This window comes from Trematomus bernacchii, unplaced genomic scaffold (assembly GCF_902827165.1).
Source record: "Trematomus bernacchii unplaced genomic scaffold, fTreBer1.1, whole genome shotgun sequence".
NCBI lineage: Eukaryota > Metazoa > Chordata > Actinopteri > Perciformes > Nototheniidae > Trematomus > Trematomus bernacchii.
Genome location: NW_022987313.1, coordinates 5,242,732 through 5,355,234, shown reverse-complemented (window position 1 = coordinate 5,355,234; position 112,503 = coordinate 5,242,732). Strand labels below are relative to the sequence as shown.

General features: G+C 41.7%; 4 protein-coding genes across 6 annotated transcripts; all 4 read right to left on the bottom strand.

Annotated features, from left to right (window-relative positions):
- Positions 1–4,231: 4,231 nt before the first annotated feature.
- On the bottom strand, positions 4,232–26,903 carry asap3 (ArfGAP with SH3 domain, ankyrin repeat and PH domain 3). Of its 2 annotated transcripts, none has more exons than XM_034122603.1 (26): positions 26,527–26,903; positions 23,350–23,422; positions 20,858–21,003; positions 19,056–19,130; positions 18,018–18,067; positions 17,372–17,486; positions 16,188–16,273; positions 15,757–15,832; positions 14,603–14,689; positions 14,245–14,354; positions 13,368–13,437; positions 13,163–13,250; positions 12,755–12,803; positions 11,804–11,970; positions 11,484–11,617; positions 11,240–11,331; positions 10,843–11,023; positions 9,815–9,900; positions 9,591–9,706; positions 9,434–9,501; positions 8,531–8,638; positions 8,086–8,305; positions 6,709–6,982; positions 6,309–6,513; positions 6,028–6,155; positions 4,232–5,710 (listed from the first exon to the last, which is right to left on the bottom strand). In XM_034122603.1, the coding sequence occupies exons 1-26, from the start codon at positions 26,650–26,652 to the stop codon at positions 5,698–5,700; spliced, it is 2,943 nt and encodes a 980-aa protein (XP_033978494.1). In that variant the 5' UTR covers positions 26,653–26,903; the 3' UTR covers positions 4,232–5,697. The 2 variants fall into 2 exon arrangements, with proteins under 2 accessions (XP_033978494.1, XP_033978485.1); XM_034122594.1 differs by having other exon boundaries at positions 6,024–6,155; positions 26,527–26,902.
- A 4,906-nt stretch (positions 26,904–31,809) lies between these two features.
- e2f2 (E2F transcription factor 2) lies at positions 31,810–42,878 on the bottom strand. Its single transcript, XM_034113561.1, has 7 exons — positions 42,084–42,878; positions 36,471–36,570; positions 35,430–35,649; positions 34,797–34,958; positions 34,555–34,669; positions 34,263–34,461; positions 31,810–33,770 (listed from the first exon to the last, which is right to left on the bottom strand). The coding sequence occupies exons 1-7, from the start codon at positions 42,357–42,359 to the stop codon at positions 33,505–33,507; spliced, it is 1,338 nt and encodes a 445-aa protein (XP_033969452.1). The 5' UTR covers positions 42,360–42,878; the 3' UTR covers positions 31,810–33,504.
- A 4,110-nt stretch (positions 42,879–46,988) lies between these two features.
- id3 (inhibitor of DNA binding 3) lies at positions 46,989–48,926 on the bottom strand. The gene is made up of 3 exons (XM_034113805.1): positions 48,505–48,926; positions 48,156–48,229; positions 46,989–47,744 (listed from the first exon to the last, which is right to left on the bottom strand). The coding sequence occupies exons 1-2, from the start codon at positions 48,802–48,804 to the stop codon at positions 48,176–48,178; spliced, it is 354 nt and encodes a 117-aa protein (XP_033969696.1). The 5' UTR covers positions 48,805–48,926; the 3' UTR covers positions 46,989–47,744; positions 48,156–48,175.
- A 1,247-nt stretch (positions 48,927–50,173) lies between these two features.
- On the bottom strand, positions 50,174–100,802 carry si:ch1073-358c10.1 (peptide methionine sulfoxide reductase MsrA 1). 2 transcript variants are annotated; one of them, XM_034113732.1, is made up of 8 exons: positions 100,514–100,802; positions 93,831–93,899; positions 93,565–93,684; positions 90,207–90,311; positions 79,741–79,847; positions 70,308–70,490; positions 69,144–69,169; positions 50,174–50,230 (listed from the first exon to the last, which is right to left on the bottom strand). In XM_034113732.1, the coding sequence occupies exons 1-6, from the start codon at positions 100,800–100,802 to the stop codon at positions 70,317–70,319; spliced, it is 864 nt and encodes a 287-aa protein (XP_033969623.1). In that variant the 3' UTR covers positions 50,174–50,230; positions 69,144–69,169; positions 70,308–70,316. The 2 variants fall into 2 exon arrangements, with proteins under 2 accessions (XP_033969623.1, XP_033969545.1); XM_034113654.1 differs by lacking the exons at positions 50,174–50,230; positions 69,144–69,169 and having other exon boundaries at positions 69,329–70,490.
- Between the last annotated feature and the right edge of the window lie 11,701 nt (positions 100,803–112,503).

Below are 112,503 nucleotides of genomic sequence, written 5' to 3'. Positions count from 1 at the left end.
TGCTTTGTTTGCCCTCCTTTCATAAATGACCTCACCGAAGAACAAAGCAAGGCTGTTTACGAGAGGCACATGGTTTGACTGCTTAGGTTTCCTCAAAGTCATCAGGTGCACTTAGATATTCCAGTCTTAATTGCTCCCCAGTTGCAAGGACACGTTACTGCATCACTTGAGATGCACGGCTTTGTCTCTGTAAAGGGTGGCAGGAGAAGACCTTGATGTATTTCTCTGAGAACAGGCTGTATCAGGGACCCTGCAGGCAAAATGAGCAGAGGACACGCATTGCATGTGAAAGAGTTTAATAATTTAGGATGATGCAAGACAAAGAGAATGAATTTACGGGATAACTTTTTAATCAAATTAATGTATTTGTTTTTTCAAATATTGATTATAAGGGCTTAACATTTTATTTTGTCCAAGCTTATTGGCAGCTAAGTTTAACTGGCAGTCTGTGAAAAATGAAATTACATGAAAACGTCTTAAATAAAAATCTTAGCTTGGGCTTGAGGTTAGATTTGTGTAGTCTTATTTAACATAAACATTGTATTACAATGCTTGGAGGTCTAATGGAAGATGGTATGCAGAAATATGAAGTATCCAGCATTTCTGGATCCTACATTTAGGGCTGCACGAATACCATTTTTGTCTCCCTTGAATCCATTGTTGTCCAACATCCATCTGAGGGTGCAACAGCGCTTCTCAGAATCCAAATCTGTCCCTTTGGAAGCACTGACTCTATAGAAGTGCAGTGCTATATTGCTGGAGTACCCCTTTTTAAGCAAGGAAAATGTAACATATTAGAAGTTTCTGTTGATGTTTTCAGCTTTCAGACTTCTGACAGCCATGATGACCTTATCTTTGAATGTTGACTAACACTATATAAGCATTCCACTCGACCATGGGGAGAAGTACTGCTTGCCGTCTTTGTGCACATCTATACCAAACTATATTCAGCCAAGGCAGTCGCTTTGAGAGACCTTGTGCAGAACAAAAGGGTCTAATAGGCCTTAAACATGTATTCATGGTCCTATGTAAATAGCTTATTATTGAATATACAGCTGGCCTATATATCTCTTTTTAAAAGCCTTATGCGATGTTGTGCATTGGCAGTGATAATACTGATGGTGATGGCGATGGTAAACAGCCAAACTCACAACCATCACAGACCTCAACATCATTATCTGGATAGAAGAAAAAAAAAAACTCATACACTGTTGTGCGACTGCACCTTTTGTGTTTTTCTATGAATGAAAAATAACACTTTGTTTCTCAAAGATCTCTGGGCCCACTTGCAGAATGAATGTAATTGTAACTGAAGTGTATTTTTTCCTTAACACTGGATATATACGGTATAATCACATCTATCTTTGTTGAACCTGTGGTTGGCAATACATCTTCTTGTATTCATTTTTGGGCCATTGAAATGACTTTTAAGGTCACATGACTTTTGATACATGAGATTTTAACACTTAAACCAAAATAAACTGGAAACAGCGACCAACTAGAATTCCAGCTCTCACAGCCCTTTACTGACTCACATGCTGGCCAAGCACAGGTCCAATAAGACTTTAACTGATGCTTATTTATTTATTTATAAATATATTATTTTGTTCATATTTTGTGTTCATTTAAGTGATGTGAGGTATGGTATGTTTTTGTGCTGTAGTGAAATAAGCACAGAACTTTATTTTCCTTAATTGTGGTGTTTATTACCTCTAATTATTATAGTATATATTTTGATTGAAAGCTGTATATTCTACTTTATGAATGTCAAATGTTACTTGTGTGCAAATGTTTGGAGTCAATTGATTCGAAACAGCCATTAGCCTAATTACAAAGCTTTACTTTCAATACTTTCTGGCAGATTTACGGTTATGAGACCCTGACACAGGAAGGAAAATCGACTTTTCAAATGTAATTAAAACACAGCTGTTTTGGAAGTAAGTTGACTGCAAACATTTATAATGTACTAGCACTGCTTCTTAAAAGGCTTTTGCTTTCTGCTGCACAGTGAAAGAATGTTCTGCTATGTTTAACGCTTAAACTTGCTACCACTTGATTAATTTACTTGAGCACAGAGCTACAATGTACACCACTAGTAATTATGAAATGATAGATTTCATTATGACTATTATCAGGTTTTGTAATATAGGCTGAACTATTAGAATAAATTGATAAAATTACTAAAATGTTGTGGGTTTTTTTCATGTGTCTGTGTCAGAAAATCACGAGTATGCTACTGTCCCTCTTTCCCATTCTGCTGAAAACTGCTTTCATGAAGTATTTCAGGCCAGATCTGAACATATGATATCCTTTGCAGTTGCGTGAGAGGTCTAGGGAGCATCGGGGTCACATTGAAGCAGCGCTCAGCAGAAACTGCTACGTGACGTTACAAGATGCTGTTAAATTCTGTTAAATGGAGGTTAGATAACCCTGTGTTCTGATGGAAAAGGCAGAATTACTGGAAACACATCCCACTTCCAAGTGCTCATTAATGCAAGCCAGGATTTGTGAAGTTGCATTAAGCTGATGTTATTGCTCCCTTAATGAAAGGCATTACGCATGTAGATGGATTTTAGAAAGGCAGATCGGGATATCTAGGGTATTAGAAAGTAAAACATCCTGTATTATGTTTGATATGCAGGGATTACAGACCCTGATGCAGTCCAAAAAAATAAAGTGATAGTATGTAGAAATTATTTGAAAAAAACGTCATAATATAGTATGTCGCAAAAAAGTTACATAATAGTATGTCGGAAAGATCAGAAAAATGAGGCCATACTATATTATGTCGAGAATATAAAAAAAACACACATAGTATTTCAGAGAAAAGTAATAATATCACAAATATAATTAATTAATTGTTTTGGTGGACTTGGTTGCTCTCTGCCCCAAGTCAATGCCATGTGTTAATGATTAAACCCATTCTATTTAGAGGTGGTGGAAGGACTTAAAATGAACGGAAAGGGTCTTTAAAAGGTATTCACTTTGAAGTAAGGATTGCTGCATATACCCTCTTTAGAGTAAACATGCTGATCATTCTTCCGAGCCATACTGTTCCACCAGGGGCCATTCGAATCTAAAGATTAGTGCAGGCTTTACTCTGCATGTCATGGATTACTAATATTCCACAGCGTGTACATTACATTAAAGGATGTTTGTGTAGTGTGCATGAATAATCATAAAATGGATCCGGGCATTAGGGAATGAATACATTTGCAATGCAGTATGTCTTAGAGTGTTTGTATGCATTTAGTACACACAGGCAGGCTTAATGGTAAAGAATAATTCTTTGTTTGTGTGTATTGGCTTCTCAGTTGGCAGAGTAGGCTTTGTTATCCTGGCTTTTAGAGAGGTGACCGGTTATCTAACTGACAGGTTGAAATGTTATCATCCTTGTTCTGGTACAGGGGATCAGAAGTAACATCCGGATCGGGACAAAACGAGGCAGGCGAGGACACAGCTGCAGGGGAGACTGCCAATAAAAAGGAAGGAGGAAGCTTTTAGGGAGGTAAGGACGAAAGGAAAAAGGTGTAAAGGATGCCAGAAGTGGTAATATGTTCAAATGCAACTGTCAAAACCTATATACACAGGGTCTGTTCCCCCCATTCATCCCTTGCATTGAGTAATGCTTTTTTTTTTTTTTTTTTTTTAAAGAGCACGTATATGTATTTATCTACACACAGATACTAAGACTCTACTCTTTTAGTGTAGATAGAACTTGATGGTGTATGTTTCTTGCAGTTTGTAAGCATAGGGAAGAACATATCTTTGGAAGATATTTTTTATTAGAGAATAGCTAGTTTTGTTTCTAAATTAGATAGTTTGATAGTATTAAGTTGGTAAGACCTTGAGGTCTCAAAGACTAGTGGAACATTTTGCACAATCCAGCCTTTCAAGTGTGTATGTATTTATGCACTTTACTAGGAAGAGGTTTTTATATGCGCCCACACTCGCTGAATAATTTAGGTTATTTGAGCATTCAGCACTCTGTACCTCTGGGTCTGAAGCAGTGCTCTGGCTTTGAGTCAGTCGTAATACTCAAGTCCACTTTACTCATTCCACATACAGAACATATTATTTTAGAGACTGTATGGCACTTCATTTATCATGTTTTGTGTGTATTTACAATTACACTGACTTGACTTAGTATTGTTTATATTTGACAGTTACTAGTTATAGTCGTACCCTAATGTACGACTATAACAGTGTCACATTTATCTGATAACACAGCTTTCTTGTGATGTTTTTTATTAGTTTGCTAAAACACAATCCTATATGAACACTGATAATGCAACCGTGTCTACTCCCTTTTTTTCCTCTCTGACAGCCATTTAGATAACCAATAGAGACAAGACACATAACATTAAATAAGAGGATATCGAATAACCAGCAGGGAGTATCATTATGTGTAACAATCCTTTTATAGAGGACAACATATAAGAACACAGGTTATATATATACTGTACATCATTACATGTTCATACAAGTATGTACAACAATTTGTGTTAGTGAAATGTGTTACATGTGTGTACTGTATGTGTTACTACTATAAACACATACTACTCTGTTCTCCTCCAGAGCTCCTGTGTGTGTACAGTAAGTGCAAGTGTGCAAGTGTGTATCCTCTGATGCACACGTGTTCACCGAACAAATTACTGCAGCGGGGTGCTGTTACTAACAAGCTCTCTTTAAAAGTCATTTCCTGGTGGAACACAGAGAGTCTTTTCTTTTTTATAACACACTGTCGTTATTCCAGGTTCTCCAGAGACAGATGCATGGAGCCAGGAGAAACTGGATCTCCCACTCTGAGCTGTGCCCAGAGTCAAGATGGCTGGGCTAGAGTTTCAGATCTCTGCCCAGACGCCTGCCGTTTGGCCGCAGACTGGAAGGCACAGAGTCCCTTTAGAGTCCCAGGGCAGGCTGCAACAGACACTGGGCAGGTTTCAACCTCCAATCAAAGTCTCAGTATATTGCGAGTTAAAAGACTTAAAAGTTTCCGTTTAGAACAAAAAGCAGCTACATCTTTATTTACAGCAGCTGGCAGGGTACACACTTACAGCCCTGCCAACTCTTCAGAAGATATCTCCTCTCTGAGTTTAAAGTGCCTTAAAAGGGGGTTTCTCCCGGCAGGTACGTTTTTCTTCTAGTAACAAATCCTAGATCAGTATAGACAGCTTAAACATCTGCATTACATTGTTTAAAAACGATTTAAACGGACATTTAAAGGCAGTTTCTACCCAAGCCAAGTATGAATTTGTACCTGTTAATGGTTTTTCTGCAATTTAAAAAGGCAAGGACAGACCAAAAGTGGGATAATATTGACCTTGGAATAAGTGTAATAGGGCTCTGAAGCCCTTAGTTCCCTTATTGGTTTCCAGAATGAGTAAATGTTCAAAAGAAATCCCTAAAACAGCCATTTATATCCTCGGGTATCTCTTGGCTAGTATATCCGCATGTGGAAATATTCTCAGTTTAGTCAGAACCTCTAGTTTGAGTTAAATCCAGGAAAATAAAAGCATCCTCTCCTGTAGATTCCATCCACTGTGTGATGATGTTAAGTTCCCAGTAAGCATCCCATGCTGGTTCAGTTCCTCCGTCATGTTTCCATACAGTTCTCTCACACTTCCACGTCCCTTCAGTCTGTTAGTTTGTGTACATAGTTGACAGGAAAGGTCCCTGCCCTGGATGGGTCCCCTTCTATGTGGCCAACCTGTTAGGATAGAAATAGGTTACTTAATTAATCTCAGCAGGAAATTAGAAGCTAAATATACAATACATATAAAAAATACTTATTTATAATAACTTAAATAAGTAGGGGAGGTTTTTCTGTACATACAATATGTGTCAAGACATGCACAATGCCAGTGGTGCCGATTTGATTCTGATAATAAAAACCGAGTCAAGTCATATTTACGAAGTGAGCCCATGTGAAAAGTCCATCTTATATTTTTAACTTCCTGTTGAATCCTTCACATTGCTGCCCAGAGGAGAAAATGAAATCCAAAAGTTGTAGTTACACTTACCCACCAGTGGGGGTCATTAGTGGCCGTGACCACAATGATCTCATCTTTGAAAAAGGCGAGTTGCTCCGAGCTGACGGCCCTGCAGTCCACTAGAGCCTTGACACGCTTCTGAGGTGGCCTGCTGCCAGAAACCTGTAGGAGACATGTCAGATAGTTTCTAGTGTGCTAATAGCACATTTATATGAACTGTGAAATGTTACAGGCCTTTTCTGATTCTCCACAGAAAAAGGTTGCAATATGGAGGACTTCTAAAGGCAATAGAAAGATGTTTCTGTGTGACTGTACCATAGCGTTACTGCGGGATCGGGGGACACAGGTCATGGTGGGTGAGGCCTGTGGAGCAGGAGCTGGGGTGAGGCTGGAGTTACTCCCCACTAAGCTGCAGTACAGCTCCTCTGTGCTGCCCACACAGCTGGGAGACATCACACTACACTTCCCCTGGCTGCCCGCTCCACTGCTGGTCCGACGGTACGATGTGGTCTTCTCTGAACTGGAGGGGGAGGAGTCATAAAATATGTAAAATCAAACAAGGCCTCTGTCGTATAGAGTTGTTTCCAACAGTCCAAAATAGGCACAGCTGTATCATTGTTTTCATCTTTGAGGTATAGAAGATAACCTGAATTGTATTTTTTCAGAGACCCTTTTAAACATAATCTGTTGACCAATCATAGCAGTGCTTTCTCACCTGACAGGCCCTATGCGACCCTGCGAGGATGTAGGCGTGATGCTGACTTGAGACCCAGCACCAGCACCAGGTGGGCCCCCCCTGAGCACCACTGCCTGTCCGTTGTGAGGCCTGGGTGCCCTCGCCCCCTGGCCCTGGTTCTCTGTTTTCGGAGGAGGAGGACTGTGTCTAGCCTGTGTCTGAGGACTGGAGGATTTGGAGGGCGGGTTAGAGCACCGTCGTGGAAGGGGGTTACCTTCCTGTGTTGTGACCGAAATCTGGGGGTCAGAGCGACCTGTGGAGCGGAAGAACAATGTAAAATAAATATTATTATTATTAATGTAAAATAAGATCAATACGAACAAAAATGACCTTTAATAAACCCTGTATGTGTTATTTGAGCTGGCATCATGCATCATCTTTCATGTAAGCAGGCACTGATGCAATCATATGGCGCATTTCCACCACACGGTCGGCCTCGGCCACGCTCGGTACTGCTTGGCCGCGTTGGGCCTTAACAGGGCCGGCTCACTTCATGCTGCGCTTCCATTACAGTTTAGGAACTGGGGTAGTTACTATAGTAACGCAGTGTAGGCGGAGCCGTGACGTCATCTTCATTGAGAACCCCAGTAAAACAACACAGCCGTTAGCTGTTAGCACTCAGAGCTCACAGCTCCTTATATATGTTCAGAAACTCGACAAAAGTTAAACAAGTACACACCACAGACTGCCTGTGTCATGGTGAATACAGTCGCTGCTTTATTTATGTCTGTATAGGCCATTGTTGTGAGTGTGGACGGTCGGAGCATATACTGCGTTAGCTTAGCCAATCTCCATCTAGAAAACACGCATTTTAAAAGGTTTTTCGCCTGCCGTCTGTCTGCAAACTTGCCAAAGCATTAATTCATGGTTTTTACTAACCGGTATCAGTATGTTGTTACTTCGGCATCATTTTGAAACGTGTATTACAATTAAATCACGGTCAAATATGTCCATCTTGTTGTAGTTGTAGCCCCCTTGCCAGCGATCCTCTCTCTAGTTTAGCATACTCAGCCCTGTTTGTTGGCCCCGATAGAACCACAATTTTGTCGGGCCAGAAAAGAGTTGAAAAAGTGGCCCCGGGCCGGGCCGGGCCGGGCCGGGCCGTACCTAGGCCTAGTGGAAGCGCAACCAAAAACGGGCACGGCACGACACGGCACGCTTAAACCGCGCTCCGCGCCATGGTGGAAATGCGCCAATAGAAACAGGTTGAACAAACCATTATTTATTTTGGCAGTATTTGCACCTGCTTAAATCGTATCGTAAATCAAATGTAAGTGAATGCAACCTTATTTAACAGGAACGGTTTGGATGTTGTTTTTAAAGCAGATAAGCAACATTTATACCACAGTAGCTCACCTCTCTGGATGGATTTAACAGGCAGTGGGGGGGGCGCTGGTCGTGCAGAGGGGGCGCTGTTGGCTGGAGGACTTTTGTATAAGAAGTCTAGATTCTCATATGTCTGACAGGGCCTGCTCCCAGCGTTACCGTTGGCACCGTTCACACTCCAGCGGGCAAAAGCAGATCCACTGCCTCCAGTTGAGGGCGCAGGGGAGCGGTTTTTGGGTAATGGGCTCACCTGGAAAAAATTTGAAAGAGGCACAAGGTTCATTTTTAGTTTAGACTCAACTTTAAAAAAAGGAAATGTGTATATATAGCCTTTTTCTTGCTAGTAGAGGATATTTCAGTGGAAAAGGTCCTATAAGGCTTTTTTGGCAGAGAGACAGAGTCAGGTGTGTGTGTGTGTGTGTGTGTGTGTGTGTGTGTGTGTGTGTGTGTGTGTGTGTGTGTGTGTGTGGTTTACCCTGTCATCCAGGTCATCCTCGCTGTCATAAAACTCCTGGGACTGCGTCTCCCACATGAACTCCACGTGGATCTGAGAGTTGAATTTCCCACTCTGTGCCAGCTCCAACTAAAACACACACAAACACAGATGTAGGGGTATTTAATAATTCTATATTAGCAGTGGGATATTTGGAGAACAACACAAAGGAAGAAGACTTAAAGTGCAGGATTATAAACATTTCATACAGTGTTGCACACATCCTTAAGCAATATTGGGAAAATCTATCAACAGAAAACTCCCTCCTGACCATCAATGATCAGTCATCAGTGTGACCTTGGGTTAAGCAGATGTTTAAAAAAAATCAACAACAATTGGGAAAGAGCAAACCGGTTTTTAATGAAATCACAAAAAAAGGTCTCTTGAATCCAGAGCAAGCCCAAACTATAGCTTCCAGATATATATAAAGAAAGAAAATCTCATTAAAAATGAAATTAATTTAGCGAATGAGTAAACAGGGGGAATTTTAAAGCTGCTTATGTGTCAACCCATAACCCTAACCATAACAAGGCTGTATACGAAGGTTGTGTATAATCAAACAGGATATTACAACGCAGGTCTGATTCAGCAGGGCAGATGGCCGGTAAGAAAATAAAACCAGTTTATAAATGATACACACTGGGACCTGATGAGGATGAGATTCCCTATCCTGGGAGTGAGTCCTTAGCAGCGCTGTGCTGCACGGGGAGTTATTTCAAGGTAGTATTTCCAGCTGTTGAAATAGTCTTGTTTTGTTTCTGGAGTTGGCTTTCTGGTAGGCATTTTAATGTTGCAACTTGATTCCTCAGTTGAATGCACCTTCTGACTGTGTGTGTTCTTGGAATATAAAACTGCATAAAAAAAAAGGAGAAAGTAGGTTCTCACCAGCTCCACACACTGCCCGTGCTGCAGCCTCCGTGCTAAATCAAGGGCCGTCTCTCCGGCAGTGTTCACTATGGGAGATTTAAAAGAAATACATTGTTTACGTGTTTATTGATTTGACTGGGTGAAAGATAAACAGAGTAACCAGAGTTAAGGTTACCTGTTTGTAGCGCTGCCTTTGCTTTGAGCAGTAACTTGAGAGACTCCGGCTTGTGATGCAGAACGCTGTAGTGAAGAGCCGTGTTTCCTTCTGCTGTTCTCTTCTCCAGGCAGTTGCTGTATGAGTGAACATACAGTATTGAGAAATGGCCAACTTTCAAACAATACTGATGAAGAGCTTAATCCACTTAATGCAAAGTAGATAGGATACTGTCAGTGTCTGACCTGTTCTGGCAGAGGAAGTCCACCAGCCCCAGAGAGCTCCTTTCCTCCAGACGCACAGCAAGATGGAGAGCGGTCTCTTTGATCCCCTTAAACAGGAAGAAAAGAGCACATAGGAGGCCAAATGAGTGACCCTTGAAAGAGGTTAAATCTATCAAAACTGTTTTGCCAGGTTCACTGTCAGTCATGGCCTCAAGTGGCTGCTTTTCGTTTTTGACAATCAAGGCTTTAGTTATGCATACCAGAGAAGCTAATGTCAGAGGTTGAAGCTGAAACAATTCATTTGTAAAAGCGTGCCTACAGCTTTAAGCATTATCTGTTTATGTGAAGTGCGAAAGGAGGGGCAGAAGAAAGACATGGAAGTGCCTGCGTAATTCAATGAGCTGGTCTCACTTGTTCTCAAGAGACGTGAACTATGACCTAAAAGCTGAAATAATAAACGAGGGCCGTCCAACACAAACAAACACACACATAATACGCACACACAGTTAGTCAGCAGTGTTACACTGACTCCTTATGGTGAGCAGGAAGTGTATGACAGGCAGGGTAGAATATGATTTAAGACGAGGCGTTGAGCAAAGACAGTAGAGGCGGGAAAACAAGATGAATGGGTGCTAAGAGGAAAGGGGAGGAAAGATTGAATTAGAGACTAAAAGAGAGGGGAGGGCCTCGGATTTATCCACCCACGTGAACCATGCACACAACTGGACAATTAACACATACTTCACATACTGCAACTATCCCCACACACCCATTTAAGAGGATTTAAATCTATTTTAAGCTATAGGCTAAAGAAACATGTTAGTGACTTTTTGAAAACATTGCAAAAATGTATGTGTAGCTACTGTATGTAACACGTGGGGTGGGGTGCCTTGTCGGGATGCAGCTGTCATTCATCCTAAATGCATGACATCAGTGGGAGTTTGTCAGAAGATGATGTGAATTTATCACATCCATTTCGACCCTTTCAGGACGCAGTGCATGAAAAACGCTAGCGTGGGAATCGACTTGTGGATGTAAATGATCCTCACCTGTCCGTCAGACAGTGTGAGGGGTTTGGAGAGGTCCCCTCCCTCAGCGTAGAGCTGGAGAAGAGACGCGAGGTCTCGGCTCCTCACAGCGTCGTACAGCCGGCCGGGGTCGGACTCTTCTCTGCACAGGACATACCGGCGCTCAGCGTACTTCGCCACAATGTACGCCTTTCTGGCATTCCTGGTCAATCAGAATCAGAATCGGTTTGATTACCAAGTAGGTTAACACATGGGAGGAATTTGCATTGGTATAAATTGTGCATACAGAATACGTTTTTTAAATGTTACTATTATTAAAGTTGTTTATTTTGTCTAAAAAAAAACAATCAATCGCCAAATTCTTGTGTACTCCTTTTGAACACTCATATTGTTAGTTTGAAAGAAAACAGGGACTCACATGTCACTTTGTGGCAACGGTTTGACGGAGTCATTTGGAAGGCCCGCCTCCATGATATCGTTGAATCTGGTGTTGCCAATACTGACGGCCAACTGAAGAGACACACAAAGTAGCCACAAAGATGTGACATTAAATGAAAGGCAGATGGTTAGATAATGTCCGTAATTAGGAAAGCCTGACAAAATCCATGTGGACTGTGTCTGTTATTGCGTGAATCGTGTGTTTCCATGTGTGTATTTCGTACAAGAAGCTCAGAGGTGCTCAGCAGGTCCAGAGTGAGAGACTGGATCCTAGAGTAATGGACTCCCAGCTCTCTGTGGATGCCTGAGCACTCGATACAGGTCAGGATGCCCAAATTGGTCGACAGCCATGTTGGATCTGAGACATACACACAGCAGAATAAATCAGTTAGAAACCAAATCACCGCTCCACAAACACAGCTTGAATTGATAAATGTTCTTTCTGAATATTGTCAAGTTCATACAAAATAAATTAAACCGGTTGTAAAACATTATCAGTGTTTCATTCATTCTGCACAAATCATTAAATCAACGAGTGGCCGACCATGTGCTCCACAGTCAGCGCAGGCCTCGTTGCCAGGCATGTGTCGCAGCTCGGCGATGATGGATCTGGATAGTTCCTGGAGACCGCTGTCCTGGACGTGGAGCTGGTCTCCTACCAACGCTGTATTCAGGGCCTCCTCCTTACTGTTCTGCAACACTGACACCCAACTAAAGCAGAGGAGCAGACATACAGAAAAAAGTTCATAAAAGAGCCTAAATGAAAACTCCCAAGTCCTTCATGTTGTCATGGCTTAATTGGAGCGAAAGTCACAGAGTTTGTGGCACCACAGCTAAACAAAAGATTGATCATTTCAGTCCTTTCCTCCGAAGATCAAACAAAGTCCAGCATGTGTTATGCATTTGTATTTGCTCACTTGTCTAGGGAAAATAAATCATCATCATGCTTACTTTCTCCATTTCATAAATACTCTACCACCCAGGCAATACTGAGCCGGACCTTGTGGCTTTGATTTCCGAACCTCCAGTACTTTTCCCTTCAACCCATCTCTAAACTCACACAGCAGCACACCAGAGGATCTGCCTGGAGGCCCACACACGAGGGGAGGGTAAGGGACAGAAAACCCCACATGCACTCTCCTCAAACCCCACATCACAAAACACAAAGTTCCCTTGCTCGCAGTCTGTGGCTGGAAAGTGAAGTCCCACCCAAACGCAGCTGGGCCAAGGGGCTCCGAGAGGACACATTTTTCTATCTGCATCACTTTAGTTTCTCTCCTTTTTTGGGGTTGTCAGCTCTTTGCTGCTCTTCACCAGACACTAAAACAATCTTTTATCATTAGGTCCCTTCTCTTCTTTCTGACTGCTATTTGACCATGCAGACCTGATCTAAAGTAGATGTGCATGACATGTAACAACCTGCTTACACAAAGAGAAAATACAAAAGGCGAAGAAGCTAATAAAGTGAGTAGCCTACAGTAGTTTCAACACTTACATCATACATTCCTGCTCGTCATCTGTCTGGAAATGGTATGTCCTGTTATCTATTGAGAAGAAGAAATGGTGTTTAGAGGTTTATGACTAGAACAAATTGAAGGCTGGAGGATTTCTTTAATCTTCACACATGTACACACAACACAGCACTGTGAAATGTAGAATCTGCGTTTAAACCATCCTTGTATTAGGGGCAGCTGTTAGCGTCCGGGGAGACAAGCCCACAATCCCCCCCTTGTCACGTCACAACAGTTTATTCACACATTCATCCCAAATAAATGCGTCTGATCCTAATTTCTATTAATGTCGTGGCCAAACAGACACGCTTTCACACAGCTTGACTGCACATTGCTCTTTATGTTTTCAAATGATGACATGTTAAGGGTCAAACGTTAAGGAATGAACCTACGAGTGACCAGGTCAAAGGTCCTCCTGTCCTCTGGGTTTGGTCGCACCTGACAGGTCAGCAGGTTCAACTTGGCTGGCGGGCGGTTGATCTAAATACAAGACACAGATGCTAATGTCAGCATGTATCGGAGAAGTTGGACAGATTTCAGATGACACTCTGATCTGAATCTGACTGCTTCGTGGCACTTTAGTTCATGTGTCCTCACCGTGCTGTGGGAAATCGTCAGGCAGCCAAACTTTACTCCACACTTTCTCTTCTGCCAAACCTTCCTGATACTGCAGAGAAAAAGAAATGAGAAAAGAAATACATTACATTTTATACATAAACTATTGTCATGACCTCATCCACCTGGCACATGGTAACACTTTTATCTCCTAATGCACTGCGCAGAAACCATCTGTGGTGTGCATTAAGAGATAACAGTCTTAACATGTACCCCATCAATTGTTTAATGGTGATCTACACACTTCTTGCCCCGCTCACTACTCTTCCGGTGCTTCCCTCTTGTTTTCATTATCTTGATTTAATCAGTTAAAATAGCTGAGAACGTGTTCTGTTTTCTGTCAGTGGCCTGAGGAAAACTGGCTCTACCCCGTCTCCCATTCATCCGACTGAACTACATCCCCTCTCCTTATCACGCTGTAATCTAGCGCTCTGTGTGTGTGTGTGTGTATATATGCGTCTACGGGTCGTGTGTGCATGACGCAAAAGCTGGATCCGTTCAGAAAGTTCCACAGGAGGGGCCCCTGGTTGGATCTTCATCTCACAGTAATGAGGAACAGACGGGGAAGACAACGTTTGAACTCCCCCTTCTCTTCTTCTCCATGGCCTACTTGCTTACTCTTCTTTCAGCTCTGATCGCTACTCCCCTAGCAGTTACTTTGAAAACTTTATAATTTGTTTAAAAAACTAAACCAATAACTTTTGCTAAGTTATGAGGCATGAGACATATTAAACTACATGATTATTTATACTTTACATCACTTTTTTGTATGTGTGTGTTTTTAATTCCTAATACAATACGTGTTTTATAGCTGCTCATGACCTGACATTTGGACACTGTAACTGATGCCTTCACCCACCCGTCACTCTTCTTGAGCAGGAAGCCAGATTTCTCCGTCCCATACTTCTTGTTGCCCTGTGGTTGGTGGATGCTATACCCGTTGCCAGAGTTCTTCCTGTTCAGGTACTCCTGGGATACAAACAGAGATTAAGGACTTCACTCCAAAGGCTCTAAGCCAGCTTGGAAAATTCAAAACATTTGTGGCAAGAAAGTAATCTGACAGCATCAACTGGTAATTAAAGCAGTCTGCTGCTTGGCTCTTTTGAAAACACATTTTGTTTACATACCAACAGAGTGAGCTGAAGATCTATAGTGTGCCAAGTCAAGGTACGTAATGTGTAATGAGTATAACAATGATGCATTATGAATAGGCATACCTCTTTCCCCTCCACTTGCAGAAGTAATCTGAGAGAATCCCTCAACTGAGTGAGTTGTTTCACCTCCTCGTCCTGATCCAGACGCACCTAAAACACCCACCAAGAAAGTTATTCAATACAGCAATACAAATGTAATTAGTTGGAATAATCACATGTTTTTGTGTGGTCTCCCAGGTTCATTTGATCAAACACAACGTTTTTTTCTTTCGAGAATAGGGTGTGGAAAGACAATACATCAGTTTTGTGAAATGACCTAAATAATGCAGAACAGAGCTCAGTACTGGGGTGTGTCGTCCGCGGAGGTTGCGCATTCTGAATTAAAGCAGCAGCACAGTGACCATTCATGCATGCAACCAAATTCAGTTGAACTGAAATATTTTAGCATTTTTCCAAGGAGCCATAACACAGATTCTGTTGAATTTCCTTCTTGAGGCTGAGGTCTGGCATGTCTGAGCGGGTCTCTGTTCTGCCTATGCAGAACCAGAAAAACCTCTAACGTTCCTTCTATTACAGCTAACTGTCTGTTTCCAGGGCTCGATCCAGCGGAGGGACTGGAAACCCGTCGGAGTGGTTGGAGAAATAGGTGTGCACAAGGGAAGGAATGAAAATAAGGGATGCTTTCACTTTTATTTGTTCAAATGGGGGGGGGGGGGGGGGGGGGAGCGTTTCTGGGAAATTACGGCAATAAGAGTTTCTGCCTCTGGGCTAAGCTTGGGGGGGGGGGGGGGGGAGTTTCAAAGGAGGGGGGAGTGACTGAGGTTTTGGCTGTTGTAAAATAGTTTGGAGAGCAGGAGAAAAAGTGCTACAGGAGGTACTAAAATACAAAATGATTTAGTGTAAGATAGTTGTACTGCTTTCTTTCACACAGGTTTTACATCTTGTGACGAAAAGACGGCTGACAAATGATGAAGAAATGAGTGTGTGTTTGTGTAGGAGGATTTAGGATATGATAACATCATTATGTATATGAATGTGTTTTTTGCGACACAGTTTGAGTCAGTCAGGACCTTTGAAAACATATCTTCTTCTGAAATCATAACAAAGCTGAATAACAAAACTTGCAGACATTAGATGACTAATATGCATAACTTTAAACACTGAAGAAAATAAAGCCGCTGGACAGACACGTCAAGCAGCAGCTTCTGTGTATTTACCGTGTGAACAGAAGCAGCGAGCTTCTCGATGAAGGGGGTAAGGTTCTCTGCAGCTTTTAGCCCATCCTGAAAGAAACTGAGAACAGAAGAAGAAAAACTGCTTAGTCATGGTGGTACTTCAGTCCAAACATCATAGTTCACACCAACCAAAACATCCCATGCTTAAGCTGGATAAGCAACTCTGTTCCCACATAAAACCCCTGTATTATTAAAACGGGTAAATGGTTAACAGCGGTAATAATAGCTTGTAGATGGAAAGTAAAACCAAAGAACCTCAACTATTATGTAAAATCTTTCAATGAAACCCTGAGGTCTATATGTTTTGAGTCCAGGGAAAGGAAAAATATATATTTCTGGTTCTTATTTTACATCTAGCATGAAATGGCAACAAGACAAAAAAAGAGTCAAACGTGATGTTGGCTGAGACTGACCTGAGCTGTGCCTGGAAATACTTGATGAGGCTCTGGAGAAGATCAGGGCCCTGACGCACCTTGAGCTCCTGGATCTTCAAAAGATACTGGAAGCATAAACACACACTGTTAAATATAGCTGCAGAAACGGCAGCTCTCCATGGAAAAGCCAGATGGATATATTAACACATGAAGCCTGAATATGAAAATGTTGCCTCAAATAAAGCCACAATTTCTCATCAAATAAAGCCACAATGTTTCCGTCCCTATAATTTAAAGGCTCATCCTGCACTACCCATCCTTAATATGATGTTTTGAGCATGTTTGTTATGTGTGGCTTCTTCCTTTCATATTGTTCCAGAGGTCATCGCCTTATTTCAACTCTCCAGCCAGTCAGTGAACTGTGTAGACCGAAACTAGGAAAAAGTATTAAAATATATGAACAACACAGACGCGTTGTGCAAGCTTCACTGTGAATTATTTCTACCCTGCACACTTTCTCTGTGTGGAAGGAATGACTACAGTGTCTTCGCTCCATAAAACCCAAGCCTGTATCCATCTGGCTCTTTGTAGCTGAAGCCGAGGCGGTCTCAGTGAAGTGTTTCTGTCCTGTGTATATTTGTTTGAGCGTGTGTGTGTGTGTGTGTGTGCGTGTGTGTGTTCCTGAGTGTTTTTATGTATGCAGGGTGAAGGAGACAGAGGGACAAAGGGGTGGAGCGGTTTGCAACAAGTGGAAATACAATTTTTTTCCCTGCCTCTCCTCTTTGCTTCAACAGCTGGTCTTGGTCAGGATTATAATTCTTTTCTCAGGGTTTTCTCCAGCTACATGTATGTTAACGCTCTTAGACTACACCACCTGTATAAAACAGCACTGCCAGTGCATTTCACAAGAATTTGCCTCCAATTTGGCTTCAGGTTAGAGTTATGACGCATTTCCATCTGCCTTTGAACTGCACTTTCTACTGCGTATGACCAAGCTCTACTGCAACTGCAAGAGGAAACCAATTAAACTCATGGATGACTTTCCAAATCATATTTTTTCCATCATAGGAATTGCTGGAGAGACACAAAAGGGATTGACACAGGCCATCCAGTCGACCATGGATGAAATATGAAATCCACAAGCAGACCACCCATGTGAACTAAATCACCATTTCAGGTTTGTGAAAGGTGCCTGGGTATTTTGACTGGCACTAATCCCTCACCTCACACATTTGCAGCTGAAAGGACCTTCTCTCCCTCTCCATGTCCTCCCCTCCGTCTGATCCCTCTGTCCTGATCAGACCCAGCTGCCGCGTCTTCTCCTTCTCCAGCTTCCCTCTGATGGGTGGGGAAAGCATAAGGAAAAGAGCAAACGTAAAAAAAAAAAAAGAAGGAAGAATCGTATCCCATGTAATTTCACAAGTCTTTCATCTTTAAAACTTTCTGTCTGTCATGATTAACTTTTGGAGCATTTTAAGTGTTTTATTTCCTTCTTACTCATAGAGACAGCAGTGAGAGGAAGATTGATGAGAGACAATAAGGAAGGGGGGGGTGCGGGGTGAACTTTCCTTACAACATTATGAAACACTTGAAACAACTGCCCAATGTTAGAATGAAATCAAATGATGGCTGCAAAGTGCAATGCCTCAGTTTTTCTCTCAGAAATGTAATGGAGAAAGGCAATAGGGAATGAACTATTATCCTATTAACCTCTGATAAAAAAAAAACAGCAAGAACTGTGAAACTGCAAAGTGATTCTCCTTAGGCAATAACATCCCTCTCAGGCGTAAAGGTGAGTAATTGGACACTAATCACATAATAAGCAGATATACGAGTGTTAGGTAACAAATTAGACGTATGGTTAATTACATTTTTATGTCATACTCCTTCCAACTCTTCTCCATCTGTTTCTTGAGCTCCTGCAGAAAAGAGAAGAGAAGTTTAAATTGTGTGGTTCAATACATTTAGGTAAAGCAGTATATTACCACACCGTTTATCATCTGCGTAGCCAGACAGAGACGTGATTACTCACATTATGCTAACTAATCTGCTAACTGGCTGAACAGGATTTCAGTAGCGCGTTGCCTTCCTCACAGTTATAGTGAAGCAATGTTCAGCTGTCGAATCAGCTGTTTGAAAAACAGGGCAGTGACAGAAGCTCACAGGAGCATTAGCGTGTTATTACTCACTAGTCTGTCGGCATGGCAAATCTAAAGGAAAAATACAGAGCGAGACAAATCGGTGCAGTATTGAAACATAGCTCAGTCTTACTCATAATCTGCATAAACAGCCTCATCTTATCCAATATCTTAATAGGCTCAGCTGCGTCTGCGACAGACAGACGTGCTTAAAGAGGAAATCCATCCTAAAACTGAAAACATTGTGATATTATTTTGGAGAGTAAAGTCAACATCTACTGTATTCCTGAACTGCAAAATGCCAAACATACTAATGAATTCAACATGGCTCCTCTCGTAAAGCTTGGTCCTCTATTCACTGGAGAGCAAGAACAAACCTCGATATGACTCTTCGCTCTTTGAAAACAAGACAATATATAGTTATTTTACTGAAATTCTATGATTGAATGTTATCTCCTCTAATGTAACAGTCTACATTAGAGACCATTTATAACAATTGCTTGTATTTATGGGCTTTTGCTGAGTTAGAGGAAGCTACAAGCATACATTTTGTCTCACTATTGATATAAAAAATAATCTTATATTGTTGATTAATAATCAACATCACAATGCCCTCCTTTACTTGTAAACCTCAGGATATGTCTCCCTGACACGACAGCCTCACAACAGACTGGCTATTTGCTATTGAAGTACAAAATTAAACAGAACTGTAAAATGTTTAGCCAGCAGTTTTATTATCGAATGAATTTGTAATTAAATGTAGACTCACTAGTCTGCTGTCCCGGAGTTCTGACTTCAGCACATTTTCCAAAGGAAATGCCATGATGTTGTTGAGGTTTTGTACCTGAACATGTTAAAAGAAAATCATCAAAAGGAGTTAAAAAAAAAAGCAATCCACACAATATCCCAGGTGTCTTATGCAGTATGAGATAAACACTCACAATGCACACATCTTCTACACACTCTTATCTCCCTATGGACCCCCATTTCTGGGAATAAGTAAGGAAAGCTCAAAAACATGGTGATTCAGTCACTTTAAACTAGTGATTCATCAAAACAAAAGACTGGATAATAATCTACACCAGTTTTCATCCAAAGCATGACACAATTTATTTTATTACCGTTTTTGAAGTGAACCAAGTCTATTGGGAAACAGAGTTGGAGAATGAATCAAAGAACATCTAAAACATACCGCTAATAGGTTTTGCTTACAGTAAAACTCAATGACCACAAAGCCCCTTGGAAATACTTCACATCTTTATACTCAGACATGCAGTATGACTACATACATGATGTACAAAGTCTGTAGTAACTGCAGCCTTTCCCTGGATCCTTGTGGATTTGATCTTAACATAAATAATGTCCAACCACTTCCGTGAGCTGACTGCAGAGCTGACCTTCATATATTGACACAGAGGCCTGGAAACTGGTCAGACTGTTTTGGTTGACATCCAAAAGCTGAGGTAACTAGTAGATCATACATCGAGTACTGACACGGTGGAATAACCCACTCTCAAAGTGTCAACAACACATGTACGGATGACACAGCTCAATGCTGTTTAAACATTGGGACAAGTATGCTATCAGACACGGCATTAAAAGGGACACGCTCCGCTCCTTAAATCCCCCTCCTGTGAGTCTTCTGGACCCCATTTCCTCTTAACATCTGTAAAACCCAGGCAGGTCTTTTTTTCTTAAGGAAGGTTCCTAACTAAGCGGATGCCATGATAAGAGCTGTTCAAATTCTCTAAGAGCTAAGGAAATGAGCTTCAATGCTTCTTTCTTATCTAATTTAGTACAGGAAACACCAAAAAAAAGGTAATGCTGTCCCTCAATTGTATGCGTCAGCAACATTTAAAAGGGATTTAACAACTGACGTGACTGTTTTATTGTAAGCTATGCATTCATTTAAAACATGCTTCTTTGGAGTTGTGGTTCTGTTTAAGATAGGAATCCTTACTTAAACTGTCCCTCATTGTCACTGTACTCTTTTTCTATGTGTTATAAATAAAGCTGCTTAAAAAAAGAAAAAAGCCTACGTGTAAGTACAGTCTTAAACTCTCCTTTAAACATATTTTATTAACCTCATGACGTTACACATCGAGTTCAAGGCAAAGTAGGTTGAAAAAGACAAAGGAAGTCATTTCTTTGACTTTCCCACCTCAGCCCCAGTCTCCCCTGTGAGGCCTTGATTGACACATCGGAGGGAGTGTGTGCGACGGTGTGTGTTGACTCACACATGGAGGTCTGGGATAAATTATCATCACCATAGAAACTATCAGTGGGAGGCTTTCAGACGGCCCCAGCTTTTGGAGTCAAGAGGTGCTAGCATGCAGCTGTTGAAAACACTTTGTCCTTTGCCATTGTGAACACACACTTCAAACATCTCAGGGGGAGAGATTTGGGGTTTCTGTCACCTGATGTTGTTTTAAATAAACTAAATCCTTCCTTGTTCCCTCAGTATTCTAAGGTTTAGTGTGTGGTTTGAACTCTCTAGTAAAGACAGCTAATTTGAGGAAGCCTCTATTTTCCCTTCCCCTTTTTCTCCACACTTCTCTCCTCTTTCCTCACCAGATTTTTGAAGAGGGCTGTGACCTCTCTGGTGAACACAGCCAGGTTGAGGAAGCCTGTGGAGACTTCGTTGTTGTCCTGGGTCAGGTGGCTATTCCCCAGATTCTCCAGCACCTCAACATACTGCTCCTTGTTCTCCACATGGGCTGCAAAACAACACGCATTCACATAAAATAAGTATTGACATAGAAAGTTAAAGGTTACTTAGACTTGAGTTGCATGTGGGGGATAATCTTAACATGGCAGATTGACTTGCTCTGTTGCAGTGAGAGTATTTTACCCTGACATGTGGGATAAATTAGTCCTGGTTTCCACCCATCCTGGAGCTGGAGACAAGCTAACATGAGGGCTTATAGGTCACTTTACCCAGGGTCATGACCTTAGTAAGGTCTGTTTTATTTATGTAGGAAAAGGCTGATGTGGAAAATAATCTGAGCTCTAGTCGGCACCACAAAGGTTTACATTTCACTAAAAGAGGTTTTACCCTACAGCTATTTTAATGTTAGGCTTAGACAAGGACATCAAATAAACAGACGTTACGATTTCCAAGCCACATGGAAATAATCGTATTCAATCCAAATACAACCAAAGTCTGTTTACTGTCCTATAGTAACATTCCGGCTGACTTTAGGAAACCCCAAAATCAGATTTATTTATAGCTGTGGATTAAAAATAACAAAAAGTATGGAGGAGCATATGGCCCAGACATCTGCAGAAGTGTCGCAAGCAGACTAAACAGAATAAGTAGAAATAAGCAGAAGTAAGTTGTCTTTTTTACTCCAGTTTCCACCCCAAGACAAATATAAAATGGTAAACTGGCTGTAGCTGGAAGACAGACCGACACAGTTTTACTAACGGGCTGAAAAGGAAAGTCAAACATTTTGTGCAACAGAAAATCTGTGTATTTAAGGAAAGTAAGCACACAGAGTGAAAGATGGAAAACACAAAATCAATGGGGAGCAGGAGAACAGAGCCATTATGGCAGCATTCAAAAAGTATAATAACAACTAACATGCATGCATCTATCAAACAACAAACTGCTGAGTCACAGAGGAGATGAGAGGATGATTTTACAGCTGACCTTTAACTACCAAATACCAACAGGGCAACTCTACTCTTTCACTCCTCTGCCAGAACACACACGGACTCGTAGGCCACAGCATCTTGGCAGAAAAGTGGTACTTAGCGATTTATGGGAACAGAGATGGAAAGAAGAGATGTGTGTGTGTGTGTGTGTGTGTGTTTTTGCACGTGGGACAGAGAAACGGACCATCGGCGCAGTGAGGGGGAGGAGTGGGCGTACGACTGGGTCTGAATGCGTGGTGAGTCAGACCTTCAATTAACATCAGGACTGATTAAGGGGTTCAACAACATAGTGAAGGGGAGGGGAAGGGGGGGGGGGGGGGCTTCCATGGTCATATTACTGGAACTAACCCATATGATTCTCGTTAGAAAGAAAAAGTGAATACACATGGAGAATAAACATGGATCACTTCTCTGCAGCCACAGTGTTGCTGCTTTCTGGTTGCCTAATTCTGGGCAGCGCTCTGACTCACTTTTACTAAAAACTATGAGTTGAAACCTCAAAATGGGAAGCAGACTTGTAAGAGAGTGCAACAAAAACAACTTGAGGATATGTTGAGCTAATCCTCTCCTGTGCATTTTTGAGGTGAACACTCACATCTTGTGCATTTTGACTTGTAATGGATCCAAAGTTATTTGAATGTTCTGTAGTGACGCATACAATCTGACAAAACATTCACTTAATGACCCAGTTGATCTGTGAGGTCACTGCATTGCACCCCGTTGTTGCCGAAAACCACACATACCATTTTCTTTAACACAGACGCACACACATACACCACAAAACCATACACTCTGTATGGATATAAACACAATCACCCCACATCCCACGCTCTCTGGTCCCATAACAAGGGGCCTCACTCATAAACACCGCTGCCCACATGAGCCTCATGATGTCATCTCAAGGCTTGTACAATGAATTATGCTGAGGCTCCCCTATGCACTGAACGGCTCATCCTGCCAAAACAGAGAGTGACCTTTACCTAAACACGACATGCCGTGTTGACATTGCTCATGAGTAGCGACAAACATCCTTATGATAAGCAGTCAAAAGTTGTGCTGGGAATAGTAGTTTGACAAACCAATCCCAACTCAAGGTCCACATACTGTTTTCTTGGTGGAGCATTCTTCTCTATCAAATGGCGTATGTGATGATAAAATCTGCAGAAATGCAATTAGATATGGATTAAATTGAAAGAGTTTTGTCAAACTACACATTTCAAGGACAAAGATGAACTCTTATAGCCAACATTGATATGGACTAGGAGTCCTCTGGACGCTGTGGATGAAATAATTTCAGCTACTGATCCAACTGACCAAATGTCATCTGCCGGTTTGTTGAGAGGCTTACTTGAACTAGTAATGCATTATGTGAATGAGACTATATTTAGTGAGCCAGAGATACTTACAGAGTCCAGAAGTGTGTATAGCCTTGATCATCTTCTTCATCCTCTGTAGAGTTGTGTGGTCCATCTCCAAAGACTGCCATAAAACGAGAATAATGAAAAAGTGAGACAATGACAGGGTTGGACATTTTATATAATGGAAATAATGGCTAGTACTATCAACTAAATAACTATAAGTTTAAGCAACAATAACAAAACATCCTGTAAATCAAATGTTGCCATACAGTAGGCTTGCTTGATGATTTGCCTAATATTACATTCAGAGATAGCAAAGGGATAGCTAATGGAAGGTATAAACAGTAAAACCTCATCCTTCAATCATCTCCTATCAACATATCCTCTTATCGTCGAACCATACAACATTCAAGCCTCCCTCTTGCCAATGTTTAGACTATGGGTTACAATCTTTCATAGATTCAGTATAAACTTCTCAATTATGACGATGTTTGACTAGTGTTACTGTTCTCAAGGCTTACAGTAGGAATGCGTTTGTGTGATATATGCTTATTTTTCTCACGGCGTGACTAAGGTGAACAGGTGAGTCAGGACTTACGAGCAAGACAATCGTCTGTCTTGTGTTGTCATGTACAACCCTGACTGATGTCATGGAATTCATTTCCCTTTTTGCAACACTTTTTCACCTTTTCTCACATGATTCAGGGCAAAAGGCAGACAGTCAATTGGCGTCATTGAAGTTGGACAATCAATCTCCCAAACCAAAAGGGTTGTAAACTACTTCCTGTTTATCCACAACACACAGGCAACTTGTTTGACTGAGCTAGACATGCAGCTCCACCTACATGGCACTAGAAATAGCTTTAATGAGGCAATAATATAGGCTTAACACAGGCTCTGCCTAGTTAGATGGTGTTGCTTACATGCCCCAGTCCTCGACGGTCAAGTCCACTCCCTAAGTGTTAGTTCGCTAATTAAAAGGTGACGTGGGTTTGGGTAACCCTGCAGACAATGAATGGGAAAGTGATTTTGTGGCGACTGGAGATGGGAGTTGCTCGCTGATGCTGTGGCTGCAGTTTCCTCAATTTAGTAAGTTGGTCGGCAGACAGAGGATAAACAGTGGAAACAAGCTGGTGCAGGTTAAGGAAACAGGTTGTGTTTGTTGAATTTAGTGAAATAAATGATGGCACAAGGACAAACCAAAATACAGACAACCCACCCTTCAGTCGAGACGGACACACTGACACACATCCCTTCTGGAGAGGTCAATGAGGTCCACCCTACTGATGTAGAGAAACTTCAGTATCTTTTACAGAGTCTCCCTACGCCCGTATGCAAGCTTATGATCACCTGCTGTCAGGGTGTGTGCGCGACTGATATGTGATCCTTATTTACTGCATTAACTAGCATGACATAAATAGCTGTAGGAAAATCCACAGTGTATGATTTCAACATGTTATCCATAGTAGAAACCTTTAGATCTGTATGAAAAAACTCAAACAAATTATAGCTTACAGCTGTAGAAAATGAAACCAGTCCTTATCCCCTTCGTTCTCCTTTTATCATCGCCTCTAATCAGGAGTAATAAGTAACAAGCAGCCGAGTGTGTGTCGGGGTAAATGGTGTGTCTGTCTGCCGGCCGGCTGCAGTAAACCACACACATGCCCACTCATTGCCTAGCCATTAATCAAGCTTGTCCCTGCTAAGCAGACTGAACATTATAAGCATAGATCTATCTATAAAGGCCAAGGGACTGTCGCATTCGGGTCTGTGAGTCTGTCTGTGTGTGTGTGTGTGTGTGTGTGTGTGTGTGTGTGTGTGTGTGTGTGTGTGTGTGAGTCTGTCTGTCTGTCTGTGTGAGTCTGTCTGTCTGTCTGTAAATGAGCACATGTGTAGGATTCCCACATGTCCCTCCCCAGAGTAGATATTCCAGCTATGTATTTTCCAGTGTGTCATTGCCATAAAAAGGATATTATCCCAAGATAAATAGATCAGACAGCTGTGTAAAACTCTTTATAAGCCCTGGACGCTGCTGTCTCCATCTCTGCTCAGAAGTCAGTTTCCAGCCAGAAACGTCTTAATGGAAACCTTTCATCTTTCACAAACTTTCTAAGACTTATTATTGAAAAATGTATCAACTGGATACAATGCATGGATGCAACCATTGCATAGAAAACGATGTGATCTTCCCCAACATGGCCCAACTATGGTGACTCAAACTGATGTGAGCTCAGCTGAAAACAGACACACATCTTGAGTTACAGTAGAACAGTGTACCATAGTGTTTATGTCACAAGGAAGACAGACACGGAAGGATCGACTTGTGTGTACACTTGGATTATTTGTTTTATGGCAGAGTTCATGGCTGCCAACCTGTTTCCTTCTTTGCCGGGAATGTTTGGGAAAACACATTTCAAACAAACACTAACAGACAAGCAAATTGGCTTTGAGCCAAAGCACAAGTTCAAACAGAAAAAATGCAAGGACTATAGCTTTCACAGATATGTTTGCAACCATGGACAAATGTCTGTTTACACTTACAAGAACAGTACCACATTCTGTCAAAGGGCCACATTTGATTCTGGCATGTCTTGAGAGTTGTCTGTAAGTGTCCAATCTCAGTCCGACACATATGAGGGGCAAGTATACTCTCTCTGTAAACTACATTACCTCATGTAACCTTCACTTTTCTGCACCACATAGAAAACACAGACAACTTGACAACCTGTAGTGTGCAAAAACAACTGTGAGATGTTCCAGTTCAGAACCAGAATATTAGTCCAATGGTCTCAAAGGTTAAAAGGAGAGCACCAGTCACTCCCAAATCAGCATACCACAGACATTCATGTCAGAAAGTTTTCCCCAACACCAGTTTGTGCTTATTAAAACACACTGCACCTGTCCTTCAGTGAAAGTACCCTGTTAGCATTAGTTAGCTTTTACAGCTTGAAATGACTGTTTTGTCAAAACCTCGGGCTGGGGCAAAGACTTCATGTTTAGTTTGTCTCTGTGCTCACCTGAAAACACCTGCAAATAAACGTTTTGACGACATAAGGGCTCATCTTCACATTGCTGTAAACCCCCTAAAGTTGTTACATAAGAAAAGTAAACTGGCTAGCCTACAGGTGAGTGTAACCTCCTTCAGCCAGCCAGGCATTATGGACAGGTAAACAACAGACAAAAGGTGCACGTTTCCTTGCACCACCTTGCCTTCACATCTCTTACCTCCTCCACGGTTGAAACTGTGTTTCGACAGTCGCTCATTTTGGACTGGAAACTTGAATTCCCCGGCGAAGACATATCCTCGTTTGTGAGGACCACGAAGTCCGAAATGCTTATTCGCTCCGGCATGTTTGGAGCGAGAAGGGTCTGACAATCACTGAGAAGAAACGTGAGGCAAAGTTTCAAGCGCGCTTGTAATTCCACTTTGTAGAAAAATAACTAGTTGATTCCACCATTGTGTGCAAGAACTGAAAAGAGACAGTATTCCTTAGAGCACTGGTCCCTAAAAAGCGTGTTTCAGGTAGAAAGTTGTCTAAAAGCGGACCTGTGTCCTGACCGAAGTTTAGGCTCCACTCTGTGAATGTGTGCGCGTGGAGGTGCGCCAGCGCGCTATTGTCCGCCCCGAGAGGGAGGGAGCAAACTTCATCATCACGTGGGAATGTTTGTGCTTTCTGGCACTCGGCAGAGAGAAAATAGAGTTTGTGTGTGTCCTCTTGCCTGCTTCTCTTTCATTCTTATTTCTCATTTCTATGCAAACTGCAGAGAGTCTGCAGTGTGGTCGCCATGGTTATATATAATACCTCATTCAGAAACTAAACTGAAGGGGAGGATTTTCACTGGATGAGGTGATGGTGGTGCTTTGCAAGAGCATTTGCACTGAGACAGTTCATCGAGTATCACTAAATAATATTATAATTCACAGCTTTGATGTTTTATTAAAAGTTTATTGTAGATAAAAAATGAGTACTTGCACACATGTATCACATCTGAGGTGGTGCTTTTGCAGCTGTGCAACTGCCCTTTAATCAAGAGTTTGGAGGTATAACGCCCCTGGCTATCCCTTTGGCTCAGGCTCCAATGCTTCTTCCTCTTCCTTTTCATCTTATGAAAAGACATTTTTCATTGAGGGAGTTTTTCTAAAGACTCTCCCACTGACCTCCTCCTGAAAAAAATCGGATAAAGTGAAAGAAAAAAAAAGAGTGCATCAAAGATGAAAAAAAAAAATCATGAGTTGTGTTTAGAACATAACTCCTGCGTGCCTAGCATTGTCAAACCTGTCAACTCAAAGCAGAGGGTGTATCACTGATCCTTGCCTCGGGGAGAGCAGTGATATGATACACTATTATGCAGATAGGTGATTTTAGGAAGCTATCAAATACAGTGGCTCCCTTTTGGTTTAACCACAAAACCACACATTTGCCTACATTAGCTTTATGAAGGGACATTTGTCCCAGCTCTATTAGGACACTTGAGGGTATTATAACCACAAAAACAGACTCACGTTGTGGGGAAAGTTTGTTTTTCTGTTCTCTGTAACTACTTTTTTCTGTCAAACAGTGAACAGTGAATATTTGATGCTGCGTTTTAACTATGTGCACTCACAGTGGTGCTATGTTCACATTCACAAAGATAGTCAAACTCCTTTTTGTGCTGCAAGTCTCTTTCCTAACAAATAACTCTAAAAGCACAAGATTAAACATCTAGACATACATGCACACAGCCTTAAAGTTTAAGCTTGAGGTGCCCATCAATCATTGTTCAACACACAAAGTGACAATCACTTGTAGGCCAAATACATATTTATTATATTTTCTCATACAAATGAAGGCAGCACACCATTCAAAATGTGCGCTTGATTCTCCAGAGGGAAAGCAGGGTGCTGGAAACCAATCAAGAAAAAATGTCCACTCTTGTAAGGAAGTGAGAGCACGCGACAAACTCCAAACAATGCAGAGCCAGATAAATAGATTGCTGACCCAGTTTAACCAGGGCCTCATTCACTCATTGTTTCTGTTGCACACATGTATGCATGCAAGATCAGTTAGGGAAAGAGAAAGAAAGAGGTCCAAATGCATATAAACAGTTTGCACGACTACATGTAGGTGAACATTGTTGTAAAATATATGTGCGTCTGCATGCTCATTTCGCATGCACACATTTGTCTTTTTCATGGATCTGGGCTGATGTAATGCAGAGTCTTGCTGTGTCCCAACAATACCCTCCTTCAGTTTCTTTGCAGCCCCTTGTAAAGAAGCAGAGCCTTTGTGCGTCTGCCAGCCTTCCAGCCTGGGTCCTATTGTAAAACTGAGCAAACCGGTCTGTGCAGGCAATGCACAACATATAGCTGGGACAGGGTGGGGGGAAGAAAATAAAATAGGGAATCAGCAGAGGGAAATAGTTTTGGAAGGTGGAGGGGAGGAAGGGAGGGGGAGATGCACAGCACAGGGAGGTGGTACGACAAAGGAAAGGAGGAAAAGATAGATAGAAACTTCATTGTTTGAGTACACAGACTGGAGTGACTCACTTAATGTTTTCCCTCCTTATCTCCACCCTTTTCCTTCCTAAACAGCACATACCAATTCATTGCACTCTCTCTTGCCACTGCCTATAATAATTTCACTCTTTACTTCTCACATTAACAGGGGCTTTTCTATCTCTTTTTTTCACACACCATTTCTCACTTTTGCTGCGAGGAAGTGAGGTACACCCAGTGCAGCTTCTCTCTTTTTCTGACGCAGCAGCACAGAGGTTGAAAACACATCTTCCAGTAAAGATTACAGCAGCCAGGATTTCCTTGCTGCTTCCCAGCAGCTCAGTGGAGTTGCAGTGATAGGTCCCCCAGCCTCCCCCCGAAAAATCTCCCTCTCCTCTCTGGTTGTTGACTCAGCTCCAATAGTTCTGCTATCAATTTACTACCCCTGTCAAGCCAGGAGGCCCAGGTTTACCGTAAAATAACCCCTCTTCTGGTCGACATGGATGACTGAAAAGTGAGTGATTGTGAGAGTAAGAGAGGGAAGGGTTTGATATTTTGTTAAACACAGTTTTCTACAGGAATGAGCATAAGAAGTGTCTTGAGAGGGACAGGGCCCTTACTGTCAACAATCTGTTTCAGGAACCTGCACAACTGCACTATTAAAAAGAAGGACTGGAGAACACCTTTATTGCAAAAAGAGCTGCGTCACCCAAAAAAATACATCATCCCTTACACAATTGACTGAAGTTTATCAGTCTCAGGAAAGAAATTCAAGTTGTCTGTGGTATGGCAGCTGGCAACAAACTTTACCAGGCAGCCACACCCTCTCCAGCATGCCTGTCATCACAGTTGGTATAGCAACAAAAAGCTTTCCAGACTGGTAAGAGGTGGTAAAACTTGTTTGTGATTCATTATTATCAATGCAATATAATGTCAAAATCATGACGTCACAGTGTTGTTTGAATAATATTTTTCTAGGAAGTCTGAGAACACCTGTTGAATACTGTTGAATTGCATGTATCCATTCAATAATGATTACATTGATAACTATACTAATAGACATTACATTACATGTTACTTGTTAGATGCTTTTATCCAAAGCGACTTACATACTCAATACTGTGAGCAATCCCCACAGGAGCAATTTGGGGTGAAGTGTCTTGCCCAAGGACACAACGACATGCTGACTGCAGTGGGGTTTGAACCTATTCCTTGATCCGAACACCAACGCTCTATCCACTGCGCCTCACGCCTACTATAGACTATAGGTTTTATACCTGCCAGGATAAACTGATTGCAGAATCTCTACATAAGATGTATATATAACTTATACACAATGATATGTTATAATAGCTCCAACCCTTAAAGGTCACCTATTATGCAAAATCCACTTTTTCATGAATTGTATACATAAACATGTGTCCCCCTTCTGAAAGTTTCCAGGAAAAATATTCGCTCACTTTTTGTCCTGATCTATTTATATAAAAACCTGTCTGAAAATGAGCTGATCAGATTTTGGCCACTTTATGATGTCATAACGATTTTTTTGGCTTGTGTAACCATTAGCCAATAACCAACCAACACCTGCCCACCTTATCACCTGAATCTCCTCCTAGAGCACCATTGTGTTCTTTTTAACCAAATATCTCTCAGAGGGGCTCCTTATTTTCATCTAAAGTAAAAGACAGAGGATCAGCGCTTTTGAAACAGGGCTGAACCAGAGGGGTTTATGGGATGCTACAATGATCTGTTGGGTATTTTGAGCCAAACACTTCAGAGACATGTTTTGTATATTTCTGAGACCTATAATATATTGATGTAAAACAGTATAATAGGGGACCTTTAATGAACATAATATACCATTATGTGTGCCTTTAAAGCGGCTGTGGCACTAAATAATGACATGCAACATTTTGGCCTGAGGTTGTTGCTGCTTTCTGACGAGCTGTCACTTGCCAGCATACAAAGAGGGTTTTCAGTTTCTGGCAATTAAAGCGTTCAGCTAAAAGCAATTGGTGTCAAGGTGCAACGTGACAGAACTGAGGTGGTCTGGTGTTTAGATAGCATGTAAACCCCACCGTCAACTGCAATATATGTGTACGTGGTTTCTGAAACTTCGGTTTACCACCTCTTGTTAAGCACACAAGCTGTTCAACGCAACATTTGTTAATAGATACTTAGCGCTAATAGAGACCTGATGTTGGTTAATAAGCATCAGGCGCAGGAGTTAAAAGAAAATGCGGAGACAGGATTTCTTTGTAAGGGTTAAGAAAAAAAAAGCAACATGTGGCACCCTTAATAAGTGTGTGCTTCCTGTTTTTGTTAGTTAGATAGTTTTAAAGGCCATAAACTTGTATGTAAATGGCTTCAGGGAGAACAGAGCTAGCATGTTGGCCTTTTTTTAGAGCATTTAGTCAAAGACATAAAATCATCATTCCCAAAAGGCAGCCAATGTGCAGTGAGAAACCTGCAAATCCATAAATGTATTGGTCAATTTGAGATTTATCTCCTTGCAAATGTCCCCCTCCCCCGAGTGTATTAGCGCTATTCCTCAGTGACCCACTGAACTTTGACCTCATCGACCTAGGCTCCTATTGTGAGCTAGTTTCCAAAGCAACCAACTCACAAAGAATGATGGGTGTTTTTTGTCAACCTGTCCGATTGTGTTTAAAGTCCATTCAGTGTCATTGTAGCTCTTCATGTCGACCTATTCTCTCTCCTCTGGGAATGTCACTTCCTATTAAGTCGATATCCTCAGTTGCCCTTGCTGGTTTTAGACAGAGAACACTCTATTATTAATAGTAGACTATTTTGAGTTCAACCTCTGGGTACCTACTCCAGTATTGATGAAGAAATCCCATGTGCTAGTCAGGTCCTATTAAGATAAATCTTGTATAGGCTTGAAGAAAACAAATGAAAAGCAATGATGCATAAATATTATAAATGTTTCCCCTGAATTTTTTTAAACAAATGTTCAAATTGTGTAAGGGAATTACACATTTATGACATAAAAAGTGAGTAATGGAGCTCAATTCCAAATGTAAACAATGGCTTCAGTGTTTATTTAATCATTTCAAACAGACCACACAATATTACAAAATATGAAGTGCCGCATGTCATACAAAAACAGTTTTGCCTTCTGTAAAAATAAAAAAGGCAAGTATCAACTTTCAAAAATTCAGGTATAAATACAAAAACAAATTATGTACAAATACCAGAAAAATAATGCTCATTGAAAAAAATAACTACAAATTCTGAATTCACATGAACTAATCTACATCATAAAACTCACACACAAACACACCATGACACCCATTTCCCAAACTGTCAAATATACACACACACACACACACACACACGCACACACACACGCACACACACAAACACATGTTTCAAGTTTTGTTAGGACAGGACAATTAGCTTATCTCTGCAGTTTAGAGGGAAAGCCACAATTATATCTGCATGAAATTCAAATTTCCGAATGTCTAGAACGCTGCGAAAAAATAAATGTAAACAGATAAAAGACACAGCTGCTCTGACGTCGCGTGCATGGCTTTGAAATTTAAAATGGTTGCACCAGCATGCATTAAAGCAATTATGGGCGTGAAATTTAAACAGCTAAGACAATAATTATTTCTTATTTATGTTGCTGCTAGACAGTAAGCAGACTTTATCCATTTCTGAACAACAGCAAATGCAAATAGCTACTCTAATTAAACCTTAATTACATAAATTAACCCCCCCCCTTCCATCACACCTGCAACACAGATGCAGAATTTGATTTATTTGGGGGTATTTCCTCAGAAATACAATAGTAGTGTCACACTACTAAAACTACAAACTTCTATTAAAATCAGAAAATTCGCATTTATAGAGGAGAACCTGGATTTGAAATAAAGCTGCCATACCAACATGAGTGTGTGGCCTTCTAGATCAGTCAGAGATTGTATGTGGTCACAAAGAACCCATTATCAGTCATTGACTCTGGATCTGGCTCCATTATTGGGTGTCAGAAGCTGCCTTTCGCATTTTGGCACACAATGCAGCACCTAACAGGTACGAGGCCAGAAATAAAGCTTAAGGCGAAGAAAGAGAACCTGATCTGACAAAGCAACACAAGCTCAAAATCAGATATTGTTTATGCACCTACAAAAACTGGTATTATTCACAGCAAGATTAATAGATGGCTCTTGGTGGCTTTAGCTCTCTCTCATCCAGTGATTGAATCATGTAAAGCTGCATGGCAGTTAAAGCTGACATTATACAAGGCTGCCCCCTACAGGCCAAAGAGTGGCACAAAACCTTAAGACTTTGGAAACAAAAATAAACAAAAAATTCCTGAGTTGTCACTGTAAACACCGCCTGATGAGACGCATCAGATTTTGTCGCTGGGGATGTGAAATGCATAATAACTCCTATGTTTGTTCAAGTTAATACATGCTTTTAAAACAGTGTTTCCTAATGGTTGGAGATTACACATCCATGTCAATCTAAACCTCACCAGACCTCCCAGTCTGATATTTCATTTTACAAAAATATATACAGAATTGAATAAAATAATCAAAAAGGGGGTATGTCCTCCTTTGGGTTCATTGACATCAAAACAGGCATGGTAAAAGTAAAGAGTTATGGCTTCATAGTGTAATATGTACTACCTCGTGAAGGCATTTAATTAAATATTCCCCTTTTATCTCCGCAGATTACCTCCACCCTCCTTCATCTACACCTCAGCTCTTCAAAAGTTCTCCAAGATCGTAGGTGTCGAAGAAGTCTGACACTCCCTCGCTATCCTCCAGGCTCCAGAGGTAATCGTCGTGGTCCAACGGGGGAGAGAAACTGACAAAGGGGGTGTTGGGGTCGGGGGCAAAAGAGGTGCAAGGAAGCTGGTCTTCTGTCATCTGCATCAGGCTGGGGGGCAGACCCAGCAGACGCTCCACATCCAGCAGGGCGGCGGTGGAGGCTGCAGCACAGGAAGCAGCTGTGGAAATGTTGCCTGGGGTTAAAAACAGAGAGAACAAAGGTTAATATTTGTAGCCTGACTTGTCTTATTTTTGTAATTTAAATACATTTAGTTTTTCATCTTTCAACACATTTTGTTTTTTACTTTATCCATGAGTTGTATACCTTTATGTTCATGTATTAAGTATTTCTTTTTAAAAATGTATGTTTATTAATTTTCTTTTCCACAGAAGTATTTATTGTTTGAAATGTTCCTTCATTTTAGTATTGGATTTATTTTAATTACATATTTACTAGGATATAATAATATCTTTATACACTTGCTTGAGAATTAAGCTTGAGCCAGCCGGTGTTAGCTTAGCTTAGCATAAAGAATGATTGTTTAAAAAGGTACCTAAAGCTCACTTGTAACACTACTTATATTAAAACGTCCTTTAAAAGTGTATCATAGCATTCCTATAACACTGTGGAATTAAAGTCAGAATCTAACAGTACTGCACATGACCCCACAGAAAGCCCAGCTTACATTCAGACGGCTCCTCTTTGATGCTGTAGCACGGTGGAGCCATTGGGGTTGCTGGTGGATGGCCGAGGGGCTGAGGGAACTCCTTTTTAGGGGTGATAGCGCTTTTTACTGGGCTAGCATCTTCAAGACCCTCCTCTGGACACAGGTAGACTTCAATGGGTCCATTCTTACTCTTTAAATATATCTGTAATGAGCCCTGCTGTAATGACAAGGAGAAAACAATATTAAACATACATATAGATGTTTCGCTGCAAGTACGAGTTTTTATTATGTGATGACCACGTTTTCTTACCCCTGCCGTGTCTGGCACCTCCAGTTTGGTGTCAGCAGGGGCCTTGACGGCAATGACTGTCTGATCTCGGAGGGTCCCGATGGAGCGGATGTCTTGATATGTCACATAGCCCAACGTAAAGTGTGTGGTCAAGGATATTAACAACAGCAGAATTAACTAGACAATTATATGTGTAACCATACCCATAAGACCAACAGAGAACCATGAGGACACAAACAATCACTACCGGCTGTAAAGGATATATTTTATTGTCTTCATATTCTGTGAGTTGTTTGAGCTGTGCGGTGCTGGAGTGGATCAGCTCATCCAGAGACCTTTCTACCCTCTCTAGGTCTCCAAGCTCTTTCCGCAGGGCGCAGGCCTTCTCTCCTCCACTTGCACCACCCTCAAATACATCTCCAACCCTACGAGAACACAAAGAATACACATGATTGAAAATATAGTTTGACAATCTGAATGCAGTACAACATATTTAATTAAAAACTCTATAACAATGACACAGTAATAGACAGTAATGGTTCAGTGGATGTTTTTGAGTACAATGCCCCCTAACAGCCACTAGGGGGCAGATAAATACAATATTATAGCATAGCAACACACAGCAGCTTTTAAACAACCTTTTGAAAGTTATTTTTATTTTTGGACTGTGTAAGTCACTGCTCAGATAATGGCATTTAAATGATATTAGTTATGCATTCCTCATTTGTATTGTCCTTAATGCCCACGACAAACCCTCTGATCACCAGTTAGACTAAAGGGCCCTACATAAACTGGTTGTATCAAAGTATATGAAACTTTTTCCTGAAAACCTTCATCTCCTGTTAAAACTAATGCCTTTATCGATATCAAATGTCTCATACTGTATTGGTACTTACAGCCACTGGATGTTGTTCTTTGACTTCTTTCTGATGAGTTGGACTCCCTCCAGTACGTTGGTGATGTCATAGATGCGTCTCTTCTGGACCTCCAGGACCTCCGTGGCCCAGTTCAGATCTAAAACTCCATCAGGAGACTCTGCGATCAGACCCACAAACTTCTTCGTCAGCAGGCCCAAGGAGGTATCGTACCGTGTCCGCTCACCTGGAGACTTTGGAGCTAAGAACAGAGAAACAGACAATTAAGCACATTAAGTAATTTTAATTAAAAAAAGTATTGGTAGAAAATGCTAAACATCTCTTAACACAGCTAGGTTTTGTCCTTGCTGCTAGGTCTCATTGTGTTGATTACCTGTGTGAACGTGACTAATGTAGCACTATCTGTGTTTATGATCCTATTCATTGATCGTTAACAGTCTTCACACCACACAGAGATAAATCTCTATTACCTAAAAACACATGTCTTCAAAAGCACATGTTCTAAATATCCACATGATATTTGGAACAGACAAACTCATTAAAGGTTGCTTCTGTAGGATTGTTCTGAGCTGGCCCTTTTTACCCATCATGACCATCTGTGAGCAAAAGTGTAATCTTGAAACAAGCCATTACTTTGTATTCCCTTTAGACCTGTACCATTGTAAAGCACTGTAATTAAACCACTTCCTGGGGCTCATCTGTTTGAACATATTCTAGTATTTTATTGTTCTTTTAAAATTGCTTTTCTTTATAATGTAATGGGACTTAATATAACTTTACCATTGACCATATTCCACTACGCTTACAACTTCCTGTTTATTTTTTGAAATGTTCATTTTCCTGTTTAATGTGCCTCCTTATTCCCGAGAAGAAAAATATCTCTTTATGAATTGAATTTCCCTTATTTGTGCTGTACACTAAAATCGTTAAATAAAAGCACAATTTATCAGCACAGATGCCAATACTAGCATGGGTTAAGTTCAAGTATCTACACACAAAACCTACAACATTACACCACCTCTTTCACATCTCTCTATCCTCCGACTCTAGTGGTGTACTCACTTCTCGGACTTGGTATCCTCGCTGCGATGCTGCCTTTGCCTTTTGGTGTTCGGAACTCTGGCATGTAGAGAGGGTCCTCTAGATCCAGCTTCCTTTTAGCCTGGAAAGAAAAGAGTTAATGAACATTAGTAAAAAAAACAAAAAAATGAAATATAAAGCAAAGAGGGTGCTTCTTGTAGTCGTAATATTCACTATGATCTCATTGTATTGAGTGAACAACCGTTTGAATTATTTCCTAGACTATGGTCTGGTGGAAACAATGTTTCTTTCTTGACAGGTTAAAAGTGAAATCATGAGAATGAAGTGTGTAGGGCACGTCCACATCCATGCTAAGGAAAGTGAAAAATAGGGGGTTGTTGCAAAGTGTCGTAAATGTGCCAACAGCCCTCAAGTGCTGGAACAAAGCACCCCCGTCACACTTTTCCCAAGCACTTCAAGCAGGGCTGATGGTGTGGGTGTTTTTGGGGGTGAATAGAGAAAGGGGGTGATCGTCTCTCACGTCTATCAAAATGCGAGGAAATCCCTGGACTCATTCAATGACTGCTCCTCCTCCTCCCCCCCCCCCCCCCCCCCCCCCCCGAGACGGCCTACATCCCCTTTGCCCTACAGCTTAACACCCAGTCTCCCCACACAAACCGATGATTGCTAAACTTTAACGCATAATACACTAAGATCTGCAGCTTCAACCTAAAGCACGTACACAACCTTTGGACGCCAATATAAACTTAATATCTTCATGAGACCATTATTTATTATCAATGACCTACATGGCCCAATGTAACAAAAGTGAAAGACACATGAAGCCATCCCCCCCCCCCCTCACAGGATTGGGACATTACCAACTGTTTGAGAAACTAAAAAGTTGTGCAAAGTGGCAACACCCTAAAATGCTGAGTTTTCGACAGTAAATTGTCAACACGATTGACAAGAAAGCCAATCTACATTCATTTCCTTCGCCACACACTGCACCCACACAAAACCCTCGGGTGACTGAGCTCACTAGGTGTGGGATTTAAAGACTGACGATACCGAGGCTGCTGGGTAACTTGCTACATTGGTTAGGAGTCATGTACTGTATGACTGTGTCCTCGCTTAACCTTTCAGCTTTGTATGGCTGCCTGTCCTACATGTCTCTTCACAAAGACTTGGCCACAGTAATCCTTTTTGTCACTGCAGTGCTTTAGCTAATAGGTTTAGACAACTGACTCTCAGAGATGTAAAAAGTGCTGAATTGACTTCACCACGTGTGGATGCGCCTGTGTGAGTGTGGGGAAAATGAAGGCTGCCATTGTCCCAGCGTGCCCCCTGACATGTCCACCTGTTGACTGGAGACATCTGGAGCAACACACAAATGTGCTGCTGGTGGACCAGCTTTAAATCCCTACAGCATTACAGTAACTCAAGACAGAGAAACGCACAGGTCAGGGCAGTGACCAGCTTATCTCAACAAAATGGTGGCTGTTAGCATTTATTTATATATTTTTTACGTGTTTTTTTTACATGTGGACCAGACTACTGACAGTAGCTGCCAAAAAACAGTGTTCACAGAGAGGAATTTGATACTTGTTGAAGTGGCTACAACAAGCAGGGACAGCTGTAGTGAAAACAGTGATTAGATCTTTCTGGTTTTACTTGATTGTACAATTTCTTCTGCCCCAGCATAATATTGTGAAAAAAGATCAGCCTTGACATTAGACTTAGTTTTAACTTCATAACCTAAATGTAAAGTTCAACCAGTCTACATTTTTCAGGCGTGTATGTCAATAATTCACAGCTAAGGCATGGTGAATTGGTGTAAGAGGGGAACCAACGGTTTCACCCTGCAGCTGTATAGGCTTGGGTGCTCCCTTTTTTGCATATGGGATTTCTCTGGTGACTCAACCATATTACGCAAACACCATTTATTGTGGTGGAAAGACAGGCTGTCCTCTGTTTAATTATCGAATTATAGGCAAGCACAAAGGCAAAACGGCCAGAAAGATTAAATGTGATCACTTATAAAGCTGGACATTTTGTACATTACAATGTTTATAGTTAGCACACATTTAATCTCTAAGACTATCCTGCCCAGTTACACCCAAAGCACAACACATGGCTACTTCTGTCTGCTGTACATTCTTAGGCTGATTGCTGACGGTGCCGTGTTGAAATCTCCACAGTAGCGTTTCACACAAAAAGTCACAGTCACGTGAAGGACGTCTGCTGTTAGGGCCTCTCTTCAAACCAACAAACCTCGTTTGTCAGGCTGCATGGGAATCGGATTCCATCGAAGCCAAGGGCAAGTTACGGTATGCCTACAAATATCTACTCCTCTGCAGACAAACTCCTCACTACCACACCCATGGAGAGTCAAAAGACAAACAATGCCTCATGCATTGCTGCTGACATTGTCAACAAGACTCTCAAGAGGTGAAAGAAGGGTGGATCTGCTCATTTGGGTTTAGGGTAGTGTTTTAAATTTGTTTCATGTCCTGTCTGTTTTTCATGTATTTATGCTATGTTTTTATACAGTTGTTGATGTACAGCACTTTGTTCAACTCTGTTGTTTTTAAATGTGCTATAGAAATAAAATAGATTGGATAGAGCAGGCTGCTTTGAAATGCAAAACTGCCTCTATTGAGGACATTATGCTTCAGGGCCAGTGCTGGCCTGATGCCAGGGTAAAACAAGGTGAATAAGGGGGCACAGAAAAGCATTAGGAGACTGGGTGAGTGCATACAGTTGGAAACGTGGCCAATGTCACACCAGAGTGTCATCATTCTCAATAGGGGCTCGACTCTGGAACAACTAGGTAATTCAAGGGAGCAGTGGAAGTTAAAGGAAAGAAGTTTGTGAGAAAAGGAGTAATTCATAAAGCTGATATCAATGCGTATGCAGTCTTGGCAGATTGCGCACATTCCGGGCAAATCTGGGAACACGCACATGTGGCATAAGCAGGGAATAAGAGGGACATTGTTTCTGGTTGACATTATGCAGAAGCATCTTGTTGCTTTGCTGCCATTTGGCTGATGTAAATGGGACTTGTTGCTTTGAGGATCAAAAGTAGCCGTCATAGAGAGAAGGGGCATCCCTGGACTTTGGAGGGAGGCCTGAATCCTATAACACATTTACATCACTATCAATCCAAAAGGAAACAAGAGTGACACAACATTATCAGCAGTCTACACACCCTGGTTAAAAGTCACAAGACAATCACTGATACACTGCCTTCTACTACTGTCAGAATCATTAAAGAGTAAAGATGACATCCCTGCAGCTAAAGTTTAAACTTTATTCAGTAAAACATTCACTTTTCTCAGTGTCGCAAAACAAATGCCCCACAAGTAAGCTTTGCATTCAAGCATGTGATTATGCATGAGAGTAATAAAGTTTTTTTGTTTAAGTACAAACAAATATAGTGGAAATTGTCTGAACTTAAAGGAACTTAGGTTTAGGTGTTTAGCCAAACATCCTGTTACACAGTTAAACAAATCTAAAGGACGGTTACTGTATTGCTTTTAAAGTTGAAGCAAGTGAGCTGAACATGAAGAAGTAGCACTTCCTGTAAACACAAGACGCATGCATGACTGAACATACAATGAAGCTGCTGTGTCAGCAAACACATGAAGAGGACACTCTATTGTCCAATCCATCTTCTAATTCTGCAATAAATTGAAATAAATGAATGACTTCAGAGTGGTATTTTGGCAGGATACTGCTGTGCAACCAAACTTCTGTATACAAATAATTTGGAGTAGAGAAATATAATTTTATTTGGGACATGACCCGTCAAAAAACTGCAGCTGTAGCCTGTGGTAATAAAGACAAGAACGCACTCAGAACCCCCCCCCCCCCCCCCCCCAAAAAAAAAACAGTGCCTACCTCAAAGTATTTAAGAAATAGTGGACACGTTATTCTTGTCACATGAAACATAGGAAAGATACACTGTTTATTTCATCATCTACTTATAGTCACATATTCTTATAACACTTTAAGGTGATATCCCTCCCTAGAATTGAACATTTGCCTCATTTACTGAAATGTGCTGAGGAAGTTTCAGAATTATGGGTCTCTTGGACTTTTGAAACCTGCTCTGCAATTTCAAAAGTGCATCACTCCTTTCCACCTAAACTGATGTCTTGTAACACATGCAACAATGTGTAATATTGTAATAAATTACACACTCAAAAGTCTTAGTTATTGTAGCCACAACAAATCCAAACATGTTTATATCTAATGTGTGTATCTAAATTGAGCAAAAATGGACAACACCATTATCAGTAAAAAACACTCGGTCTCACCATCAGCACAATGTCATCTTGACTCTTTTTAGCCGGGGCCAGTTAAAGGGAAAACATCTGTCGCATTAAATGGTCTTAATGCTGGGTTAAATTGTGAGTAATACATTTCCAAGTCAGTCAACCAAATGAATTTGAATTCTCACATGATGTACCAACTTAATATTAATGCTTACTTGTAATTTAGTTTACCTCTGCATATGATAAGCCAGGTGGTAGCCCATTCTTCACTTTACTTATGTCCACCTAATCCTCTTGAAGGGCCTATTAGTGAATACAGGCTCCGAGGGCAGAGGGTTAACATGAGATTTGGAGACCCTACACTCGTCTAAACCCTAACCCCTTTATCCTTGCGGCAATTCTCTAACTACAAGGCTGCCGGGCCTCAAACAAGAGTCCAAATATAACAAGCAACAGCAGGTGTGGAGCACTACCACGAGTGCCATCCAATCCTCTCAGATCATAAAGCTTTTCAAATAATCCTTCAGCAATGGGAAGCAATAATGTCAATGCATTGCAGGAACAGTGCTCACATTTATTTTATTTACATTAACAAATCACAAAATAAGGCACCATGTTTCATAGTAGCTCCTTTCACTTTAATGTCAACTCTCAAGGAATGACAGCAGTTGTTGGGTTGCGACCTATAACCTCTACCTCTTTCCTACAGTGTTGTGAACAGGTTATACAGGTCCTGTGGTGCCTCAATGACAGGTGCTGTTTGAGCAGCTGTCATTTGTGCAATCACAAAAAAAATACAAGTGATACTTATGGCTCTGGAACATTTTTTGTTAAAGTACACATGAATTAAAGTTCCCAAAATGGTTAATATAACAGTGAAATTCTGTGTTTACATTAATGTCTGCCACCAGCCTAGTCATTGTTTGATGCTATAAAAGCTACAGGCTGTCTGCTACTGTGTAGGCCACTCATCCTTCCTTTTCACAAGCGAGGGGCCCCAAACACTCTCCAAACAGTATCAACTCCCCCCCCCCCCCCCTTTCCTTACCAAAACCATCAAACCCAGATTTACACACACAGCGTCTGCTCTTGTCTAGCAACAGCTGGACTGCGGGAAAAGATGTCACACAGCCCAACATGGCAGGGAAAAAGACACACACCATTCACACACATCCAGCAGCACTCACAGTGGCTCCTCTGTGGCTTATCACGTCAAAACATATTTCAATGTGCCCCAAACGCTGCTACACATGCATACCAACGGAAATCAAGAATGATTCCGCCCACATAACCCACTGTACTGGACACACTTCGTATTCAGTTATTGAAAAGTGTGTGTTTGTAGTGCAGGCTTAGTGTGTGTTTGATTCCTTACCGGCAGTCGTCCGGAGGATGATCTGATGGGTTTAGCCTCTGGTCCGTGGGGGGTTGAATACAGGCTGTTGGCTCTTTGTTCGGCCACGGCTGTGTTGCAGATCTGGGTGAAATAACCGGCTGGTACCGTGCTCATCGGTGGGCTGGAGAGTCCGGTGCTGAAGAACTCGGTCTTCACTCCTCCGGTGGACAAAACCTTCATCTTCTGCTGAGGACAAGGCAGTCCCACTACCGGCCGACCTGATGCCGGAGAGACGCCTTTAGGCATCCGCATCATTTTCGTAAACTAAATATAACCGGATTGGTCAAACTGGAAGCTAGGCGCACTGATCGATGCCCTGCTAACTGGTTTCCTGTTATTAGCAAGCTGCTGCTGCTATAGGCTTTGTGTGAACATATACGTCTACCCTGCCAATATAATAACAAAAGAGCCAAACAGCAATGTTATACAGCAGAACCCAAACAATTAAGTGTAAACTGCATGGGTTAAACAGATAATTAAAGCGTATATTTCAACAATATTCTTCAGTAAATACAGCAGGCTAGTCGTTAACATCCTTTGTCCGGTAACAAAGTGCAGAGGAAACTTACCCTACAGGTTACAAAGAAACTGCCGGTTAAATAAATTATCTACTTCAAACATCCAGTTTTTTAAAGTCCAGCACAAGAAGGCTTCCAGGTCTAAGGGAGATCAGGTTCCAACTTGAGATTTACGATTTATTGTGAGTCCTTGTGATGCGGAATCCGACCCTATCTGTGACTCCTGTCCGTCCACCTCAGAGCTCCGCTCTCCATACAAACAGGACAAGAACTAGGGAAGAACAGCTTTTTTACCGCCAAAGTTGGTCCCGCGAAATTTAGATCTCCCGCGGTTAGATCTCGCTTCTGATTGGCTCACGGCACGTTCGGCTTGTTACATTTGCATAAAACAGTTGTTCGCCGGTGTGGCGGGTCATGTTAAAGCGACAGTAGCACAATTTCAGGACAGAATGTTCTTTATTACCAGGAGTGGGAGATGCAGACAATGAACACTTCATATTTTGAAAAATAATAATATACCCAGTCTATATAAGCTGATATAAAAAATATGTTTGTAACTTTGTTGATACCTCACTTTATTTATAACAGAACACAATGAGTAACACATCTTACAGTATTGTGAGCTACAATTTATTTAAAATGTGGAAAATTACAGGAATATAATTTACAATACATCTAGAATTTCCTGTTGGATGCATGGCCTATCCATAAAATGTGATTGTTATTAACAATGTAATTTAACAGTCTTTAATATTTAGTGTGTTAATCAGGGGTGGGTTAGGTTTAGCCTCAGATAAGAAGTAGATGCACAAGATACAGTGCATTTTCAAATAGTGAACTAGTTTGTCTGAGGAGACTCTTCAGTTTCAATTTAAGTGAAATAAAAGACAAATGATACATCATTATATATACAAATGATCTTTGTGGGTGATTTAAATAGTAAGAAAGGAGCTATTTCATTGTTTACATTGAAATCCATATACTCACTTGATGAAAGTGTATTGTTGCCTGTGTTTTAGAAGGTGTTGCTGTGGATAGTGTGTAGATGGTAATTGGATTCATTCAGTACCACACTTGCTTATTGGCTCAGAGGAGATATTGAAAGAAAACAACCCCTCCCCCACCAGCAGCTATCAGACCCAAGCCATATGACTTGACCCCCATTGGCCAATGCAAAGCAGCAGACTCGCATCCACAGCAAGGCCTTTTGTCATGCCTCAATTTGAACTACATTTCAAACCATGAACTCAAAAAAATGTCTAATACAAGTTCAGCTAGTTATGCTTTATTCAATCAGCATTGTAACAAATAACTTTTTATACCATCTGTTTAAACGGTGAGTCTAACAGTTTACCCTGTTGCCTGCTTTTTACACTGGATTAGATGGCCTGATTAGATGGCCTGATTCTTAATTGGCTGGTATTGGAGACATTTGCTTTGTTTTTCATATTACATTTAAGCTTTAAGATGTAAGAGACAAGAAGTTGTGACAGAATTGACATATTTTATATAGATAGATAGATAGATAGATAGATAGATAGATAGATAGATAGATAGATAGATAGATAGATAGATAGATAGATAGATAGATAGATAGATAGATAGATAGATAGATAGATAGTACTTTATTGATCCCAAATTGGGAAATTGTTGTTGTTACAGCAGCATAAAAGGCATTTTACAATAAAACAAAACTACAAAATATACAAGAATAGAAATAAAAATAAAATATAAAATATAAAATATACATGTCGAAATATAAAATATACATGCAGATATTATATATATATATATATACAAATATATATATATATATATATTCAAAATATATGGAATATGGAGTATAAATATATATATATAGTGCAACTTCAATCATTTCCACCTTCTTTTCTTTTCTATAGAACTACAAAATGCATAACTACAAAATGCAGAAGTACAACTCATTGGAAACATTGCATTGTTGATAGTCCAGATTCATATTTTGTTCAGATTTAGATCCTTTTTGTAGTATAACGTGGTCTGAAATGGGATTTGTAGATACAGTGTTTAGGTAGGTCTAGTTTTGGTTTTAGTGGTTTTAATGCCTTTCATTTTTTACTTCTTTATAGAACTTGGGCTGACATAAGCCTGCAAAACAAAACAATATATTTAGCTAAAACGTAAAATTACCTGACTGACAAATATGACACTACGGTCACACAATGATGTATATGCAAATCAGTTTAACCGTGATCATTACTATTTTTAGAGCCTATTGTAACTTGTCATTGAATACTGTGTACCAAGCATTCATATTGAATTCAAATGGTGTTAAGGAAATATGTCATGAATGTTTTGAGTCATTTTAAGTATAGTGTGAAATACCTCACAACAAGGGCTCACTGTGGAGCCAAATAAAAGGGAAAGTACTGTGACATCAACGTACTTAACAGAAAATCTTTTGTTTGGCATGCCAAAATGTGTTTATGACACAGCTGCAGTGATTCAGAGTTGGATATTTGTAGTTCGGTACATTATGAATTTGAGGGGTTACAGTTGATGCTCAGTAATCTCTGTCTTGAACCAAACCAATTTGGATTTGTTGCAAGGTCAACGGGGTTACATTTCTATGTCAAAGCGGCACTTGACCTGCGGAAGTTGATTTAGAAATCAGAAACAACAGAGCTTATCTTGTTTAGAGTGCTGACATTCCTGGGATGTCAGGAGGACACACGTTGTTGCATTCTCATCCAACACCCCCATCTTGTGGTGAGGACTGCAATCTCATTTTCTTTACTGAAGCCTGAAGCATTGACTGGTTAATCGTTCTCTGTTTCTTTCAATTAAGAAAACACACAAGGTCAAATTATCCATATATTACAACTAAAAAGTACCCATGCACATACCTTGATCAAATTTGCATAATCCACTCCTTAAACCTGCACAGATATTGCAGTTCTTTCTATATTTTGCTATATCTATATTTATGTTTTTTGATTTTCAGGGCCAAGTACTGCCAAAGCTCAGTCCTCTCTTTTATTTTTTGTATTGTTCTTATTCTTTCAGTCTATAAGTGTGGCACTGTAACCCACTAAATCCTGTTACTCATATTATCACAATAAGACAAATAAAATTCAACATTATCTCTATACATATATATCTAAATTTGTCCCTGCCTTGAAAGTAGCATTGCATTCTGCAGCTAGCGTGAATTCATAATGTAAAGCTAACATACGCATTGATTTCCAACCCTGTTACTATAATTCAATCAATCAAGAGCAATTACAGTAACAGAGTTGCATTTCCTGTCGTACAATTTATGATCTTTAGCCAAATTAAATTTTTATATATAATTTAGCATAATCTACATGTTTAGTAATTTCCCAGATTATGAATTCCTTTTTTTGTTTATTTAAAATGGATTCCTATAGATTTCAAAGTTCTAGCCCACCATTGAGTGCTGTTGAAAAGCAACAAATAAATCTTCTAATAATGCCTGAGCTGACTAAATCTTTTTCCATGATCTATACATTGTGTCTCAAGTAGTCCACTTATAGCAATAACACACTTTTACCACTAGATGGAGTTGCAACACCATTAGGAGTATGAAAGTTAGACTACCAACTACGTCAATTTATTCGACCCTCATCACATGGTTTCAACATATTAGAGAGTTAGATGTTTTGTTTCCTGTCTCATTTTGATGTTTGAAAAGACTATAAATAACAACATTTTTGTACAGTTGATGATCCAGATGAGGCACTGGTAATGTGTGCCAAACCATACAGTCTATGGTGCCAACATTCAATGTCTGGAATTCCAGATAACTCCACAAGGTGGAGTAGTTGAATCATCATTTGAGATCAACTAAGTACAGTTACTTTAATTTACCAAACTGTCCATGTATCACAGAGAGTTGTATTCTTTGTGTAGGCCTGATTACATTATTATGACATAAGTGAAGCTCTGCATAGTAATACAAACAGTTGAAATGGTGTTCTTATTGTTACAGTTCAATAAATGCTATGCTTGCAGGTGATTCTCTAGTTTCAAAGGTCAAGGCTTTTTGCACAAGCGGATCTAGTGCCATTTTCGTTCAATGATTAAAGGATTTATGCTTGCTCAACATCCTCTGTTCATACACCATTTAGGAAGTTCAACCTCTTTAGACTGGCGGTAATTTGTTCTTTGGAAAATTAGAAACACTCACAGGAAACTCCCTTTCGTTTAATTTCCAACCACTCAACCTCAAGATTCATCCGAGTACATCCTGTTATATCAGCATTTCATTGACATCCAGCGCTACGTCAGCATCACTGTTATTTTCTGACTATCATGTTGATATATCACATTCGTTATTCCATAAATGTAAACCACAAAGGCCAAACTGTTTCACAACTTTTTTTTATTTCATTTCATCACATAACAAACATATGTAACATACAAAGCAAAGTTTATAATAAAGAGTTTATAAAACTCACAGCACATAGTCTGTAGAAATCACACAATCCCTACAAACATTCACAATTAACTCTAGTATAGAGTCCTGATTATACCTAAGAAACTCCCATTCAGAAAAAATACCAACATCCAAATTGACTCACACCTTACATACCCAGCAGATATGTACACATTCGTATGAAGTTGTAACAGTCTCATTAGAAATCAGATTAGAGGGGAGAAATAATGCAGGGATAATTGTGTGAGATGATGGGAGACTTGGTGTAGAAAGAGTTCATGTTGGGTGTGAAGTTTAACCCCCATTAAGTTGGTTTGGAATGCATCACATAAAGGAAAATTAAACAACAATGTACCAATGTTTCTACTTCTACCAATAAGGGATCCCAGGTTTCTGGAGGAGGGCATACAAATCCGGTCGCTTTCAGTTTCCAATCCTGACTTCTGCTTTGGTGTGTTGATTTGTCTGTCCAGGGGCCAAAGAATGAGTCTCTGTGTTGTTGCTCATGAACCGCTGTTGATCCCCACTCATCTAGGAAACAGTCCACTTTTTCCTGTCTTTTCTTCTTTAAGCCCTCCACCTCCCTCCTCCTTCTTCTTCTTCTCTCTCAAATACCTATCCCACCCTTTCTGCCCCTCTTGTCCTCTTGCCCGGAGTGAAGTGGAGACATGTGTTTCCCTGCACCTGCATGGAGAGAAAGGAAGAAAAGTGAAGTCAGATCTCTCCCTCTCATACTCCCTCCCCCCTCCCTGCAGAGGAGAGCAGACAGACTGGCGCCTAGCATGGAACTTTCATTAACCCCAGGCAGATAGCAATGAATCCGCTACACATTCACTGGCCTGTCTAATTGGCAACCATGGTGAATGTGAAGGGTAGGGGGACCTCCGTCTCCAAACACATCAATGCCTACACTATTCTCACAGCCATTAAAAGTTTTGTTTTTTAGCTTTTTCCTTTTCAGTGTCAAAACAAGACACTGTTATGATCATAAACAAGTGCCCTGAAGTTATGAGGGTTAAGAACACTTATCTCGGGATTTCTTCCAATTAGGGACACATTAGGGACTGATAATGAAATGATAAATTTCCCACATACCGTGATTTGTCATCCTTTTCCTAGTGGCACAACCGCCCTTCTTCTTTGGAGAAATTGCGAGCAAGGTCCGCAGTCTGAATGGAAAGCAAAAAGAGCAAAGTGTTAGACGCGGACAATACTTTCATTCTAAATGCATTCAAACAATAATAACGCTGGGGGTTTAACATGTTTGCACATCACATATCATGGAACATCATCTGGGTATAGTAGTCTATACAATCAACGCCATGCATGCAAGCGTGGATGCACATTTTGGACAACACTTTAAAGGTCAACAACACATAATATCTTTAAAGTGTAGAAAGGCAACTATTAGTGAATCTCGGTGTAAGCCTGCATTTCCCCTCACCTTTATTGAGAGAACCATCTCCGGCGTCGCTGTGTCCTCCGCCTCCAGTGCGATCTGCAGGTCGAAGATGTAGTCGATAACGTGTTGCAGGATCTCCACCTGGCTGACCGACTTGTTCTGCGGGATGCTCGGTACCAGCTCCTTCAGCTTGGAGTAGCAGTCGTTCATATCGCACAGGGCGCCCAGCGGCTCCTCCAGACACGAGTGTTTATTCCGGCTAATGGCGAGACTCTGCTCCGAAATGCAGCACACGGCCTTGTAGCAATTCCTCACCGAACGGACGGGACTGATGGCTTTCATGGTGAAAACAGAAAACAATAACAACAAGACTCGGCTTGGTGTTTGAATATACCGTGGTGTAGGTTTTCCTAGTTCTTCTATCGTTGTCCTGAAATACTACAGTGCTCTGACAGCGACGTACAGTTAGCTCTTTATACACAGCACGCCTTCTTACGCCCCTTTCCTCGCACCGTGCTCTGATTGGCCATTGGGAAGAGCAAGGCTATTCTCATTGGTTGAGAAAGGTTGGAAAGAATGAGGAAATTAGGGCTGGGATGCCTAAAGGGTATTGTCAATCAATTAGTCACCACCTTTAGCTGGTTGTATTTGCTGGAAATAGATAGAAATGTTCTTAAAGTGGAAGAATCCCTGTCAACATGAAGAATACTTTTAGTTTACAACCAGACCTCCTGAGTCTAAGATATTTGATGGACTTATAATTATGTTTCACTACAGACTCTATCTCACTTTTACTTTCATAGACAGCTATAACTCCAGGTAATGATATGTATAATAGTGAAAGGGAGATGCCAGTCAGCTTATCGTGGTCCATAATTATGGCCTATTGTTTTTACTTATTACTGTAAATTAAGTTTGGCTGCATATATGACTTTGTTAAGACTTTAAAAACACTAAATCCAAAGTAATGTCTTTAAAAACTATTTAGAACATAATATCAAATTGGTTGATGAATAGTCTAAATATTTAAGGAGTATACGTGATTATTTTGGGTTGCATTACCCACATAATCTGTTTACAAAAATAAATAAAAGTTGAACAAATTATATTTATACAATATAGGTAAAAGGTCAGTGGAAAGACAGGTTATTTTAGACTTGAACACATTTGTAAAAACATTTTATTCTGATGATTGGTAATTTGATATGGATTTATGACTAATTTTTCATGTTTTTGGTATGTTATAGTCCTTTTCTTATAGCCCTGTTGCATGTACCAGTGTATTCGACCATCATTAAAACGCAAACAAATATTATGGGTGCACAAATCTCTCCAGTCACTTTGGCTACTGCTCAAATCAAAACATATTTTGGGCTAAACAGTTTAATTGTGAACATTATATTTTAACAATTCCAAATGTTGCTACGTTTTAGTTTACATCAAAGCACGTCCCGTCCTGCTCCTATTTGGGTCTTATTTTCCCCTTTTCTCACAATCCTGTTTTGTGGAGGAATGCAGGCCTGAGCCAGCTGTGTGTCCTATCCCGGCCCAGCTGTGTTGATCTAACGCGCCAGTCCCAGACATGCTGGCGCCAGCCTCCCGACGTCATCCATTCACCCCGACGCGCACTCCCCTCTTTGGCAGACGGCCCGCCCTCCCCCGTCCACCACCAGAGGGATAAGAAGCAGAGGCGCTCAGAGATCCGATAGGCTGACCGGTCTGTCACTCATGGACATGGATCCACGCCCCCACGATTCCCTCCTCCTGTCTGCAGTTATACTCAGGAAAAGTTAGAGGAAAGCTCTTCACAATACTCTATTGTGTAATAACAAAAAAGCCAATATAATATAATAAAATATAATTATTATTATTATTAAAATTATTGACGCCATTGCAATTCTAAATCTTTACATTGTCAAGTAATGTATGTACAGTTATGTTACGTTACATGAACAACAAATAGTTAATTCATTATAAAACTTTTTTTTAAGATCACAAACAATTAAAGGTACAGAACATACATTTATCTGAATTGTGCGTAAAAGTGCATGGCTGGAGATATCTTCACCATTATACAGAGGTTAACCAGATGTTGGAGTCAGTGCCTTCCTCATGGCAATCACCCCCCCCCCCCCTCCACAACCATTGACCCTGCATGACGAGTCACTCAGCAACCTCACTTTAGAGCAAACCACAATATTGAACCGTGAGACAGGACTTCAGTCCAGTGCTATTTTAGAGATATATTGTGTGAGCAGTGCAGAGTATCCAAACAAGACTTTGACCTTAAATATCTTTCTTAAGTATGTCGATGGGAGGCAAAATAATACACGAAATTTCCCAGGTCTGGTTGGAAAATTATTTTTTGTATTTGCTTGTTTAGCGAACTGGGTACGAAGAAATAGATAAGATGTTCTTGGGTTACATAGCTCAGTGTTTTGACCGAAATCAGTAGCTATTTCTAGGAACTATAAGAGCTATTTCTAGATATCAAAGTGGCAACAGAGAATTTCCTCCCATGACAGCGCTTGTCTGCAGATTCTAGAGCTCTCAAATACACACACACACACACACACACACACACACACACACACACACACACACACACACACACACACACACACACACACACACACACACACACACACACACACACACACACACACACACACACACACACACACACACACACACACACACACACACACACACACACACACACACACACACACACACACACACACACACACACACACACACACACACACACACACACACACACACACACACACACACACACACACACACACACACACACACACACACACACACACACTAGTGTGTCTGGGCAAGGATCAGGTGCTTGTCGGAAAGGCCCCGGACACAATCGAGTCTCTCTTTCAATGGATGGGAGAATTCCGAGCCTGGCGTCAGTGAGTCTGCCTCTCTCCCCTCTCTCTCCCCTCTCCCCCTCCTCCCTCTCCCTCTCCCTCTCCCTCTCCCTCTCCCTCTCCCTCTCCCTCTCCCTCTCCCTCTCCCTCTCCCTCTCCCTCTCCCTCTCCCTCTCCCCGCTCCTCCGTGCAGCTGGACGCAGACAATCAAGACATCAACAATCGCCATGCATAATTAGCAGCGCCCCCTCCTCTCTCCTCCTCTCTCCTTCTCTCTCTCAATTAAATTTCAACCCAGTATATTTTATTGGCAGCAACATACTTAGGTAGTAATAAAAAATACTACCACATAATAACGAGCCTAAACATCTGTTTCACTTCTATGACTCAATGTGTGTACAGGATTGAAATCCTATCCCCTCTTCTCACGTCTTTACCTCTTGAAGCACCTTCTCTCAACATAAACAAAGTGTCTCTTTCTACTTCTGGTAACAACAGAACAGAGTGTAAAGTAATGAGGGTCATCTCGTGAGATAAGAGCGACAGAGGCAGGGAAAGCACCATACTGTCATGAGGAGAGGCCGGGTTGTATACAGAAGGGTATCTTTTTCATCCACAAGTGCAGGCCTATTTAAGTGGGGGATAATTAAGTGGAAAGAAACACACTGAAACTTAATTCTTTGCATCCCTGGTGTGTGACGTGCTGGATTCCTCCTCCTCTGCTCCTTGTTTTCCTTCATCAAAGACGCTACAGTCCTCAGCATCAGCTTTGAACAGCCTACAGATCTAGAGCTTTTGTCCCAAGTGACCCAGGCGGTGACATGACATTTTATGGACATTGTTGATTTGTACTGGTCATTTGTTTTTTATGTTTGAGTCGCTTGTTCAAGCTTAGCAATAACGATCTGGCCTGGTTTTTTGATGAGATGGTCACGATGTATTAAGAAAGAAACTCACCCACGTACTTCATTCATTGATTCACTCACTCAGCCTCTGTGTGCCCATTGTGGCTGTTAGGCATTGCAAATTCTATACTAAAATTAAGCTACTGTCTGTGGCTGTCTGGTTAACTAAATACTGTATCTCGGCTGAGAACATTTTCGAAATACAGGTGTGATTTAATTCCAAAAATACCTAACAATCTGGCACTGGTTGTAATCTATGCCTGTGTGGTTATAAATGTCACAGCAAGCATTTCCTCTGTCTGTATGTTATTTAATACAATTTCAATATTTCTTCTTTAGCAGCTGTAGCAAAATCCCATATCGTGTCACCTGTGACACATTTAGGTCAATAAATGATTTTTGACCTTGTGTGTGAACTAGTTTTTCTCAGCTGTATCTAAATATAATCTGATGTTTAAAAAAGAATGGACATGTTTTTTGTGTCTCAGTTTGCAGCAAATACATTTTCCATTCAACATACCTTGAAATAAATACAAAGTAGTGATTTGGTTAAGTGGGGCTTTAACGTTTTAAAAGACTAAGATCAAGTTAGTCCATAATTATACTGTGGGAACTTTGCTGTTGTCATGATTATGTGGTCATGTGACGCTGCCTATGTCCTTGGGTGTGAATATTTTACTGGTTCATGCAGGGATAAATAGAGCCATACAACTGCATTGCAGGTGGGACACAAGCCACAGAAGGCCATAAAGCCCATGGCCACCAAAACAAGCTGACTGTAAAATGTTCAGTGCGACTGTGCAGGCGGAGAGGCTGCCAGCTGTTGGTCACACTATTGTTTTGTCGTTTTCATCGTCCCTGACTAGAACAGTCCGTTTATTCTGCAGCCATCCAATGAGGATAAACATCTGGCTTTGTTAGTGCCAGACTTTGTGACCATGGTTGGGGCCAGTTGGCGAAGTGATTAGTCATAACACCTTTAATAAAGTGACTTATCCAGAAGAGCGATGGCTGTAGTCTTTTCCCTGCAAAACAGACTGTCAAGCAGTCAGACTCAGAATGATTATTTACACCAACTCTAGAGCTGACAGTGAGCCCGCTGCTGTGGTTTTCCACTGGATGACCATTAATGGAAGCATTGAAGGCCCTAATATTCCCTCCTAAAACCTTTCTTCTGTTTTCAAAACCAGCAAATAAACATACAGAATGAGCGTCTGCAGACAGCCCATTTGCTAGTTGTCTCCACATTGCCAGGGAAAAATGACTCTGATCAACATCCAGTCTTGAGATTTCTACCATATTTGGAGATATATTTTGAATCGTCAAACATAAATGAAGACAAACCAGACAAAAAATGTTGTTCTTACTGTTGTTTGAAAGGGGGACGTTTGTGATTGATGTGCATTCAACTCGAATTTTGACCTTGCAATTAAGGACGGACTGGGTCTATATTTGCAGTCAATTTGTACTGCTCTTTAATATAATACTTATGAATAAATGTTTTATAAAAACAAAGCTAGCTGGAGGCAAAGCTTGCTAATTGTGGTGGAAGAAGCAACTAAAATGGACATAAACCAACATTTCTGACCAATTACAATGGTAAGTTCTAGTGAAAGGTTTAGCTGGCTGGCCTGTGCACATCGAGGGCATCAAGTCCAAACAGGGGGTCTTAATGTGTTTTCTGACCCCACACAAGGTTAAGTTTAGGCATGTGTTTTTTTTACGAGACAACATGGGCTGGGGGCAAAATGGAGAGATACAAACAGGACATTTGTATGCGTGATCAGGAAGCCCAATGAAGAGAACAAGCTGAGAGGGGCAGAGAACATTAGTGTGGAAAATGACTGCGGGACAGACTTGATGGCAAGTGACAGAAAGGAGAGAGAAAGAGAGGGATTGAAAGACGCAGAGGAGCCTGACTTTGGTTGCTGCTGCAGGGGTTCAGCTGGTCAGGCTTCACAAAGACACACACAGAGGCCATTAGGTCCCTGGTGGGTATCTCTGCACCTGTGTGTGTGTGTGTGTGTGTGTGTGTGTGTGTGTGTGTGTGTGTGTGTGTGTGTGTGTGTGTGTGTGTGTGTGTGTGTGTCATGTGTTTCTAGGTCAAGTGGTTCCCTGACATCCAAGATGCACCACAGCAGTGACTTTCTCCTTCTGTCACTGGCTTTGTATTCTTTTAACACTATCTTTCGTCTGCCCCCCACCCCCTAAACACACACACTCGCATGTACAAATGGATATAGCATACATACACACACTTGCCACCCCTCTTCATCTCTCTTCCCTGTGCTGCTAATGAATGACACAGTGGGGACGAAGACATGATACACAGCTGATTCCCACCCCTCTCATACACACACATGCACACACCCTTACCCTCCCTAATCTGGGTCAGTGGTGCCCCTCTTGGTCACCCCTGTCGGAGCCCTCCAGACGGAGGGGGCAGAGTGGGAGCAGAGAGGTCTGTGCTCTCAGTGACCTGATTAAAGGCTCCTACGCAGACTACTGAGCTCCGTAACCAATCCAACACAACACACAAGCTGCATGCATGGGCCTTGCTACTGGACGTTCTCTCACTCTGTCTGCCTGTCATAAAGTTGCTTAATCATCCTCTCCATTTGTCATTATGATACGCTATTACGATACGATTTCTGCTCAGCCCCACCCCCATCACCTACAATCGTAATGGCTTTAATTATGGGGTTGTGACGTCCAGGGCATCCCTCGATGGACATAAGCACTCAGGGAAAATGGACACTCCGCCAGCTGGTCATCTAGTCATTACCCTGTAGAGCATGCATTATAGGGCGAGTCTTAAATTGGGTTTGGTGTGTAAAAACATCACAACACTAAAGTTGTAATAATCCAGTGTGAGTGTTTTGCTTGGAGATTTAAAACATATAGCGTTTCTTGTTTTGTCCCGGAACCATGTTAGGTAATAAGTCAAGAGATCACCATCCTAATGTGTGTGACCCATTGCAACTTGGTGATGCTACTTCTGAACAGTGCTAAGCAAAAATGCTTGAGAAATCTATGTATAGTTTCTTAAAACAAAAGCCGAAGTAACACAGCCATGAGTCACTCCTGAAGAGAGTAACACTACCAGGAAATGCCCATATCTGTGTAGCCATGTTTGTTCTGAGTGTATTGTTTCATGGAAATGTCCTGCTAACATTCTCTGGCTACTCTGTAATTTACTGAAAATATCCTTGCACCACGAAGTTAAGAGTCTGGCCAAAGTGGACGGTCAAAGCCACTCAAGATTTCTATAAATGTTGCTTCCTCCAATTCCCCAGAATGGCCAAAAGACCAAGACAATGGCCAAGACAGTTCTCACAATCTGGAAGTATTTAAAGAGAAGATAACTATACTTATACAGCAACTCATAAATAAAAGAAATGTAAGAGTCAGAAATCCAAGCAAAACTGATATAAAAAGACACAATAAAATGTGGGTTTACCAATACTGCAAAAAGCTGTTGTACTAGTTTGGATACAGTAAGCATTAAGGTGTCCTGATATTGAACAGAAACACTGCATTGTTATGCAGATACCTCATTGCTTTGAGTGAAAAAAGCAAAACAGAAATATAACCATTATTTGTAACAACTTTACTGCACACTTCTTGTAAAATTGTACTTAACTGTAATAAACCTAAACACTGAGCAGTTTTGGCGTCTGTTAAACTGACATACTCAGAGGCATTGCTCAAACTGGCTCATATCTTACTGTCTCCCTTGTACCTGAAGCAACACAGACACTATTTTCTTGTTTTTTTGTTGCTAAGTTATTTTCGGTCTAACGCCCACTTAAGACACCTACAATGCTCCCAGTTCAAGGCAGGAAACTTGTCATATGTCATCACCCTCTCTTTTTTGTTTACTGTTTCTGTGTGTATACTTTCAAATTAAAGGCACTCTCAACAACATATACAAAATGGCATCGTTGAATATCGCTAAACTTGGGGAAATAATACCAAAAGTATCTGCATGGCTGTTTCCTTTTGGGCCTACGAGTAATTTAGTACATTTGTAATTCAATCTTTTAAAAGCAGAACTCAGAGTACAAAGGGTGAAGGCAGAGATAGAGACAACAGGGTCGGGCTGATGACCTCAACACAGTGAGCTCAGATAAAGACAAGCACTTCAAACACCGCTGATAAGCTTCACAGTGAAGGACGCAGAGCAGTCCTTTTGGCCAAAACAAGAGATCGCCTGACAAAGCCCAGCCTGTGAGAGGTGAGAGGTAGCGTAAAACTGATAGAAATCACAGCGTCTTTGCATTGTATTCACAAAAGGCTCACGTGTAAAGATATTTTATCGCCGGTTGTGCGTCAGCAGAGTATAGAACAGTGGAGGATTTAGAGTTTAGACAGATGGGACTTCCCCTTTATCTTATCAGCGTTAATATAGTCAACAGTAGCATTTTGTAAGTGAATAGGCCTCAGCCTAACGTGATAGACAAGCTATGACAATGTTAGTGGTCAATCAAATGTGTGAGTCTGTTCATTCACATCACAGCAGCCCTATAATGACTGATTAACAACCCCGAGTAGTGCTCACCTGTGTCAACGCGTTGAGTGACTGAGTTAATTATTGTCCTCCAGACGTCTGTAAGGCCTCAGAGAGACAGAGAGATTACAGAGGACAAACGGAAAATCAGATTAACAGAGAAGCTACCTTTCTATTCAGCTGCAACACTGATCGATCTCGAGATTTGAGTTAAACTCTGGGGTTTAAATACCACATATAAGCAAAAGCGCCAGTGTTGTTTTTCACGCTCGTTTAAGATAATGCTCATAAATGAATTGTTCTGTTCATGCCAGATATGTGCCCCCCTCTTGTTAGGGAGGCAGATGATTCCACCCTCCCCAACCAACAACAACACTCCAATGTTAGGCTAACCTCCTGGTGACTTTATCACAGCATCTGGCAAACGTTAGGCTTCACCTGAACCCACCATTTATGCTGTAATCTGAGCAGCGTTCTTACAGATGCGACTTCAGTAGGCAAAGCTTTGTGTGTGTGAGTGTGTGTGCAATCATGTATGTACTCCTGCATCTGTGTGCTCTTTGGGCTCAGCTCCCCTCGCACGGGTTGAAAAAGACAATTGCTCGGTTCAGGATGGGAACCAAATAAGCCGGTGCAGGCACAGCAGGGGAGCCCTTTTCACAGCATGCACAATAACCACCCAACCCCAGAGAACACAGTGCCTGGTTTGCCTTGTGAACGCACAGCAGTGACAGTGTGCCGCGCACGTGGTCGAGACGGCTCTATGTGTCCTTTTGTTAGCAGCGACTGATAACCACAAAAAAAAGCAATAACAGACAAGACCTATAAGACAATAATACCACACTCCCTGCACAGCTGGCATATTTTCTGAGAAGCTATTTCCTGTAAAAAATCTGACACGGGAATAATGATGGCTTTGATTGGGCCCCAGTTAACGGGAGGCACTTCCTGTTCCTTTGTATTGGTTTCATTGTGAGGCGATGGGGTGGGAGGGGGGGACGGGGGCGAGGCAGGGTTTGAGGGAAACAGCTGCTGGAGATGACACAGTCAAGAACATCCCTGTGACCCCCCCCCCACCCCGGCAAACACACACACACACACACACACACACACATTCACACACTATCACCTCTTGCAATGGTAGACCAGTACATTTGGTTTCAACCTGATTTCCCAACGGTTGACCTACTTAAATCTCCTTATAGCTACCAGTGTGAGTCGAGTGGGTTCAGACATTGTTATCACAGTCAGGACGTAAAACATTAACTCTAAATTGTCAAGAAAAAGGTCAGCTCCCAGGACATCATGCTATCTAAAGGTTCAACAATGTGACATTTAAATCAGTCACTGATGCCTATCGTCTCTGGTTCTCATGGCTGATGAGAAAATCTAAATCAGTGTGGCTCTGTTTAGACAGCAGATGGGTAAAACCTATTGCACCCAATTACAAGACACCAGGGTTAAACTGAATTTCCCAGAAGTTGTGAGAAAGATGTTTAACCTGCTCGTAAAACACAGATGGATGCTTTCAACAGCAGCATTCAGGGATTTTGATTGTTACACTAAGTATTTCCTGTGATTGTCTGAACGCTTGTGCGTACGCTCTATTGCCATATGTGTCACCTAAATAATATTTAAAACACTGCATAGAATGTAGTGAGAATATAACCCAGGTTTGGATTGATAATTGCCAAACAAAACTATTACAAATTGAAACAAGGCTTAAAAAGTAGATTCATATTTTTTTTAAATCAGCACTTAAACTAAATATACCAAACTTTAAAAGATAAAGTGTTTTGGTTTAAAAAAGCTGTTACGAAATTTGAAAAGGTTAGAGTTTGTCTGTTTTGTTTGCACATCTCTAAGGGAAGTCTCACTTGTTATCTCCAAAGAGAGTCTGTGGTTCTCGAGTTAATTGCTGTTCTGGCAGATGTACGTTGCATTTAATCTTTTTAAAGAAAACCTAGCACATACTCATGCAGGTATTCAAATGCACGCACAACAACACACACTTGCTTTTGTGCATTCACACCCACTATCTGAGTGAGGTTTTCCATTAGTGTTTTTGCAGAGATGACAGGCTGTTGTGTTTCCTGCCACACAGAGTGTTTCGCCACAGCAGCTAACCAGTGTTCATGCTCTCTCTCTTGCTCTGCATTGAAGATGATCACTGGGAAATCATGAGCAAAACACACACACAGACCACAAACACAGCTGTATGAACACAGCTCTATTCAGATCTATTGTGCACTGATAATTTTTTTCCCCTCACCTCAAATTTTCTTTTACATGTCTCTCATCTCCTTTGTCTTTATGATTATTGTCTTTTTTTTTCCTCTGTCCATTTTCCCATCCCTCTCTCTTGCAGTGCCAGTCTCTGAGGAGCGCTGATGTGAGCTCCAGATGTTGCAGCAGACTGGCTGGAGACAGAGAGGGCAGAGGGCTCCCCTGTACCTCCCGCTCCTCTCCTCCCTGCACACTTTCATTGCCTGATGTTGTGTTGGATCCTTTTGGCTTCTGGCCCCTCACATCATTTCTTCCAAACGCCTAAATCTAAGTCCATCTCTGATTATAATGAAACAAATATAAATCAATTAGCAAAACTATGCCTGTGTATTATGTGTTCATTTATTATGTGGCCAGAAATAAACATGTGTATCCTAAATACAAGCAATGATAACTCAATTTGTTCAAAATAACTTCAAATAACAATAAACCATGCACTATTTTTTCTATGTTAGATGAAGCCTGTTTCATAATAAAAAAAACCTGTGCTGCAAATTGTATGTGACTTTTTTTCTTGCATGCAACCGTTGCAAAATCAGAAAAAACCTAGAATGCATTTTGGGGGGAAATGACCTGAGAAATCAGTGAATCAGATTTGTTGAGGTCCCATTAACTGGACCTTTTCTGGGGCCCGACTATTTCTGTGAGTGGGCCTGTGTGAACCTCTTGAAATACAATAAATGCTTGTAAAAGTGATAAACCCTGTAGAAGTCAGGTAGGACAAGGAAGAATGTAATGATGTAAATGCTGTAAACAGGAATAGGAATTCCTAGACATTTCGACAGATATTAGGTTCACAAAGGTCAGAGAGGTCAGATGCCGATAGTGTCTCTCTCTAGTTGTTGTTGAGACTAGTCCTCTTCTTCTCTTCACCTTAACAAACACGTCTCTGCCTCATGACCTCTCTCTCTCTCTCTCTCCATTTCAAAACAAAAGTTGTTGTCTTCACATAAGGCCTTATGGGTTGGTCAGGGGTCACCTACCTTCTAAAGATACAATCGCTCTATATGTGAACATCCATCCATCACTGTGGATAAAATGTCACCTTCCTCACCTCTTGTCCCATACTGCACTACTACTCCTCTCTTCCTCCCCCCCCCCCCCCCCTGCTCCCCGCCATCCACTCGGGACCTGCGTTCGCTCACCCGGTCCCCTCCCTCGGTCCCCTCCCTGGAACACCTCGCTGGTGCTTCCCTTCAAAGCACACATTGATCACTGGGAGACACAGACAGACATTTAAAGGGAGGTGTACTCTGTGTGAGTGTGTCTGTGCAGCAGCAGGGGTCACACTGTGAAATTAGGCTGCATGCCGGGGCTAATTGAACTCAGGGGTCACTAAAGCGCATCGTTGACCATGCACGTTACTTAGCATATCTTAATGTGCTGATAAGATCATGTGTGTGTTGCAGGTAATTTGAGGTTAAAATAACAAAGTGAACAACAAGGTAGCTGTTAGATAAGTCGAGGAAAGAGGAGAGCTCAGTGGCTTCAAGTGTTATTGCTTTGCGTCACGGGAAAAGACTGCAGTGTTCACAGTTTGCTGCCATAAAAAAAGTAACTGAAACTTGTTGGTTCTTTGTAATTAGACAGAAGCATGATTGCCTGGCTGTTGTTTGGGAAACAGGAGGTTTGAATTTAGATGCAGTTTGCCATTAAAAAAACCAAGTACAGTAAACACATATATAATAAAAAGGGCATTGCAAGTATTAATAAAGTAAGTAAACACTTCTCAAGACGGCTCCCAGGCAACTCCCCCACCTTTCTTTTCTTCATATAAGAGACCACAAATCCTCCGTAACTCAATTTCATATACTCGTAACTCTCAAAATAGATTGTCCACATTATCTTTACAGCCACATCAACAAACTTAAATAACCTAGTCTACTCTGCACTTACAAAAATGGTATTGTTTTCTATTCAAAATATGCATTAGGTAGAGATTGGGCATTTTGAAATAGCTGCTAATCGACTTTGCTGTAATTAGAGCACTTACCCGTACACCAATGCGTAATGCATTAGTCCGCTCACCTCTAGGCAATTAAGACATGTTTCATTTCACCTGCTGTGACCCGACATCTCATGAATATTATTAAGAAGCAGCTATTCTGGATTTCCTGTGAGAATTGGGAAACAGAATAAGGCCACAGTTAGTAGTTCATGCAGTTCTTAAGAACTTATTCACTTGTCAAAATGAAACTTTGCTGAACAGCAGTCATTGAGTTTACAAGTGACAATTTGCAGAGGAATGGTAAAGGCTAAACTAGTTAAACAGTGGCAGAGAAGCTGTGTCAAACATTAGCCAAATAAGCTACGGGTGACTCCAAATCCAGTAAGGCTGTAGATCATCACCTATTGTGAGGTGACTTGCAATATATTCTCTGTGAATTCAAGTTTTCGTCAGTATGATAAAGATTAAGGAACATAAGCTCACTTCAGCACATGCTACAACATCAAATTACATAATATACTCTATTCCTAGTTAAGTTGAAAATATTTACCTTAAAAGAATGAAGGGAAGCGTATTATTAGGAACTGATCTACTGATTTGCTGCTTGGATGTTGACCTACCTGGCTTCTTATCGAATGACCAAAACTCTGACCGACATGCTGATGAAGGGTCAGTGTGTGTGTTGGTGTGTGTGTTTCATTTTACTTTAGACCAAACTGCCTCTGCTTACACACAGACAGACATTCTCTGCCTCCTTTGCCCATCTGGAGCAAAGGCTCAGAAGTTGCGACAGTATTGATGATGACTTTAATAAATGTGTGTGCATGGTGTGCCTGATGCCCTCGTGCTCCCCCTTTCCTCCATTGCGTTTCTTTGTGGCTTGACCTTTGACCCGGTCATTTGACCTTCCCAGTGTTGACGGCTCCTTGGTCGTCCAGCTGTGAAATAGACTCTGTGTGTGTGTGTGTGTGCACATCTGTGCTCTCCTGCCACATCCTGGAGAAGCTCTGTGCTCTTTGAAAGAAAACGCCTGATAGACACATTTGTTTGTTTCCTCCTAGCGTAACCCACGTGGTTTCCTCTTATCGTTGGCCTATTTGCTCACACTTAAATCTGAACTGTGAAAATCTTTCTATCACTGCTCTTCCATTCTTTTTCCCCCCAGATTCCTTGCCCCCTCTGCAGAAGGACAGAGGAACTGCATTCTGGTATGGACTGACACATTTTCTAGTTATGGATTTGGGACTCAGAAATGAAAAGAGGCGACTGTCAATATGTAAATCCGATGTGTTTAAACCACAATATAATTACTTGAGTATACATACAATATTTTAAACCAACTGGGTAAAGGATCATTCAGCAGCATAAGCTTTTTTTTCTTGTTAGAGATTAATAATAACGTTTGACGAGACCTCATTAAATAATATTATAAACCCACGGTTGGTTAATTAGACTGAGAGGAATCATTACGATTATTGTTAAATCTTTACTAGAGAAAGCACATGATTTCCCTCACATGTGGCTGATGCAGAAACTCTACCTCACAAATCCATCTCTAACAGATTGATGCTATAAACAGAATATCTCCTTTTAAAGGGCACTTCCAACAACTTTGTGGATACAAGGCGTGCTCATGCTAAGCTACTGTGCCTCGATATCGTGTCCCTCTATTTCTCCGCACATCTTTCTTTCTATTTGAACTCTTCGGGTCCCCAGTACAGCACACACAGGGCCCCCTTTTCGTTTCCTCCCATCCCTCCTTCCTCTATCTCTCTCTTTCTCTTTCCCCCCTGCTAGGATCCCCACAGCTGCGCGGACCAGGTGCGTTCCGCCCCGACACACACACGCACACTGACACACATATACACATATATATGGACACACACACACACACACACACCCGCCAACGGACGCAGCAGGAAATGCCTAATACCAGTTTTAGAATGATGCCACTATGCCAGCTTGACAGGAGGCTGCAGGATCTGTCACCAGAGAAGGAAACGGAGAGAAAGTGAGACAGAGAGTAGTAACTCACAGCTGATAGGATAAAGAAGTTACAAATGAAACAGTTACTTTTTTATCTGGACGGTATGTTCTAGTTCTGAGTTGAAAGTTGATTAAACTAGCTCCTAAAAACATCTACATATGGCCTACTTCACTCTCCATGGAGGTCCATTTCCAGCTCTGGATATCAACACACTCAATCTCTCCTCTCATGGCCAAAATATATCAAACTACACCTCTCTCCAGGGATCCACAAATAAAAGGGATCTCTGTCTGTGTGTGAGTGTGTGTGTGACTGCACGCATGTGTGACATTATGTGTGGGTGGATGCACATGTGTTTTTATAAAAAAAGTACCAGTTATTTTGGTCTGTGGCTCACCACAGCTAACACTCTCCCCTGTCTTGTACTCATCTCACACGGGCCCGAGAAAAGACGGGGGAAAGAGTTTGACAGACGGAGACGAGGGTGAGTAAGACGAAGATAAGTAAAAGTAGAGGAGACGAAGAGGAGGATGAAGAAGTACTTGTCATCAGAGGTTATGGCAATTATTAAGTTTAATGTAATGAGTCAGATGACATCTGTACCAGTCACAGAGCGCTTCATTCATGTTTCTTCTAAAACATACTGTATCTTAAACATCTCTCAAAATGAACTTTTCTGAAATTTAGAAGTACTTCAGTTTTTCCACATACAACTATAACAATGATATCATATGTAAAAAAGTATCTCGTTTACTGAATACAAGACAAAAAGAGTAGTAAGTTGTTTAATTCAATCAAAAAAATATTCATTAATACCCTTCATACTTAAATGGAAATGCATTTTTTTTATTTCAAAACTTTAAAGTATTTTATGGAATTTGTTTAAAAATCACCCCAAACAGTTTGGAGCGAATCCTGTTCTGTAATTTGCCAAAAACTCTAATTTCCTTCAATAACAGCAATCCACTTTGAACTGGTACCACTGTAATGTAATAGTCTGTCACAGTGTTTTGGTGCTAGCACGTGCAGTTCCCCCATCATTATGGAGCGTGAAGCAGATGTACTGTATCCTGCCTCCAGCAGCACTCTCATATGTAGAACACAAAGACATCACAGTATCACCAACCAGTTTGATATCTCAATATTTGCGCTAGCTATGGTCTACAAATTTGAACAGATGAGCTGACAATGTTATCTTAATGACAAATGTGTGTTTAGTTTAATTCAATCTGTTGACTTTATGTTGATCTGTTAAACAAAGTATCAGTTTGCTATTCGCAGAAATTACATCACTGATAAAACTAAACACATTCAAATTGGCTCGTTTGTTATAAGTCAATAGTGTTAGATGACATGCACAACATGATGTGCCTTTTCTAGACCACAACATTTTATTCTTAATGTTATTGTTCAAGATTGTTTTCTATTTTTACTAAGTATTATTTTTTTAAACAGAATGTATTTACCTTACTAGCGTTTGAAATAGAAGTCAGGAAGCTGAAAGCAAAAGGAAGTTGAGCTAAACATGTATTGTAGTGGTACTTTTTGTGAAGGACAAGCATGTCAGAGGTCAACCTGAATCGACTACAAAGGTGCACGAGATGAAAATGAAAATTGTGATGGAAACTTACGAGAGGCCGCCACATATACACATGAATGCAAGTACACACAGGATTGCACACGCTGCTGACACCTCAGTGTGGCCACACTCTCTCACCTCAAACCTTTCCATTCACTGACTGTCAGGCCAGTGTTTCCATCAGCGGATGTTTTTCGAGGCCAGTGTTTCTTTGAAAAGAAACGAAAGGCCCCAGCCAGGCAGGAGAAACCTACTTCAGCTATTTTAGACTGCGTCTTCTGTAGGAAACCTGAAATTCTAAGTTTCAAGAGCTTTCAAGCTGCACCGCTGAACTCTTTTTGTTCTTAGCCAAAGTTTTTCTGTTTGATCGTGATGATTGATCCGGCAACACAGCGCAAGGTTTAAAATGTTTTCTATTTTTATTCCGAAATGCTTAACAGAGAGCCAGAGCACCGGCATAATGCGGCTCAGACTTAAATATTGTTACATATAAATGAGTAAATCAGTTCAAATTAAGTAGGTAAAAGGTTCATTTAACATGCAACACACACACACACACACACACACACACACACACACACACACACACAGCACACACACACACACACACACACACACACACACACACATCACACACACACACACACACACACACACACACACACCACACACACACAGCACCACACACACACACACCACGCACACACACACACACACACACACACACACCACACACACACACAAACACACACACACACACACACACACACACACACACACACACACACACACACACACACACACACACACACACACACACACACACACACACACAACACACACACACACACACACACACACACACACACACACACACACACACAGTTTTGGAGCAGCTGCATGGAGAAGCATCAGCTTCCTCCTGGTGCAGCCAGCGTCTCCCTCAATTTAGTCATTTTTCTTCACATCTCTAACACGGATATATAGTATCTTCAAATACTACAGCAATACCACCATCATGCACCGTCTTACCCAGAGACCAAACACACCATGATTCAATCTGCACAGTTAGCAGAATTAAGCTATTGTACATTTAAAAGTGTGTGTATGAGTGCGTGTCCTGTTGCTGTCCTCATTCCTCTTAATGGTGACACACCTCATGCACCTCAGCATCTGATTGCCCAAGTGTTGCACAACACTTTCCTGCTCCTGCTCTAATCGAGGGCTTTCTGGTTGCGATAAAACTCAACTCCACACTCACACCTGTTAGAGGTGAGGCTCACATGACTCGAGGTGCAGATGGACAGCAGATAAACCCCGAAACTGTACATAAGAACGAGATGCTCTGGAAATATCAGAGTTGCATCAGAGCCTCAGCTGTAAACTGTCAATCTTTTGATGTTGTTGCACAATCATCTTTGTAGAGGCACAATCATCTTTGTAGAGGCACAATCATCTTTGTAGAGGCTTGATCATGAAAACAAGATGATAAACAGGATACACTGCATCTGTCCCTGAACATGCAAATGCTCCATTTAGTTGAATCAAGGCCAGAGGAATCTTCCTGTAACAGAAGTCTGCACAGGTGCGTTAGCATCTTCGTGTTTCATTTTCCTTTCCAGTTTTCTATTCTAACATCCTAATACTACCCCCCTGTCCCATTCCATCCTCTTATTTCTACTATCCTTTAACACCTTTCCTCAACCCCTTTCTGTCAGCAGCACACCCTCAGTTAGCATTACTGTGCTAGAGACACTAAGCAGTTATTTCTGTGTTTCCTGTGTGTCATGTGGTGGTAGCTGTAGCTAGCTAGCATGGCTGACAACACACAGGCTCCCAGGTGCAGAGTGTCACAGTGTGGGCCGTCAGCCAGAAAGCCAGTGGGCCAGTTAGCAAGCCAACTAGGCCCTCCACCCCCACCCTTAACCCATTTCTATTCCCAGTGGAAAGGAAGAACAGGTTTGTGACATTTTCTTTATGGGAAAGAACACACTCCTTTGTGAGTGTTAGCTTGTGTGAGCTTGCCTTTTGCTTTCTTTGCATTTTAAATGAGGGTATCGCTGTACCAAACTAACCTGTTTGAGGATAAAGTAGGTATTAATGTGTCATCAACCTGGTTATGTAAAGATCTAATGTCGTTGGAGTTTCTCCCACAGGGTTCAGGGGTCACGCTGCGGGGACGGAGGAGACCTCGAGTGAGAGCGGCATGCGGGGGCACCAGGGCTCGCCCCCAGGCTGCAGATGCACCGTCCCAGACAAGGCTGCACTTCTCTGGGCAGCACAGAGACACTGCTGTGCTCCGGTTCCTGGAGCCCTGATGCTCTGATAGAGACCCTGCGCCCATGCAGGAACCAGAGGGAGGGGAAGGGGAGAGCAAGTGAGGGGATGCAAACATCTGGCATCTGCAAAAAAAAAACCTGCACACAACTCTCATATCATCACGAGAAAAATGTAGAGGCCATGTAGAAAAAGCGAGCTCTGTTTCCCCCTCTGCTATATCTCACACACACACACACACACACACACACACACACACACACACACACACACACACACACACACACACACACACACACACACACACACACACACACACACACACACACACACACACACACACACACACACACACACACACACACACACACACACACACACACACACACACACACACACACACACACACACACACACACACACACACACACACACACACACACACACACACACACACACACACACACACACACACACACACACACACAGTGTGCGTACTACCTCTATCTAGAAAAGTAATTATGTGAGGAACAGGACAAGAAGTCACAACAATTCTCCAGCTGGTAGAACAGCACCAGAATACACCACTCTGCTATTGTTCTATTTATATAGCTCACCAAACAATGCCGTGTTGGTGTCTAAAGAAAGGAATTATTTAGCAGTAAAGCAGCTAAAGGGGAAATGGTATAAAACAATGCTATTATGATGTATGCATACACAGTGCTTTATATACATACAATAAGATCTATTAAGGTTGTCAAGGGGAAGATAAATGAAAAGCTGTGAAAGGAGGACACAATACAGAGCGTATCAGAGTGCAAGAAATTTGTGTGGGTGCACGTCTCTGCAAGGTGTCTTTTTGGTGTGTTTGTTTTTTTGCGTGGGCGCTGTCTTTTGCATTAGGCGGCAGTACAGGACGGAGTTAGAGGTAGTGGTTGGGACGTGTGTTTGTATGTGTGTATGTGTGTGTGTGTGTACATGTGTGGGTAAGAGTGCAGAGACCTTCTGATAAACAGCCCAGCACCTCTCTTTTCATTTCAGCCCACTCTTCCACACGCTTTTCTCAAACCGATTATTTTCTTCGGATGGTTTAGGAAGGATTTCTCTTATGAGTTCTAACGCGGATATAATTAGACAAGAAGGAAAATGCATTATTCTAAGGGTGGAATAAGATGTTACATGCATGTTCACAGTGGTGTACGTGTGCCCGTGAGCTGCCTCCTCTCTTCAGGGTGAGATAGGCCAGTGAGAGGCATAGCGGTATGCTCTTTGTGGCCAGCTGTGGGGCCATTAAAGGCCCATCTGCAGACAATAGGCTCTGTCTGAAGGGCATACACAGCCTGGTTCCTGTCCTGCCCGGCCTCACTGTGTTTGTGTATGGATGCGTATATGAGAGTACCATGCATTTGCATGCCCCATTTTAACCTATAACAAAGGAATACACAGAAAACATACACTTACTCATGCAACTACTTCTTAAAGTCGTTTTATGTGTCTGCACTACACATGGTCCTTTTCCACAGAAAATCTCTCCCTAGATATAATGGATTTAACGCCTTCTCTGTAATGCAGCAGAAATCAACAGAATGTCTTGTTAACATTATTTCAGATGGCAGAAATAATCAAAGCTTTTTAAGCCATCCTCTCTTTAAAGCCGAGGAAATGAAGATCACTTTATTAAAAGGTTATCTCCTCTCGCACACTCGACAAAACAAAATAGTATAGGCGGGAGCTGGAAAACAGCTAGCTGGCCCGACCACATACCACTCAACGCGGTTCGATCAAGCAAGCCACAGCTTCACATGCCCTGACACACACACACATACACGGCTGCTGCATGCAGACACATGCAAAAAATATCTGTCCCAATACTAAAATAGGCCCTGAGAGGTTGCACCTGCACCTGTGCCCTGGTCCACACCTACACACAGGTGTCAGGATGTGACACATACACACAGACAGAGAAAGAAAGATAGCAGAGAGGGAGGGGGAAAAACGAGAGCGGGGTGAATCACACTGCTGCGGTCGACCAAAAAGCTTTTTCTAGATATCATCTCCGTATTTTGGTGTCTTAACGATGAGTAGGACTTAATTTTTTTTAAATAGACTGTCTGATAATAGAAATAACTCCACACTCTGATGTGTAATCATATAATAGGACTTTTTTCTGGGTTTTCTGGAAGTTGAGTGAAGCAAAGTGTGTAACATATAGCATACATTAGTGCTACTAGTGTCTCATTCTGCAATCCAGAATGAGTGATTTCCAAATGTGCATCTGTGTGTCACACTGAGTCATACCCATTTGTCCCTCGTTGGTAGGGTCCCTTCTCAAACACGGCAGAAAAGGGGCAGAAATAAACGAAACAGTGGTTTATATTTAAATATATATAGCCGCAGGGGCAGACACATGCACACATGAAAACAAGAACACAAATGAGCATGTGCATGATAACAGAAGGTTGGATAAGATGTACTTTATTTATATATAAGTGAGACAAGCAGTGTTCAGTCTGTCTTGGTCAATGTAAACTTGTTTATAACAGCTTTTCAAAGTAATATAAAAAACAGTGTGTTAAGAAATATATGCTGGTTTGCTTTTTAAAAAGCTGATTGTATTAGACGGTATATTCAAGAAATCTGACAGTAAAGTCTAAACAGGGTCATAGTGTTCAAGCTTTAAGATGGATGTAAAAATAATAGGTTGCTGGATAATAAAACTGCTGAGGTAGGTTTATTTTCTTCCAATGAACCAACTTTGGAAGAGAAAGTGTTTGTTTCATGGTTTCTCAGCTAAGTAAAACACTGATGGGGCTTTACTGTGTTCTTTGAGGAACATTGCCACCTTGTGGAAGCTGACTGTTGCTGCAGTCAAACATGACTGCCACAGCTGCATTGCTACTTCAAGTGTATTTCCCTTTTTTCATTTACCTTCATATTGTCTTTTAATACTGTTTAAATGCATTTGATGTCAAATGCAAAAGTCTGACATTGCTCTCGTGTTTGTACTGTATAGAGAACAGTGCAGACTATTGTGTTTTTACATACACTTGTATATATATATTTTTACATCTGTGCAAAGTAGTTAAATGTTTATGTTATATCTGTGTCCAATTCATTTGTCCTTGTTTTAAGCCATTTGTCTTTTTCCGACTTAATTCAAAGCAACAACAACACAGAGTTGAATACCTTTTAAGTGTTCAAATTGATTTTACACATTATTGTTTTTACATAGCTGACAAGACTGCTTTGTAGAAACAAAACTGAAACTCTTATTGAAAAAATCCCTGTGGCCTTTTGATGTATTAACAATCTGACTAATAGGTTATTATGTTTGTTATTAATACTAATACATATGCCAAAAGGACATATTTTTAACTATGGATACTTTTAAAACTAAATGAGATTAAGGCTGAACATTTTTATGTGAAAAACAGCCTCAAATTCTCCTAATTTCTCTCTCACCACACATTCCTATAATTCATCCTTCCTGGCTCCGATGGGGCAGGACACTCCGGTGCCTTTGAGGCCACAGTAGCCTTTCGGTACCTTTTTCAGGTACTGCTGGTGATGGTCCTCAGCATAGTAAAACTGCTGCCCCTCCAGAATCTCTGTGGTGATGGGACCGTAGCCTTTTTTATCCAGCTCCTTGAGACAAAAAACAAACACAACCCACAACAGTTAATGCAAAACTAAAGAAAGAAAAATGAAAAAAGTGCAGAATGCATTTCAAATAAACTATAACTAAGGTTGTTCATCTGATGAGATACATAACTACTTGAAATACAGCAGTGCTTTTAAAGGTTAAAATCCCTCAGATAGACATCTATGTGATAAAAACATTCCTGGTATTTCCTCGTATGCTTCATGTGTTCTCTGGGCAGTTTCCATCACCACACCGCTGACATACATTGAGCATTACTTTCTCCGTAACTTCCTCAAAATGAACATAACTCTTTAAAATGGTTGTTTTATTCTGCAGTGTAGTGAATGTGAACTTTCAATAGCTCTCACAAATACAGTAAAGAGTTTTTGCTCCTCAGCTAGAAAGCAGGGTGATTGAGTGACAGAAGAAAGGAACATATTTTCAACTTGCGTCTAAGCCCCTCTCTGTGGGACAAAGCATCAAAGAGTATCCGCTCTCTTTGAGAACTCCTTAAGACACTTTCATAAACACCTCGAGGAAAGGGCTTCCAACGCACTAGAAAGAGCAACCTCGTTCACATAGACACACACGCACACTTTAAACACTTCTGACAGATATATCAAATACCTGCTGAGCCGAGTGGTTTCCTCCATCTAATAACACAAGCACTCAGTCCTCTTTAGATCAGTGCACCTGAGAGATTACAAAACAACAAGTATGAGATGTACCGGGAGTGTCTGAGGGCAACAAGTAGGTTGCATGTAGCGTGCAGCACCTCAGAACTGTGTGCAGCAGCGAGGCGCTCTGCTCTATGGGGGCGTCGATTGGCAAGGTTCAGCAAGCATCATGAAACAGGAGCTGAATATATCCAACCCGGGTTCAACCGGTTCTTATCAGCTGCTGTATACACCAATCGCTGTCTATTATGCTGTCATGGATACTGTTGGAGAAATTCAGGCATTCTCCATTCTTCTTGAATGCACAATATGTTATTTTCAGCCACTAGGGGTCTCTCAATTAAAACGTTAACAAAAGACTGAGTTTGATGCGTGGGACCACCAAATTCATCATTGTAGTGATCTTCTTTAAGGACTTCCGTCACTGGTCATTGTTTATTTTTTTTACTGGGAGCCAAAACTGAAAGAAAAAAAACGGGATAAAGCATTTTCAAATTAATAATTAAAGTTCCTAAAATGCTGCAAGGATGACAATGGATGTCTGGAGGTGGTTCAAGCGATGTTTTCCTAGGTAGTTTGTTTTAAAACGTAACATGCACAGGTAAGTAGGTTTTAACTGTGAGGCAAAAATAATCCACAGCGGTATCCTCCTCTCGAAATCAAAAAGACATGGTGAACAAAGTGGAACATTGAGCACCTAAAAAGTCAGATATTTCCTAAAAAGGGAGTCTCTGTTCGCAACTTCATGAAATGGAAACAGGTGACTGTCTTGTTAAAAGGTGTTCTTCTTTCCCCAAGTGACCAAGGAAAAAAATGAATGAAGTTTTAAAGAAAAATACATAGAAGGCCCGACAATCCTGAAGAAAAGTGATCAAAACAAGCCTAAAAAAAACATTTTTACAAAGACCAGAGCATATCCATGACATGATTTCCATACTGAAGAAACCATTCAGTGACACGTGTATGTAAGCATCTGCATTTGTTTATGATTTTTCCTTAATTGTTTAGCCCACACGAGACAATTGATTAAATGGTGAACTCTTCAATTTTTTAGATCTTAACTGTTAAACAACCAGTGAAGATTATTACAATTATTTAGATTATAAATCAAACTTCAGGTAATTTTAATTGGATTGGAGGAGTTATTTATTCTAGTAACTAGTGAGAAATCCCCATCATGAGTTTCTCACATTTGAGAAGTTGAAAAAACAGAAGCTTTGGTCTTTGCTTAAAAATGATATCTAATTGATAAAACCATCCTTGCATTTGTAGACCATTAATTTAGGAATACACTACTAACCTTTTACTCATTTATATTTGCAAGGTAAATAATACAGATTTGCTGTTTCTCGCTCTGAGTTAAAACCAAATAAACCATAAGCATGCTACGCAGGGGCATCCCATCTTTTACTGATGCTGAACAGACAAACCAAATAAATGATATGTACAGAAAAAGCTTTGCATCTAAGAAGACGTCAAATAAGGATTACCACAAGTATATAGGAGGGAATAATGCCAGGTAAGGGCAGCTTGGTAGTGTATAATTCTGTCCACATGGAGGCAGTGTGGCACTAGATGTGTGTGTCTGTGTGTGTGTGAGGTGATGCAGTGGAGTCAGTAAATCAAAGCTGTGCGCCCCACAGAGAGGCTGAGGCAGCGGCTGACCTCTACGTCCTCAGAGCTGCCGCTACAATGTGAGGGTTCTAATCTCCCCGCAAGAAAGAACCAACATCCACAAACCAAACTGCAGCCAGAACACAAGCACGGAAATATTTACCTTTTAAAATACACACTTTGTGCAGTCTGACACAGAAGAACCCATGTTTTATAGCCCATATCCAACACCATTGTAGTAAACCAGTCGACACAAGCAAGGAAGCTTTGTACATGATGGCCTAATTAACCAGTCATCATCACCAAACCACTGTAAAGCCTCTAGGGCAGAGGACGTTTCGTTATGAGAACACAATGTCCAAGGAAAAGGTCTGCTTTTCATACACCCCCGCCCTGACACCCCTTTCTCGTTCTCCATCCACCCCTGTACAGCAGTCACAACACGGCGGCCATTTTAGATCTATAAATCAGAATGCATAGCGTCACGCCACTGTGTATAACCTTATGTGGCTTCACTCTCCCTCTCTCACACTGCAGCAGAGGAATGGATGGAAGGATGTTCAGTGTAGAATACGGCAAAGATGGAGGAGAGAAAACCGAGATGTCCTTAAGTTAAGCATTTCGATTGCCGCTGACGTATAAATGGTGGCTACATAGAGGGGGAGAAATGTGTTCATATGTGTTTTTGTATATGTGTGAGTGTGCATGAGGATGGAAAAAGAGGATCATGCATACAGCACACGTTAGGTATAGTTGGGGTGTGTTTGTGTGCGAAATTGTACGGTGGGGACACAAATCAAGTCACAGAGCCACATTATTGGAACTCACATCCAATTTGATGACAAAAAATGGGTCCAAATGAGGTGAACCGTAAAATGTTGGGGTTGGTTTTTGGTATGTTAGGGTTAGGGTTGGTATTAGGCATGTATGCTTATGGTTATATCGCAAGGGAATCTATGTAAGTCAATGCAATGTCCTCTTTAGTGACAAAAACAGGTTTGTGTGTGTGGGTCGAGGTCTGAGCTCAGCCCAGTCAGCCCTTCCTTTCTTCACGCCTGTCGGAAAGACTTCCCTGTCAAAGGCATGGCTGAACGGGTGCATCTCTCTCTCTCTCTCTCCTCCTTTCTGACTCTCCACTGCTGACTCTCTCCCTCTCTCCCATGTGAGCACAGACCACCGCTTCGTGCTACCAAGTCCTCCCCGCTCTCCAGCCAAGCGAGAGAGCCCCTCTCGCCATCACCATCGCCAGAGACGGCCTCAGGACACAAATAGGACGTGACACCCCGAGAGAGGGTGGAGGTGAAGGAGCAAAAGGAGGAGGAGGAGGAGGAGGAAAATGTACTCTCTCCTGTCTTCCTACCCCACTGCCTTGTCTCTGTTCTTTCCCTGGGAAGGCCTACGGCTGCAGAGTGGTGGGGAAGAGACGCGCATTGACATAGAGTTTGTGACACCCGATGACTCATGGTGAAGACATTTGAAGAACGATATGACCTCAATTCTGTGATTTTATGTAATCATTCGTTAGTCCACTCCGTTACTGGTGGGGGGGGGGGGGGTTACTGCCATTTACCATTTCTCTGGGTCCTCTCCTTTCTTTTTATAAATTTGTCTTGGTGATGATGACATCGCAAATGTGATTGCAAATTTAATTTGCTCTATTGGCATTACCCTAATTAAGTACAGTCATGCCGAAGCACGTTTGCAAGGCTCACAAATCAAATATAATAATTTAGCAGTAGTGGAATAGGTATTTAGACCTTTTATTGCAAGCAAAATTGCAAATTCCCAATGTAAAAATACTGCATATATACTGCATATATTTTTGACTATTGTACTGCAGTACATAAGTTCTTATTAGAGAATCAAATGTTGCCTGTAAAAGCAAACATGTTATTGAACTATCGGGGGGTCATAATTATGAATGCAAATACTGTGTAAGCAGTGTTTAATGCTGTAGCTGGTCTGGATGTAGCTATTTTAAAATCTTTATTTTATTTGCTTATTTATACTTTTCTCATCTATAATATGGCATAATATTCAACATATTTTAAAAGATGATCACACGTTTCATATCGACTATATTGATCTTTAACTAAGCAGCCAAAAATGTAGTAAAATAAATAAATAAATAATGAAATGTAGAGAGCGTCAAGTAGAAACAAATAGTAAGTACCTCAAGGTTGTCTTTAAATAAAGCACTTTAAGCTAACATCTCTTCATTTTCAGAATGTAAAGCCAAAAGACGTGCTATGCTATGCATGGTACCGCAATTCATTTGCACAAACCTTAAATAAATGTAACTCACTGCCTCTGCACACCTGGAGCATAGAATGCCCGTCAACATCTAAAAAATGTAAATACACTTTGAGTACTGCCGAACTGAAAGCTGCTCGGCGGTAAAATGCTGGAAACAGATAACTGTGCCTCTGCCGGAAAACACATGAAGTCGGCTGACATGATACTTATCGACTCGTCCGCAGCACCACGCTTGCCCTGGATGACCCTCAGGGAGAGCGAGGGAGTGATGGAGAGAGGACAAAGACAGAGAGATGGTGCAGAGACACGCAGGGCGAGATGGAGGGAAGTGATGAAGAAGAGTATGGGAGATTATCCAGAGGCTGATAACACACTGTAGTGAAGAGGTGATCAAAGTATGGATGATAGAATGTAATAAAAGTGTTCTTGTTCAACGCCTTGTATGTAACACATTCATGTACATCACTGAGTGAGCTAAAAGACATGCTTTCCCTTCGTGTGTCTGCACAGAGGATGAAGAGGTTTTTTTTTTTTTCCTGCCCTGCTCTGTTCATCTCTCTTTCTCTTCTCAGCGCGGGTCAGGCATCCATTTTAGCTTGGCTCTAATCTTCAGCGAGCGCTCCTACATTTTGTGAGCGAGGAAGCCAACACTCCTACATTTTGAGAGGCAGAGAGGGTGCACACACTTCAGTCTCGAGGCGGTGCGCTCCTACGTTGTTTTTTTTGTGTTGTTATTTTTTTCCCCTAGGGCAGACAACAAGTAGCTCAACATCTGAAGACCGAAAAAAAAAACCTGCATAAGATCATCTCCGCATTCTCGCGAAGAGCGATCGCCTTTTTAACGTTTCGGCTGCACTGTACTCAATATCTAAAAGATCAGTATCTCACTTAGGGATGGGCATTTACCTCCTGGAAATTATAAAGTTATTTGTGAACAACATACTTCTTATCATTTTTTTATTAAGGGTTATTTCTTAGCCAATAGTGCCTTGTGGTTACGCTTATTAGATGTCTTCTGATCGATGAGTACGCCACGCAGCAAGAACATTTTCATCTAAAGCAGACGGCATAAAATGCGGGAGATAAGTGGAAGGGCGAATCTGGCTTTTGAAGACTTTTCAAAATAAGAGACATTTGACTTGAAGCCTGGTTTCAAAACCCGCTGATGCCATGCCCCGTTTCAACAACCTCGAGCTTCTCCTAAAGACATCTAGCCCCAAACGATCCCCCTTTTTTATTTTCCCAGCCATCATATGAACCGCTGTGCACCCCCCCTGCTTCCCCCCTTTCAAGCTCATTAAGTTAGGATGCCTTATCAGAGGCCACACTCACCCCTCCAAGGCCTTACACATGTGCGCGCACACACGCAATATCCTCGATAAAACCTATTGTTCATACATGCACACACACTCCTCTCGCTCTCCAACACACACACAGACACACACACAGAAGCCCCGTTCATCCATTTCGTTCTCCAAACCATCTCTAACCCACCCCCACCCTGCACTCTCCTCCTAATCAACTCTTCCCATCCCTTCACTCTCACCCTCCACTCACCCCCAGCAGCCCCACCTCACCCAGCTCTGGGGAGACACATTTTAGCAAAGAGAGAGGGAGGGATAGAGAGAAAAGAGAGAAGGGGAGAAGAAGAGACGGGGGAGACAGAAAGAGATGCACTCCTCCTCTGCTCTGCTGCCACAGCGGCTTGGCTACAGAAGCCTTTGATGTTCTGCAAATTTCAAATTTCATTATAGAGAACCCCCTTCTCCTCTCCCCTCTGCGTTCCCCCTCCTTCTCCTCCCCCTCTCTGCTCTCGCGCTTAAACAAGCTTTTCTGCCTCACTCGTCCTCATCCCCCCCACTCCCCCCCCAATGCTGAAGTTAAGAAACTGAAAGCCCTGCAGAAGAGACTCTTCGTATGGGTTAATTATTCATTGGGCTGTGCGTGTATGTGCCAAATGTATGTCTCCGTGTGTGTCTGTACGTACATGCGAGTGTGTTTGTGAGTCATGGGCTGGCAGTGGGGTGAAATCTGGATTTTGCGATGCCTGTCTTATCTCCGATCGTCTTGGATCGCCTCCACCCACTCGCTCTTGTCACTCTACTGAACATGCACTCACTTTTCCTGATAAGAGAGCGTTGGCCTTTTAGGATAAAAACACACACACTCATACACACTCACACACAACCTCTCACACACACAACCAAGCCCTTCCTCTGTAGAGATGCCATTTTCAAGCCGGGGCGTTCTTGAGACTCAGCATCAATGCAGCAAGGCAACCATTTCAGGGCAGGAAGCTGCCATTTTGGTTCAGAGCGTGTCAGCTGCTTTGAGAAGATGCGTGTCCCAGTGGCCCTCAGATGAAACTGGGGTGCCACTGAAGTGGTTGACAGATCGGTGGTGTCAGCAGCGTTGGGGGAGAGAGAAGGGGAGACGAGTCTGAGAGCTTGTTCTCTGGATGTTCGTAAATGGGTGTGTTTTTTGGAGCGTCTGCTGCAAACTGGGTTATGGTTTCAGCCTTTCCCTGGCATGAAGGTGACAAGAAGATAATGCTCGATATAACAGCCTCTTTTGTGCCGTAACATGAACCCATCGAACCCTTGGCTGTATTTGGTTGGTTTTCACACTGAGGCTTATGGTGTAGTCACTACATTTATTAGCTAGGAATGACATATAAAGACATTAAAAAAAAAAGGCCAGGTGGCATCAATTGGAATGTCAGTGGTACTATGGATATCTTATTTTTAAATTGAATATATATTTTCATCAAATATAATTTGCTCTTATATTCTAATGTTTTCATCAGAGAGCATATATTTGCAAACTGATGCATGGGCATTGTAAGCTTTATCTCACCTAATATCATGGATGGGCTAATGAAAGCCGTGACTCTTTTTGTTTTCCCTTTTTTTTATATTTTCACAGGATCGTCATCAGCAGATTTAATTTCCTCAGTTGTTACAGATCTTTTGCAGGGGATTTTATATATTGTCTAAAAGTTGAGTTTCAAAGTTTATTAAACAGATTTTTATATCAAAAATGTATTTACTAACAAAAACAATTATTAGGTATTCTAACTTTTTATGAAATAACATATTATAGAATGTGAGATTATTTTATTAACTGCTTTTTCCAGGGGCAAGAAATAATTTAAAAACTAAACTTTTATGACAACATTGGTGAGAACTTCAATTAAGTGAGAACGAAGCAAACTCCTTTCTGATAATAAGGATCATTTAATATGGCTAAAAGCTCCAGCATAGCTACACAATTGACTTAAAGTGCAACTATTTTATTAAATTCTGTATTTAAGGCAAAATGTATTTGCAGCATTTTCATTTGATATCAACATATTTGGGCCTGACATTTCCAAATCGTGTTTTCAGCAATGCATATATGAAGCATGCACTTTAATTTAATTCATATTTGCCACATCCACTCCAGATGTGGTTTTATGTGTGTAAAGACTGTGATATCCACGGCTAATAAACCTGTGTGTGTGTGTGTGTGTGTGTGTGTGTGTGTGTGTGTGTCAGTCATGGCCCTCTGATCTGATTGCCTTCCTCTTTTTCTTTCCTCCCCCGTTGACCACCTTCCGGGTCTCAGCTGCCACTCCTCTTTCACCTCTGACCCCAGCCCAAGGCCAAGGTTGGGAGGTTGTTGCCATGGCAACATGAGCAGCCCTGTGGCCCGTGACTGCTGACCCCGAGACCCCTAAGTAACCATGACGATCATAATTTGCTCCCCTCTGCCCCCTTCCAGCTTGTCCATGAATACCATTTAGAGCGAGGAGAGACGAACAGACCAAACGTGATGCGGGGATCAATGGATAGATGGACTAATAGATGGACGGACGGACAGATGGATGAAAGAACAAAAGGGTGACGCGTGTGCCATTGAAAGGACGAGCTTTAAAAATGAGTTTTGATGACCTCTTGACCCTCTTCCTCTCTTAAATTAAACAAAAAGGGTGTCACCGATTGGACGTAGATTGGGATCAACTCAACTGAGGTGGCGTTGCTTGACTAAACAGCATCAAACTCTGAGAGGTCACCACTCCAGAGACTGGCTTTGAATCCTTATTCAAATAACTGGGACAACTCCAAACTGCAGCCAAGCCACGCTTAACGGAAAAAACTATTTTTGAGATGACAAAAGGAGGTTATGCTTATTCCTCATTTTGTTACCGTTAGGATACAAAACACAAAAACCTACTGCTGAAAGTCATTAAAGAAGAGTGTCTATCTGAAGCCTTAACGATGAATAAGTGCTGCAACTAACAAGTATGTTCATTATCGAGTAATCTGCAAAGAATGGCTAAATCGTTTTTTTATTTAATTTAATAGTTTCTGACATTTTAAAGACCAGTGTCCAAGGTGTTTTCTTTAAATGTCTTATTTTGTATGTCCAAAGATATTCAATTTAATATAATATCAAACAGAAATATTTAGAAGGGGCTAAAAAGAGCATTTTAAGCCATTTTGCATTCAAAATGTTAGAATAATCAATTGTCAATAAAGCTGGGATTTTCTTTTCCATAGATCGACTCTTTGAGTAGTCAACTAATCGGGGAAGCTATACAGAATACCGTTTTTTTTTTAACCATTATTCACACTTTTTAAGCAGATGCTCAAACTCCAGGCACAGGTTTGCTTATAAGTGAAAACATGTGTGAGGTATTGATGCGTGTATGTGTGTACTATACCTGCTGGAAGGCCACTTTGCTCTTCAATGCGAGATCCTGTTGAGTGGGGTTGGATGTGTAAATGCCTGAACGATATTGAGTACCTCGATCATTCTGCTGCCTCATACCTGCACAGACACACACACAAAGGGAAAATAAGACACCCCACAAATAAGCAAAACTACAGCAATCACCACGGACAAGATATCATTTGCATTTAAAAGGTTTTCACAATGATGTCATCATCCTGCATCTTGAATTCATGAGGACGAATGAATTCAGAGATCACAGCAGATTTAGGCTTTCATTAGGGAGGCCTGCGGTGTGTAGGTGTATGGGCTCTTGGAGGTGGGTGTATTTCCTTCTTCTTTGTCTTCTATGTGGCACTGTCAGAATTTTCATCAGCTTTACATCAGTGTGTTTGGAGGAGGCCCAAGCCTAGTGTACCTTAATTAGGGGGCCAAACAGCCGCCATCACATCTATGCTTTTCAGAGGCTACAATCCTGAGCAGCTCTGGCATCTGTGGACCTCTCCATGGCAGGCTTTGGTTTGCCTTTATCTCTCTTACTCGGTCTCCCACTCAGCCTTTGTTTCTTCTCTTCACTGAAAAGCGTCATTCTTCTCTTCATCTATCCTTCTAAATCCTTGTCTTAGTTAATCTTTGGCCTCCTGTCATGGGCCGTGTGTGTTCTTCTTTAAAGCTTTTACAGCTTTGCTTTTCTGCCTGCAGCAAAAGTGGCTTAGTTCACTTAAACAACAGATCCCTCGCGTCTTCCCTGCCACTTAAGTTGGTCAAACTTTGTCTATTTTTCAGTGATTGCCAAAGATCAGTGGTATATATGAAAGGCTACAACAATGGAGGAACTGATACTGCTTCTGTCTAAGAACTTTTTTATATGTAGTCTATTTTTCTTGTCTCTTTTAAAAACAAAACTGTATGCAGTGTCTTTTAAGCAACAGTATAACTGTATTTGTGTTCTCCTAGCGTCCATTTCTTCTGATCTTCCAATAAAAATTCATCTTTTACTTTGTGACTATGTTAGAAAAAGCTTTCCCTTTTTGTACACATCAAACAAAGAGCAACACTAGCATTGATTTGAAGTTGTGTTGTTGTCCATTACATTTTGGGTTATTTTTTTCCTGTAAGATCAGCTCAGAAAAAAAGGTTTGTTGCCCATATAACTTTTCACATGTTTGACATTTTGTCAAAGATCATACTGTAAGTGACACCTGTTAATATCTTCCATGTTGTTCTCTTTTTATATTGTGAAAACAGATTTTCACTGACAAGCTGTAGGCACACGATGCCGACATCTCCCTGACACAGTGATCTGCATATCTTGTTCTCTTTAGATTAAATGTTACCTTCCATCATGGTGTCACAATGAATCTGTGCCACAGTCTGTTCTGATATAATGGCTATAAGTATTCATCTGGTCTTCATTCAAATCAGAGCCGACAAGCAGACGTAGCCCGCTCTCTGACACATATTGAATGCCTCAGAGAATTTGCTTCACTGAAAATGTCCTCAAAAATATTAAATAGTTGAGTTGTTCAAATATGATAAAACAGTATGTTGTATGGATTAACCCCTTAAACAAATGTGTTTATATCAGTCTCTGTCCAGAATCCTGTTACGTTCTTTAAAGTATTTTCTACGGTGCAATTTACCTTTGAAATCTTAAATAGCAGCCGTGAGCCAGCTGACATCTACATCACCTCATGCTGAATGGCACTGTCAGCCTCTCCACAATCTCCGTCTTCATTTTTCTCCTCCATTCTAAACCTTTCACACATCTTTTCCAAGCCCACCGTTTGTCCCGTAACAAGATCTTTACTACAACAGTTATCTTGGTGGCTGTAAGAAGCTCCACTTAAGCCCAGAGGGCCAGGTCTTGACATGCTCACCAATGTCGTGGTCCGAGGTTGTCATTTGTTTTATTTGACTGGCTGCCAGACTTCATGAAGGCATGTCTGATCTAATATGAGCAGTCAAATGTCAGGAGGTGACAGCAGAAATAACAGCCAAACATAACCTGCATTAGTATTAATTATTAGGTTTAGTTTATGTTTGTTATGTGGTATTCTTAATTAAACTGGAAACAACAGGAGGCTAAGTTGGCGCTACATTACGAGGACTAGAGTTGAATGGCCCAATATGCGGCAAGTGAGAGATGAGATGAGTTTGAGATTACATAAGGTTTATGTAAGGTTTGCATCCTTCGCTGTTGGCAATCATAGGCAATAAGTGTATGTTGTGGTCGATTATTATTTGACAGGAGGCTTAGTATTCCCAAACTTCCTTTGCCCCAACAACTATTAATTTAACCAGTTACCATGTCAGTTACAATGCTAAGATGATGATATTAAGCAGGTATAATGTTCCTTATGCTAACACTTCAGAATGAATCATTCAAATGCCACTTGAATGTCCGTTATGACAATCCATCTTGAAATGTTATTCTGAGCCAAAATGGTGGACAGACCCACCGACCACCATGGCCATCCACAGGGTCATGCTGCTGGTTTGGCTTAGAACATCGGATTTCTTATTCTACTATTTCATAAACATATATTTTTTTAATTGAATCCAAATGTATTGTCTACATTGTGCTATTCACAGTACAGCCCACTCTCTCATTTGTCTCTCTCTGTCTTTGCATCCATGTCTACCCTCACCCTCTTTCTCTCCATCTCTGCAGTGCTGGATGTCGGCCATCTTGCCCCCAGCGCTGTTGTTCAGTGACGAGGCTAATGGTGGCCCCTCCATCAAAGGCCACCGAGCCTCTCTGCCATTGGCTCTCCACCAGAGCCTTTATTCTGATTGGCTGGCTGGCAGAGGTCTTGTGGCTTTACTACTCCCTATGACCCCGAGGTTCTGACCAGCTCAAACACACACAAACTGGAACGATTTTGTGTATACATGTGCAAGATCATATATAAACAAATCATGCATGTTAATCATGAGAGGAAAACCTATATATCATATATCATGCAATGATTTTCTACTTTGCAGGAAAGGTAGACATTTCATTTCTCATTTAAGAAAGTAAACACAACAAATACATCACAGAGAAATGGTTAATGATATGGAATATCAAAGAAAAGTCAAGAGACAAACACCCTTGAGTGGTAATAGCTGCTTCCAACACAAAGACCATTAAGATGAATCATATCTTAAGAAAGCCCTTCACCGTCAGACAGGGAGTTACTCCCCAATCAAAATATTAACACCACCCAAAACATCATCCTAGGTTTTGTCTTTACTAGGGCCAAAACAATGCCCATAAGCATTCAGTCAAACAACGGCAACAAATACCACCCAAAAAACTCAGATTCCCCCCTTATGCCTACGCCGTCTCTCTCTTGCTTTCTCCATTTTTAACAGCCCCCTTCGTTATTTTCTCCATCCATCAAAGGCGGCAGTAATTATTAATGAGAGCCTCCCTGTTCTCTCTGCATTATGCATGAGAGCCTTGCCTCTGAAAGCAGAGGGTAATGGGGGGTGGACAGAAGGGGAGGGGCTACGGGTCACACACGCGCACACACACATATACGCACCGCCTCTCGGGGTCACTGACCTACGCCCACAAAGCCAAAAATATTAATTAATATACCCCCCTAAATAAGAAAATGTAAAAGTAGCCCCGTCAACACAAGAGCTAAAATCAGACAGAGTGGGAGGTGGTGGCGTATCTCAAGTCTCAGAGGGAGTGGGTGCTCTCTCCAGCAGACGTTCATGCACAAACCTGCGTACACAAACGTACATGCATACATTTTTTGTGCTTGTTGCGTTTAAACCCGCTGAGATTTCTTGCAACTCTGTAAAATCTCTTCTAGTCCCGGCAGAAAATGGCACAGCTCAGCTTGTGCCTGCTAGCATGTTGAGGATAAAAGCCTGTCATATCTTCCACTTCCAACTCCACCTTCATTCTTTCCTTCTGCAAATTGTGCTCACTCAACTTTTGTCTTTAGCTCTTTCCTTATTTCCCTTTCACTCATTTTTAATATAGGCATATATCTATATATATATAAATATCATATATATATATATATACACACACTGTATATATATATGTGTGTCGAGGGGTGGTGACAGAAGCAAGCACTAAGCAAAGCCAAGGTTGTGTTTTTAATTTGCAGGCTTAAAAAAAAAAGGAGATCCAACAGTAAGAAGGGACGGTAATCAGATTAAAAGGGATGCTGGTAAAGAACTGCTAAAGAGGAGGAAGGAGAAGATGAAGAGACAGAGATGGAAATATCAGGCGGCATAGAGTAAGAGCAATGTACCGATGCGTGTGACGCCCCTCTACAGAAGCAGTGGCCTGACCCGGGCTTATTCTCCCTGGGCGTCTTTTTACACAACGATCCTTCATCCGTTAACGACTGTAAGAGCTGAGATTAGCCTCACCTCTCCACCTCTCTATGTACCGTCCCTCCTTTCCCTCTGTTTCATTCAGCTCCTTTATTCCTACTTTATCTCAGCACTCAAGAAGATGTAAAACAAGAAAAAGGTTGCAAGTAAGGCAAAAGATAACATTTAATAACAGAGAGGAAAGAATAAAAATGTCAGCAGTTAGGCTTTTGTCAGAGTCCGCAATTAAAAGATGTTTCTGCGTAATTGGTGACTTTTTGCATCCTTCTGAGCTTGGAGGAAAAACATTTGAAGTGAATTTGGAATTATTGCACATGGCAGTGCGTACCAATTAGACTGCAGCAGAGTGAGCACTAATGAACAATCTGATGTTTCTTTTTTCGTGTTATTTTACCTCCTTATGCCTTCCCCTACATCCTTTTCCCTACACTGTCACACAATGTAATACTTGTTCACCCACTTCAGTTCGAGAGAGAAAACCCAAACCCTGCCCTGCCCCCAAGATGAAAAATCAGCGGGAATTATTTGTTGTTTTTTTACACTGATGGAGTCTGACCAACTATCGTTATTTCTACTATTCTGTCAAAAAAAGTACACCGCAAATGAAAAAATAAGAAAGAAATATAATGCCTGGTAACTGCAGTCCTCCATCTCATGTGTGTGTGTTTATGCGTGATAGTACTCAGGGTTGTGCCGTGCCCCGCGGTCCCGTTACGACTGTGTGCGTGCCAGCAGAGCCCTCTCCTCCTCTCCCCTCTCAGCTGCTATTTTTGCCCTGTTCTTATGTAAGCTGCTCCTGACGCGCTGGAGACAGAGGCAGAGTACAGAGTTGGGATGGTGAGAGCATCCCCAGTGGACACACACATACTCGCCTGCACGTGCAAACACACACAAACACAGAATATATATTCTAAGGGGAGTAAATATGTGACATATGCAAACATACAAGGCAACACAGAGAGCAATGCGCTGCTGGCTGTCAGATGGTGACACTACACATACGAAGGCACCCTTAAACCAACAGTAGGACTGTGTATGTGCCTTGGCAATAGCACCGTGTGCCTGTATACATGACTTAGGTGCAGATCATGTAGATTACTGCAGTAACTATAGTCATGTCTTTTTAAAATCTGTTATATCTCGACTTGGCTGCCTTTTTTATTCTCTGCTGGAGCGGTGCTCTCATGATCACTTCATGGTTCTGGGCATGTTGTCAGAGCACTGTGACTCTGGCCCTTACGCTGTTTATTTTTAGTTGCATCTAAACCTAACAAGTAGAGCTTGTTATACTGTTGTACTCAAATCAGTCCGAAGTTAAATTCCCCATATCTGATATCATATGTTAAAGTTTGGCTATAAAAAAATATATAAGGATCATACTTAGCAGTTTCCTCACATGCTGCACGTATATGTATACATGCTTCAATCAATAGGATCTGTCTCTAAATCAAATGTACGTATCACATCATAATTTCGAATACAACAGAAATGTTATCCAATGAGCATTGCTGCAGATCACTACAATAATATACGATAACATCCTCAATTTTCGGTAAAAAGCTGGTTTCACTTCCCTGAAGGCAATGTTTTTATAAAACGCTACTGATTTTAAACATCTAACTTCTGAGCAAAAATATTTTAATCACAGTTCAAATTAATTTGTGTGATGTCAACTCAATTTATAAACACTCAAATGATTCCCGATTTTTTTGACAAATTGAAATTAATGCTGAATATATTTAGGCTCTGTATTTGCATTTGTGTGTTATTTGGTGTCAAAACACCGTTGGAGAGGTGTCTGACTCTAATCAACTATAAGCTCGAGTTAGAATCTGATGCTTAAAAAAAAATGTATAAACCATCTTCCTCTTTTCTGACATGTATTTTGCTCTTTCGTTCTTATCTCTACCAACACCCACCCCCTCGCTTTCAATGTAATTTCTCCTATATTGTTTCAATGATGTTCTTATCTGTAAGCATATTTAATTTCCATGCAATGTGAACAAATGCACAAAAAAAAGCTGATAATGTTAAGCTAACAAAACTAAATAAATAACAAAGAGGTTCTCAAGTTATAAAACGTAGATCTTCAACATATTCAAACAGAGACGCATTACTCAACCCCCACAGCGTGCACACACGTGCCGCAATCTCCATAAATTAGGACTGTCAGTGTGTGTGAGGGCGTAATAACTGACACCTGGTAATGAGTACGCCATTTTCAGCCAACCAGCGGAGAGGAAGTGGTTGGGTTAGAAGTGTGGGGGTTGCAGAGGTCACAGGTCAGGGGTCAAGGTCACCTCCTGCGAGGTTTGGCTTTAGATGGCGGGGGGGCATCCCTAAATTGAGGGATGTAGTGACACAGGGGGTACCCCAACAGGGAACTGGCGTGTGTCGCAGCCAGCTGGGGTGAAGATATCATATAAGGAATATTCATGCTAATTTTAATTGTCAGAAAGTAACTGCCACCAGCGTGACTTGGCAGATGGAAGACAGCTTGATTCATCTCTATTTTCTGATCCGACCATGTCTGTGTGCATGTCTGATAAGCCATTATTATATTCTATGTGTTAGGATATTTTTGTTGCTGAAGAGTATATACCATTAAGCAGCAACGACACAAGGCAACTTTTAAGGAAAAAGCATAAATGGAGAAAAATGGCCACCATCACTGTTTTTGGAATTGCCCTTAACCACCTAAAATGGTTGTAATATATCTCCTTTCTACCGTGTGACTGCAGTCTACCTACAGGGGTGAACGTGCATGTACGTGCCGACGTTATCAAACGAGGAACGGCCGCTTCGGCCATCTTAGCTGTGTATTTGTGTTATTGTGTCTTTTGCTGTTCCCTGACGCATCATCAGCAGCCTACACCATAAATACTGCATGGCCTCAATAAATGGAGAGGATGGAGGGAACGTGGAAAGAGGAAGTAAAAGGAGAGGGAAAGGGATGAGTAGAAAACAAAGAGGAGGGGAAAAGCCTCAGTTGTTTAGGAGAAGAGCGGCAGAGTGGGGGGAAGAGATGGGTGAATAGGGAAAAGGGGGATGGGGGAGGATGAGGAGCAGGGAGGAGAGAGTGACTAAGAGATAAAAGTGGAGTGAGTGGATGCGAGTGTGTTTGTGTGATGAGCGGATGGCCTCGGGGAACGGTTGACTCACTGCGCTGCTCTGCGGATGTTCTGACGGGCTCCGGGGCCTCTTGCTCACTCACTTGCTTTGCCCGTTGCAAAGAGGACAGGGGTGGGGGTGAAGGGGGGGTCGGTTTTAGGTGCAGGTGAGACAGTTGAGGTGGGGAAGACAGGAAGAGAGCGGGAAATATTGTGTAAAATTGATGAAGGAAAGAAGCAAAAAGGTGGGACAGGAAGGGGGACATCCCAGAGAAGGAGCAGAGTTCATTCTATGGAGCAGATCAAAGGGTGGTGGTGCAACTTTGGGAGAAGCAGAAGAGAAAATGGAGTGGTTGGTAGGGCAAAGAAGTGGCAAGATAAGATCCTTCAATCCTCAACTGGGAGCGATGTGGACAGTGGGAACAGGGAGTGAAACAGGGCCTGTGTTCTGCAACAAGGAAGTATCCATTAAACCGACTGACATGCGTTTGTGCTGCTGTGTGTAGCCTCTGTGTGTGTTGTGCCTATTCGCATTAACGCACAAAGGAGTAAAGCCGTCTATGAGTAGGCATAATGAGCACTTGTGCATAATGTGAAGTGAACAGTATGCTCGTGTATGGAAATGTGTGCACAATTGATCTGCAGTGTGTGAAAGAACAGCAAGATGTGTTCGCATCTCACCAGTGATCTAAATACATCAAATCATGTTTCCCTTCAACCCCAGCGATGAAACGGAGCTGCTGTTGCCCTCAGACGTGCAGATGTCACTTTGACTGTTGAGAGTTCCTCTGTGCTCCGAGTGTTTCCATGCTCACACGTGTGAAGGTATGCTACTGAAGACTTGCAGACTTAAGAAACTTATAATTTTGGAGCGTGTTAAAATGGGGGGGTCTTTATGCAACATCCCAGGGAAGCCAGCAGATTGAGACTAGTGTTGCTGAATATGGAAAGAGGGCACACAGCAAAGGCTGCTGGGAGTTTCTGATTGGCTGCTAATGTTGCTATCCAAGCTGGGATTGGTGGAGCCGACGCAGCCCGACATCACGTTGTCGGGACTAAACCCTTTTGAACTGAGGCAAAGCAGAGAGGCACAGATCTCAAAACACATACATGTGCATACACACTTTCAGATACACACACACACACACACACATTAAAAAGGAAGTATCGCATGCAACTGAATATGCATCTGCACATGATGGTTCCACATGCACTCCAACATAAGAGTGTATATATAAAGCAGGGTGGGCTCTGTGTTGATCTTGTCAGGAGAAAACAGAATTCCTAATGTTCCTGGGCTCGTCTCCATATGTGTTGATCTCTGGTGAAGCCCTGCAGTTGAAAGGGAAAGGAGCGAACTTCCTTAATTTCTCCATTCTCTTTTAAGCCTGGCTCTAAGGTGGACAGAATAAATTGGAGCTTAAGCATGCGTGAAGGCACAGCCAGCGGGCCCCTTTCCACCACTCCACGCCACATTTGTCAAATCAGAGGAGTTTCTGCTACACGTGAACCCAGAATCGGAGAAGAGAGAAGCAGCAGGGATTCACATTTAAGTCACGCACAAGGAGTAACACTACTAGAAAAAAGAAAGGAAGAAGTATAGTGGAGTTTGTGGTTATTTCGGAATAAGTCGCCTGGCTTTAACTGTAACAAAGAAATACAAATAATAATGAAGTTCATAGTCAATAAGCTGCATGCTTTTAATAAAACATCAGATGAGACAAGGCAGTGAGTCAGGGGAAATGCATGACTTCTCTTCTGGCCTCACTGCCTTTGCCCCTCGGCGCGTCGGCTCTGCCTGTGCCTTCGCCCGTAGAAAGACGTGTCTCTGCCCTTGGCCACAGTGAACCGAAGAATCTCCTCCGATAGAGTTGATGTGGATGTCTCGGATAGACCTAAATAGTAACTTCCATCTTTGCCTTTTTTTTTTTATTTCAACACACTTGTAGTAGAACAGATGACGTTGAATGTGCATGACTACATTCACCTCATACGTGAGCTTTTTGCGGTAGATGCACAACATGGCCGACATTCGGTTTATGTAGGTCACACGGTGTAGCAGAAACAACCATGACAGATGCAAAAGAGATGACAGAGCTGATGTGGGCAACGTCACCGAGTGTGTGAGTGTGAGTGTGTGTGCGAGTGTGTGTGTGTGTGTGTGTGTGAGCCTGTTTAAAGGCTGAAGGTCGGGCCTATGAATCTTTGATCCATCTCTTCCCAACTTGTCATGCCCCTCCCTGCATTTAATATGAGTGAGCAGAGTACCTCTTTGCCTGTCCATTCGCCCTCTCTCTCTCTCAATCTCTCACACACACGCACACACACCCTCCTGGTGCATTAATGTTCTTACATCACCTCCTCCAGTGAGCAGAGAGAACAAGAAGCAAGAGAATCAAGAGATGGGGTATAGGGGATGGGGTTCTTGTCGCCTCCGAGTGGGGTTTGGGGTGGGGGATGGTTCTAAGAGACGGGTGAGGTAAAGCCATGTGTCTTTTAATAGGAGATTGGATAAGACAATGCAATGTTTAGTGTAGGAATATGGATCAGAACCCAACCCGAATCAAAAATAATTGGCAAATTAACCCTGTTGAATTATCACAGCAAAGTTTAACCAGTTTTTTTTACAACCCAGAAAAAATACCACATTTAGAATCATCACTATCACATCAGTCAAAGCCCTTATATGAAGTGAATGCCAAATAGCTAGTTAAATTAGGTAAAGTACATGCCATGCACATGCTCGACACAGAGTGCGTTTTTCTGCAGTTATGGTTAGAACACGCACCAGGCTGGTGTGTCTTTCCATGGATGGTTGGATCTCAGACACATTAACGCTGTCTGGCATTGACTTACACCCATGAGACCTCCCCCCATCACCACGCACACGCAGCCACACGTCTGGGCATCATCTTTCTGCTCTAATACACCCCGTGACCCTCGGGATGGCTCTTATTTTAGGGGGAATTTTTGTTTTTTTTGTGTATGTGCATGTTGCTACCTTGTGTGGGATTGTGGTTTTCCCAAAAGCGTTTAAGTAGTACCTCCAGGCTAACGTCTTCCGGGGAGAAGACCACCCTCACCACCTCATTGTGACCCGTCAGACCTAAAGGACAATCACAAGGTATGACGTTAAAAAAAAACCAATGATGGCAATGATGCATTTCATGGTGAAAACGATTAGGAACGAAAGGATTGGAGAATAGCACCCTCGAGTGTTTTGTGTAGGTGTCATTGAGTGCAAGCGTCACAGGTAGAAGACATTCAAGTTGAATCCACCTTTATGGCACAGAGGGGGGGGGGGGGGGGGGGGGGGGGGGGGAGAGAGTGGTAAAGACAGGTACAGATAGAGAGAAGGCACGGTAAAGGTTAAGGCTTATAGTGAAGAAGTTGCCAAAAGCACACAGACACTCGCTCCAGTCTGCAGCTGCCAGAACCCCAAAGCTTCAACAAGCTGCCTGCAGGCATTCTCAAACCGGGGAAGGCTTTAGGTCTCACATGCGGGTGCACAAACACACCAGTACACACTCATTCAAAGCAGAAAAGGTGAATTTACACACCTCAACACAAACATATATCTGTTTTAGATTCTAAACACAGAGGTGTTAGCTTAAGCTGAATAAATAGTAGCCATTCCCTGGTGTGTACGTACACATACAGTATATACACACACAGGCATGCCCATATGGAAATATGCATCAGATACATTGCAGACAATGGGAGAAGGGCTGCCATCTGGCCTGAAACTCACTCTGAAACCCTTGGCAAATAAAGTATCACCTCATGCCAAATGAACACGGAAGACCTCACCTGTTCAAACAGTGTTTGAACTCAAATCAAGAAAACTGTCATGACTGCAAATAGACAGAGTGCGCGGCACCCTTTTTTAATGAACACATTGGTCAACATGTAATAAGGACATTATCAGTGTGTCCAACTTTTCTCGTGTGTACATGATCTCACAAACTGGCTCAAAGAATGTGATGACAAGGAAGTCCATTTTTGGTTTGTAGGAAAATAAATGAATTTATTAAAACTAAGGTTAACACAAATTAACAACAGGGAGTGGAAGTTAGCAATATTAGGCATGAAAGCAATGCATGGCTGTGCGAAACATGTGCTTTGAATGTGTTGAATGTGTTAAACAAAAAGAGGAGGCTGCAGGGTGGACATCAGCTGTAGGGAGGGAGAAGCAAGAGGAAGCACATGTGCCAGCTTTAGAGCGAAGCCCAGGTGAGTTTTCGACCAATTGTTTACCAAGGTTGGCAAGGACAGTATACAATACACAACCCCCAGCATATCATATGCACACATTCTGGTTAGAACGAGAACCAAGTTTGGTTGTGGGTTCGCAGTATGAGGCAGTAATGCAGTTAAAACTAGATGTCAAGACATAATGTGAATATGCAATGAACTTTCTCGTGTGTCCCATCTAAAGGGGGTGAAAGGCTAAAAAGTGAAGCCACTAAAGCTGCTAGAGATTCAATGTTTTGGTTGAAGGACACTTCAGCAGAGTGAATAGCTTTCTGGGGGAAGCTGGTCTCCCAAATGAACATGACATTGTGTTGCCCTTTTTTGTTTAATTGTTCTGTTGGTTACATTGTCAAAACTTGACTTTATGAAGAGAAAGTCCAAACATAAAAAGAGCAGGCTTAGGCGCTTGTTCTAACATTTAAAATGTTCTATGTTTTACTTATAAGCCTCCTTTTGTGGTTGTGGGGGAAGTTAGGGTCTTTTTATGTTGTCTGTTTGGTCAACAAAAGGGGTTACATTGACTAAGAAGACTGCAGTTAACGCTTAGTACCGCACAAACAGGCAACATTGGTTTCATGACCGCAACTGTACCAACAGTTTTAGTTGCCTAAACTGTGGCAGAGGAGAAAATACATAAAGGAGTTGTTTTTGGAGCGATAAAAAAGGCTGTTTTAGAGGTGGCTGAAAACCTAATAACCTCTTGTGTCAATTGGGTTTGACGAGTGTTGGATTTAACCACCTACAACACTGTAGAGCTAAAGCACAAAAGGTTACAGCATCAACTCTAGATTCTGTATTTCAAACACTGCAAAATGGAGTGCACTGTTAGTCAAGATAAAATATGCTGATTGGTAATGACATCTCCTATCCATCTCTCAGCTGTCTGTCCTTCCAAGACAAATTTGACTGCACCTCAACCTCTCCCACTTCTGTCTGTCAGGCCATACACCTACAGTATCTATGTGCCTGTCCGTCCATCCTTCCCTGGCTCTGCTGACAGTTCCATCAGCCCTTTCTTTCTGTCTGCCTGTCTGTCCGTCCGTCCAGCTGTCTGTCCTGCCCTGGCTGTGTTGACAGCTCCTCGGTCTCATGCCGTCGCAGTGTTCTGCTCCGTCATGGCCACTGGAGCGACGCCTGCACTCTCTCAGCCGATGGACAGGCAACCATTCTCTCTCATACTTTTTCCTCAAATTTTATTTCCCCCGCAAAAGTTTATTTTTACCCGTTTCCTCACTTGCTGCAGTCTCTCTTTTTCTTTCCTCCTCCATAGCTGACCATCGTGTTGTTGGAAAGCTGACAGAAAGAGAGACTGGTAGGCAGACAGATAGGAAACATGCAATCCCTTTAAGGGCTCTGCTCAGAAAGTCTGCCAGCCAAGCCCAAAGCGCATTTTCCCTCCTCTCCATGTCCCCCATGCTGCGCCTGCACCTAGACTCTATGCCTGCCTGTAATGATGCAGCCTCTGAAACGGATGAGCCCCAAACTAACGTGCTCACGACTCCTAAAACACAAGAGAGGCGCAGAGAAAGACACAGAGCTAGACATCTTCATATGAATTAAATATCAACGCCCTACATGAATCCATTTGAACTCAAAATGAGGATAACGAAAAAGAAACTAATTTGGACGGCTTTGATAGCAAATACACAGTAATCAAGCTTGTATCTCCGACATCATGTTCGCCAAATCACAGTTACAGGGAAAGAAGCCCATTAATGGCGCTTCATATAAAGTAACCTCTGTTAGCAAAAAAAAAACACCGCAGTACATCACAGCCCAATCCTTACAAGTAGGTCATGGGGGGGTGGGGACGGGCGGTGCAGCCCATCTGGAGCAGTGCATTCTGAGTAGTTGACTGCAGATGAAGGGAAGGCGGCGAGAGGATGAGACTGCCGTACTTTAAAAAACCCTTTATGACTCTGTATCTTTTTCTTTTCCCTTTGCATTTTTTGGTTACTTGGAACCGGAATTCACAGAGAAATATCCAACCAAGCAACTTCACCTCCTCAAAGGGGGGGAAGCTAGATAAAGCAACAAATATCAAAAAGTGGAGGGCATGAATATGTGAAAATGTGCAAATACACATGAGATGAAGAGTGTATTACCTGAGCAAACTTCTTGGTAATTTGGGTTGGGTGTAAAGCTGCCGGCGTAGCCAACCTGTGTGGAGAAGACTCCAGGAAGCTGCCAAAAGAGTCTCTCAGCTCCCCAGAAACAGCCCAAACCTGGACATAAAGACAGCAAGCAAACACACAAACAACCACAGCTTAGTGCTTCTGTGATAGCAAAGCATCCATTCATTTTAGCAAATGGTGTCAGTAACCACAAACTGGTAACAAAGGATTCCGTAACGGGTTATAAAAAATCTCACCAAACATGATGGTCTCCATGCCTTCTGGAAAAGGCTCCACAGTGGGATTCCCATTGACAGCATGCTTGTCTGTAAAGCAAAACAGTGTACAAATGTGGAATCAAAATCATAACACTGCTATTCAATAGCACAAAACACAGTGTGTGTGTGTAAAAGGGGCCCATTAGCGGCCTTAACTAGGCCTCAGAGGTCAACACTTCTGTACAGGATGACCCAGACCAGCGGATCAGAGCCAAAGGATTCTGTACTGGAAGACATTTAAGAGATTACACGGCTTTGACAGCCATTCCATCCCTGCTGTCCTCTCGTCCATTCCCACAAATAAACAGGATCACACAGTTATTTCTGATATCTGTCCTACTCTACTAGTATATGCCTTTTAATGTGAGTGTTTTAAGTGCTAGTCTTGCCACTATTGGGTGTCCATAAAGCGAACCAATGACGACATTATAGGGACGCGCGCCTGTATAACCTCCGGAGCAGGGGAGGGCCGCGCAAATTAGACCCTTCACTTTGTTAAAAATATCCGATAAGTAAAACAAACTGGAGTGCTGAGAGGTGGCACTCTACTGCCAACTGCGCTGCATGGAATTAGAGTGCTAAAAAGGAAGTGTGCATGTCTGTGTGTAACTCACAGATGTGTGAGGAGGATTAGGATTTAAGAAGACTGAGGTGACTTAGCGTGCAAATCTCCACTAAGCAAGGCTGGTTTGTACTGCAACCACTAATATTAGTCTACAGATAAACAGGCCACAGGCCACACTAAGAGCTTAGGCCAAACCCATAATGGACGCTCGCTCTTAGTTCAATGTGTGATTGCTCCCTGGCTGCTAAGAGATGTGATGTGTGACATTGACCTGAATAGAAACAATCTCTAATCTGATATAGCCATACTAGTTCATTTCCTAGATAGGCCTGGGATGATTTCCGCATGTGACAACAGGCCAAAGACCAGTTACCTGCAGATGACTTCCTACTGAGTGATTACTGTAAGGCCAGATAGTACTGAAGCATACAGAAGAAACAGGGCCAGGTACTTTAAAGATTAACATTACATTACATGTTACTTGTTAGACGCTTTTATCCAAAGCGACTTACATACTCAATACTGTGGGCAATCTCCACAGGAGCAATTTGGGGTGAAGTGTCTTGCCCAGGGACACAACGACATGCTGACTGCAGTGGGGTTTGAACCTGTGACCATCTGATCCCCATACCAAGGCTATCTCCACTGCGCCACACGCCTTAACAAGTGTTTTGAAGAATACAGGGAGCAAAAGAAGCATCACAGCACTCAAGCTGATAAATTATCTTGGTGGGCCACCTAAAGAACACTTTTTGATGTGAGACAAAGTTGTTCTGTGCAGTGACAGATTGTAGGAGCATAAAGGACTTCTGAAATGTCACAGAGGCCTCGGATGCCTTCAGGCAGTCCTTTCCTGCCCTCCTCTTGTGCAACAGTTCTATCTTTTAGCAGCAGGTTGTTTGGCACTACGAGGTCATGTCACTGGCACAGTCGGCTGCAATCAAAATGCATCTGTGTCAGTGACTGTACCGGCTTAATAGTCTCAGTCCACAGGGGTGACTTAAGGTGGTAGGCTGACACAAGAAATCTTCATCCTTCTTCTGTGAATGTGTTTAGCCTCCATCCTCTGCTCACTCTCACCCTCTTGTCCTGCATTTTCTGGCCACAGAGATAAAAAGTACTGAAATTGCCAAATGACGGAGGGAGAAAATGTGAGAGTGAGAGAGAGACAAGTGTGCGATAGAGGAGGAGTGGGAGGAGGAGAGATCAGCCTGCCAAAAACAATAAAAGGAGTAAATAGCCAGTGAGAAGCAACAGATGAGGGTAGCAGAGAGGCAGTGAAGGATTATTTTGGCTTACGGACCACCATGCCTTTGGGCGCTTTATAAAAAAGTCCTAGCACTTAATTCAAGAGAGAACACAAACAAGCAAACGAATAAACAAACAACAAAAAAGGGAGGTAAAAATCAAGACAGCCAAGAACACACCGACTAAGCACTGTCCAGAGAAGCCAACTGCGATCCAAGACCCCCCCACCCACCCACCCCCACGTCTCTCTCAGCTGCTTTCCATCTTTGCTTCACACTCTCTTCCTTACACCACCTTCCCATCATCCCTCACTCTCATCTCACAAACACGTGCCCACCCTCCTGCACACGAGCACGCAGTCATTCGCACACAAACCTCTGCTGAGGGTATTTCTCCCATGGAGCAGCTGGCAGAGGTCCAGGTGGTGCCAGGCTGGCTCCTTTCACTGTGCCTAGCCCAGCATTCCCCCCTGCCAGCCCAGCGCCCACACCCCATTCTGCCAGAATTACCCCAACTAACACAGAGAAAGAACTGGCTGAATACCCTCACTACACTGCCTCACCACGCCAGCAAAAGAAAGAACTGAGGACGACCAAAAACAAGCAGGGAGGGTGACAGACTGAGTTTACAAAAGAAGAAAAACAGGCTGAATATGGGGAAAGGATTCATGAAGGATTTTTCCCCAACTTGGATGAGAAATGGGCGTAATTTCTTTTGTGCACATTTGTTTTTCAAGGATATCGGGAAAGCACAGTGCAGGCTTTAAAGTTCAGCGGGACTGAAGCGGAGTACGTTGGCCACCTTTTGTTTTTTAGCATGGCGGTTGTAGGCGGCTGGAACAGAACCAAAACATCGGACCCTGCCGCTGTGCTTGGATCATGGTTACCAACAGTCAAGGGCACAACAATCTATCTGTTGCTTAGAAGAGAATAGCGTCTAGTTTGACTTGTTTCGGATGATATGTGGTCTTTGTTACCCTTCGATTATACCCATGGTCCTGTGTTTCTCACCCGTAAAACTGAAGTCCAAGCGCTGCTGCCCCCTCATACAGAGACACGGGAGAGGTGCTATCCCTGGATGCCAAAACTGGTGACGGAAAGGTCGATCTCCAGGCTGCTCTGTTTATTTCCTTCCAAAAATCCATTCTCTCCCTTTCCCTCTCACTCTCTTCCGCTTCCCTCCCTCTCGCTATTCCGCTTTTTAGCTTCACACAGGTTGGCAGAGAGTCAGGCACGAGTCGTCGGAGGAGGCTGAAGCTTTATACTGGTGCCAACTACCCTCTGCTGAATGGGAGGATGGGTAGGGGCGAGAAAGAGTGGGGCAAAGGAAGGGAAGGGGAGGGGAGGAAAGAGGGAAGGCTGGTGGGAAGTGGTCGATTTTCAATATCAGTACGAGGTAAGTCAGTCAATGCCACTGTGGCCTCAAAATAATCCACACAACTTGGTAATGAGACACTCAAACATTGAAACCTTCCTCTGATCAGGTTGGGAATCTGTCTAGACTCTGAAGAGTACAACTTTGAAGCTGTCGATGCATTCCATACATACTGTAACCTAGCAACAGAAACAGTTGCTATGGAGAAGAGTACCTACTATAGCACGGGCTCCATTATCCCCTTCCAGCAAGATGGAGGCACATCCTGTTGGGGCTTTACTTTTTTTTTTTACTCAAACACCAGTCTGACAAGGAAAACTGGAGATGACCAATGACCAATGATGGCCAATCGGTCAGCATAAATGAGGCTAGTTTTGAAATACTTAGTAAAGGAAAATCATAAAAATAATTACATTTTACACTCTTTGAGTCAATCCCAACATGCATTGGGCAAGATGCAGGATTAGGGTTGCAAAATTCCGGGAATTTTCAAAGATGGAAACTTTGCATGGGAATTAACGGGAATTTATGGGAATAAACTGGGAATTTTCTAAATTGAAGGTTGGCTCTTCATAGGGAACTTAAATATAGTTGGGGAAAGTATATTTTAGCACTTGACTAAAACAAACAGATGCCATTCAAGTAAACTTGAATATAGCACACTGCTTACTGCATGGCTATTGAGACCACACAAAGGTTCGCAACAGGCTCACAAATGTGAGAGTGGAAAAACTAGTTGGCATTCGGGCAAACCTAAGGCTCTTTGAGCCTGACACAGAGCCATCCTCAACAAGGCTGGACAGTGACACTGAAGAGGAAGACTCAGAGTTGGATGTTGATGAGGCCCAGGAAGAGCCCATTGACTGAAAGGGTTTAGCAAAAATGCAGAGGATTGCTTGAAGGAAGATTTGCATGTTGGGACTTTTTGGAGGGAGAAGGGCTCTTTTCATTTAACATTTTGAATGGGACTTTGTGGGGATTTTTGGATGAGGGGTGCATTTTTGTTCATTTTTTAATGAGTGGGGTTGGGGGGGATAAGTAATATTTAACTCAACATTCCTGTTTTTGTTCTTCAATGAAACAAATAATTGTTCAATAAAATAATTAAAACTTGTTCTGTTCTACTTAAAAAAAAATTTAAAAAAAGAAAATCTGTTGAAATGTCATGTTTTTTGTTTAATTTTGCATCGAATATTTCCAAAATTCCCCAGCTTAACTTCCCATGGAAACTTTCCGGAAACTTTCTGGAAATGTACCGGAAATGTTCCGTCCCTTTGCAACCCTATGCAGGATACACTTTATAAAGACTAAAATTCACCTAACTGACCCACGTGGATGCATTTCATGTGGGGCAAGGACGTTCTGTGAGCCAGAGTACATGAGCAAATATATCTAATTTAGTTATTTACCATTTATATATTTAATTTGAATGCTTTCCACATTTCTATCATATGTTTCCTTCCCCTATGAAGTCAAAAAAGCAAGGGCATCTGGAGACAGCAGAGATGGGAAAACAACAGAGCAATAATGCCAGAAATATATCTTCGCCATGAACCTGCTTTGAAGAGTTATAGTGAAGCATGTAACAGAGATTGATTTTGGTCAGCTGACCTCCCCCATCCTGTTTGGAAGAAATATTGGCAGTCTATCCTGCACTGAGTCAAAATAATAGCTACTGTGCCCCTACCATGTAGCAATCTGCCACTGGATCATTCTCGCCAAGGTCACAGAGTACATTATACTGAGTGGAGCGAGGGAGGGACCGCAGGACACCGGGACGTCTAAACATGGAACTTCTTTAAAAAGGCTGGAGGGGTGGAAGAAACTTTCTAAATAAGTGATCTTCATTGTAGAGAGGACAAATGTGTACACTCACACACAAGGCTGGGACAGCACAGGGCATATGTGGTGACAGTCCTTGCAATCCCCAAATTACTCATGCTTACTCCAACACACACAAACACACACACAAGAACAACCCTGTCCCCACCTAAGCTGCCCCCCACGGTGAAAGGGGAGGAACAGATTTCTGCCATGCGGTGTCTCCGAGCTGCTTCGACAGACGGAGCAGGAACTTACGACGGGGCGGAGCCTTCATGCGCATAATGCCCAGATGGGCCCCTGGACACTGCGGCACCACTTCCTCCTATGCCCTCACACACAGCTCCCACGATGCACTTTGCGAAGGCCTCAATCCGAGTATGTAAAGACTAGAGGTAGGCTGTAATCGCACCATGTTTCGTCTTTTTCGCCTACTCCTACGAGCCCTACAGTCCCAAAATGACTATGAAAAGCTGAATTAAGGGATAAAAGCACACATTACTTGGTTCTGCATAACAGTATAAATAGGACATAAAAGAGGGCGTAAATGTTCACATCGCTGAAACCAACTAAATATAAATAAAATCTTCATTTTAGACAACATCGACATAGTAATATCATATTTCCTGTGAGCACCAGTGTGTCTCTGACAGTGCTGGGAACTTGATTCATAAAGATTTGTAATTATCTTGATTTAAAATCAGCACATATTTGCAGCAAAATACCACCATGCATATGACGCAAAATACATTTATAGTTGTTGACTCAAAGTTGTCCTTATCCAAACACCAAACAGGCTAAAAAGCATGCTAGTTTAATTGTCCTTCACCATAACTCAAAGGGAGAAATCACTGTTTGTTAGGGAGTATTTAAACTGTGTGAACGGTTGCGCCAGAAATCACAACAGTATATGCACTTCTCATCCAAATTCTGAATAACATAAACTTTAAAAAAATATTTTAAAAGAAGTGGAAGCTGCAACATACTCCACCTTGTCCCTGCCTAGACAAGGCCATCCCTCAAAACTCAGCGTCTAAGCATGAAGGCGAGGGTAGGCAATCCACAACTTTGAAGAAGTGGAAGAAGAGCGTTGAGCAAAACTGACGAGAAATTAAACAACAAAGTAGAATGTACTGTCCAAAGGCCAGATCTCAGACAAATGGCAAGTATATCCGAAATTATCCATAACCAACTGGCAATCATGTATGGATGAAGGTGTGCTTGGGTATCTACATTAGCTGCAATCAATGTTCAAGGAAATCTTTTTTTTTTTCCTGCAGGGGTTGCACAAGAAAATGTCAATTGTAGCTCCTTCATTCAATGCAAACATTGAATCGATATTTAAAATAGAATAAAGCACTACACACATGCATGTATGCATGCGTACAGAGAAAGCCGGCTGAACATTATGTCCTGTAACAGGAGTATGTGGGTGTAGACTACTGTTGGCTTTATGTCTGCATATCAGCATACTTTTAGTTTATTCAAAAACCTTTATATTTTCTGTTATCTTTACTACGTGAACTTTGTTGAGCTCATCCCCCTGCGTAGCGTATGACACGCATATTTTAAGCACGTGGACAGTTTATTATGTGTCAGCTGGGGATCACCTCCATCATGTTGCTACAGCTTGTTGTCACCGAGTGTTATTTACCTGCTACGACCATTTTCTCCTCTCTTCCTTTCAGACAGCGGTCTCTGCTCGGCAGCTGAGTCTTATCTGCCATTGAGTCAGTGGCAGCGAGCGACACAGAAAGCAAAAGAAACCAAACGGTTTGTGAGAAGAACTGAGAAAATGTCAGTCTCTTCCGGGATAACGCCATATCAGGTAGTTGCGTTTTACGGGGGGGGAGGGGATAGACAGGGGAGGGGAGGGGTGACGGCGGCGAAAAAACGCACCGATATGAATATTCATCGTGCGTGGGCAACGTCGTGCACTGCATATTAACTAATCAAGGGGTTAATATGACTTTGGCACAAAAGCCTACAGTGCACCGTGTGCGGGAACGAAATTAAATTTAAATAAATATCCACACCGTTCCGCATGCAAATGAGCTCGCGTCAATTATCAGCTCTCATTTGGTGGGAGGTGCTTCTGGTAAAGTCAGTTTGGAGTATGGATGTATGGATGGGTATCCCTTTGTGGTTTATTTTTACATCAGGGAATGCGTGTGTGGGGTTTATCCTGAAGAATAACAGCTTCAAGAGTCCACTGTTAATAGCTTGCAAAGTGGCTTGAGTCCTGCAGGCCTGCATGTGTTACACAAACGTGTAAAGTGCATATAGCATGTTCAATCTGTCTGTAAATGAAACTAGAGCCCCTTTCCCACTCCAAAAAAACAAACCCACTGACACCCACACTCACACTGTGCCTTTAGTTGGAAAGATTACAATAGACATCCATTACCACAACAAATGAATACAGAAGTCACTGGTTTTTATCAGCTCCTGTTCTGAACGCTGTAGGCCAATGGAAACATGACAACTAAAATAAATATGTTCTTCCTCAGATCGCCAGACTCCAGTCAAACAAGATACATCGCTGATCATTTTAAAACACTACATTTAAACTCAACAGCAACAAAATACATATCATCAAACAATCAAATTCAACACTTTCTGGTTTGAGAGTTTCAAAGAGAGACTAAATAAATGACATATCAATAAAAAGAGTTGTAACTACAATAACAGGTTTCACTGTTAACCTGCTACTGGTGCTGGCAAGTGCATCCGTGATGGCAAATGAGACACATCAGAAAAAACAGACCATGTTGGTCTCACTGTGACTCCTATAGAAAGATTGAATTATATTGAATTAAATTGTCATTAAGCACATCCTAAAACATTCTGGTGACGATATAGGCTTCTATTCGATGTAGGCTACAATACAAAACCTCCACATTACTAAGATTCTTTTATTTTTATTTTTTGCAACCTAAAATAATATTGTGCCATGATGCAGCCATATGGTCATGTGGGGTGAAACTGTCTAAACGTGAGATGTATTACATTATGTTTGGAGACTATATTTTCTTGCTCTTTACAAGAGATTATCAGTCAGTCAGTGCTTATCAGTAGAACAATGGAAAAGTAATACATTTAAATGTGTAGAATATATGCCTTTAAGCAACCCAGCCAGACGATTGTATATTAAAATAGCGTACACCAACCACATTGAGGTAAAAAATCCCAACACTACATGCTTTGTCATCTTTGCTGTAGTTCAAACATACAGAAAGTTGCAATATGCAGTCAAAAGTCTTTAAACAACTTGTAACAATCCTATGGACAACATCACTGAATACTGGATGTGTCTCAGTCATCAAAAGGATGGATGTGCTTTACATTCTGTTATAGATTGAGCCAGAGCAGTAATGTGATAGTAATGAGGACGATTATTTACATGTGAGAACTTCTTGTGCATGCTCTGAACCAGCCAATTTAACAGTAACAAAGAATCCAGGGCATTGTTCCTATATCCTGCAAGCCAGAATAACATCATACCCTGCTGCAATACTTCCTTTCCCCCTCTCTTCCTCTCTCTTCCTCCTTTCACTCGCTCTTATCTGCCGGGGAAATGAAGCTCAATCACCTGCAGAGGAGCTGAGGGCGGCACAGGGGACTTTGCAATGCAAATGCCAGGTAATTACCCGAAAGCTAGGAGAGTGGAAGCATACAGATGAAAATAGAGCAGGCAGAGGGAGAGAAAGAGTGTGAGGGAGAAAGAGAGAGAGGAAGAGAAAGAGATGTACTGAACACTGGGTTCACATGCCTGTTGATGCAAGATGATTGGGGTGTTTTAGGGTGTGTGGGGATGTAGGAAGAGGAAAGGGGAGGAGGGGACAAGAAGGTGGTGAGCAGCAAAGGATGGATGTGAAACACACGTACACACATACAGAGACCCTACGGTGTGTGTTAATTTCTTCCCTGCGTGCGACTGTGAATGTATGTCTACGTTCCTTTAGCAAATGATCAATTCATTCAGTATTTTTCCAGAGTCTGCTGGATGTTACGATGGCAGACTTTTAATTCAAAAGAAAATCTGTACTGAATAAAATCAAGTTTTTGCACGAATGTGGTAGCAGTTGAGTAGAAAGGTGTGTGTGTATACTTGCATGCATAAGTGTTTTCGCCTGGGTGCTTCTGCGCACATAGGCATGTGGGTATATGAACCTGTATGCACCATTGTCTGCAGGATCACTAATGGGCGCTTGTATGTGTGTGCATGTGGCGGGTTGATTGCATATGTTCGTGTGTGTGGTTTGTGTGTTGTACGGGAGGATTTAGTGAGGATGCCAGCTTGTAGCTGTTTGATTGTCAGTGAGTGAGAGCAAGAGATGTGCAGATGTGAGTGAGAATCAAAGAGATTATGAAATGACCTGGAATTAAACACTGCAGTAGCTTTTAACCATGCATCGTGGCATGTTAAGCCCTTTGTGTGACGGAGAGCAGGTTGCAAAGCTCTATGTCTATGTTGGTTTTAAAGACAGCTAAATGCAATTTTATTCAATAAACCTAAATGCTTATTTGTAATTCAATACAGGACTCTAGTGTTTGTTTGTTTGTGGAAGATATTACCAAGCAATAGTGTGACTCACACAAGCAGTTTGCACCCTGACTCAATAGCTGCCTCTGATTAACATCTGAACAAAACAGCATCCAGCCAACCAGAAAACTGTTTTGGCGATTTAGTGTAATTGTGGCTTTGCTAAAGTCTCACTTCGCCTAATTAGAATAATAAATCATGCCGCCTCGTTGTTTTCAAAGGGCTCTCCATCGTCTCGCAGAAGCAGGTGGGATTGTGGGTTGGTGTGAAAAAACAAAGGGTTTGATTGCTCTGTTGAAGCTAAAGTCAGTTAAAAGCAACGTGGCTCTCTCTGGGGATTCATATTCAAAACTAAGCCGTATCAATTCATAGACCTGAGTTGGAAAAGCCAACTTGACACATTTTGATTCATATGCTGGCCCATGCTTGACTTCACTTGACATAAATTACTTTGCTTATTGGAAAATGGAAAGAGGAAATGGGGGGTTTGTTGGAATGACGTGAAAGGCTGTTAGCATGGTGGTACCTTTCCAAGATGGTTGTTGTGTCTTTTAGTATGCTTCTCCAGGGATCTATAGACACATTCTGCCTAGGTCATCATATGTTAGACTCACCTTGCTATGTAACATATTATATTTCATTTCAATCAATGTTACTGAAGAGAAGTATAGAATCAATAGCAATTATCTTAATTCAAGTCATGAAGGAAATGAGACAAAAATCACAATAAACAATTGGGAATGTCTGTCCACAACAACACATATTCACATTAAGAGAAGCTGAAACTGATTCTTTTTTCTTTTCGCATTTTTGCATTTAGACCAAGCCATTATCAAAATAGTTGCAGATTATAATGCTGTCGATCGACTAAACTAATAATCCTTTAAGCTCTAGTAACCTCAATGTCTGTCTCATTTTATAATCACAGAAGCGTATACCATGTGGTGGGAACAACCTATATATTGCCCTCATTGACAAATACTCTTAGTCATGACAGATGATTGTAAATTGTGTTCTTTTAACTGAGAAAATTCAACAGTAAAGGACATTTCATTATCCATTTCATTTTGTATTCCTCTCCTTTGATGGTCGTTGAGTCTACACTCGGGTGGGATTTGCCTCTGCTTTTGAAAGATTTGCCAATTTGTTGTCCCTCTTGAGAGTCACGTAACATATTACTTTGTGTGTTTTGGATTTGTTATTTCAGTGGTTCAAATAATTAGATTTAATTTGTTCAGTGGTTTTGGTTCATTGTACAATGTTTGCAGTGTAAGGGGTGCTTATGTTGTACATCTGAAACACTCCTGCAACTAAGGGCTTTATAAAGTATTGTAGGGATTGTTAGGTATATAATTAAAGTTGATTATCTCTTTCTCAATAGAAGAATATAAAAAAACTCTGCTTTACATGAATATTCTTTATTAACTGGACCCTTCAGACTGTATTATTTTGGATTTCTGTTGAATGTTTGTTCATTCAATACAATTTAAGAAACTCATTTTCCTACTTTGTTGGGGAAATTACACGGTTTCTTTATTATCAATTGTGTCTAACTTAATCAAATGTCAGATGCATTTGATTGGGAGCATTCACTTTCAGACCAAATTGTATATAGAAGTTGAGTAAACAGTAGCAGCAGTCAAAGATGGAAGAAATATGTAGATAACTTACTGAGTTAAAAGCGGCAAAGCCACACTGTGAAACTACTCCATATGTAAAAACCTGAGCCTATAACAATGAGGTATATATCATAAACTCATATGCCTTGCACATAAAATCACAGAATAGCAACTAGATAAAATATAGCAATGTAAGTTCTAAGTTTGTTTTGTACTAGGACCAATATACTACTGATTTACATCCCCCAACCCAACATATAAGTATTTAAATAACGTTTCTCAGATTTTTCTCTAGTTGTCTTTCCAAATCATCAACCATCACCACTTCTCATTCGCACATTAGTTGCGTTTTCATCAATTCCAGAGTGGCACGTAGAACTTTTTCGGTTGTAGGAGGCTATATAGCGGGAGAAGATAGCTACACAGAGAAAACAGAAGATTTGAGCGAGCAGAGTGCAGCTATATAACGCCAGTCCACTTCCTCTCGCACCGGCGCTCCACCCTTGCTAAGAGTGGATGGGCTAAGCCACTCTTGCCCTACATACAGCCTAAACAGCAGATTACTGACTGTCCCTATAATCCCATGCACCAGGGCATGTGCCACTGTCACCATGCAGCAACCACCCAATCACCCTGCAGTCACCGTCACAGTGCCTGCTGTTCTGCTAGCTGTGCAACCCCCCCCCCACCCAGACATCTTCCCTGTCTCTGTTTTTGGTCGGTCATTTTGGATTTTCGGTTTTATTTCTATACGAATAAGACATGCTGGAAGCTGAGATATCGAAAGACTTAATTCTCCTCGCAACTCTTTCTACCTCTGTCTCTCTCTCTGTCTTCCCTAGCAACACCCTGTCCCATCCTCATCCCCCCAGTGCCCCCCACCCTCTCCCAGTTTTAACCTCCTCATGACCACCTGGCATGGGATAGCTTCCTCTAGTCCCTCAGCCTCACCTAAAGCACCAGTCCTGAGATTAGGGTTAATCTGGACCTTGTGTCATCCTGTATCTATCCACCACCCCCTCAGCCCCATTCTTTCCTCCCCCCCCCCCCCTCCCTCCCTCTCTCCCTCCTCTTTACCAAAGAGGCTTTGGTTTAAAATCCTTTATTGTGAACCCCCGCTCCCATTGCAGTGTCTTTCTGTCTGCTGCCAATTGCAACTTTTCCTCCCGCACCACATCCTCAGCCAATCCTTAAACAGATACTGATAGAACCTGTCCCCAAGCTATGTTGGTGAAGAGATGTGAGAGAAGGATTTCTGCATTGTCTCCTTCTTTAGAATACATTTTGAATTAGGCAGGCTCATGCACTATGCAGAAGTGAAGTGCTTGCTTGTATATGTGCATGTGAGCATGCTATAATGCACGACTATACATACAAAGTGTACAGTATAAGGACTTGTCATAATTGTGTGCATGCAATGGTATAATGGTGTATGTGCATTTTTATCTGAGTAGAAAAATCATCTTCAATTGTCCCAATCACCCAGCCCCCCCCCCCTCTGTGCTCTCCCGCTCCTCTCAGCCTGAGGACAGAGTGAAGGCACGGAGGCCCGAGTTGGATGAAGAGACTACACAATGGTGCGGAGAGCAAAGATGTGAAGAGAATGAAGACAAAAAGGGGAGAAGATACAAAGTGCTAAAACCCCTTTTCATTTTTTTGTCTCCCAATATAAATGGCAAATTCCCCCTCAAGCAAAGTCTCCTTTCTTGAGTTGAAAAGCCAGCAAAAAGCACTTGGCAGACAGAAACTGGTAAAATGGAGAGTGAGAGGTGGAGAGGCAGCGAGGGATGTAGGCCAGCAATAAAGTGTCTTATCGTAAGGGGCAGAGGGAAAGACCCTTGAGCATGAGAACCTGCATGAGTTGGGCACTTTAATGAGAAAACGGCATGGAGGATCTGTGGAAACGATCACAAGATGCTGAGTTTATAATGTTGATGTAAAATCTCTGAGCAATCATAGTCAGCCAATTTGTTGAGCACTGTTGAATTTGTTCTGATTACACAGATAGTGTGTTTGCTTATTAAAAAGGACTAAGTTAAAGTAACATAATGATTATTTATAGAGTTCACTCATAGGATTCCCAGCCAGTCGAAGGTGCCTCCAAGAGACACACACACTACATGAACACACACTCATACTCGTAATACGAACTTGATGACATTAACGTTTATGTAGCAGACCTTAATTCATAGAGGTAGGATGGGATGCTAAAGATCTCCTAAATGGATTAGGAATATGGAATCCCGGTATCAAAACGAGGACAGAAATGCAGGAGTGACTGGTAGAGCTGGAGAGAATGATTAAAGGCGAGAAAGCGACAGAACATGCTGAGAAAGGGGAAAAAAACGGAGAGTGAGGGGCAAAACGAAGAATGTTCAAAGGGATTGTGCAAGAGTGCACAATGTCCACAGAGAGCAGAAAGAGAGAGCTAGCGATGTAGTTAATGGATGTAAATTAATTGCTGTCATGTGGATTCTGATCCCAATAAATCAGGGTCAGTGTGGTCTCCGGTGCCATCACTGCATGGTTTTGAAAAAGGCAAGAGGGAGCCTCGATATCATCCAAACACACTCACACACACATGCATGTTAGTGCAGAAATAGACACTGTGTATACATACAACACAGTTATGCACGTTTTAAACACACACATTTGGAGAAATGTGATGCTCATTCTGCACTGTTTGATCAGATGTAACTTTGTTCATGAAGATGTGCAAATACAATGCATCTATTGTATTCTGAAATCAATACAATAGATACATTGTTGGGAACAAATAAAGTTGTGTTATACACAAAATTAAAGTTTATAAATTAACAGACATTTTAAATAAAAGTAGCAATCCTAACACAACCATATGATCTGCATTCATGTGAGATTTTTGATCCAGTGTGCCGTGCCGTAAGATCATGGGGAACTTTAAAAAAAATTCACCTCGAGTCCAAACAGAATACTGGATGCCAACTAGTGCAGACCTAACTGGGTTATAAATGCAATGTGGTCCAATTAATTAGCCATGCTTATTACTGAAAATTACCACTGCGCTTTCTGCTTAACTAGGCTGCAAAATTGATTTACCTTATTTTCCCAGTCTATGACCATCACAAAGACATCCTGTTATTATGAGGGCTGTGAGTATTATTGTATGTGTTAATCAGAAAATACGTGAACCATGTATTTTAATTACAAATCGTACAAGGGCAATTTTAAAAACAAAAGCCTTTAAAACCCGAGTTGCCCACACATTAAAAGAAGCTGCCACACTGCAACAACACCAAATTGTAATTCAGGAGAGAAAAAACTGTCAATGCTGATGTTAACGCTTCCGAATTTCCGAAATAATTTTTTTTTTTCATTTATTACACTTACAGTACAATATGCCCCATATTATATACACCATGTTTTCTTTCAAACTGTATGCCCCAAAGCAAATCACTCATGTTTAAACAATAATATCTGAACATGACAGAAATGGTGCAAAATGGGAAGTAGGTCACATAGCAATTTATTTGACAAAAAGGGATGGGGGTGGGGAACTGGGGCATGGTGTATGCAGAGGCAGCAGCAAAAGGGAAGGTTTTTGGGAACGCAAATCAGATAGTGTGTGTTTTTGTGCAAAAGAGCGCTTATGTAGGACCTGCAAGTAAAGTTACAGGATCATTCAAGAAGTGCTTGGTCAGTGAGGAATTGAATTTTTTTTTGTTATTGCTGACACACACACTGACACACACACACACACACACACACACACACACACACACACACACACACACACACACACACACACACACACACACACACACACACACACACACACACACACACACACACACACACACACACACACACACACACACACACACACACACACAGGATATACACATGTTACACACTCATTGGAAGCTCCATTGCTCACTCTGGTGAAATTGAAACTGATATTGCGGTCACTGGACTATATCAGCACATCTGACACAGAGAGTGTGAGCATTGATCAGCTGTCAATGAGCTGCCAAGCAACCCCCAACAACTGACACAACTAAACACACACACACACACTGCTGTGTGTATCTCCACTGATATTTATAGAGTAAATACCGCATATCCACATAACCTACACTGTAAATACATGTATTCCCCTGCACAGACACCCACCACTCATAAGCTCTGTGGCTTCCCTCCTGATCCGGTTTAAACCCCGTCATCACTGAACATCATAGCTGCATGATTTGCAGGCGCACACAGGCCACATACCCTCTATGCTCTGACCTACAGTGCTAAATGCTGCAGCTTATCTAGCTATACCGTTAAACATTGTGCAGATGCAAAGACTCCTTCATTTGTCTTAAGCTAGAATTTGTGTGTTATTCCTGAAAACTCTGGCGTAATTTGTTGTAAAAAAACAACCTTTCAATATAAAAGCTAAAAAGTGTTTTACATAAAAGTAAATTCTGATGAAGGGTGTTAAATTGCAAATTCTAGAGGGAAAAAAATAAATAATCACTTAAATCTTCACCAGGAATAATCATGAAATGGAGATTCAGATGATGCAATAATACAAATAAAAACAAAGATAATATCAGAATCAGAATCAGAATACCTTTATTCATTATATTGATTAGTTTCACTGACATATAGAGGACATTTAAGTGGTTCTGCTAAAAACCCTTCTGCAGCGTTACAATGTCGGAGTTCCTCATCCCAAAAGATTTAATTGAGTAAACATTTAAAAATGTTGCAATTTCTTTGCTCTTTTGTAAAAGAAAAATTATAATTAAACAAATACAACATAATATATAAAGATTTAAGTATTTAATATAAATTGTACACATTTTTACAAACAAATCAACCCGTGGGGGCATTGGGTTTTTGTGGCTCTATTTACATATTGAAGGACTATCTACTGCATGAACTCTCGACACAATCTGGACAATCTGCGCAGACTGCACGGAGGATCTGTAAAGCCACATTAACACATGAGAGAGGCTCTGGAGCACCAGTCTTTTCTAATGACTCGATAATCCGACCCAAATGCTGCCTGCTTGCTAATCTCTCCATCAGATTACCGAACTAGGGACAAGCACTGTCTATTTGTCTCGGCCTGTCTCTCTCTGTCTTCCTGCCTGTCTGTCTCTCCCAGCTTGTCCCTTTGTATAGCCGCCCGCTTCTTTCCTTTGCATTTCTCTGTATGATAGAAAATTCTTTGCTTGCCTCTCTGTGATCTTCGCTCTCCGCGAGTAAGGTTGCCTTCCCGTTCGCCCGTTCGACCGCTCTCATCCCAACATGTACTAGCTTTTAAAATGGTGAATGGCGTAGCAGGACATCAAAATGCAATCACAAATCTCTGTCCTATCTTCATGCCAACATGCGCAAGGGTAAACATAACCTACTCCATACAAACATATACAGGACTGAATGCGGGAAATTTATGGCATGTAATTTATGCCCATAAATAATACGGTTTCGGCCTTTCTTCAAGAAACCGACGAAAAAAATGTTTGACACAAATTATTGGACAAATGTATTCCTCAAAAACAAATAATGGAGAAGGGAAATAATTTTCTTTTCATTCAAACTGCCTTCACTTATATTCTGTCTTAAATACATCTCTGTATTCCTCAGAAATGGAAGGCCAAGCTGTCTTTATTCTTCCACCCCAGAGCTCTGCTGCAATGTTATTGTGCATTTCATGTAAACAGATCTAAACTAAAGTCCTATTTGTCACACATCAACCATGTCTGATTCTATATGTTAACTATAAAACACTGCCGCTGTTTTCTGCCTGCGAGGCCTTTACGAAATGTCTCTTTGATTTTACAGAAATCACTCTACGTCTGCCTTTCTGCGTGTGTTTTCCTGTGTATACATGGTTTCGCGTTCATGTGTTTGAGCCGCATATTTGTCCTAAATACTGTAGCTCAAACTAATGTTGACAGTTGAAACTTTTGACATTCAGCTTTTTACAAAATAACACCTGACGCAACTAATACTAAGTGAACATGTCTGTGAATTATCCTGCAACACCTGGCAGTTTTTACAGATTTGGTGACAGACGAAAGACAGATAGTGTATTCTATGAAAAATAATATATGAAATTCTTGGACATTTTATCCCATCAAGGTATGTAATTCTGCATGATATTAAAATAGATATTTTACGCTTTTACAAAAATTAACATCAAAGGGTAGGAAGTACATTTGAGTCAAATCGCTACTCTGCAGACATGCAGCCGCTAAGCCTGCATGGTTTTGTAATGCCTGAAAAATATCATAGAACCAGCAGCGACAGAACCACACGACTCAAACTTCCAACACTGCGTCACCAAAACAGATAAACTGAACATAAGAAAAAGATAACAATCTGTCCAAAGAACAACAACAACAAACTGTGAGAAACTTGTCTATTTGCCATCACAAAAAAGAATAATCACCTCCAAATGTTTAGCCTAATTTGAGGGTTCTCTTCATAAAAAAATTATGAAATAATTGACAAGCACATCGATGTAATAGAAACATTGATGAAGAGAGAGATTTATTTGAAATCCCGTGTAAAATGTCATTGCCTAAACTTGTACATGCAGGACTGCGGATGTAAGGATCGGTGTGGCATATTGCAGTTCTAAAAGAAAACGTAAAATGAAGACTGACAGCCAATATAACCAAAGGTTTTTCAATACAATGGGACCAGTCAAAACATGAACACATACAAAATATATAGTGATACAGAAGGGATCTCTTCCTGCACAGATATGACAGTTGTAGATGTCGACACATTTCAAAATAATAGGAAAGATTAGGAGCGAGGATCTCGGGACGAGCTAAGTGGTGAAGTGAGGCATGAGACGCGAGAGAGCAATGGAGGGGCTGCAGGGAGCGAGAGATGGAAATGGATTGGCGAAAAAAAAAAAAAAAGGTGAGTCGGGCCCTGTTAGATTCAGCGCTGTTAGTGGACGAGCCTCTGTGTGTGTGTTTGTATGACAAGGGGAAAAGAGGAGAGGAGGGGGGTGTTACTGCGGCTGTCCATTATGCGGGATCAGCTGATGGCCGAGGATGATGGAGCGGAGAGGGGTCAAGGGTCAAAGCCTTGCATTGTCAGCCTGGCCCCCGCTCTCCCGTGGGGTTCCCTCCCTACCTCGGCCCCCCATCCTCCATCCTCCATCCATCCCCCTGCTGCCTCATGCACATTTACATACATTTATCAACACTGAGCGTCGCCGGGCGGGAGGATGCAGCACATGCGTTGCCGCCTGGCTGCAGCTCTGAATCGCAGAGCCATATTTGTAAAGCGTTTCAGGCACCGGTGCATGACACATATGTGCATCTGCATGAAATGTGTGTGTGTTGAACATGTGAACAAAATGTGAGTGTGTACATGCACATCTGTGTGTGTGTGTGTGTGTGTGTGTGTGTGTGTGTGTGTGTGTGTGTGTGTGTGTGTGTGTGTGTGTGCGTGCGTGCGTGCGTGCGTGCGTGCGTGCGTGCG

Excerpts from the sequence above, each read along its gene's own strand:
- asap3 (XM_034122594.1), bottom strand. The coding sequence starts at position 26,652 with ATGCCGGAGCGAATAAGCATTTCGGACTTCGTGGTCCTCACAAACGAG. Across the intron at positions 13,438-14,244 it reads CTGCTCAAGAAGAGTGACGG|TATCAGGAAGGTTTGGCAGA; the intron begins GTGGGTGAAGGC and ends TTTTCTCTGCAG. Across the intron at positions 5,711-6,023 it reads CTAATGACCCCCACTGGTGG|GTTGGCCACATAGAAGGGGA; the intron begins GTAAGTGTAACT and ends CTATCCTAACAG.
- e2f2 (XM_034113561.1), bottom strand. The coding sequence starts at position 42,359 with ATGATGCGGATGCCTAAAGGCGTCTCTCCGGCATCAGGTCGGCCGGTA. Across the intron at positions 36,571-42,083 it reads CATCCTCCGGACGACTGCCG|GCTAAAAGGAAGCTGGATCT; the intron begins GTAAGGAATCAA and ends TTTTCTTTCCAG. Across the intron at positions 33,771-34,262 it reads CAAAGAGGAGCCGTCTGAAT|GCAACATTTCCACAGCTGCT; the intron begins GTAAGCTGGGCT and ends TTTTAACCCCAG.
- id3 (XM_034113805.1), bottom strand. The coding sequence starts at position 48,804 with ATGAAAGCCATCAGTCCCGTCCGTTCGGTGAGGAATTGCTACAAGGCC. Across the intron at positions 48,230-48,504 it reads AGATGGTTCTCTCAATAAAG|ACTGCGGACCTTGCTCGCAA; the intron begins GTGAGGGGAAAT and ends CTTTCCATTCAG.
- si:ch1073-358c10.1 (XM_034113732.1), bottom strand. The coding sequence starts at position 100,802 with ATGCAGTGCACGACGTTGCCCACGCACGATGAATATTCATATCGGTGC. Across the intron at positions 93,900-100,513 it reads GGAGAAAATGGTCGTAGCAG|ACAAGCATGCTGTCAATGGG; the intron begins GTAAATAACACT and ends TTTGCTTTACAG. Across the intron at positions 70,491-79,740 it reads GCAAAGTGGCCTTCCAGCAG|GAGCTGGATAAAAAAGGCTA; the intron begins GTATAGTACACA and ends TTTTGTCTCAAG.